Here is a 144,179-nt window from a genome sequence, read left to right as displayed (position 1 = left end):
TATTGATGAGACTCTCCTGAAATTTCCCCCATACACTTGCCAGTTTCTAATTCAGAATTCAAAATACTGTATGAAAAATCTGGTAATAGACTCCCACTGCATTGCCTAATGATTGTCCAAAACTAAGAGATAAAAATTGTCTTTTTTGATAAACACAGTGTTTTCCCATCCACGGGCCAACAGTGTGTGTCATATTGCTGTGTCTCTGGCTTAAAAGGGACAGCTGCTCCAGGGATCTGGAAACACTCTCTTCAGTTTTTAACAGAAGGAAAAACTGAAGCGGGAGCAGATGTTTGTGACTGTATCATGTGTGAGATAAGGCCTTTGGAGACTCAATTTTTTTTCCCGACAGCAAGTGTTTAAAGTCTCGTCTTCCTTAAAGGAATTTTGATTTCATGCCTGACCCAAGAAATATGCTTTGTGTAAATTCACATGACAGAGTTCCTTGCTGATGGTTTTAGTCGACACTGGGGTAAGTCATTAGGTTGTCCTGAACAGAGAGGTGATCCACAGCCAGCTCTTCTCTACCTCCTCAGCCACACTCTTAGTTTTAAGGTAACATCACTAAAGTCCATGTCCACACAATGGCCATGAGCCTTCTAGGTCCTGGGAGACAGGAGGATTACCTGCTAGAAACCAGATCAAAAAAAGGTTGCTCATCATTCCTAAAGTTTGCAAGTCCTGAATCAGTGTCTCAATTTATCCAGAGTGTTCAACAGGACATAATTAGCACCTTCTAAGCGAAATTTATATCTGTGCTGCAGAGATCTGTGAACTAAGAAGCTCATTTCTTTCTGAGGATTCCTTGCTCTTCAAAATGGACAAGGATCAACACTGACACAGCAGTTTCTCAAATTCTTACCTTAATCTGTCCGTTGACATCTGACTGCAGGTCAGTGAGACACTGAGCTTCAGAAGAGACAAAGACAAATACAAGGAGGAATGGTTTTCAACTAAAAGATGAGAGGTTTAGATTAGACATTATGAGGAGATTCTTCCCTGTGAGGGTGGTGAGGCCCTGGCACATGGTGCCCAGAGAAGCTGTGGCTGCCCCATCCCTGGAAGTGTTCAAGGCCAGGTTGGATGGGGCTTGGAGCAACCTGGGATAGTGGAAGGTGTCCCTGCCCATGGTAGGGGTGTTGGAACCGTATGATCTTTAAGACCCTTTCCAACTCAAATCATTCTGTCACCTTCTGAGTCTCTGATTTAGTGATCTTATTTAAGACACTCACGAGGGTATTTGCATTTGTGTGGACTGACACACTGTTTTTTTAGTGGCTGGGAGAGAAAAAAATATTAAGAGATATTTTCCATCATTTTTGCATGTTATCATCTCCCAGATCTGAGCTGTGAAGCACATCTATGAATGTTTTTGCTATGGAAGTAAGATCGGTGTTCCTAGTTAGGTTCAGATAGGAAATATGACACAAATTGTAACCACAATAAAAACACTGAGACATGTGAAAGCAAATCACAGACCTCAGGCAAAGCCAGAGGAAATATGCAGGAAGACTTCAGCCATAGAGACAGTGTTTTCCAACTTTGGCATCATTGCCCACAAAACAATGTCAGAGAGAGCTTTTATAAAAAAAGTATTTCTTTTCCCATCCAGCAACAGCTGCCATGACCAGAGTTCTGCTCTCTGTCTGCTGTGATACCAAAGCAGTTTTCACCTCACAGTGGGCCTTTCTGTCCAAAAGGTTCCCCCATACATACGAGAGGAGTGGGGACCATAGGGGATGCCCAGTCTTAGGTATCTCCCAGCAGATGGAGGGAAGGGTGGTTTTGACACAAGCATTTTCTTCTTCCCATTTCATGGCAAGAAACGAGTTACACTTATTCAGCAAACTATATATGTTTGGGAATAGTCTTTTTTAATTAAATAAATCGAATACATTGAAGGAATGGTCTTAGTGCAACAATGAGGTGGATCCAATGAAAGAACAAATCAGGGATTTAAAACAGTCTCTCATCATAGAATAGGTAGTCAGACCATGGAATTCCCTCTTCCAGACACTGATATCAGATATTACAAGTGCTAAATCTTCAGATAATTTCAAGTTTTGCCTCTACAACCTCGTAGACAAGAAGTTCACTGAGGTACAAAACATAATTTCAAGTTCATGAAACCCCTGAGCTCTAAGTTATTGTAGGCTGGGAAAGAATTCTGAAGAAATATTGTACATAGACAATAATTTCTGGCTCCTATTGAAGACAGGATACTGGTCTGATCCAGAACAGTGATTTTTTGTTCATAAGTATCAACACATTTCACGTGGTGTTGCAATGGGCAACATTTGGTCTTCTCAGTCCTAAACTCTCGAAGAAAGGTTATTTTTACAGAAAATTTAAAATAAGAAGGAAAAAAAACCCATAAGCTTTGTTCTTGATTGATTGAAGCTGACTTTTATTTTGATTCTCTGTTTCAACATTGAATTGATAAATATGCTATTTGCAGTAAAAGCTAAGATTTGCTTTTCTTAGTTTAGTCACGAAATCATTTGCACTTGAATTTAAGCAGGTTTGCACAATGACAATCTGTTGCGCTTCTTAATTTGGGAATTAGGGATCTTAGGGGAACCCTACTGTTTACCAGCCTCAGTAAAATATCAATGTCATTGTGCATTGACGTCTTCCTTCTAAACAGTTTTGCACTAGCAGGACTGAGGTGCCTGAAGTTAATGGGCAACCAGATTACTGACATCAAGGAATTTTTAGTTCTAACTCTGAGGTTGGAAAAGAATGATTGTGAATCACAGCTTGACAATGGGAAATAGATTGGGGGAGCTTGTTGCTACCTTACATTTCAGGAAGTCTTTTACATCAGTAAATGAAGACAGTAGTCTTCTCTGAGCATCTTCATGGCCCTAAGCATTGTAGATATCTAAATCTGCGCTAGATGCCTTCAATGTTCCTCAAATCCACGTCAGAAATATCAGCACTGCCAAGGTAGATACTCTTTTCTAAAGGAGGTCAGAAAATGTGCTCCACAAGAGCATATTTGTCCCCATTTAAAGAGAGTGAGACTGTCTCAGAAATAAACTCTTTCAGTTAGCAGTGAAGAACCCCATGCTGCATATCTTCAACTGCTCTCTGCATGAGCTTAATATTCAGATCTAAAAGTCAAAGACTGGTTGAGATCAGGGCCTACTCTGTCTAGTTTGATGTCAAGAATGAGTACAATGTACCTGAATGCCCCAGTTTTGATTCAGACATGATTTTGCACGTGCTCATCTGAAAAACGAAGCTTTGTTCATCTGTTATTTATACAAATTGAGATTATGGTAAAATAAGATCATCTCCATATGACAGAGAGAACCAATATCAGATGAGTGTCATAACTGTAACAATAAATTTTAGAGCACCAGATGTGTTTCAGAGAAGTCATATTTTATCAGTGGTCAGTCTCTGTGCAATGACATCACTTACTTTTAAAAGAAGAGAAAACACTTTGTAAAATAATTAAAAGGAGTAGAAACCCCTTCTATAATTATCTAGTAAGTCACATGTAGACGCAGGGGCTCCCAGCCACCCACTTACCAATTTTCCAAGGCACATGATTCTTGCTAAAGAGACCAAGTTACTACTTACTGTTTATTTTAGTAGGGGACAAAAATCTGTCTCTGATGGTTTTGGACACCTTGTTACATCCCATTCCAAAATCTGTCAAGCATGTGATGACAGCTGAGACACAGAGGAATACTTCTCCAGTTCAAGAACAAGAAGACCCACAAGGAAAATTTGCTGATTTGCCAAGTTCTTTACATTTCCAGATACAGCTGTAAAATACTGAGCATATCACTGTAAACTACCACAAATGCTCGGACTTTTGCCTCCATGGGTTATTGAACCAGGTTGTTCCTCTGTTGCTTGGACACTGCCAATAGAGTAATCCTGAAATCCCATATGGACAAATAGAGCTACATTTGGATTCACCTAAATGCAAAGTGTCTAGAGGTTTTGGTGGAACAACTTTTACAGGAGATTTCAAACCAAAACTCTAATGACTTGGGTTTGCTATCAGTATGCAGACACTTCTTGCCTCAGAGAAGTAAGAAACATAGTTTTGTGCGTATTTTTATTAAGATAAATGGTAGCAGTAAAGGTAACCAGTCGAAGAGAGTTATCCATTATATCCATGCCGGTGTTGCAATTCATATAACTGTTCAGTCAGTGGGAAAGTGTACACAGGGGGAAGGCGACTATATTTTGGTTAAGTCTTGTGGTAGAATAGTCACCAAAATGTTGTCCTCAGCTTAGTACCAATGAGACAATAAGAACATAGAATCATAGAATCAACTGGGTTGGAAAAGACCTCCGAGATCGTCAAGTCCAACCCTTGATCCAACACTGTCGTGCTTACCAGACCATGGCACCAAGTGCCACATCCAGTCTCATCCTAAAAACCTCCAGGGACAGTGAAACCACCACCTCCCTGGGCAGCCCATTCCAATGTCTGATTACTCTTTCTGTAAAAAACTTTTTCCTAATATTCAGCCTAAATCTACCCTGTCAGAGCTTAAGACCTACCCTCTTGTCCTACTGCTGGTTGCCTGGGAGAAGAGACCGATCCCCACCTGGCTACAACCTCCTCTCAGGGAGTTGTAGAGAGTGAGGTCTCCCCTGAGCCTCCTCTTCTCCAGGTTGAACAGCCCCAGCTCCCTCAGCCTCTCCTCATAGGACTTGTGCTCCAGTCCCTTCACCAGCCTTAGTGCTCTTCTCTGGACCTGCTCCAGCCCCTCAATGTCCTTCCTGAACTGAGGGGCCCAGAACTGGACACAGCACTCCAGGTGTGGCCTCACCAGTGCTGAGTACAGGGAAAGAATCACTTCCCTGGACCTGTTGGCCACACTGTTCCTGACAGAGACCAGGATGCCACTGGTCCTCTTGGCCACCTGGGCACACTGCTGGCTCATGTTCAGCTTCCTGTCAATCCAAACTCCCAGGTCCCTCTCTGTCTGGTTGCTCTCCAGTCACTCTGTCCCCAACCTGTATCGCTGCTTGGGGTTGTTGTGGCCAAAGTGGAGGACTCGGCACTTGGTCTTGTTGAACCTCATCCTATTGGAATCAGACCATCTCTCCAGCTTTTTCAGATCCCTCTGAAGAGCCCTCCTGCCTGCCAGCAAATCAATACATTGTGGTGTAGACAAGTACCAGCTGTTTATGTGGTCTTAAAGCACTTGGTAGACTCATATGACTTGTGCTAAAGCACCATGGCTTTGGTTTAAACCCATATGGACACAACTTCACTAAAAGTGTCGAACTCTGATGCAATTCAAGAACATGATCTGCAGCCAGTCCATTTCAAGCCCATCTCCACATCTTTCCTGCCAGAAATCTCTCTCCTGAAGGATACCTAGAACTATGCAGAAAAGGCAGTGATTTCACTTGATAAAAACACAGTTACAGTGAGCAAAACTTTGAACCTTGTCCCCAAGACTGTCTAGAATAGATGTTCTTGTGCTGTTTTCTTTTGGGAATAAAATCCTGTCTCTCCCCTGCAGGTTTTCTTTCTCTCTTTGTAGTAGCATAGTCACTGGGATCCAATTTAAAATGTTCAAACCCCAAATTCCTCAAAGGGCAGTGTGAAACCACACTCAGACATCACTGCAAAAACAAGCAAGAAAGCTTTGATTCAGTTCAGAAGTGAAGTGTTCCTTTACTCTCACTAAAAGTTAGTTGTACAGGAGAGGTTCTAATGTGGCTACAGTACAGGGTTATAGAGATTCTGAATCTTTTCCCAGCTTTGCTGTAATCTACACTTTTGAGTGTTGAATTACACTCACCTCACCCAAAATTACCCAGCTGTAGATTATGGTGGCTCCCTGGATGATGAACTGAGAGGATTAAAACACAGAGAGGATGTTTACTGTGTTTATGATAATGAATAGTGATAAACACAAGGTTACCAATAAATACATATTTATTGATAAATCAAGATTTTTAATAAACACATTCTCATTAAGATAGGATGTATTACCACTTGGGAGGTCACTTGTGTGTATTTACAGCAGAAGGAGTCTGGATGACCAGTTTAGGCTTTATTTATAGCTGTAGAGCAGACAGATATCAATGCAATTTTCTTTTCAAAAGTGTGCAGTGCCTACAACATCAGTTCCTCACCTCTTGGGAGCATTCACACGCACTTTGACAGAGATGGATCAGCCAAAAAACCCACGGTATTTCTTGCAGCCTGTCCAGTCCTCTAAAATATTAAAATCCCGCTAAAAAACACCTTGTTTTGTACTTGTTTCAGTTGCTAAAACACATCGTTTCCCAGGCCCTGCCTGAACTGTACCACAGGAGCACTAGGTGGCAATGCTGTTACAGCGAAAACTCCAGCAGCTCTGTAAAACACCAGAGATGCCGACGATGCTTCACACACTGTGCAGAAGCTCAGAGAGCTACCAGCACTGCGGGTGCAGGACATCGTTTTGATTGTCCCCCTGTGCTAGGCACAATGATGGTCAAGCACCCCGAATCATGTACTCAGCTTTGGATCCCACATGACAAGAAAGAGACTGAGGGGCTGGAGTGAGTCCAGAGAAGGTCAACAGAGCTGGGGAAGGGTCTGGAGCACAAGTCTGATGAGGAGTGGTTGAGGGAGCTGGAAGGGTTTAGTCTAGAGAAAAGGAGGCTCAGGGGAGCCTCACTCTCTACAACTCCCTGAAAGGAGATTGTAGCCATGTGGGGGCTGGACAAAGAAGAAGAGGCCCCAAGTTATGCCAGGGAAGGTGTAAGTTGAATATTAGAAAAACATTCTTCATAGAAAAGGTTGTCAAACATTGGGACATGCTGGCCAGGGAACATATGGAATCAACATCCCTGGAGGTATTTGAAAGATGTGTGGGTGTGGTTCTTAGGGCCACGGTTTAGGGGTGAACTTGGTAGTGCTGATTTAACAGTTGAACTCAACAGCCTTTGAGGTCTTTTCTGACTGAAATGATTCCATGATTCTATGATTTTGGTTGCCCAGCCTCGCTCTGAATGAGAATAAGGTATTTGAATTGTTTCCACTTTCAGCATAAAGCAAACAAAGACAACACCTGACATTTAGCACAAATTTGGGCTTCCCCATGTAATTTCCAGTGAGTCCAGGGAATATCCAGTGAGAAATACTGGATGAGGAACACACAGGAATGAGCTGACAGTCCTACCAGTTTGGGGTCCAACCATCCGGCAGGGGAAGGTGAAAACTCAAGCCTGATCCTAATAATGTAGGTGAGATTACAAGAAGTCTTCACTTCTACGTTCCCCTTTCATTATGTATTAGCAGTGAAATCAAAGACAATATTCTTGAGTATAAAATTTTGGGTGTGAGAGGTTTTTTTATGATTAGTGCTTTTGAAGAGAAAAAAAAAAAACATTACAAGTGTGCTACAGCAAGCAGTTCAGTACAGTGCAGCAAGAAATTTGTGCATAATTGACTCCAATACAATTTAATACAATTGATCTGTATTATCAGGTCATGATTCTGAGGGGCTTCTGCACACTTGTAGTATTTGTTTTAATCCACTTTAATTCATATAATTTACCATTATCATAAACTGTGTGAATTGCATCAATGGGTACCAACAGGACAAAGAACTGTTCTGGCCTGAGTTTATGCCATCACTACAAGAACCTTAGTTTTTAAGTTATTTTTAAGGAAATACTGCATCCTGTTGATAGGTCTTATGGCCAAAAGCAAAGCTATTCACACTCAGAAAACTTCCATGTCTCATGGAAGGGGTTTGTGCTGCACCATCTCTCAGGGCTCCTTCCAGGTGAGCATTTCTACTCACGTGTGAAGAGTTGGTGTTGAGTTAAGCCATGGTGTGAGAGCATCTTGGGCTGCTCCAGAGTTACAAAGATCATGGTTCCTTGTACAGCTTCTCAGTGATGCACAGTGATGGTGCCACAGTGCTCAGGAGGAGTCAAAGATGCACCAGTGATAGGAGCAAGGGTCTAAATTGTCCTCCTAATTTGGCCAGTCTGGATCCTTTGCTACTGATTTTGGGCAATATTATGTCAGAGTTACTTATTCCATCAGCTTCAGTGATCAGCTGAGTGGGAGCTGCTCTACTCCTCCTACATGGAGGTCACATACCAGGTCAGTTCTACGAGAGATTCTCACAGTGTGAGTTTCCTCAGAGTATTAATTACACTGCAAAACCACAGCACTATTGCAATGGAGTGAGATTCAACTGTGTCTGACTGGAGGAACAGGAGAAAGACACACTGCCTCACTCACAGTGTGTGCCAAGGAGACATTGAAATTGTTTCCAGGGATTCTTTTGAGTGCTGAGGAAAAAAATAATCTTCATTATTTTGGTCCTAAAATGTCTTTACAGTTTTATGTACTTTATATGACAGTTGAACTTGATGATCTCAGAGTTCTTTCCCAACCTTAGTGATTCTATGATTTTATTCTATACATAAACCTAAGTAAAAATAAATAAATAAAATCAGTGCATGCACATCCATGGACTCTTGAGAGTTTTGCATGAGTATATGCATCCAAATGTGTGAGGATTTTTCATGTGTTTATACTTGAAGAGCTAAATGCAGATTTTCTTGAAGTTTTTCAGTGGGAAATAGTGAGTAATGCTGCTGATCCAAAAGACAAGTATCTTTTCCTTTGGAATTCTCCCATTTATATATATATTCTAATGAAAATGCTATTAGAATCTTTTCCACAAGGATGCAAATTTAGCTACTATGGGTGGAATTGGTTATCTTTTTGGAACAGCTCATAGGTCGTGATTTGTCAAATGATATAAACTTGTCAAGATGTGAGCTGCCCCAAAAGGGTTCCTGCTTTTCTCCTGTCTTATCTGGACACCTTTTCCTTCCTCTCCCTAATCCTTGCACTCTTCTGCAATGTGTCAGAGCAGGGACAAGACCTCTTTGAATACAATTTTCTTGTTTGTTGTGGGAAATCCATGGTCTGGTTAGTGACAAAGAAATATAGTGCAAACAAATAAATAAATCAATAGCATCCAAAAAGCAGTTACTTGTCCTGATGAGTTTTGATGAGTTTTGTGGATTTTCCCCGCCCTTAATATGTCATTATAGAGTGGGGAGTGAGACAAGATAAGGTGTTATTATTATTATCATTATTATTGTTTTATTATTATTATTATACCAATTTCTTTTCCAGACTCAGAGCCATCCATTTAGATTGAAATAATGAAGGGATAAAATCAGGGATTTTTGCTGGGTTTTAGCTATGTGATCATACACAGAAGTTGTGCTGATATCTGAGGAAAAATCAGAAGCAGCTAAAAGGTGGAAAGTTTAAAGAAGTGAAAAGATGTGCATTTCTGGCTTTATTCATGTCTCATTAGCTTCTGGCACAGTAAATTGCCTAGACCAGCAGAAAATACTTGTTCTTTCTCTTTTTTAATGTAAATTTTTGGGAAAAAATTGTAGTGTCAGTGAAAAAAAAATGGTGCCCAAAGAACAGACCGGACGTAACATTTTCAAAAACATCAGCTATGACAATTAACATGTGTCCACCATCCCCCTTTCCTAACAGGTTTATCTCCTCACAGTTTCCTTTAAGACAACATATTAGCAAGTTTGCAAAAACATATTCTTGCCATTAGATTCTCCATGTTTTTGTTCTCAGTCAATAAATTAGAAATAAGGAAGTCCCTCTGACCAGGATATAGATGTGAGAACATCTAAAAAGGAATTAATTCAACACATACTGAAATCAGCAGGTTTAGATGTTCCCTTTTTCTTGTAATATGCCCTAGTGTGAATTTCCAAAGGTTTTTGGATGCTGAAATATGTGGCTAAAAATTCAAATCTTTTTGAAACCACCCTACATCTCCAGGCACCAAAATGGAAAGTGACAGCCAAATAAATACTCCAGCAACTTTCAGACCCTGCTTTTCCTTGTTAATTCCAAAATGAATGACTCCAAACTCCCAGATAAAAAAAGTGGGGAACAGCAATGCTCTTTCTCCTTACTTAGGGAAGACAATATGATTCAAGAGAGACATTTTAAAGCTCATGGGGCTTTCTTTACACATCCCATTTGTGATTCCTGCGTGATTTACCTCCTACATTCTTAACTGAATTCCCGAGGAAGAACCCCAGTGGAGAAATTTAAGATTCAAGATAGGCACATGAGCCAAGTCTGAAATCCTAGAACTGGGTAAGTCAAGCAGATCATTAGAGCATTTGGAACAATTCTGGAAAATGCTATACTCTCTGTAAAACCTCTATCTGGAACGTGAAAAATGATTTTGTCTTTGACTTTTCAAAGAATGACTTCTCCCCCCACTCCTGCCTTTGAGCTTCCTTCCTACTAATAATTTTCTCACCAATATTTTTCATGAAATAGGTAAATGTTTACTAAAAACATGACTAAAAAAATGTTTTCCTTTATTAAAACTAAAAACTACCATTATGAATATCTCCATGATTTTTTTCAACACATATAATTAAAAATACATAATGGAATTAAAAAGCCCCCCACAAACAAAACAAACAAAAAAAATTTTTTTTTCTCTTTTTAAAACATTTTCTTTTTTTTTTCTTATTGAAATATCAGTTCATGAAACCTTTTAAACACAGTTGTGTCTGAACTGGAATGGTGACAAGGGGACTTTCAGGCTGTACCCAGAACTGTCTGATTTGAAGGACATGCAAGGAACTAAACTTTGGTGCTCTCATGTACAATATGATGTCTGAATTAAACATGTGTAGGAAAGAGAAAATGAAGAATGGTCTAAATATGATTATTTGTAACAAAAAATAACCCACCACCTAGCTCTTATTATAACAGAAAAAATGAGATGAAGAAGAGGAAAACCAGCAATACCTGTTAAGGTGCTTGCAATTATCCCATGGAGTTGTCAGTGCCCTGACTTTCAAATAAACAGATGGAATTCATTGAATTATAGAATCACAGAATGGTTTGTGTTAGAAGGGACCTAAAAGATCATCCAGTTTCAAATCTCTGCCATGGGCAGGGACACCTTCCACTATCCCAGGTTTCTCCAAGCCCTGTCCAACATGGCCTTGAACACCTCCAGGGATGGGGCAGCCACAGCTTCTCTGGGCAACCTGTGGCAGTGTTTTACCACCCTCTCAGGGAAGAATTTCTTCCTAATATTTAATCTAAACCTACTCTGTTTCAGTTTGAAGCCATTCCCCCTTGTCCTGTCACTCCAGGCCCTTGTAAATAATCTGTTCCCATATTTCGTGTTGATTCCCTTCAGGTACTAGAAGGCTGTAAATAGTCCACACCAGAGCCTTCTATTTTCCAGGTTGAACAATCCTAGTTCTCTCAGCCTTTCCTCATAGCAGAGGGCCTCCATCCCTAATCAACTTGGTGGCCTCCTCTGGACTTACTCCATCAAGTCCATGTCCCTTCTATTCTGGGGATCCCAGAGGTGGGTTAAATTGCTAAATGTATATGACTGACTATGTGCTTTATGGCTTCAATATGTAGTTCCACCTATCGTAATTCTAATCTCAGACAGGTAAAGGCACACACTGCAGTTAAAGACACAATTCTTGAGGCTTCTTCCATCAAAATCAGTCTTTTCAGGCTACTCTTGACCTCCACAAAGCCCACTTCTTTTTGCTATAACTGTTAAGGCAAAATTAGCTGTGAGAAAGATGTTAATTCTGACACAATAACTTGGAAAGTTTCATGCCACAGTGCAGCATTAAACAGTAATTAGATGAAGAAAAATTAAGTGACTCCTTTTGTTTTAATGGTGATGTGCAGTCTTTCAAAGAAGCAGCTACACAGTCCATGACTTTTCTCAGATTCATTAAAGAAAAAACCTTAGACTTCCTGCCCCTCTCAAACCCATAAATTCTGTTGCATTGCATGTCAAGTTGATTTAAAGTGTTGCTCAATCAAAAGAGAGTATTGACTCTAAATTTCAGTGTTTGCAATGTTTTGAAGCAAACTGCAATCTGCTTTCATGCACAAAATGAGACTTTCCACTCTTCAATTCAGATTTTCAGGTTTTTATTACTGATATTATGGAACAATCACCCTTTTGTTTAGTTTCTATATCGGCCTGGTTGAGATTTTTCTCTTATTTTGCAAAAGGAGTCGCTGATTGCTCCAAACAGAACTGATTCAATGTCCTCTGGGGTTTCTGTCCCACCCATGCAGTAGTTTTGGTCATCCTGTGTAACTCAGTAATGAGGCTCCCCCAGACCTGAGCAAGGCATAGAGGGCTAAACCCTCCATTCTTTGGGCACTCAAGATTCCCATTGAAGCACTGAATGTTGGATTCAGCCCTCCACAGCAAACATATGTCAATACACAGATGGTCACACCAGCAGCATTTTCCCACAGACATTCACTCGGTATTTTTTTAAGCAAAAAATATCTCCCATTTGTCCTCAGACCTGTTGTTCACCAGAATATTCCAGGCAATTTAACCTGCAGGCAGATTTTTTTTTTGCCCTGAGAAAGACAGAAGGATACAACAGTAAAAAGACCCTAAAAAATAAGCTGGAAAGAACATTGGTGAGCCAGATGGACAGACGGACTGATAGCTTGATATGCAGAAATAGTTTACTTGGAGCAAGTTCAGAAGGATGTTCAGAGAACATAGATCATAGCTTGTAAAGGGGAAGAGTTCAAAGTCGGAACCTGGTATTCCAAGACAGGCTTGTGTAGGCTGGGAAGCAAATGTATGTGTGACACACAAAGATTTATTTCTCAAAAGAAAGGTTCCCTTTTCCCCCTTGAAAAGTAAGGATTTTATCTGAGAGGTAAATATAGATGAGACTGAGACACACTGAATAGCAGCAACCTCAATAGAAGGATGAAGCAGCCTCAGAAGAGATCTGCCTCCACAGACCACGGTGGAAAATCCAGAGGACTAACTGAGATGAAGGATTATCTTTTCCAAGATCCCAGTAAAAGGCTACCACATCAAGTGATCAAGGGCAGCTTGGGATCCTGCAATTCATTTCAGGCTGTAGAACCTTGTCTTGAAAGAAAAGGACTTGTGCTGCTGAAGTCTCATGGCAGTGTGAAGGGAAACACAGGGGCAGAGATGAGAGACAATTTAAATTAAGCTGGCTCTCCTGGCAGTCGTACCAAGTGGGTCATTTGGCCTGAAGAAACAAAAGAGCCAGTGCTGGTTCTGTTATTCAGAAACTAGAGTGTTTCATTAACACCTGGCTGTGGACGAGCTGTTGTCCTCATAAATATGCTGTGATAATATGCAGAGAACTCAAATAGACCCGTGACATGACTCATTCATTCAACTTTTATTGAGTTCCGCTGCACAGGCCAGTCCAATGGGCCTGCTTCACATACCATCCTGTACATATATGTCTATATATAGAGATAGATATGAGATATGGATATTCTTCAGTAACAGTGAGACCATCTTCTCCCCAAAGATTTCAACAATTAAATAATTGCATTCCTTCTCTGTCACACTTACGAGTTTCAGAGGAGCTGCTGGATCTCTTTGTCTGGCTCAGTCTTATGGGTATAAATCAGACCAGTCAGAAGATACTGTATTAGTGCAATAAATACGAGGGGTCTTTCAGCTGAAGCTCTTGGTAGCTCATTCCGCTGACTGATCTATCCTGCAACTGATTATAACCCATCAAAGATGAAAGGCTTAAAATAATTCTTTCTCCTCAGTACTCTTTCAAACACCTGTTATTAAGTTCTGGGTAGTTTGAAAAATGAGATTTCCACTTTCAATACCCTCCTGAACTCTCTTGCTCCTTACTTTAGATTTCCGCCAGCCTTTTGTGACCATCAGACTTCTCAGTTCTTGCCTCCACTTCCTCTCCATTTTCTCCTGCCTTTCCACAGGTCTGATTTTTCCAGGACCCCACAAGTTTTCACCCTGCTTTGCTCTCCCTTTTACATCTCTTATTTTATCTCCATCTTCTCCTCAAACATGCTAATTTTGTATCTAATATGGGCTCGTCACACTTTGCTGCTGCTTCCAACTCGGCTCCTGCGGGCAATGGGAATGATATCCATGGTGTCACTGAGCATCTCCCTGCTTTAGTACAGCTACCTCCAATTTACACCAGCTGAGGATCCAGCCCTCTGCTGCCAAAAGTACTAATGATTTTACAGAAATATGGGTCTCTCTCTCCCTCTCTTTCTTTTTTTTTTCTCTCAGCATGAAAGATCTAATTACAAATTGCTGAAGGCTTGCTACAAATAAAATTAAAAAAAAAGAAGGAAAAAAGATACCCTTTTGACTTGCATTGTCTGTTACTAATTTACAGAAAAGAATTGGATCTATGTTTTCACCCAAATAAATATTTCTTCTCATGAATACTGAGAACAACTATTCAGTAAAATATCTCCATGGAGAGGTTTTAACTTATTTTCACAGCTGTGGGTTTGCTCGGGCTGATGTTACTGGATATCAGTGCTCTGAATGATAGCGACATAACCATGGTATAATGTGAACAGAACCATCCAGCCTGGCTTTCTGCTCTCTGGAAATCCCAATTATCTTACCTCCCAATAGCTTCAATCCAGCGGGTGGGATGTGTGCCATATTTTTATTTGTTATGATTATATTAAGGGTGACAACACAGCAGACACTAAAGGCAACATTCCTACTGGAAGACTGAACAGTGTGAGGGCCTTTTCTCTGCCCTTGGGGCCAGCTACAGCAGGGACTATTTGGATTTCTTCTTGGACCCCTGTCAGGATGTGCCCCAAGAAAGCCAGTGGGTCATGAGAGAGAGGTCTCTGCTTTGTGATGCTTGTTGGACCCAAAAAATCTTGCAAACAATTGAGACAAAGGTGTGGAGGGTGTTCAGCAAGAACGAGACCCTTATGGGACTCAGGTGGTGTAGAAAGTAAAGGAGCCCTAAAACTGAGCTCTGGGCAGAGGCCTCCAAACCAGCTGTTGCTCCATCACAGAATGGCTGAGATTGAAGAGACCTCTGGAAGTCATCTGGTCCATTCTTCCTGCTCGAGAAGGGCCACCTAGAGCAGGTCACCCAGGACCATGTTCAGATGGGTTTTGAATATCTCCAGGGATGTCCAGCTTCTCTGGACAACCTGTGCCAGAGATTGACTCTCCTATCAGGAAAAAAAGTGTTTCCCTGTGTTTTAATTTGTGATCGCTGCCTTTTGTCCTGTCACTGGGTACTACTGTGCTAATGTGGATATGACCAGGAAAGAAACCTTGTTCCTTTCACCTAAAAAAAATATTCGGTTCATAGTAACTTTATCCATAGCTGAACTTTAATTAAATCAGTCCTCTGATGGTTACAGACTCATCAACCTTCCCTAGAACATCTTCCTACCCTAGTTATCATCCTCCATTAGTTAGAGTGCACTTCCTGTAAATAATTGTTGCAGGGGCAAGAGTAGAAATCTTTCTCATGTCACTACAAATACTTCCACCCTTTTCCTGTAGGCATCGAATGCCCATTTTCTGTCATCTGAAAGGACTATTTACCCTGAATTTGTATGGTCACCACTGTGAGATCCCAACAAAAAAAAGGTGTAGAACTGCACATATACATGGCATAAAGGTGAGGGCTAAGTGGATTCAGAGAGGAAGACGGGGAGGCAGAATGTGTCTCAGCTACCTGAGTGTATGGACCATGAGACATACAGACCTGAATCCTTCTGGACATGTGAGTCAAGGCAAGGAGGGATCACAGAATAACAGATTGGTTTGAATTGGAAAGGACCTTAAAGATCATATTGTTCCAAGCCCCTGCCATAGGCAGGGACACCTTCCACTATCCCAGGTTGCTCCAGGCCCTGTCTAAACTAGACTTGACCAGTTCCAGGGGTGGGGCAGCCACAACTTCTCCAGACAAATATTCTAAGGCATTTCTGACAGATGCAGTCCTTCTTGGCTGGGCAGCTGCATTGCACACTGTGTGTCTCAGTCTAAAACTGAACCTTCCCCAAATGTCCCAGCAATCGATATCAGCCACCAAAATTGTGGAGAAAAAATTTACGTCTTCTGAAAAGAACATTTTTAAGATTTACACCTCCTTCCACATCACTCCAGACACCAGCGCAGTGCTCTAAAAGTGGAGTGAAACACTACCAGTCACAAATGTTAACAAATTTGTTTATACATTTGGGTTTTATGGTAGGTTTCAGTTGACTGAATACGGTCATATAGTGACATTTGAGGTATCCTGAGATATATCCACAGTGTGGGCTGGCCTGGCACAGGGTTGACAGGAGATCTGTGTGCTTATCGAGCTGCAGAGTTCTCCCAAATGACACTGAAGTAAGGAAACTGTCTCCAGTGCCCCTACAAAGAACCGGGACACAGACAATCATGTCGTTGCATTTGCCTTAGAAAACTCTCTGATCTCTGTGGAACAAGCACCTGGAGACTGTTCACCTCCTGCTATGAAGAGTTTGTCTATGGCTAATCAAACAACCCAGATTATCTATAGAGAAGCCAACAGATTTCCTTAATCCTTAGCAGTGAATCTACTCTTTCCAAGCCCTGAACATCTTTTAGTTCAGCTGATCGTTGCTCATCCTCTTACGGTTTACAGTGCAGGTCATGAACTTGGAGTATAATATTCCAGCACTTACGTTTTTAAAGTGCAATCCATGTAGCATTTTAGGCAGAGAAAATACTCAATTAGAAAGCAGCACGACAGTCCCAGTACAATGTTATGTGACAGGGCAAGCAGGAGAAGTAATTGTATTTGTTTAATTTAAGAAATCAAGTGGACAAGGGTATCCAGACCTTTCTCTTACCCTTATTACTTGTTTCAATTTTGTTGCTGGTATTTTTCCTCCTGTTTAATAGGCAAGGCAGCTGACAACTGAATTAGTACTCTTCCCTTAGTGTGCCACTGGCTCATGACAATAGCCTTAGGGGTAAGATATAGATAACTGAGAAGTTTTCTCACTGTTGTGATACATTTTTTCATATGGTTAATAAGGCAATTGAAATGACATCCTGTCACAGTGGTAGAATCCTGTGATTTTGTGATGTCCCTTGCGCTGCCACTAGGAGATGCACTGTATTAATATCCCCCTTGCTTTTTCTTGGAGAGCACGTTGAGAGGATATGACAGTCTGGAAAAATAAAGCGTCCTTTAGTATTGCTGAGGATTAGCTGCTGTTTATTATCACTAATGGGAAAAGGCTTAGGGTTGAATTATTGTTGCTCTGCTGTGGATTTTTTTTCAAAAGCCTCACAAAGAGCGCCCTTATATTCTAATCAGGGAGTTCAGCTAAAGAAACACAAATAAGAGAATCATCAGCAATTAAACAAAGATTAAAAATAATGACTAAATCTGCATAAAAAGATACTTAGTAAACTTCTTATGAGCAATTACATAGTTTTCCTTAAAAAAAGCCTCTCAAAGCATGTTGGATGCAACTCATTTCCAAAATAACCATGTTAAGGTCGTGATGCCAAGTCCTGCTATTGCTGCTGTAAATCAAGGTATTGGCACAGAAGGTCAGATCTCTGTTTTCACCAGCATGACCTGTCCTGCAGGGTGTGAAAGACAAAGTGAGGAGCCAGTGCTGAACAACCAGTGAGAGCAGGGCTTTTGTCAGCAAAGATCTCCATCAGCACCACACTCTGTTCTAACATGGTAATTGATTATTTCCAAAAGGCCTCTGCACCATCAGCTCTGATTTCTACAAAACCAGTGCCTCAGTTCAAGTGTCTGTTGGAGCTACAGTGGCCACAGGGAAGGAGATGATTGGAGTGGCAGGGACTGCCCTGTTCTCAATGAACTGGCAATTGCCCCATGGCCAGGCAGAAGTGGAGGGTGGATTTATGCACAGCCACATATTGTTCAAGTGGCCCATGTCTCTGGATATGCTGGCTGTACTCGAAGGGCTCCAGCTTGTGTGCTGCAGGTTATTAATCTGATCAGTGTCTAAGCACAGGGCTTTTCAGCTGGAGCTTTGCTTGCTGCACACAGACCATTGGAAATCATGTATAGTTCACAGCTCTTGAACTGGGTATTGGAAAACTTCAAGGACATAGATTAAAAAGTAGAATTTTCTCTTTATCATCAAAATCGAGGGACAGCATAGGTATATTTTCATATTTTTATATTTCTTTTTTGCTTTACTGGTGTTGAAATTTATCAGAGATCTGGAGTTTCAACATTTCTCCCCAGCTTTGAGGATCACCAGGTGCTCAGACCTGTCACATTCCACACTTTAGGAATGCTCTGTGTTTGTTCAGCCCTACATCATTATACCTCAGTTCTCAACCACTTCTTCCACTGTATGACCTGCCTGGCTTGTTCCAGGCAGTTGGTATGTTTTTTTTAGCCAAAAACCAGTAGAATCTGGTGTATGAGATGGAGACAATGGTGTTAAGCAACCAGAGTACAACTTAATAAAAAACCTTCATGTTTACCAAATGACACATCATGGCCCCAAAAGTAACCTAAAAGTATTTGCCATCTATGGGTACTCAATGACCCTAAGAGCCTTTTCCAACCTAAATAATTCTATTCTATGATCTCATGACCAGATCTTGTTCTGCAGGCTGAAGATTATGAGTTAGTTACCAAATATAGTGATGGTCATGTAGGTGTGCTGGACACAACTCAAGGGTGTTTAATGACACTTGAAATGCCAACTGCTGACCTGCTACCCCAGAAGGAGAAAGGCCACCTTGTATCACAATTGGCCAGCCTTCTATATGGCCTGGATGTCCTAGAAGGTCTCAAGTAGCACTGAACTCCACTGTATTAGAGTGGGCCCACTCAGTCTATTTTTGTACTTCTTTTTCACTTACTTTTGTATTATAAACCCCTGGGCTTCATGCAAGTTTGTATATGAGTTTAGAGGCAGGAACTGACCCCCTCTGCATTTTCCTGGAAGGAACAAAACTACACACAATTTCAACAACACTTTTCTAATAGTTTCATTGAAATAGAGTGTTAGAAAAGAGGAAACATTAAATGACTTGGCACAGACCTTTCTTTTTCAAGTTAAATGTTTGAACTTTCCATTTCAGAGGATGTTTTTTTTTTGAAATCAACTTATATTTTTAAAAGGAATAATAAAGAGGCAATAAATTAGCCCAAAATACTTTGCTATTTCAGCTTTTACTGACAGGAGCCATGATCCTACAAGAAGGTATATACAATTTAAGACTAAGAAGTCTAGTCTTTGTCACTGCTCAGGTTCTGAAAATAATACATCTACACTTTTTTGCAGGATGGAGGCCCAGTTGAGCTATATCTGATATTCTGTATTTGGAAGAAATGAGTGTATAAATAAAACATCTGAATAGGCCTGAATATTTAATGGTATGTGGGAAACACGGCAGGAGGGATGCAGGGTACTGCAGACCAAACAGTAAACTTCCAGTAACTTAGAGGAAATTTAGAGTTAAATAGTGACATAAGAGGATCCAGATAGTGATCAGCAATTTTTGCTCTTTAAGTAGAACCAAATTCTATGAGACCAGATGGATGGGAATTCAAAAATATAATACTTTGTTCATGCAACTGGTGCTGTGGACATCAGCATCAGAGACCAATAACAAAGTGTGTTTGTTGGAAGGAAAGTCCTCTGAAGCTGCACTTTGTTGTCTGCTATAAAAAAATAACACATGTAATAAGATTTCCACTTCCATATTTTCAGTGAAGAAATTGTTCCCAACCAATCCCCACCTGGTCACAACCTCCTGTCAGTCAGGTAGTTGCAGAGAGCAAGAAGGTTCACCCTGCACCTCCTTTTCTCCAGACTGAGCCACTCCAGCTCTCTCAGATGCTCCTCATCAGATTTGTGCTCCAGACCCTTCCCCAGTTCCATTGCCCTCCTGTGGACTCACTCCAGCATCTCAATCTCTTTCTTGTCACGAGGGGCCCAAAACTGAACCCAGGATTTGAGGTGAGGCCTCAACAGTGCCCAGCACAGGGGGACAGTCACTGCCCTGGTCCTGCTACCACACTATTGCTGACACAGGCCAGGTGCCATTGGCCTCCTTGGCCACCTGGGCACACTCTGACTCATGTTCAGCCACTACCAACCAGCACCCCCAGGGCCTTTTCTGCTGAACAACCTTCCAACCAGTCTGCCCCCAGCCTGTAGCACTGCTTGTTGTGACCCAAGCGCAGGACCCAGCACTTCACCTTGTTGAACTTCATAAAATTTTCAGTCGATACATTGAAGCCACAGACAACGCTGATGTTCTGTAGCTGGTTGGAAAACTGTACTCCCTGGGATCCTGGAGTGCTAGGTACTGTGTCAATCCAGACCCAAAACTGTAAGAAGATTACAGTCCAAGTAGGGTGCACATTTATGTGAGCATTACTTAACCTGGCTGGGTGTCAATTTGCACAGTTTTGACAAGAGCTCCTTCTGAGAGTTTGCAGACACTGACCTGTTCTGCATTGCACTATATTTTTTTTTCCACATCATGATTTCAATGAAACAGCTCAGAGAAAAAAAAAAAAAAGTGTTACTGAATAAGAGCAAATAGATCAGACCTGAACCCTTTGAAGGTTTCTAGAGCTTGTGCTATTGACAGTTTCTTTCCTGAATTTGCTTTGTTTTTGTGCCTGGTGAGGATCTGACTGCTGTTTTAGAAACTACTAGCATATTCTACAGAGCACTAAATTTTACAGTACCCCTACAGTAAGCTTAATACCTTTTATCTTGAATACTGTAGTGCATGTACCTTTATTTATAATGTATTGTACAGCCTGTGAAGCTCACTAGTGCTGTATTTTTACCATTAACACTCCAGGAAATTAAAGCACTGTAGCTTACATTAGGACAGGGGCAATTCAAGGTAGCCTTACTTGTCAGGGCAACTTTCATTTACGATGGAACCTGAAGTGGTCTGTAAGATTATAGTGAATAAACTGTTACTAGGACAAAACACTAGAAAAACCCAAATTAGGAAATACAGGCTCATAGAAGGTCATAATTTTACTTTTCAGTTAATTTTTGAGATGCATAGTAGAGATGGAAGAGCATTAAGAGGCAGCAACCAGTGACTGAAAGAAGAGACTTATCTCCTACCTGATGGTAATAAAAAGGAAAGAAAAATATAGGAAAAAGTGAAAAAAAAACTGAAAAAGAAAAGCTTTAAGGATGGAAACCATGAAGGAATTCATAGCATCCAACTTAGAAACATAGCTGTTACTTAATTTAGTTGTGTGCCACTCTCTGAAGACACCTAGTCTTTCTCTAGAGTTCAAGTGGAGGTTGAGGTTCCTGCTGTAGGCAGTTGGGCTCCATTTCTAATCCAGGTGGTGTAAAAGCCTCTAAAAATGAGCAAATGCTCTTGACTCATAGTGGGGATGAAGTGAGAAGACCAAGCTGAGTGATACAAAGTCCCTGGGGGACAGGAGAAAACATCTGCTGAGGCCATAACAGAATTGTGATGGAGGAAAGAAATAAATACTGAATGTATGTGCTGCAAGGAGGGTGGAGGCAGCTCCATCATGTACTGTGACATCTGTTGTACATCATCCAAGGCTGTTAGCCCTGAGAATAAGGGACATGCTATACTGGTTTTGGCTGGGATAATTTTCTCCACAGTAGCTGGTATGGGGCTGTGTTTGGGATTTGTGGTGCAAACAGTGTCAATAACACAAGGATGTGTTTTTTATTGCTGAGCAGGTCTTACACAAGGTCAAATTCTTTCTGCTCCTCACTTCCCCTCAGCAGCCAGAAGGCTGAGGGTGCACAAGGAGTTGGGAGGGGACACAACCAGGACAGCTGATCCCAGTTGACCAAAAGGATATTCTAGACCAGATGGTGCCGTGGTTGGCAATAAAAGCTGCTAGGGAAAGGTGGAAGGTTGGGCGACATTCAATCTTATGATGTTTGTCTTCTCACATGGACATTACACGTGATGGAGTCTTACTTCCCTGGATGTGGCTGAACACCTGCCTGTCCATGGGCAGTAGGGAATGAATTCCTTGTTTTGCTTTGCTTGTCTGCACAGCTTTTGCTTTACCAAGAAAACTCTCTTTATTTCATCCAGCAAGTTTCATTTTCACCCCTCTTATTCTCTCCCTCATCCAACCAGGGGGAAGTGATTGAGCAGCCGTGAGGGCTCACCTTCCTACTGGGGTTAAACAACTACAGGTGGTAAGATCTTGGGTTACCCAGGTAGGCAGTGCAATGCAATGCAACCAGAGATTTCCAGCTGGGGCTGAATACTCTGGAGTTCACCAACCCTGCCTGAGGATTTGTACCTCCACAGAACTAAGACAATTTTATCACCTGAAGGAAGGTCCCATATCCAAGTACTACCAATTTTTTTGCATTTATTTTTACATCAGAACCAGCACCTTTGGGAGGAACACTTTTTGTTATTCTACAAAACAGATTACAAGGAATACAGAGGTCCTGATCCCACTGACAAAGCGCGTGCTGCTGATCAATGACAAACTTGTATTGACTGAAACACCATCAAGCCCAAAAGATGAAAGCAAACCAGGAATGCAGTGATCTTTTTTTGTTTGCTGGCAATGAACTACGCTGCACAGACAAATGGGGTTGATTCTGCTTTCCCATCCCAATGTGTAAATGAGGAGTAATGCCACTGAGTTCAGTGGAGTTTTTGTGAGTAAGTGGAAAATCAGATTCAGGAGCACTATTGAACCCAAACCCACATCTTGTAGAAGGCTGCATTTCCAGTTCTTTCTCACAGGAGCTCTTTGTTTGTATTTTTCCCCTCAGTGTCTCTCTTTATTTTCCTTTCCTTTGAAGTCTTAAATCCTAGAGGTGACCAATCTTTCATCCATAATCTGCAGCATTCAAATTAAAGGGAATGGTCTATAGATTCTAGGATTTTCTTCACACCATGGCTAAATCCTAGTAGAGTCCCCTATGAGCTAAGAAAGCCAGGAGAAGAGTGTGAAGTTAAATTGATCTAATCAATGTGCCACATACAATCATGTTGTGTTCATTACCAGCCACAAACAAGCTAAAGCCTTAGATATATTTCTCCTCCTTAGTACACTGTTGTTTCATCAAGTGATGGGTCAGCCAAACATGTTCAGCAAGCTCAGTAATTCCTGTTCCTATTAATCATTTTGTAGCCTTGAAATTTCCAACCCCATAATCTTCCTGAAAACAGAATACTTCTAAAATCCTTTTTGTGTTATGTTAGGAATAAATGTGATCATTTTTCATAGCAAACCTCTCTATTGCTTTAAAGAAAATAGATAGACTGTAAATAAGTGCATTTTCCTGCAATAACATTAAACAAAAAGGTTAAGCTCCCACTGACAGGAAAGATGTATTTGCAAGTGATTAGTTATATTTCTACCATAGTGCTTGTCTGTGTTCTTCTTTTGATGTTTAAACAAAGCTCTTGAACACACTGGGTTGTAGTCTCTGATGTTGATTTATAGGTAGGACTGAATTCCAAACACTGAACTAGTAGGCAGGCATTAATAAAAAGGAGAGACTTTCTTCCTGCTGGTTAATATGTGACTAAGCTCTCCTGTTTTAGGCCTCAATCTGTCAAGAACAGGTGTATAATAGGGGAGTCCTTGAGGCGCAAAGACTGGAGCTATACACAAAGGGTTTTGTTCAGCTGCACTCAGGACAAATGTTGAAACACCAATTTACAAAATTGTTTTGACACAGAATTATTTTATGACTATTATGACACAGACATAAAATTATTTAGGTTATCCAGGCCCAAGAGGATTGGTAGGAACTCCAGATGGGCCTAACTAAATGTAGGTAATTGGGCAACACAGTGGCAGATGAAATTCAACACAGACAAGCCGAAGACAAAATGTGTTGGGAGAAGAGTTTAGGTGCTAAAAATCCCAGAGACTTCAGGGAGGTCAGATCCTTCAAGAGCTGACAGGAACTGAACAAATTCTACCCTCTCAGTCAAAATATCTAGCTCAGAGTAGATGACAAATATGTAGAGAATAGGGATCAAATTAAATCTGTCTTTTATATCCCATTTCCAGTTGCAAACAACCTCTTACATTTCAGAAGGGGGCAAATCATCAACAGCCAAGTTATTACCTTGAAGAAAATTTTCTCACAACCAATATCGGTCTAAAGTTCAGAAACATGAAATGGGATTGTAAACGTTGCCTAAATATAGGAGTGTGTCTTCCTGAACATGCTAAAGACATACCACTGTTGATTCCTTCCAGGTACTTGAACTGAGGCCTTTGGATTCCTCCTCCTGCTGCTACAGGCACAGACTAAATAATTATTCCAAATCAAAACATGTAGATAAACAGAAGTCAAATTACACTTAAAAGAATCCAGAAGCCAAGTACATACACACTGGTTAGGTGCCACTAAACATCCTCTCAGTGCCAGGAAATTCCATCTTATTTTAATAAGTTGTATTTGTGTAAACTTCAGCTTCCAGACATTGGATCTTGTTATGCCCTTGTTAGCAGGGATGACAAGCTCCCTGCTATCAAACATTTCTAAGCACCTTACGCAGTGATCAACTCACCTCTCCACTTTCCCTTTGATAATCTGAGTTGAGCTCCTTAAGCCTGATATCGCAGAGCTTGTTTTCCAACCCATGGATCAGTTTTGTGGCACTCCTTTGAACTCTAGTGTATTCCTATCCTCCTGAAAATTAGCTATGCCCTCTGAAGGAAAGAGGTTTATGGTCACAGCATTCCACTACCCAGCTTCAAATTACCTGAACGCCTTTTATGGATGCAAAATTATATCAGGTCTCTTTGTGGTGTTTGCACTGTGGTATAATAATGTAAATTATTTGCATGTCCATGAGATACTTAAAATTTAATAATTTAATACTTTACTCCAACCTTTAAAGGTTGGACTCGATGACGTCAGAGGTATTTTCCAACCTAAATGATTCTGTGATTCTGTGATACTTGACTATGTACCTGTTTGGTGTCTCTGCTAGGGTACGTAACTGCTCTCTAAAGGACAACAACCTCTTAGGATAGCAGAAAAAAAAACCTTTTGAATGATAGCATCATGATTGGATGTCATTCCATTAAACATATAGGATGTGCAACAGAAATTCTTACTTTCTGATGCCCTTACTCCTTCAGGATTCCAATTCCTTACAGTGCAGCCCAGAAAAGTTATTTATTAACTTTACTATCCACTGGAGCCGATTTGTTAAATTTACAGGTAAGAGCTGTTAGAAACCCCATTTGTTTAGAATATTAAAACAACATCATGTTCTTAAACCCATTGTGACTGCATTTGTAAAGAACCCTTGAGGTTTTTGACTCTTTTCCTGAACCTTATTGCTGCTTTTTAAACAAGACCGCTCAGTGACTCAGCAGTAGGTGAGACAAATCAATTTGTCACCTGCAGTTTGGAAACAGCAAAGAATCCATTGTATCCCCCTTCTGCTGCCAAACTGATTAAATACAATTCTACAGATTTCAGTTGAGCTAAGGAAGGTTATGTAAGATGAGAATCTGTAGTTTTACTTCTATTTTTTGTAGTGGTGTAAGATTGTACTACTGATGTCAGAGTAACTAAGACCAATGAGTCCATAGGCTGAAGTTGTGTTGGTACTCTACAGCTGACAGCAAGCACTTACAGAGCATAAAAAGGTGTAGGGTTTGATTTCTTTCCTTTCTGAGAAAATGCTTCAAGAAGACTAAAAAAAACCTGGGAAACATTGTCTTCAGTTCATTTCTTATGCCTGTTTGCTACCTTAGTGAAGGGGGAACAATTAGATGAGTTCTGAAGGGTTGATTGGGATTTTACCTGAACAAATGGCTTTAAGGTTGACTGTCTGGGACAGCTAGGAGTGTTCTGCCTGGAGAAGAGAGGGGTCTCCAAGGAGACCGTCTAGCAGCCTTCTAGTACCTAAAGGGTCCCTACAAGAAAGATGGGAAGGGACTTTCAACAAGACCATGTGGGACAAGGGGGAATGTCTTTAAACTGAAAGATAGTTGATTTAGATTAGACATTAGGAAGAAATTCTTCCCTGTGAGGGTGGTAAGACACTGCCACAGACTGCCCAGAGAAACTGTGGCTGCCCCATCCCTGGAAGTGTTCAAGGCAAGGTTGGATGGGGCTTGGAACAACCTGGGATAGTGGAAGGTGCCCCTGCCCATGGCAGGGTTTTGGAACTGGATGATCTTTAAGCTCCCTTCCAACTCAAACTATTCCATGGCTTTATGAATGTTAATCAAAAATTACATTTGTGAGCTACAATCGGGGCCTTAAATTGGAATAAAAATTTCTGGAAGAATTAAGGATGTTAAAAGGAAATTAGAAAGAAGTCAACATAATCTGGGCCAGCCTAACAAAAAAATAGAGTGCTTTTTTAAAGGGTCTTTCAGCACTAGAAATTGTTAAATCACAAATGAAATTGTGAAATTGATTTTAATAACAGCATGAGTCTTTCCCCATTTTTGTACATAATTGCTAGAAAACTCAACATACAAAACACACAGCTGAATGCACTCCTCGAGGTCCCCATGTCTCGTGACAGCAATCCCCCCACTCTGTTATTAAAGTAGATGGGAAGGGGACCTGGGAGAGAAGAAACAGAACTGTGCTGGGGAAAAAATAATAATAAGAAGAAATCAGGATGCCTTACTGAACAGCCAGAGTTGTTTTATGTGGAGTTTTCCCCTCCAGCAACCAAATGGAACCCAAACAAGCCTATTTCTCTGAAAACTTGTTCCACCCACCATTCCCCAACTAAAATACATTGTAATAATATCATAAAACAGTCGAGGATGAAGAGTTTATTCTGATGGACTGCTCAACATCCTCAAAGGGTGGAAATTAATATACCTGGGAATCTCACAGTTGAAGCATTTTAATGCAAACTTGCGGTTTGCAGGGAATTGAAATACTTCACCTAAATAATTTATATATGTATCTGTGTATATAAAAAAAATGGAAAAATGAAATTTCATAATAGCAATAAGTCTGGGGATGTTGTTATCAGGAGATAATCACATCCCGTGGGGGTTCTGGCACTCAGCTGCTCCTCCTTTTTCCCTTCTCTTCCCCAGTCCTTGTCTCGCCCCTGAGGTATGATTTTTCTCATGATAATTCTTATCGTGCCTTCGTGGTTTGTAATAATAATTAAAATAAAACACTTTATTCACAACTTCCCTGGGTTCTCGGCATATATGATCCAACTCCCCACTCCCCACCCACCCACCGTCAGTTTTCTCTGCCTCCACTATTTGATTAAGTGCCTTGGAAAGTAAGAAAGGAAGAAAAAAAATCCAATGAGTGGGGTTGTGTTTTCCGACAGAAAATGCAAAAGGCTGTTGTGGCTGTATTGATCGGGCTGGGAGAGCAGCACTGCAAACAAGCAGAGCCCTCCTGAGAAATATACACTGAAGATCCATACGTTCATTGACATTTTATAGGATGTCTAGACTTGCTAATCCACTGTGAAAAATGCAAGCTTTGTAGTATAAGAGGACGGAGAGGGGGCCGTGTTTCTTGTTCGCAGGAGCAGCCCCCTCATGTGCCAAATTGCCAACAATTTAATAAGGAGGGGACTCAGGTCCAAATTAAGACTTGGTTTCAATGACTTGGACACCCTCTGTATTTCCCAGAATGCAAAGTTGCAATTAGCCTCCAGCCAGAAAAAGGTTTTGAAAGGTTGGTTGAGACACTGGCTGGATTTTGTCTGTGTATGGGGACGAGAGGAAAGCTGTAGCTCAAATTTTATACAGTGTGAAAGTCTCTGTACTAAATGTTCCTTTCCAAAGTCAGACACTTTCCTGCTCCAGCTATTCCCCTTTCATAGCAACTTTTTTTCCCCCTGTAGACTGGTAGAGGATAAAGTAGTAAATATGACAAGTTCTCAGTGCCCAGCCTTCCCTTTCTATTGGCCTCCACGGAGACTTCTGTAGTCAAAGATGAAAATGGAGAGAGGGTTGGCAGAAACCACATCTAGAGATGACGGCGGAAAACTTGGCTCCCCAGAGGTGGGGAAGGAGGAAGGCAGCTCTAGGTCACCTTTGTGGCTTCTCATATTTACATCATTGCAGTGATGCCTTAGAGAGATTCGAGTCTGGGTCAGTTACTCCAGCATCTCAGGGACCAAAACTGAAATTCTGCTGTCTTGGAAAGAACTCCCCTGCTTTCCTCTTCACAACAGTCCAGTAAAATTTCAGACAATTTAAAATAAATGTGTGGTTTTGTCAAATTAGAGGGGTTGTTTCTGTGTAAGGTGAAGGCAAGGGTAGGATACTGCTGTAGTAAAACTAGAGGTCTGTGACATGTATAAAGAAATTAGGTTAGAACTAATGGTTTGTCCTGAATACAAATGGAAGTGCTTTCACTAATATGTTGTATTTTGTGTATACAGTCAGTGTTATGGCAGCAGCTCCAGCCAGAGCAATGAAGGTGAAGTTAAACATTTGGGATTTTTCACTAGCAAGAAGTAGTGTGGCAACACTTAATGAAACTAAGTCAGGTACCCAGAAGTACAACTACATAGAATCACAGAGTCATAGAATAGTTTGAGTTGAAAGGGACATTTTAAAGACCATGTGGTTCAACCCCCTGCCATGGGCAGGGACAAATTCCACTACCCCAGGTTGTTCCAAGCCTGTCTAACCTGGCCTTGGACACTTCCAAGGATGGGGCAGCCACAGCTTCTCTGGGCAACCTGTGCCAGTGTCTCACTACACTCCTTGGGGAAAAATTCTTGGACAAAAATTACCACACCTTAATTCTAAAATCCCTGTGCTAACTCTGACTCTCTTCTTCTGGAAAGATGTTCTTAAAACCTCTGTGAACAGCTTGTACTGAGGAAATAAAACTATGCCAGATTCATGTAATGAATTTTAGTCGATGCTTTGGTTGTTCTCTGTGCATTTAGGATCTGTTGCAGACAATATTTTCTGCCACACAGAAACAAATGGTCTCTAAATAGAGTTAAATTTCACAACAACAGCAATGTCTTTGGTAAGATAGGAAGATTCAAATTCCAGCAGCTGAGAAAGGATTTCCCTCAACTGCACGGAGCCAGTAATCTAGTATAGTGTATACACATATATATATCTCCAGTAAACCAGTAGTATTATCTAATACCACTAGTGTTTTATATATATATTATATATATAAATATATATTTTATATATATAACCATCAGGAATGAAAGAACTCTTTGTTTTCCCTCTCTTGGACATTCAAGCCAAAACCTCTTTGGAGATGGTCCTACTAGATTAGGTCAAGGTTGCAATCATTGGTGGGAAAAGACAAGATAAAGTATTATATTCAAACTCTATTGAAGTAAGAGAGTATGTAACCTCAGACTTTGTAGAAACCTGTACAGAAACCCTATTACATATCCAAATAAAATATTCAGACTTACTGCCAACACTTGGGTAGGTTGTGCAATCCTGTTTGGTGTAAGGGTTGGACTCCATCTTCTGAGAAGCTACAGAAATCCCATCACCACTTACCAAGAAGTAAGGTTTTAATACTTTCTGGGTAATGTGTTCTATTCCAGAGGGTGAATGGGACTCCTGAAGGGCCCATCCCCTCTCTCCCATTAGACCATACAATATTCTTCCACAACAGAAAGAAATACACCTCTGGGCAAAATTTTGCAAAATTCCTCTATTATTTTCTTCTGAATTTTTCAAATCATTGAACAGAATTGGAGAGCATTACCTCTAATCAGAATATATTTTATTAAACAGTGAATCTTTGTAACAGGGGAGAAGTTTTTGCCTGAAATCATATGTCTATCTATGAGATTAAGTGTTTATGGCTGATGCAGTAATTCTTCACTGGCACTATTTAATATTGTCATTTTCTACCTGGTATTAACTTTATAAAACCTTTGGGGGAAAAAAAAAATCTTACCCAATTTGCTGGTGATCTATTATAATCAATATTGAATGGATTTTCAGCTCTTGAATTACATAATAGATGCTGAATCAGATCTGATGTTAATATTCAGGGGATGAAATAGAAACAAATAAAAATCCCTCTCCCATTCTCTGATTATGAATAGAAACTGATAGTAAGCCAAATACTCATGTCTAAATTCCTAAGACCTCTTGTGAACCTAAGATTTTCCAAAATTACTGATGAACTCAAAATATTGGTCTCAAAAGGCCCAACACAAAAATTTGAAGCTTTAATACCTTCTTGAAAATCAGTCTCATTTATGTTGTTTCAAGCAGGGAATTAAAAATAAATATTAAAAAAGTCAGCAGGAAGTCCAACTAATAACAAATGAGTGTGAAGAGAGAGATGTGAATACTTTAAAAAATCAAGATAAAATACTCTAGATAATTCTTTAGTTATGGAACCCCCCATTAGCTGTTTCTCAGTTCCATCTGCCTCAAGGAGCAAGTGAAACTAAGAAACCAGTGTTTTTTATAATATTTTCTGGAAGCCAAGTAAAGTATTCCAGGAAGTTCAGCTCTGTGAGAAATTTGCAACTGCTTTCCTTTTTGATGTCCCTCCAGTGACAGGAAAGTCATTTGCCCCAGAGTGTGTATATAAATAAGAAAGAATAACTGCAAAAAAAAAAAAGAGATTTTTTTTTTCCCTTTCAGTGCTCCTATGGAAAAGGGCATTAGTCAAAAGAAGGAAAGTATGCGGGATCGTGACTCGTATTCATTACAGCGTCCTCAAAGGGAGCTGGAGTTCAAAACCACATATTTTTAAATTAATAGGTAAGGGATCAATATTTTTTTTCTCTTTCCAGGATTAGTGTCCTGGCTTCTGACTGAGAAAAAAAAAATAAATCTTGCGTTTCTCAGTAAAAAAATCAAGAGTCTGTGACTTGCATATATAGTTAGCCTTGGAAACTGAGTTAAAGTCCTTGTAATAAAGCTCTGAGTTACATTGACCTCCACTGAGCTCTTAGTTGAAAAAAATGATCAAATTATGGCAATTCTGTTGTAGATGTACAAAGAAAATAGTGAACTTGACAAAGGATTTTTTTTTTCATCGAAATGCTGCGGTTAATTTGACTCTTTGTTTTACTTCAAGGCTCAGGCTCTAGATCATCAATACCATATACATGTTAATTCTCTACAGGGCTAGAAAGTGAAGAAATCAAAATAATACAGTCATAGAACTATTTAGATTACAAGGATTCTCAGGATATTATCTGGACCAGACCCTTCTTCACATTTCTGTGAAGGAAAATTTCTGAAGTTATATCAGATTGTTAAGTACCATGTTGCCTCACATCCTGGTACAGCTTAAAGAAATAAGCATTTTGCAGACTGGACTGATTTAGAATTTGCCAATTCTATTACCACCAAACTACTGAAATGAAAATACAGTTTACAACAAGCTAGTGTTTTTTCATTATCCTTCTCCCTTCCCTCCTCAAGAGTATTGGTCACAGGTCAAGATCCTGATGTGTAATGTACTGTATAAAAAGCAAAAGTTCACTCCATTTACACCACAGAATTTCAAATGACATTTTAGACTTCCCAGGTTCCCCACTTCCATCCAAGCTAAAAGAATTAATCTCAACAGCATATTGCAAGACACATCATGATGATGAGTTTTATACCCTTCTGCACCAGTGGATGGAGGAGAGGTGGGGTACTGCAGGGCATTTAAAATCTTGTTAAAGGGGACAATGTTTAAGGAACTTAAATGAGACTCTACAGCTTTGACTTTGCATTAGAACTGTGAACTTATATTCCTATTGTCTTGATTCTACTGGCTCAGCAGCATCCTTCTGAGCTGCTTGTGAGAGAGATTAATATGAATATATAATAGAAAGAAGTGTGTTAGCAATGATGTTTTCCCTCTCAATAGAAAAATTGGAGAGAGGAAAAATTACTCTTCTTTTCCCCCTAGCAATTATTTCTTAATGGTAATAAAGCCAAAAGAGAATTAATAAGGACTGTAATGCTTAATGGCTTTTAGATCTTTAGAAATTCTCATAGATTTTAACACATTTTAACATCATCCTAAGTGCTTTTGAAGCAAAGTCTCTACCATAAATTTTTATAGGAACAACACGGCTAAACCAAGAATTTAACACTGCAATTTTCATCTTCATCAAATACTTTAACCATAAACGGTGCCCTCGCATTTTTCTGTCAAGTGGAAGAAGAACTCGACATTATTTCTCATTTCCTACAAGAGAGTCAAACGCTATTTCCCCAGAATCCTGCTGAACACAAGCCTCAGGTGTCTCAATGCTCTCGTGTGTGTCAGAAAAAGCCTGTGGAAGTCACTCTGAGAAGAGCACAGCAACTGAGGCTCACCTAACACAGCACAGATTAGGCAGCAGACACGGAATAACAGAGGAAGTTTGCTGTCAGATGTAGGCCACTTCTCTTGTAACTGAAGTATCTTCTGTGGACTGTAACTCAGGAAGGTTGTGCTTCTGGGTGAAAAAATAATATATATTACATGGCTGTTGGTTAAATTATTAATTCGTAAACCTTAGAGAGAAGCTAACTTATATAAAAAGTCCAAGCAGATAAAGATATACTGGATCATTATGACAATGAAAATAGTGTAAGGATACAAGAATGAGAAATACATTACAAGGTGTAACATATGCTTTATTTTTTGCTTGATTGCTTAAACGAGGTAGCAGTGGGAGACCACTATCCTGTGACACTGTTCTGCTCCATTGATTTTATAAACCAAAATAGAATTACCCTTAACTAATACGAAGACAAAATTGCTCTATGGCAACTGTATAGATATTGCTCAGTGGAGGATATGAATTTTTGCTCTTAGTGTGCTATAACCAGGAAAACACTCCAACAAAATACTGGTTGAATTTATGAATGCTATTCCAGTTTTTTCTTATTCTAACATCCCCTACACCCATAACCAGTGTGAATGCCAGAAAACTTTCTTTTTTTTTTTTTTCTTTTCTATTTCTTTACATCAATGTTGCAGTCTAAGCCCCCATTCTGGATAAGGACATATTTATGAAAACCTGTTTGCACCCATGTAGGTACACAGACTCATACATGTCTACCTGTCTTCAAAAATCACCCTGAAGCTTGCCCAGGAGAGTGATGTTTGGGATCTGATTTGGACTTGGGGGTTTGAGCAGAGGTTGGGAGGAGTGGAGGCAAAGCCCCCTCTGGCAGGCAGCCTTGAGGATAGTTCAAAGCACCTGGAATTTAAGGCAGAGTCTCTTCTAGTACAGTGGAACTGCCAGACCCTGCTCTCTGGCCATGTCTATTAACATAGTTTATTTTTTAAAATGGACTGATCTCATCCTTCTGCCCGTCTGCAATAGTGCTGAGACCAACCACAGCAGTCGGTACTTACAGGGAGTGAGTGCAAACTGGTCCATGCCAAAAGATGTCAGGGATTACTCTAATAATTGATTTCTATAAATAGATAATTTTTGGTATCTGAGTCCATTGTCCTGACACGAATTTACTGGCAGAGGAATAACCTGCAGGTATGAGCCCCAAGGCTGATACAATGTGACGAGGATGGTGTGAACAGTTCCTTCCAGCGCTACCCAGAACACAAACTTTGGGAAACTCAGTGTGGGAAAGGGTTTTCCCAGGCTTCTTTGGAAAAATCCCCTCTTAAAATATATGGAAAGTAGAAGGAGAAGATGACGAAATAAAACTGGCTAAAACATTTTTCAAAATAGAACCACTGAGGTTAAAGGGACATCAGGTTAAAGAGAAGCAGATGAGTCTGCAAGGTAGAAAAATGCTGTGATTGAGAGGTTATAGGTGTATGTCTTTAAAATATAGTATTTTATACTATTATTAAGAAATCACAGATTCATTATCTTATCTTGAGACAAACAGGATCTCACACAGGCCTGTGTTCCTTATCTTCTTTCTTCTGGAAGCTTTGTATGCTTAATAATGTGTTTGTTTGTTTTGTTTTTTTTCCAAGAGATATGAGTTATTTCATGGTTGAATGAAAAGAGAAGGCCATGAGAATTTCTTTTGCACTAAATCATCTTTGATTTTCAACTTAAGAAGCTTTTTGGAAATGATATTTGACCTTAGGCTTTGATCCTGTAAAAAAACTACATGTAGAAGCTTAAATATTTTCTCATATACGTCCTGTGAATTCAATAGGATTTTTCACATGATGAGAAATACAGAAGATTGTGAAAGATTTACTTTTGCCTTCAGTGGAAATAGACCGTGGAAAAATGTGTCTAAAATTCATGCAGCAAATTAAACTAGTATTTGTGATGCAGGAAACTTTATTTGAGGTACCTCATTTTTTATGCAACTTGATATTTTATTTCTGTTTTTAATACCTCTAGCACAGTAAGAGATCATATAAGCACAGAATATCCTGAGTTGGAAGGGACTCAACAGGATCATTGATGTCCAACTCCTGACCCTGCACAGGACATCTCAAGAATCACACTATGTTCTTGAGAACATTGTCCAAACACTTCTTGAACTCAGACAAGCTTGGTGCTATGACCACTTCCCTGGGGAGCCTGTTCCAGTGCCGAACCATCCTCTGAGTGAAAACCTTTTCTCTGATATCCAAACTAAACTCCACAGACTCAACTTTGTGCCATTTCCTCAATGCTCACAGGTGTGTTAAAGCTTAGAAGACATTCCTCTTGTTTGCTCCTTGTGTGATTTGGAGAAGACAGAATACATTCCTGGTGGTCCCTCTAAACCAGTTGTTGTGTTGGACCTCATATGTAGAGTTTGGTCATTACATGTATCATGAACATGACATGATCTAATTGTGTGAAGTGCAGTTTGTCCTGAGATGTCAAGTTTCACATGATCCTAGAATGGTTTGGGTTGGAAGGGACCTTAAAGATCATCCAATCCCAACCCCCTGCCATGGGGGGAGACACCTTCCACTAGGCCACACTGCTCAAAGCCCAGTCCAAACTGGCCTGGAACACTTCCAGGGCTGGGGCAGCCACAGCTTCTCTGGGCAACATACTCAGGTTACAAGAATTTATAAACAAATTTCACAAAGACATTCTGCTCCTTCTCATGACTCTCGTAGGTCAGTACAGGGCTGGACTGATTCTCTGTTACATCTCCCTCACATACAGAGCCCTGGTGGTAACTCTGTGATGGAACACACACTTGAGAGATACCTGGTTACATAAACTTCAAATAAATCATCACAGGAATTAACAGAAGCAGCTGAAGAAAATCAGAACAGTTTCTCTTCATTGATTATTCTTAAAAAAAAAAAAAAAAGAAAGAAGAAATATAGCATTATAGACTTAAGTTATACCAGAATGGAATACCAAAATCTGTGTTTTCTTTTAAAGTGTTCTGACAAGGAAAAGCAGAAGAAGGATGTGCTTGTATGCACGTCAACGTGAAAGTATGAACATAGACAGAGAGGAGGGGTTGTGGTTGCTTTTCAAGAAATGAGCGTGCCTGAATATGCAAATGGACCCTTGCTGCTTTGGAGTTTACACCTGATTCAAATGTATACAAACACATAACAGACAGGCCATTACATATTTTTGCATACATATGTATTTATGCAGGTGCACACAGACACACAAGGATGTGTTTGACAGATCTAAGGAAAAATAAGGCATTGCATCCTTGACTCTTCCAATGTTGCTCCCTCTGTTGATACCAGATTTCCTTTTGCTGTTTTGGATCTTTTGTGAGTAATAAACGTGCCACCACACTGATAAAACTGGAAAAGCAACAAATTTTGCATGTCCTTTTTACACCTCATGCACTGTTAGGGTTCCTTGTTTACAGGAGTTATAAACAAATTGACTGCATTTTTCTGCATTCTTTGGAGATCAGATGAATTAACAAGGCCGAGTTTAATCCAAAAGTCATCCAATGGTCATATCCAAGATAGATTTATTTCTGCACTCTTCATGTAATATTGAAAAAATAAAGCCCGGAGAACGATGTTAGGTTCTTTCCTGATTCTTGTGGCTGGGTCATAAATCCAGAATCCTCAATGTTCTAACTCACAGGGAAAAAACCAAACCAAACCAAACCAAAACATTTTAATTGTCACAATATTGTTGATGATGTTTCCCATTTAAAGATAGCTACTAATTCCCAAAAAGACTTTTCTGTCTCTCCCATGGCTGTCTGGGGCAAACTTTACATGCATCTGAGAAAGCCAGATCTGGAGATGTTCTACTCTGGTTCAGCAAAACTGTTCACCATAAAATTGCAGACAAACTTGTAGAACCTCAAAGATTGCCTTTTTTCACCAGTATTACTCAAAGTAATGCACGAGATAGTGACTTGATCATGTGATTCAACCAGACAGTACCAGGCATAAAAGTGCCATCTCTTACTCCAAGTGAAGCATCAAGTTTTGAGACCTAAGGTGACATCTTTGCTGAGTTGACTGAATTTCTGTTTCTTCTGTAAACCTAAAGGAGTTGATCTTGTTGTCTTGGCCATGCTGAGACTCCAGATAGGGAGTAGAAAAATTGTCTCTGATGTGGAACTTCTGAACACACGGATGTAGCTCAAGTTAGTGATCAAGGGCAAAGCAATTGGGTGTATATAAATAAAGGAATAACAGACATGGAGAACAGGTAGATTTATTGAGATTGAAATGATTTTTAGCCAGACTGAATTGTATAAACAATCCATGACCAGCAAAAGAGCCTAAAGGAGGAGGTGGAAGTACTTTGTGCCTTGTGTCACATCATGGGAATAATAATATCTCACTGCACAATGCTAAGAAAATGAAGTCCCTTTCTGGGGCTACACAATGCAGTTTAGTTTTATTTTCCTCAGAGGTATTAAAATGTATTACAAATATGATGAGAACCACTTATACATCGATGTACTAGAACGTTTACCATTATGAAAATCTTTCCCACTGGTCGTTTACTTTTACTTGACTTTCCAGGAGGCTCTGCTTCCAAAATCTGGGAGTGTACAAACACACACACACACACACACATATAGTTGTGATATATATACATACATATAAGAGAAAGATTAAACTTTTGCACTTTCCATTTACAGGTCCGATAGAGAGACATCAAAGGAATGTTCTGACATTTCTGTTCACAATCCCAAGCTATGCTCATAAAACAGTGTTAGCTGTGGTATTCTGGCTTAATTCCAAGTTATGTTCAGCTTACCTAAAAAGGTACTTTCAGGTGAAAAGGTTATTCTTCACTCTCTCTTCAGAGACCCAAGGCACATGCTGATGACAGAATGGCTACAGTGCTCTACCTCAGAAGTGGCTGCATTTCAGAGGTGAGGGAATAATCCCATTCGTTCAACTTCTGCCAGTAGATGCACCCTTGTGGGGGAATCAAACTTTAAAATGCAGGCTGGAAAATGCTCTGGGACTTTCCAGAGTAGAAAGACAGATTTTAAAATAAAAAGTGAGGAAGGCGAGGAAATAGGGAAAATGAGGAATTGATAAAGAGTGAATAAAGACAGAAAAGAACAGAGGAAAAAAAGAAGTAGGAATTCAGAATACAGGAATGATTTGAGATTTTTCTAGCTGAGCTCTCAGGAAAAGCTGAAATGTAGAGTAGCTTCTACTGAAGTCCACAAAATTGTACCTAGTTACTGGTGGCTTGATGATGCTGGCAAAACCAAAGCAATTTAGCCATAATGGAATGAGCCTTCTCCTTGTCAGATGTGATTATTCCTTCTGGTACTTGCCTGAATATTACAGCCCATGGCAGAGGCAGCAGAGCCTGGGTAAAGGAAAAGCTTGGCTCTTGCTCTTGCTGCTTTACAGACAGGGTAATGGAGGCAAAGTGAGTACAGATTCAACCGTAGCTTTTGGCCAAACTAAGAGCCAAGCAGACTTCTTGTTTCCTTGCCCTCAGCGGAAATGATTGATAGCTGAACAAAAGCTGCTGCATCAAGTTCCAGATGCACTGAGGAAGTTCTTTCAGCACAGGGTCACTCATAAGCCGAAATGTTTTTGACAGAACCGATAAAATTGATTTAACTTAAGAAAGCCATATTTTTGGTTTTTTTTTTTTTAACCAGACACCCATCAAACATTAAATATACAATACAGAGGTACAGTGATCTTAAGCCAAAGCAGACTGTATTCTCTTAAGAGACCTAACTCGTCTTTCAAATGTACAAAGTGCATCATCTATCTGTTTAGGAGGCTGCCATGATTTATTAGAGTCAGATCAGCTACATGATGGTGTGAGTCAGGCAGAATTGTTCCTGCCTGTGCATTGAACTGCCAGTATCCACCAGACTTCTGCAATATAAATTCATGTCTAAATAGTGTCTGGAAATGCTCCAGAAGTCCATATACCCAGAACTCACTCACGAAGAGGGAGCATCATCAAGAGACGGATATGTGTGGGACTGAGGAGGCATCACCATGCTGCAAAGGGGATGAAATATTTTTAATTGTGTATTTTAATTGATCTTTTTCCTTATTGAAGCTGTGATTTCTGAAGGGTATGGGCAATCTCCCTGGCTCAACGCGCTTGTACAGTCCCTGACATCAGGGGACGCACAGTGCCACAGAACCCTCATCAAAATAGAATTATGTCCACCCACTGCTCATTCAAGAAAAACACATGTGAGGTGATTTCTCCCAAGCAATACGTAGCAAGAATTAATTTTAGAACAGCAGAGATTTAGTGGAGAGTTTATCACCTTCCATTGTTCTCAACCCACAGCCTGCCCGCTGTCCTGTCCCGTTTTCCCTCCCTTCCCCTTCACCACCCCTGAGCGAGAGGTGCCCATGTCCTCACTCCAGGTTGGGAGGCGGCCGCGCAGGGAGCCACTCCATGCCCCATCTCCTCATTGTCATTCTGCCCGTGTCCCCCCGTTCCCTCTCCTCTCCAAAGGTCAGCCCGAGGTCTGCGCTGGAGCGTTAATGGGCGAGCGGCGCTCGCCAGCAACTCCTGCCACTGCATAGGCACTTAGTCCCTGCACATCAAGGCACACACGCGCTCTCCGTGCTCCCTCGCCCTCCCTCCCTCTCTCTCTGCCTTGCAAATGACTCTGAGGAGCAGAGGCTGGTGGATGATTTAGATCAGGGGGGTAGAAAGAGGGGGGGGAAAAAAAGCACTCAATTTTTTTTTTCCCTATTTTTTTTTTTGAACTGGGCTCCCAGAGAGCACTCAGGGCTGCCACGCAGTGCACGACGCCTACCTGCTCAACTGCAGGGAAACAAGCTTCTGAAGGCTTTAATGGGATTTTGCCCGAGGCTGTTTTATTAAGATGTCGGCTTTTTCTGCTGCCTCTGCAGCTGACACCATTCACTGTCAGCTGCCCCCCTTCCCCAGTCCCCCTCCTCCTGTCCCCCCCAACAATGCACCAAATTACTCGCTTCATTTAGTGCTCATGGCTCAGCACAGGCAAATAAGAGGAAAGACTTCGACTTGACCAGATGAGTCTCAGCAAGGGGAGGTGAAAAGACACTGCTGCTTAACTGGGGAGGGTGTGTGGGGTTTCAAGCAGAAAAGGGAAAAGATCAATACCGCTGGGGCTCACTCCCACTCTATTAGAAAGAATCATATTTCATATTAACATAGCCAATTTAGAACCCACATTTACATTCCTAATTTGCATCCTGGCTTTAAAAGCTCATTTGTAATGCATTGTATAATTATTGATGCATTATATGTGAATATACCACATAGTGACAGGTTGGGGAAGGGGAAGAAATGCCGTCTGGTTTCAATAAACAAACTAGTTGCAAGTTTTAATGAATGTTAGTCAGTAATAAATTTTTTTTTTTTTTTTAATTTTCAATCTCAGATTTAAAAAAAAGAGCAGAGTTGAATGAGCTAATTAGAGGTTGTGTATTTCAGGAGCAAGAGTAAATGAGATACGGCACAGCAGTGGAAAATGTACTGTGTAATGCCGCTTTCTCCCTTGTGAACGAGTTGTAGTGGCAGAGGGAAGGATGGTTCCTTATCTAGAACAGGGTAAACGGAGGAAACCTGTCTGGAAGGCCAGGCATGGTTTGCAAGGGTCGTGAAACATCATGTCTGATGTTCCTTATTAACTTCTCCAGGTTTCCATGTAAACTTAAGGTGAGCTGAGAGAAGAAGAGGAGCAGACAGGAAAAGTAAAGATTGGTGAGTCTCGGTGTACACGTCCTCACTTATCTCTTGGTACGTTATTTTTTGGTTCAAGTAGGCTCAAATTATCATGGGATAAAGTTACCTTAGCTGTACAAGGAACACTGAAAGGTTTCCTAAAGCTGAGGATAATATCATACATCTACATTAAGGACTCAGGATGTGGGCTTGCTGCCTCAGCTGAGGGCATGGATGAGAGGAAAGTCTGGGCAATTCAAGCTCTTTGACTTTCAGAAACAAAGTGACAAGACACAGAAACCCTCAAGAGATCCCTGTGTTTACCCATGTCTTGAGTCCCATTTTTTGCCTCTAATCTTGACAATAAATAAAACACCTTGATGAATTTCCTGGATCTCATAGGAATTTTAACCATTTGAGAGAAAAACTTCTCACCAGAACATGTTGAATGGGCCTTTACAGGAAGTTTGCCTGATGGCAATATTTGGAATGCCCTGGGTTACTATCCAATGCTTTTGAACTGGAAATTGGGAATAGAATGATTTATTCCTGCAGAACCCAACACCCTTTTTTATGAGTTTTGAATTTTTCAGTTCATGACATCCTTTATTTCTCCATTTCATTTCTTTGATCTGTCAGAGCAAATGCTTTCTGATTTGAGCTGTTTTGGGTTTTCTCTTCAACCTTACTGCAAAATGTTTTGCTGTTGAGAACAGGACATCAGTGACAGGTGTAGACTAACATATTATGGATAATGTTACTGTCTGCATAGACAGCATTTGAAATGCACTTCCTTCATATGACCCTTAAAATATCAGATTCAAGCAGTCCAGGTGGAAATCTAAAATAAAGGTCTTTAAGCAGAAAAATTAGCTAAATATTAAAATATCTTTTTAGAAGCTAGAGAAGAAATAAAAAAGAATGGTCCTTCTATTTTGCTATTGCAACTCCTAAATCTACTCTCCATTCAAAACTATTTCTGGTTTTTATCAATTCAATTTATCTCTATGCAGCTTGAGAAGACAACCAGGGACTGTCAACATGTATCTAGTGCATCTCCCTCTTGTAGCATCAACAGAAACGGTGAGTAGGTCAGAAAACCTGTCTCCCTTTCATGAAATAACATGAATTTTAGTCACACTGAATGTGAAATTGCTCAGACACTCACTGTGATACAGGGATATTGGTAGGATCTCTCTCAGATGCTAAAAGCTAACGGAAAGGAGACAGTGCTGGTCATGTTCATGGTCAGCCTTTTGAGGGTACTATTCCCTCTGACCCTGCAACCCCAACTACTTTCCTATCTGTTGTTGTGCGTAAGGAAAATTATCCACAGATCCAGATCTTGGTCATCTTCTAAACACTTCTCAAAGAAAAAGGAGATGTAGTCCATGAACTGTATTTTAGAAATTTCCTAGAAAGCAAAGGGGATGGATTCTCCAGCTTCCTAGTGATTCCCTGAAGAATATTGTCATGCTATGCTGCACCTCTTTATTTCTCCATCACAGATGTATCTAAAAAAGGTGGGTATAGGTAGCTAGACTGCACTGAAGATGACAAATTACATAGAAAAGCATTCTGAGAACATGACAAATTACACTCTGAAGAGGGGTTGAGTATAGGCATTGATGTCTTGAGGGCTTTCTAGACTCTCTCCTATAAAAGAGAGAAATTGGCTTTTTAGGTTTGCTATTTATCTTATCCTATAGTAGACATCCAAAATACAACAAATGAATCCTGTCTTGAAAGTACTTGTTCTTTTTCTCTTTATAAAGGAAAAACTTTATAAAAATATGGTTTGCTTAGAAGTTGAAAATTATCATGTATGTGTCTAATATAAGTTTACTTGATCCCTGCCCATGTCAGGGGGTTGGAACTAGATGATCTCTAAGGTCCCTTCCAAACTAACCATTTCATGATTCCATGAATTCTACCTTCAGGGTTTAGGAGATGTCAGGTTGATGGGAAGAGGTACCAGCTCAGTGGTGATAACTGGAAATGTTTTGTTGCTCTCTGCTTCCTCATATAACCCTTTCCCTGGGATTAAGTTTAAACTGAAAGCAACCAGGTTTTTCCAAATGTTTTTGGAATGCTTACCCACGTCCCCACCTGAATCAGTGACATCACTTTCTCTTGCCTCCATCCTATAATAAATGGTACTTTCTTACATGCATTCAAGTTCAAATTTTCCCACACAATCCTTTAAATGCAATTAACTTTAAAAATAACCTTATGTCACTGGACTCAGAGTGGACTCTGGTTAATGACAACAATGGAAATAGGATCAGGGCTCAAAACAAAGGGGGAAAAAAGGCTCTTCTGTGGAGAATGCATGATGCATCTTTTGTTTTATCTTCCTCCACAGTTTCACTCTGCTGCCACTCAGTAAATACTGTATATTTGCATGTACCTGTGTTATACAGAACAGTTAAGAATTCATTGAAGGTTGTTGAGCAATCCCATGTGACTGTACAGTCGTGCAATTTTGTCTTCTTTTCGGAAGACATCAGTGAAAACGATTTTTTATCAAGTATATTGAGTGTTAAAAGAACAACAAAAAAGTTAATTTCCCATTTTCTTGCTATGTAGCAGATCATCCCTGTAACACTGTTGTCTGGATGAAGGAATGGAAGGAGTTCAGCAACCTCAGTTTTAAGCACGTAGTTTACATTAATCACTGAAGACTCCTGTGTAATTAATGGAGAGAGATCAGAACTTCAGGCAACTCCAGCTTTCAGGTTTCTCAGAAGACATGAGTTCTGTTCTGGAAATATTAATCTTTCTACTCTGATGAGATGCAGTGTAGATGAATAACAGGGACCAGAAGTCTGATCTTTAGATGATTAATGTTCCAAAATTAAAGATGTCAATGAGGATTCAGGCTTGGCATAAGTTTGTTATTCCAATTACCTGACTGTCAGGCATACACCTGGCCTTTCCCAAGGCAGAAGTGTTGGCTATATAGAGAATTTGGACAGTTTAGGAAGATGGGTTATGACTGTAATACCCAGTAGGAGCATTGGTTTGACTGCTCTGGGAATAGGAAAAACAACAATAATGTTCATATAAGGCTGAGACTCTCTGGGTGAGTTTCCTTGAGGTTTTTTTGTACCTTATTAAGAACAAGATTGCAACATACATTCTGCAAAATGTCTTCTCTGCACTAGAGCAATGTGGATATGACAAAATCATTTTGCTATAAACTTTGTACCTTGCTGAGAAATCATACACTCCAGAGGAATATGTGTATATATGTTTCTTCTCCATCTAAAAAATGTAGGTAAAAGTAAATGCAGATAAGGTAGAAGCAAATGCAGATACATGCATATATAGACACAAATATGTGTTATTATCCCCATATACACATGTAGTTGTTTAGTGTCTTTTACAGTTAGGGAACAGGTTTGCCTTCAGGTATTTCAATTTAATGATATGAGGCAACTCAGCTATGCTACAACTGTTAAGCTGAATTTTGTTTTGCATTTTGATTATAAATTAGAGGAATGGTACATTAACTCTGTTTTGAGGATAAGATTAAAAAAAGGCTCTGTTTATTAAGCTGCTGCTGTGGTGATATTTGCAGCATACATTACATTTATAATTGACTTATTAAAACTTATACACTGCAAATTATGGTGATAGCACCCACAGGCTAAAAAATCATCAAAATATATAATGGCAATTTAAGAAGGTTTGTATCCACAAATGGGAATTTTTATCTGGTGTTCTCTTGTTGTAATGTTTTACTCATAGTTTTTGCAATATTCAGATATGTAGTTGGATTGCTGTGAAGAGATGTTGAAAGGAAGCACGACAGAAAGAGACTCAGAAGAAGTATTGGGTAATAACACCAAAAATGAGCTTATGTATAACAACATAAGACAGTATTTCAGGTAGCTTCTACTTCAAACTTAAAGGAAAGGTTTTGGAGTCAACTAGGTCATCTTTTACTCTAGGCTATGGATAATGTAGACTAATCCCTCACACCTTGTCTTCATAAAAATATATCACTGTCTCCATATCTACGTTATTGGAACAGTGGAGATTAGCACAGTAAAGATTGGAACAAACTTAGAAACAAGGGCCATAAAAAGAGTTGACCTCTTAATGAGATTTAATGAGCTCCTAATGGTTGCCATAAAATTTTTTATCCTCCTACTATGTGAGCTCCCACAAAAGAGCAAAGAAGAAGTGTGGTGATAAGCCCCAATTTATCCAAGCTTCGACTTGAATTCCCTTGAAAATCACAGAATCACAGAATCACAGAATCAACTAGGTTGGAAAAGACCTCTGAGATCATCAAGTCCAACCTTTGACCTAACACCATCTTGTCTACTAGACCATGGCACTAAGTGCCACATCTAGTCTCTTCCTAAATACCTCCAGGGGCAGTGAATATTTAGGGGCAAAGCAATGACATGGACTTTTTCAGGCTTAGTGATGCTGCACAAAGGTGGTTGGTAGATCAGAGATGGGGCTGAGAAGGTACCAGGCAAACAGGACAAGAGGAAACAGTGTAAAGCTGTGAGTGACAGTCTCTGTCAGGTTATGGTGTAACCCAACTGCATAACCCATGGCTGTAGGACTTCAGCCATTTTGGCATTTCTATTCTGCAATGACTCTTTTCCTTCAGCTTGTTCACATGAGCAAGTAGCTAAAGATTTGTTGGTCTGGAGATACTGGCTCTTATCTTCTGTTAATCAACACAGGAGGTTTAAATTTAGACCTTGTTTGCAGAAACCATTTACAGGTACGAAAAAACGAGACACAAAATGGCTAATGCTGAGAAAGATCTTAAACAATTGTAGGAATTTATTTTTGTAATTGTAGGTGATTCGTTTTCCTGATAATAGGAATAAAATGCCCTAAGATACACAAAGCACCCACACGCAGTCAGAAGAAACAATACAAGGATCTAGGTGAGACCCAAATTCCTCTGGAGAGGTAGCCAAGATCAGGAAAGACACCTTAACATACTCTTAAGGGAAATTAATCTTCTCTGTGTTGATCTGGTCTTGACTGTTGACTGTGTTGATCTGGTCTCCATTGGCTCTAAAGGGAACTTACCTCATTTGAATACAGAGACCTGTATTGTTCCTCTAGACATTGAAATTGAGCTTCCTCAATGTGGAGCTGATGCCACATTATGAGGGTAAGCAACTGTTGGTAAAACATGGATGAGATGCACTGTATGCTACAGACATGCCTAGAATCATAAAACTAAGAACCAAGTCAGGAATTTAACTGATTCCTGCTTTTGTGACACTGCCACAAATCTGTTTACCTCTCTCATAGCTGTTCAAGCACTGGGATTTAAAATACGTAGTGTGGTGGGTTACAAATGCGTCTGACACGGGTGCATTTACACTGGGGTTCTTGAAGCCAAGATACCTTGTAATGAAATTGCTCATTCCTGGGTCTCACTTCCCCTCTACATTTTTAAAACTTCTCTTTTTGCTTCCCCAACTCAGACAAAAATACTGGGAAAGTTTCAGTAAGTTCATTCCACTGTAGGGTTTTGTGCAAGGTCTATCACAAAAATGTATCATGCTCTGAAATTTGACAGAGATGTGACAAGGCTTAGGTATTCTGGGCTGCTCCAAGCCAAGAACATATTCTGAAATTATGTGACATTCACTTCACTGAGGTGTTCACTGAATGTCACTGACTGTGGCAAGTCAAGTTACAAAATGCTAAGATAGATATGGATCAAATCCATGAGTAAATACCCTTTAGTTCTGCTGAAGAATGGTTAACACTGCACTCTATATCTGCAATGCTGTGTTAGCACAGTTTAAGTGAAGACTGACTGAGGCTTTGCACCCACGAAATAACATTTATGGAGATACTAATGGTCATTGCAGCAACATATATGAATCACAGACCTTTGAGAGCCTGAGCCTGCAGCTGAATGTGTTTTCTAGGGTGGAACACTTTTTCTCGGTGGTCACTAGGAGGTTTTTCTTGGTCTGCATTGCAGCAAGAGAACATGTTCAATCAGGCACCACCTGGAGATGATCATGGTTAGACAACCCAACCAAAAGCAGGTGAAGCTAAAAAGCACAGGTAAAATTCTGGCTGCAAGATGTCTATACTAAGATAATTTCACTTGTGTCAGAGTTAGTAAATGTGTAGGCAATGAAATTAGATCATGGACAGATCAAATCCAGACCATCTCAGGAGTGCACACAGAAGCAATACCAGGCATTATTGGAATTTTTGCCTAGGAAGGTTCATTACCAGTCTTGGCAAAATCCTGCCCTGCAGACTGTGGTTGTGTTTTTCACCTGCGGGGGTTCTCATGGTTTTGAGTTCAAGTTATTTACATCAGGGTAATGTACACCATGAGCTTTCAAATTTCCAGAACAATGAGTTGCTCAGAGGCTTTCCATTCATTTTTTCTTACCTGTTGGACCTACTCTTTGACCCTTAGCAGACTGAGAGGAAGAAGCCTCCATCATGAAGCTCTGTCCTGGTGTAAAAGGTTATAAAACCATTAGCAGACCATATTAACAGAGACTCTACTCAGAGATGTGTTAAGAAAAATGGTGATTCTGTAGTTAGTACTGTTTGTAAATGTGGTTACATGCACAATTGATTACATTTGTGTATCTCCCACTGACATATATATTTGTTATCTGATAAAAAATGTTGGTGTATTAGGGTTCATTTAACTTTAAATGGTAGCTCTTTTGCTACTGGATTTGCATTAGACCACACGAATGCAGCTGAGTTAGTCAGAAGTAATTTGTGTATCATAATCATAGAGGGATGAGAGAGGAAAAGCATGAAAACTTTCATAATTTTCAATACTGCCTGATTTCTATCTCTTCTGCTGTCATTTATATCTGAGATAAACTTTTCAATGCATATGAAATGTTAATCTTGACTAATTTAAGTGGATGGCTGTGAATGATTTTCTCTTTTAATTTGTTTATTAAAAAATATCACAGCAAAAAAATACATTTAAAAAAGAGCCATAAATAAAGGAAACATAAAAATATTTGCAATTTCATTAGTTCCTGGTGGGATCTTTGTTATGGACAGGCCTGGACAGGGTAAATGAAAAGAAAAAAAAAATATTTAAAAAATTGAAGTCCAAAAGACATCAAATGTTTTTTAATTGATGTTGGAATCATTCCAAGTTTGACTTTCAAAAAAGGCTTTGATATACAGTAGTTCATGTTGGGCTCATGTTGTGCCTGCCAAAAATCCAAAGTAGATCAGAGCCTTTTTTGAAATAAACACAAGCCTAATCTGATGTAGGTATTTCAAAACTCCCACTGCTTTAGTTGTAACATCATCTGTTACTGAATGATTTATAAATCATCCCTCTACAAGCCCATTTCTATGAGGCTAAGGGTGATATATTTTAAGTTGGGACACAAGGACATGTTTAAATTCCATATTGCAATTGATAGAGATCCTCCACTGTTTTTAAAAGGATTTGCAAATTGGACTATTTCTGTTTTCCTGTATATTAGACAAAACCAGTAGCTGGAGTACAAGGGTATAATGGAGTGTTACTTCTTTGCTTTTCCACTGGGTAGAAAACAGACAAAAGGGCAGAACTGCCAATAAACATTTTATTCTCCTTGATTTTTGATCATACAGGAATTTAGTTGCTTTCTAAAAGAAGAAAAAAACCCACCTACTTTTCCTTTTTTCAGAAAATACAGGTTCATGACTAGGATTTGTTTAAAACAAAATAGTTTATTCGAAGGGATCATTTTATGTTGGTGGGGCAGGATCTGTCTCAGCTCAGTTTACCTATCTAAAAGCAACACGTTTCTCATTTACATCAGAGAAGATTCCTTCTGGAGTTGATCCTTAGATACTGTTCATCTCACAGACCTGCCCGCCCTGACACTGGAAGGAGTGTTTATCCTCAGGAAATACCTCTGTGGGACAGCTTGTGCCACCTCAGAGGAAAATGTCCACCTTTTAAGTTTCAAGTCTGATGCAGAGGAGGGAACAGGGAATACCCTGAAACGGGGCCAAGGCCGGTGAGTGCTGCCCAGTGCAGCACTTGGTCAGGGATCCTGCAAGAAACGTGGAGAGGAACTGCTTCCAACAGCAGGTTTAGATTGGATATTAGAAAGGAATTCTTCCCTGTGAGGGGGTCAAGGCCCTGGCACAGGATGCCCAGAGAAGCTGTGGCTGCCCCATCCATGGAAGTGTCCAAGGTCGATTTGGACAGGGCTCTGAGAAACCTGGCCTAGTGGAAGGTGTCCCCGCCCATGGATGATCTTTAGTGACCCTTCCAACTCAAACTATTCCATGATTAGAGCTGGAATAACTGTTATGAAAATCCAGAAAGGTTCAGTACAATTTCCTTTTTTTCCCCTCACCTTACCTACAGTTGTAGAAACCAATCCCACTGATTTTCAAATTTCAGGATTAAATTAAAGTACTGATTCCTGTCTTTGTTATAACAGGAGTGTACATTTAGTTGTTATGGACATATTCCCTGAAAAAAATGTTATGGTGTAAGTGTTTTTGCAGTAGAATAAAGGTGGACTGACAACAAGGCATTTTACAAGCACAGAGATTAGAGATTTACATTCTGAGATTAGAGGAAAAGCAGAGCAGAAAAAAAAGGTTACCAAATTCTAATTGTTTCATGAAAATATTTTAGATTGCAGTTTACATATTTCAATTGTACGAACTGAATCTTTTCTCTCATTCGACACAGTTTTCTATTCTTTGCACAAAAGCAAATTGTCTGAATTCATATATTAAACCTAACTGAACACGGTCACTTTTATAATCTGTCACATCAGAAGAACCAATTCATTCCAATGTTTGAAGGTGAGGACATCATACGCAAGTCTCCAAAACCAGTACATAGATCAAACTTACAGTGCTGCAAAATTCTTCTCTAATATGTGCTGAGCTTGATGAATCCACATTAACACTGGCTTTTGTCATGGAAATCCTGAGTGATGACCTAATCTGATCCTATGAAATGATGTCATTCTAGATTAGTGATTAGAGAGTGGAAGAGTGAGTTCTAAAACCTCTTCATAGCATGTTGTTATAATTAGAACCTCACTTCACTCCTTGCTTTTCAATGTTTACCAGTTTATTTTCTTTCTTTGTCTCTGTTTTCAGTAAAATATTTCTTTTTACAAGCATGTGTCAGGAGGTTAGACTGAGACATCAGGTGTCTTCTTACTGGAAAGAGTTAATCATCTATCCCCAAAGAGCAAGGTGAATCCAATAATCAAATACTGAGCTCCCTTGCATTAGTTTGGGCACAGTGGCAGGGATGCTAATTTTATTTTAATATGTTAATCTAATAAACTGATGCAGTTTATTTCATATCTTCAGGGAGAGGTGCTGATATTATCTCAACTTTAGATGCATCCTCACTTGCCTGTACAGATCAACCTTCCACTTCATCAGGGTGATGTTACTGGATATGGCAATTTATAATTGGAAATGGCAGCCTGGAGATTTTCTAAAAGCTTTAGCTTTTTTCTGAATACTGTGGAATTTCATTAATTATTATTATTTTGACTATGAAAAGAGGATTTGCCCAAGGGCAGTTTTGAGGCTCCTTAAAGATTATTTTCCTCCATGGAAGGTTGCCAAGATTTCAAATTTCTCTGTCAAGACACTCAGCTTTTTTGGTGGGAGGTGGCTGGAGTGAGCGTAAGCATTTATGGCTTTGGGAAGGAGACCTCAAGCATTTCTGATTCTCTTTGAGGTTGTTTTGCCTCCCTGGAGTGGGGACACCTCTCACAATATCACAAATTGTAGCCCACCAAACACTCCTCACCAAGGCTGCTGCTTGCTGCCTTTTGCCTTCGTACAGTATGGGGAGGGAACAGGCAGCTCCATTCCTTAGGAGAAGTATATCCAGCTCACAGCAGGGTGAGTCTAAGCAAGGTGGGATTATTTATAACCTGTCATAGGCTAGAGAATATCTTTCCTTCTCCAGAAAGCCCCTTCTGCAAACCAGCCTAAGAAACAACTGGAAAAAGGAAGATTTCTTGCTCACACTGAAATGTGAAGCTGGGAATCACAGTGTTCTAGCATCTGAGAATGGCTGAGGTTGGAAGGAAACTCCGGTAGCTCAGCTTGTCCAAACCTAGAGCCAGTTGCAGAGGACCATGTCCAGTTGGCTTTTGAACATCTACAATGGTGAAAGCTCCAGAGTGTAAATCACCTTTTAAAAATGGACATTCAAGTAAAGAAAGTACTGAAAAATAGCTCTATTTTGTCTAGGTTTGGAAGAAAAGGGGTGAAGGAAGAGCAGGGCTAACCTTCTACAATGAGAGCAAATGAAATGAAAAGCTGAATTGCAATATTTTATCAAAACCTGAAAATTATCTTAAAACTTTTGAAAGACAGAACTCTCCTCTCCCTTAGCTTTTTTTTTTTCTCCCACCAAAGAGTTCCTTGTGGAGCAACTCCCCTCTTTCATCCTCTTCTCATTTCATATATGCAGAGCAAACAGGATCATGGCCCCTTTATATTCTGAGCCCTTCAAAAAATTCCCAGCTGATGAACAAAACAGAAAGAATTTGGGAGCCACCAAAGGGTTGTGAGTGACTCATCTGTCTTGAGCAGACAAGTCCTTGTGATGAATCACTTTTCTTTTGATGCAAGCTTAAAAGTAATTAAATAAAAGGTGAGAATACAGTATTTTAAAGCTCCCTCCACTGCAGTAGTGAGATAAAACCAACATCAGCTTTAATTCTGAAGCCTTGAGGTGTAAAGATAGAGGTAAAATATCATGTCTGGCCATGATGGGAGGTTTTCACCTTTGTATCGGTGCCTGCAGGAGATTAAACATCCACGGGTATTGCTCCAGAAGGAATGTTGTAGTCAATGCTTCACGCTGACCAGCTGCAAATCAAACCAGTCAGAGGCTGAACTCGATGATCTTGGAGGTCCTTTCCAACATTAATGACTGCATGATTCCATGGAATGAGGCACAGCCCCCACCCCAGCTATTCAGCACCATAACAAAGGGGTGATAAGGACAGAAAACTATAAGAGCCTTATGAAGGGAAAAGACTGAAAAAGAGGGATTACTAAAATAATTAGAACATTATTCATTTGCCCATTTATCTTTCCTCCTTAACTCACTTGCCATTTTGTTTTAAGACCGTGGGAGAAAATTAGTTTTCTTTCATTTCAGGGAAGAAAGGGTTGAAGTAGGGAGATGATGACCAAGGAAAATATGTAAAGTTTTCAAAAATATTCAAGAGGAATATCAGAAACGGGGTATTTTAGTCAAAATTCCAAATCTAAAAGTTATAATCCAGGTTTTGCAGGCCAGAATATAGACTTCGGGCAACCTATTTTTGTCCATCCGCAGCTATTTTCTGTGGATCCATGAGGAGATCCAAGGTTGCAGCACCTGTAAAGTAGAGGGTCAGCTGGTGGCTGCCTGTCCATCAGCTAGCATGGATCACATGTCCTTACAATAAATCCATGTCTGGAGTACTTAGGAGGGGCATCAAGGGCCTTTTCTAATGTGGCCTTTTAAAGGAATACAAATTTTTCAGCATCTGTACTTAATCAATTCTTTAGCTATAACCAGTGAAATAATCTGTACCCTGAAGGGAGAATCTGCTCCCATCTCATTCTTTATTTTTCCCTGCTTCTTCTTTGCTCTTTCTCCTATAATTTTCCTCTTTTCTCTCTGTTTTCTCTAGTCTTCCACCTGTCTTTCTTTCCCTGCAGCAACTCCTAACTCACAGACTCACCCTAGTCTCTCTACTGAACTGATCATCAGCTGAAGAGATTTAGGGCATATGCAGAGACTCGAACACGTCTTCTGAATATCTTTTTCTTTGGGGTTTGCTTGACTTCACAGTGAAAAAAAATTGGGAAATCTGTCACAGAAGAAAGTATTCACAGCTGCCAATATTTTTATTGTAGAAAAAAATGAGGTAAAAATGCAAGGACCTGCATTCCATACTATGGTTTTAATTGTGCTACATAAAGACGACGTCCCCTGGGATTAGGACCAACAGATAATACATCAAGACTGTCTCTCCAGCAGTAATTAATGTCTGGGCAATTATCTGGTCCCAAATACAGATGTCACCATCTGACTTTATTCAGCACACTCAGCTTCCTTACCCTCCAAAAGAAGGTGGCCATGTGCACACATGGGAAGCTCCTGGACTTAGGTGCATCTAAGGTACAGTACATCACAGAATCACAGAATGGTTTGGGTTTGAAGGGACCTTAAAGCTCATCTCGATCCAATCCCCTACCATGGGCAGGGACACCTTACATTAGAACTGGTTGCTGGGAGCCCCATCCAACCTGGCCTTGATTCACTAACATTTCCCTGGAGGTACAAGGGTGTATATAATGCCAGGCATTTGTGCCCAGCTTTTAACCCAGTTGTATCTTAGATGAGGAAGAACTGTGGTGGATTTGGCATTTGGACTCTATATTTCACCATCTTTCTGTTTTCTCCACTTTTCAGGCATCTTACAGACCAGATGAGCCAAAGGAGCACAAATGAGGAAAAGCTCCTGTGGTGGTGGTTCTCTGGAAAAATTATTGAAGTGGCAGTTGAGTTATGACTAATTTATTTAGTATTTAGAATTTAGTGAATTCTTTTGTCACATCACCCATCATAAATAAAAAGAAAAAAATAGAAACCTGTTTGATGCCTCAGGCATGTTTTAGTTCGTTGTTCAGGTCAGTTCATTTCAATGCTTAATTTTTAGTGGTTCATTTAACAGAACTGTTTAGACTTGAAAATATTTTCACATAAAACTTAGGATTTTGGGGTCAGTTGCTGTTACCTCAAAACATTTAAAGTCTCAGATGGCACATTCAACATCAGTTGGAAAAGGTGGTCTTGTTGCTTGGGCACTTGAATGGGACTCAGCAGACTCAGTTGAATTTCAATCTCTGCTACTGACTCTTTATGTGACCTTGGGTAAAACATTTATGTTGCATCTCCAAAGATTTTTGAGTACAAATATTTCTATTCACAGAGTCACTTGCATAGTTTTCATGTTTGCCACTCAGTATCCTTCCTGTGGAAGAAGGAATTTGCTACATGGAGAAAATTGAAGCCCACAGTTTCTGAGATATCCAAAATCATGCACTGTTAGTGGGTATAGGAGCTTCTACTTAAAAATTATTGTCTGATGCACAACATGTTTTTAAACCAAAGGCACTGTTATGGTGTAAGATCTACTACTCACCTCTAAACCATAAATAAGAAAGAAGTCTTTCAGTGTTGATGTGCAATTTCCAATTTTTCCCTAGCTTTTCCCACCATTTTTTTGTTCCTTGCAGAAACAAAACTGCAAGAAAGCAAGCAAACCTGAACTACACATTTTCAAGGTCTCCAATAAGCCTTCTTCTCTATTTTCTTCTTCATTCCTGCTGGGTCTATAATCGTAAAATCACAGAATGGCTTGGGTTGGAAGGGACCTTAAAGACCATCTTGTCCTAACCCCTTGCCATAGGCAGGGACACTATCCACTAGACCAGGTTACTCCAAACTTCACCCAACCTGGCTTTGAACACTTCCAGGGATGGGGCAGCCACAGCTACTCTGGACAACCTGTTCCAGGGCCTCACCACCCTTACAGGGAGGGATTTCTTAAAATATCCAATCTAAACCTACTCCCTGTCAGTTTGAAACCATTCCCTGTTGTTCTATCACCCCAGGCCCTTGTAAAAAGTTTCTCTCCATCTTTCTTGTCGGTTCCCTTCAAGTACTGGAAGACCACAATTAGGCCTTCTCCAGGATGAAAAATCCCAATTCTCCCAGCTTTTCTTCTTAGTAGAGGTGCTCCATCCCTCTGTTTATCTTGGTACCCTCCTATGGGCTTGCTCCAACAGGTCCATGTCCTTCCTGTGCTGGGGCCCCCAGAGCTGGAAGCAGCAGTGCAGGCGGGGTATATACTGTGTATATGCTGTATACTAAGTTTATACTATGTCTTTCCTTCTCCTCAAATAGCTGTTCAATAGAGAAAATTCCCTTTAGGAATTTCATAACTAAGACCTCTGTTTACAGGTGGGACACAATCTAAGTTTTGGTTGATTAAATGTTTCTTTCATTTAATAAACTATTAATCATTTCACTGAACTCTGGGGATTTTCATCTTCACAACTTTTCTACATTCTCAAAAAAAAACCCCATGCATGTAGAACACTATTAACGCTGCTCACAGTGTCTCTGCAGATAAGTGAAGCAAGAAATATGCTAAAACCAGGGTTATAGTGGTTAAAAAGGGTAATTTATAAATAGATGATTATATTCCTTTTGTCAATTATTCTCTGCTCTTCAGACCAAGAGGAGTGGCCTGTCTTTGAACAGAAATAGATATATATGACTAATTGTAAAATCAGACCTAAACCCATATCTGGAGGGAAAAAATCCTTCCCTCTTTTACACTTAGAGTAACACCTGTGGTCTACATTCACCTTCAAAGCAGCTGGCCTGGCTCCTGACATCATCACACTTAAAAATTAGAAATCATAGTTTTTAATATATTTTCCTCAAAATTTCAGTGCCCCTTACACTCAGATTTTCATGCTTGTTCTGCCTAGCCCAGTAAATGTCAATCATTAAAGAAATAAAAAAAAACCACCTGAGGTTCTTCATACAAAGTGTACCTTTCTAGGAACAGTTACCCTAATAAAAACAATTCCAAATATTATGAGATCATGTCATTTCTTTGAAATTCTGGAATAATTCATAAAACTATGATGACATTCTCTTACTGGAGTAGATAGATAATAATAATTAGAGGAGAAGATGGTTTTCTTTCCTTTCAGAAGAGAGGAGTTTTACCTGTTTGCCCTCACTTTTCCTATTTGTGAAAACGATACATCACTATTTTGTGTAGGAATTGCAAGGCCAAGGCAAACCTTGACTTAGCAGTCAGAATTTCAGGCTTCAATCCTGAGAGCTGAGTTTGGCTTGTTTATAATTCCATCACCTACATGAAAACAGCACTTATCAACCCTCCCGTATTTTTTTCCCTGTACTTTGCCTACTTTAGCCATGTAGGATGTGCATTTTTGAGGGCACGGCTTTGCTTTCATGCTGTGTTTGTGTAAGACCTAATAAAAGGAGACTTTGTTACACACCTACTGCTATTCCCAGTGTTTGCAAAGTGCTTTAAAACCTTCTGAGGAGCAGTGATCGATGTGCTACAAAGCATTAGCACTGTACAGAGATCCATACTCTGCTATATACAAATGGACTGATTTCCCTGCCTTCAAAGGGAGTCAGGAATATGGAGTCAGGAATATAAAATCAGGAATAAAATGCTACACACAAAGCTATTCATTGATGCAGTGAGACAGCTCCAGCCACCTCCTAAATTTTAAAATCTAAATGTAAGCATAAATGTAAAAAAAAAAAAAAAAATCAAACCGAAACTTGATTTGAGGGTGGTTTTTTAGAAGCTCTCAACACTTAGGAGAGGGATTTTCTTCCCCAAACAGCCTTCTCTAGTAATGTCAGCGTAAGCAGCTTTCAGACACAATCTCAGCGTGCTCTTTGCCAGAACATTCCTCTCTGCTTATCTTCCTTCCAAAACTGAGTCCAGGCGCTCTCCCATTCTAAGGACTCTGCTCTGATTGCACAGGAGCCGGGAGCCGGCAAATCACCTGACAAGGAGGACGGCGGCGTTTTAGCATCAGAGCTTCCCACAGGAGGCATTACACCTTCAAGGGGTAGAGCCAGGAGGGGAAGGGGGGTAGCAGGGGAAAGAGGACGGATGGGAGTGGCAAGGCACCCGGAATGTCACTTACAGTCGGTTGGTCACAGTTGTCAGGGTTCACTTCCATTAAGCTTTGTGTCAGTTCAGAAACTTTACACATGAGGCTGTGTGAAGCGTTCTGCCACTGCTGACTGCCCGGGGCTAGCCCACAGTACCTATCTTGTCACTGGTTTTCCAGAAAACCTCTCTGAGAATTAGTTGCATATGTTGGCCAGGCGAGTTTTTGTCTCTTATTTGTTAGCTTGGGACTGCATTTTTTAAAATTTTATAATTATTAGATTTGTATGTTTTTTGTTTTTTGTTTTTTTTTTTCTGAAAGGGGTGGGTCTTGGTTTGGGGGTTTAAGGAAGAGCTGATTGATACTAAATACTGAAAAAGTTAACTGAACATTTGATATGAGGAAAAAGAGGGGTTATGGTAAGAGGTGAGTTCTCTTATCACAAAGAAAAGTCTCCACTATGCACTTTTAGCTAAGGCTGTAAAAAAAAGTATCAAAAGTGACTGTAACAATGTGATGGGATCTGTTCTGAGACTGTATTTCATCTACCCTGAAAATGTAGAGATTATTATTAAGAACAACTCCAATAAATTTAGCTTGCATTCAAAAGGGAAGAGTATATTTCTATATAAATATTCTGTAATAAGTTTGGAGAAGTCTCACAATCTCTAGTCCTTGTTCTTGTGACAGATTTCAATTTACCAAATTCTGCTGGAAATGCAACACAAAAGCGAGGAAACAATCTAGGAAGTTCCTAGAGTGTGTGGAAGATAATTCCCTGACAGAGCTGGTGAGGGAGCCAACTAGGGAAGGTGCCTGCTGGACCTGCTGTTTGTGAACAGAGAAGGACTGGGGGGTGATGTGATTTCAATCATGAAATGAGAGAGTTTTCAGTTCTTGGAGATGTGAGGAGTCATCAGAACTACTGCCTTGGACTTCCAGAAGGCACATTTTGACCAATTTAAATGATTGAGAGAGTCCCTTGGGAAGCAGTCCTGAGGGGCAAAGGAGTCCAGGAAGGTTGGACATTCTTCAAGAAGGACATCCTGAAGTTGAAGGAGTAGGCTGTCCCCATGTGCCTAAACACAAACCAGCAGGGAAGAAGACTGACCTGGCTGAACAGAGAGCTCTGACTGGAACTCAGGGAGAAAAAGCTAAGGGATGGAAACCAATTTATTTTTTTAAAATCTATATATTGTTGCAGTATTTGATCAATCAGAAACAATTACACAACGGCTATATGTGCATCAAAGCTTGGAGTTTTTTCTCTAGGAAACTTTAAGCTTGTGTCTACCTTGGTTATCTCCCATTTCTCTCTTTATGTTCAGTTAGAAAGGAGTGTAATTTTATTATAAGTTACTTGTTCCCACATGTGACTGAGGAATAATTGCAATAACCTGTTCTACATGCTGTCCAAATACCAAGAAACTATCCCTACTGTGAAAAATATGCTCAGACTCTGCAGAAACAGAGCCTGGGGATGCCAAACTGAACTGTATGGGATGTCCAAGCACCAGGATCTGTACTCACACTGCACACAACCATTTCCCTCCTGCTTTTGCTTTTCTTGTGTCTCAGCTAATACAAAGGCTGGGAAAGAGATAGGAGGAAAGCAGAAGTATATGTCTCCATTTAGAGGGTAAACCTGGGACCTAGAAGGGCTGTATTTAAGGTCAAGAGCTGTTCCAGACAACTTCACATGTGCATAATGAAGAAGGTATTTATCGCTCAGTGAATAACAGGGACTTAGGTAGGGGCCCAAACTCTTTGCAGAAAAGGAGTCTGACACTGGCTCTCTCCATGCCTTTAAATAAGTACATCTCTGATCTACACTTCATTTTCCTTGGCTGATGGTAACCAGTTAACATTTATGGATCAAGTTGAAAACAGTTTTTCCTCTGATTATAAACCTTAGGGTGCAAACTTTGTCTCCGTCTCTGATCTCTACCTCACATCTCACCAGTCAGGCTTCTTACGTTTAACAAGTGAATAATGAGGCTGGAAAAAGCAAAGTTAAACCTTTTTTTCTTTGTAATATCACAATTTCATAAGCCAATTCCCTGTTCCAAGGAAACACTTCTGTTATGCTTCTCAGAAAAGCAAACATTTTTTTTAATTTATTTTAAGTTGCTCTTTTAGGTTTCATATCCCAGGCCTTTTTATTTTCCCTTCCTCAGGCTTTGTTTTTGAGTTATACAAAAAGGAAAAAGGGCACAAAAGGAAAAAAAGGGCAAAGAAGAAAAGAGAGAAAATGAAAGCTGAAAATTTGTCAGCCAAATGTTTTCAAAACATTACATTTATACACTGAACATAACTTTCCTTCTCCTTCAAGTCCTAGCCCAGATTCTTTAAACTTCCAGGGGGTGTAATGGCTCAAAAGCCAGAGCTGTCATTGGGTTTGTTTAACACTGAGAATAGACATCCATGGAAGAATGTGCCTGGTGGGAACATGGTCCTTCTACTGATGTTGCTGCATTCTGAAGTGGGCAGCGAGGAGGAGACCCAGTAAGGCTCTGATACAGGGCTCTGTCCCTGCCCCATCTCCTCCTGCTCCCTTTCCCACTCACTAAAACACTGAAGTAACCACAATAAATTTTAGAGCAGTACCTTTATACCTGGACTGTGACTCAGGCTCATGGTGTGGCCTTCCTTGTGCAAGCAGCAGCTCTTCCTCTAGCTCTGCACAATAAATAATGGAGTGGATGCCTTGGAGGGGTATTCCTGTGACCTCATGGTCTTGAAGGTTGTGGTTACACCAGCAAATAAAATGGGCTGGGGACTCTCCCTTGGGTTCTGCTGGGGAACTTTGGTTCACATCCCCGCACACAGCCAAACTCTCAGCCTCCAAAATAGGTCAGCTGCCTCCAGCCTGCCTTTTGGGAATGGTCCCTACTCTCTGCTAACCCTGGTCTGTGCCCTGGCTGTGCTTATACATCACAGTGTGGATGATCAGACACAAAGCCTGTGCCCTCACCTTGTTTATACAATAAATCATTGCTCAAGAGTCTACTGAAGATTGTCCCAGCAGGGAAGAGGGAAAACAGACATCTCCAGCTTGGGGTTCATTCCTCCTGTTTTTAGATTTAGAATGGGATTATCTGAGGCAAAATATCCTGATCCCTGTCTGTCAGCAGTTTATTGCTAGGCTTTGTGTGTAGAACACACATCTGCTTCCCCTCTGCCATCAGTGGAGAAAAATAGGGGGAAAAGTTTAAATGAATCAGACTTAAGACCAAAAAAATGGGTTATATGGTTACATGGACTGAGTTACCTTCTGAAAGTTTCCCTTCCTATTAAAGAGGGAAATCCTAAGTGCTCTTATTTCAAATAAGTAAAGTTAGGAAGATGGATCCAATCTGCCGAGAACTGCTTTAACGTCATTGTTAAAAAATATGGATCCTTAAATCATGAGCCAGGACTTCTACAAAAATAAATGCCATAAGGTGACATCCACCCTGTGACATCTCTGGGCTCTCTACAATCAACAGTGAGAAAGAGGTACTTCTAGCATATCTTTATCACCTGCAGAAGATATCTGGCACATGGCAGATGAGCTATCCTGTTGAAATGTTTGGGTTTTTTCTTTTTTCTTTTTTTTTTTTTTTTTTAATTAATGGTCAAGAAAGCCCTGGGTGAGTGAGTCCTGTCTACTCAAATACAAGGCTTTACTTTTTAGATGGCAAATGTTGTGTGAAATGAACCATGTCCAGAAAGACTGATTTGTTCCAAGAAGTTGACTATAGTATCCCAAATAATTTTTAATCAGGTAGCCAAAGTTGTGGCTGCTCCATCCCTGGAAGTGTTCAAGACCAGGTTGGACAGAGCTTGGAGTGGTCTAGTGGAAGGTGTCCTTGCCCATGGCAGGGATTGGAACAAGATGATCTTTAGGGTCCCTTCCAACCCAAACCATTCCTTTACTCCATAATTTGTATACAAATATATGTATTTTTATACAGAATATATGTACATTCAGAACAAAAAAGAAGTCTCTGACTTATTTGATTGAAAAGATCAAACATTTTCAAATATCTCACCCTGTTTTGAACTGCAAATCCTGGGGAATGGCTGAACTTTACAGAAGACCATGAATCAGTATGTGAGGAAGTCTGTTATTCTCAACTTTCCTCTGGGATTGTGCCATTGCATGTCTGAATGAAAGATCACTTCTTTTGAGGAAAGTGTCAAGCTGCACTGCAATTTTCTGACATAAAAAAATTCCAGGGAAAACTAACCCAAAATAGTGGGTAAACCCAGGTGGGCTTGTGTTTCCTTGTGTCTCAGCTACATACTTTGATAGAAGAATGGAGATGTGCAGGCAAAGTTTAGTTGTCAGATCAATGGAGATGCATTCCAAAAAAAAAGTCCAGGCATGGAGTTTATCAGTATTATAATGTCTGAGAGAGATGTCAGAGGTACTGGTGCATCTCTGAACCATGGTATGTTAGTGTGAGATTATAAACATTGATGAGACAACCCAAGGAGAACCCCTTTTTATTTCTCTGTATTCCACTGAGGAGCTAAAGATGTTCCTTGTTCTGTGCTCTTAATCCAAATCAAACATGTGTGTCCAGTCATTGTCAGTCATCACTAAAACACATCCACTTCTAGAAACTAAAAACTTGCATAGGTACATTCCTCTTCATTATGGTGGTGTGGAAACAAAAACCTTTCAAAGGTGGCTCTAGACCCAGCCCATAAGTATTTGGGTTCATGTGAGCAGAAGGCAGTTTCTAGTAGGGCCTCTGAGTTATAAGTCAGCTGGGACAGAAGATTTTCTGGAAATATCCATAATGGTTTTACTAAGATGAATCTCTCAGCTTCTGAAAAAAAAAAAAAAAATTGCAGTATCATCACTTATTTGCTGCTAGGAAAGTGTGCTACTTTTTCAAGCATGTTCAAATCCTAAGACAAACAAAAACCCAACCAAACAAAACTCTAATGCTGTCTTATTCTAGGTTACAGGAAAGACTGATACTGCTTGTTATTATCTTTCTTTGAAAACCAAGGCTCAGTCCTTTGGAGAGGAAAACAGTAGAAGTGCCCTCAAAGAATGCAGTTTTGAGCTACTTATTTGTCAGTAATTAGGTAAAAGGTAAACTGGATTAACTCTTCTTAGGAAGAATGGGGCATTTTAATTTTTTCTTTACCCAATGTGTTTGATGGGTTTTTATTTTTTTGGGGGGGGGGAGGTTTACAGTGTAATATAATAATGAGTAACCATTTTATTTGGGGGGTTTATGGTTTATATTTTTAAATGTGAGAAAGGCATCAGAATGTTGTGGCAAGGTCATTTTAGCCTTTTGTGTTAAATCAGAAGAGACTGATACAAATTTTAAAACTAATGGGCAGGTTTTGAAAAGCCCAAGAGGGATTCAGTTTGCTCACTTCCACAGCTTTAGTGGGAATGGTAAACCTAATTGTGGTTTGTGTCTTAAAATTCTCTCCACACTACAACTAAAGAAATATTCACTGAAAGTAAGATTAAGGGCTGGTGAATATCTGTGTTAGTTTTCCATGTGCTGCATCTATCACTTATGGGTTTGATATGACGTAAGTATTGTCCTTTGACAAAAAGATTATTTCTGTGTTCTTAGTGGAAAATCTATGCTTAAATTCTATGGAAGAGGTTTGATTATAAGCATAATCACAGATTTATACTTGGACTAAGCCTGTTGCAATTAAACAGATTGTATTTCTGCCCCATTTGGGACCTGTGAGTGTTAGCATAAGTATTCAAGTGATTTTATAGGGGAAAAAACAATGAATGAAGACCTATGATTTCTGGATTCTGTTCCTGACTTTGCCACATGACACAGAGGAAATTTTGGCTGAAAATTAAATCCACTTTAAAATGAAGGCAATGCTACCTATCTCATTTGTAGAACACCTTGCAGTCTCTTGAGAATCAGCAGCAAGCAAAAATATTGTTACACTGCAAGGTAATGTGCTGAACTAACATCGAGTACAAAAACAGAGGCTCACTCATTAAAACTCCAAATGCTTTTTAACTATTGGGGATATAATTGCAATAACAAATAACTCCCCGCTGTGTTCCCATTATCCAGTCCTTTCTTCAACGCTTGAAGTGTGTAAGGTGGGAATTGCAAGCCATTGATGTCCTGAAGGGAGAGATCAGAAAGGTTTTAAGTTGTTGGAGGTGTCATAGAGACTCTGGCAAAATAAGGGCTGAGGTGAAGAAACTCTGTGGATGCAGTCAGGTTTCAGATTGCAGAGGTATTTTACTCTTCTTTCAGAAAAGCAGCTGGATACTGTATATTACACAAGCTCATGTACAAAGGGAAAGGTATGGAAATTAACTTTCTCTCTGGCTATGATAAACTACCAAGGGAAATTCATAGCAAATCTGTCTGCTATAGTTAGGGCTGAGACAGAGCCATTACAGAAAAATAAATAGTGGCAATGGTCAAAAGAATGTCAAGATGCTTTCAAGTTGGCTAAACAGACACTTATATCCTCCAGGGGTTTAGTGCACTTTGTCCCGTCCCTGCCAATCTGTTAAACTACTGATGCTTCACTGTATGAGGTCAGGAGTGGTGATTTCTCACATAATACCAAGTAGCCCAGAAAAGCCTGTAGCATTTGCATCGAAAATGCTTCCTAAGGAGGAAAGGGACTATGAACAGAGGAGGTGAAAGGAGGTAGTGGGGAGGAACTCACAGAGACTGCATGCAGAGTAGTAAAAACTCAGCAGAAAACATGGTCCACTTGATAGGATTGTTTTTGAGGCTCAGTATGGGGATTCCAGCAAAATTTACTTCAATCACCAACATTTAAAATTGGCTTTTTGGAGGGACAAAAATGCATAACATTAAATGAAACAGGAAGTACTGGAGAATCACCATGTATTTTGGTCTAAAATGTCCTGGTGTAAACCCAGAGTCATACCCAGATTTAATATATACTGTATTTTACCATGCTGAACAATCAACAGTGGATTCAACCATCCCGAATTAAAAGTGCAGGTCTTTAAAACTTGAAAGAAATGAAGTCCCACACCAGCAAACAAGGCTTCAGTGAAAAACAGTAAAGCCTGAGTACAAAATCTGCATCTGTAGACGCAAACTGAAGCTGGCCCATCCCTCCTAGTGAATTGCCAGGACACTTTTTATCCAGGACACTTACCATGTCCTGAAACTATTCCTAGACCCTGTGTAAGACTATGTCAAAGTGGATTCCCAAAAAGTATCTTAGGTATAGATGTTAGCATTGAAATAGCAGGGACGTATTTTGGAGAGTAACAAGGTTTGATAATATGACCACAACCAGAACACACCAGTTGGCTTCTTGAAGGGAGTAGTCCTTGACATTTTTTTGTTTGTTAGCATAGATACATCCTTGTAGTAAAGCTTTCTCAGAGTTGCTGTTGAGCTCCTGCCAAAGCAGAGTGGACAAAACATATGTCATGAAGAAAAGCTATAGGAAACCAATGATGCTGCTGCATTTAGCTTTTGGGAAGCTCGCAGAGATGAAGAATTAAGAAAAGTTTGACCTAAATAATCAACATTACAAGAAATGACATGACTAGTGAGTGGAGAAAAAAAAGCTAATGATAAGTCACTGCTGAGAACGATATCCAGACCCTAAATTATTACACTTTTGTATTAAGTGTAGCTTACTCTGGCTCCATGTGGGATAACCCTGGAAAGGAAATGTCTATGAATAGTAGGTTAAACTATTCATAGTAGGTACATACAGTAAGGGGGGATTAACTTGAGTGTGTATTTGTTGTCAAATACATTTTAAAGGGAACGTTAATTTTTAAAGTACCTTTTTAGGATAACTATCAATACAGTAATATTTTTCCTTTACAGGAAATTCGTTTTCATCCTATCATCTATATGATTTTGCTTCCTTATGGCAAACAAAGCCTCCTTTCATCAGCCATCACCTTGAGATACCAGAAGAAAACAGAATCCACACACAGTGTAATCCAAAACACACTAGAATTTAAGAGGAATCTTTTCTAGTGAGTTCCTTGATTTTTACATCAGAATAATGGCATACAAATCCTAAGCCAATATCTCTTCCTTCTTTTAAACTGGAATTACAAGATAATAGGATAATTTAACATGGAAAGGACTCAGGAGGTTTCTAGTTCAACCAGTTGCTCAAAATAGGACCATTTTGGAGGTCAGACCAGGTTACAGTGTGCAGCTCTCTTTGAAAAGCCTCCAAGGATGAGGACTCACAACATCTCAGAATGAGTTTCTCCAACACTCGACTGTCACCAGGAAATTTTCTTTCATTATTCTGGTTGGAATCTCTCTTGTTTCTGGTCATTGTCTCTAATCCTCTCACCATGCACCATATGTGAAGAGCCTGGCTCTTAATAGAACCTTCTTACAGGTTATAGGTTGACCTTGGATCTCCTCAAACAACCACTTCTCTGGGTTGAACAAGGTTGAACAATCCCACTGTCTTCCAGCACCAAGCAAGTACTCCAGCCCCTGAACACCTTGGTGACCTTCCACTGAGCATACTTCAGTTCATCAGTCTTGTATGTATTAGGGGCCCCAAACTGGCTGCAGCAGTCTTACTGTAAACTGAGTACTGCATAAAGGGGGATAATCCCTTCCCTAGGGCTGCTGGCTCCACTCCTGTTCGTACAGCCGGGGATTTTGTTGTCCCTTGTTGCTACCAGAGCTCACTGCTGACCGGGGACCAAGGTTGTTGGCCACAGAGCTGCTCCTGAAGCAGTCACTCCTAGTCTGTACCACAGGAAATGTCTTTTCCTTCCTATGTGCAGGGCATTTGTCCATGCTGGCTTCCATGAGGCTCCTGTTGGCTCATTAATCCCCGCTGTCTGAATCCTTTCGGCCCTGACTCAGCCTTGGACAGTATCAATGGGTCCCATCAGACAACTGGTATCATCTGACAACTTGCTGAAGGCACACTCCATCTCCTCCTTCAGGGCATCAACACAGAAATTACACAGGAGAAGTCCCAGGAGGAATGGTGAGTTACTCACTGGCCTCTAGGATGAGGATGACCCATTAACCACAACTCTCTGAGTTCAACCCTACAAACACCTTTTTTGCCCTTCCCGTTGTTTATATTTAGCTCCTTCATCTCAGTCTTTCCAGAGCAGGAAATAGGTGTCCTTTTTTTGTAATTTGATAGCACTCAATTAAAAGGAAAATCTTGATCCTTAATTAAAACTCTGTGTCTTATCACAATAGCAATAAACGCCAGAAGTGACAATCTCAACTATCCAAAGGATTTTTTTTTTGTCATATTGGTGGTCTGCATTGAGCCAAAACATTTAGAATAAGAAATATACCTGGGGCAATTACTGACTATGATTTCTAAAGTCCTTGATACAGCCCAAAAATCACTATCTAGGCTGTAAGTAGAGTATTTGACTCTAGATAATATCAAGTTGGTGGTAAGAAACGATTCTGGCTGCCCAGGTTTGATGATAGACAGTTCAGCACATTGCTTAAATAGCTAGGAGCAATGCCAATTAAAGTGAAATTCTGCTCTAACACTGCCTTACAAGCCTTTTAAACAGACTGGCAAATCAAGAAACAGACTTCACTGAAATATTACCATGTGCACATGTGCAGGTTTCAGAGGAACTTTGGAGGAAATTCTTTAAACCTTCATTAAAAAATACACCTAGTATCACAAAGCATAAAAAATATTTTCTAGGCAGCTGGTTAAAAAAAAAGGGCAGCCAGGGGAAGTCTTATATGTTCATATTAAAGTCCAGAGCAGAAGGTTCAGGTTGCTGGTTCCATTACAGAAATATCCCCGTCTCTATCAAAAAAGTCTGTTTCTAAAGGGAGCTCTTTATTCGCTGTGTTGAGATGGAAACACGAATTTGATATCTATGAGAGGCCAACAGGGTTAGCAAGAAAACAGAGAGAAAAAAGGACAGAAGTAACCTTTACAAAGCACTTCTCCATCTGATACTGTTGAGTAGACTTGGCTGAATAATCCTCCTCAGATATTATTCATCAATGTGAATGCTGGCATTTTTCTCCCCCATTTCTGCAACATAATGATTTTTAAATAATTCCTATTTGCAAGTAGTCTGCTAGCAAAATTGCAAATGTTGGCCATCAACATTCAAATGTTTGCATATTGATTCGTCTTTTCATTTTCTTTTTTTTTTCCCCCCACTCCATGTTTCCTACCAGATGCAACTATAAAAGAAATTCGAAGGGATGAAGCCAAAATGATATTCAAGTGCGTTTTTTCTTGGAAACATTGGGAGGAGGCTGCAGCTTCTGTGGTGGGAGCGAGTGGTCTAAGGCTTAAGCAGCACATTAAATGGCTCACAGTAGCAGAAACCAAAGCTCTGGACATTACAGACACAGACTCTGATGTCTCCCAGGAAGGTTGGGATCATTAGTCCTGGTTCATTGACTTAGAGTTGGAGGTTCCCGATGAAAAGGACATAACACCAGGCTCAGGCTGAGACTAATGGGAAACAATGCGCATCTGCAGACTCTGATGTCGCTAATCCAGCTCCTGCTGAGGATGAACAATTGGAGCAAGGGAATATTCCTCAAGCACTGACAAACTGCAATTGAGGATTAGAAAAGCCCCCTGAATGTCTGAATTTGTAATATGTCTCCAAGTTGGCATTATAAACAGTTGTCCCATAAAGCAAAGAACCTTTTCTCACTAAGGAGTATTTTACCAAAAATCATAGCAGTGGTAGGATTCCGGTGGTGGTGGATTCTTTTTTCCTTTATTTTTTATCTTGACGAATTTTGTAGGAAATTAATGTGGATACTTGCTTCAGCAGCATATAAATTATGCAGAAAGAGCCCTGGTACCTCAATAAAGTAACTTTTAAGTCCAATATTTATAATTTAGTGATACTTTATGTCATCTCACACACCCATATGCCCTGTGTCCTCTTGAAGGCTCGATGTAATCAAACATACAGGAAAATCTGGACACTGACCAGCTTCAGCGTTCAATTATCTTTCTTGTTGCATAAATTAATGTGAGCCAGACAGTGCCAGAACCAAAATCTGATTTTCTACAGCCTTTCATTATTAGAAAATCTCTGGTGTGTTTTTGGCTTTCCAATTACATGTCTCCCAGCCAATTGTAGGCACTCTTCAGGAATTAGCTTGGGCAGTGACCATTTCCAGTAAGCATGTAGGATGCACCCACCTGTTTTGGAGAGTAAGAGAGTTCAACAGTGTGGATGTAGCCAGAAAATTACAGTTGATCTCTGGGAAGGAGCCACAGGACCACTCAGCCTGCCAGGGTAAACATGGACTGATTGTCCTGGGTAACATCTCCTGCAGTTCCAAATAGTCCTGCTTTTTATTACAGTAGAGGAGCTCTCTGGAATCAAACTGATTTGCTTTTAACAACTCAAATAGAAGGTAAAACCAAGGCATGTCACCAAGTGTGTCATTTGCCTTCCTCCAAAACCCAACAGAGAATTGAGCCCAAACAAGTTGGACCTGACATTGTAGCGATGTCGCAGTTGTGAGGATCTTTTCATTTGCAGACCTACATTTTTTAGGCTGGGGGATGAGCTTTTGGGTAGTAAGGTTCAAGTCTATTTCTTTTAGTTGCTTTTCACAAATGATATGAGGATTCTTGAAGCTCTAGGCTGCATCTAATTATAGAATCACAGAATGGCTTGTTTGGAAGGACCTTAAGAATCATCTAGTTCCAACATCCTGCCATGGGCAGGGATACCCTCTATCAGAAAAAAATTTACTCTTTAATTAATCTTTCTTATACTTAATAATTGCTATGCCCTCTCAAAATCTCCTTTCAAATCTTATGTTGGGGACCTATCCTGGGGTAAGTTATATTTTTAAGATAAGCTGGGGGGGGGGGGAAGTTTGGTTTTACCTGTTCCTTAATCCCAAATTCACAGTTTTCAGCGAAAAAATATACTCCATGTAAATTCATCAAAAAAGGCTCCTTTGCAGTTCCATTTTACTGCAAAAGTCAGCAAACAGATTCAATCTGTTGACTCAACTCAGTTGAATTACAAGCCTGTAACAAAATTTACAATCCAGTTTGTTTTTTCCTTCTTAGTCTCAGATTTGGAATTTTACATTGTTCTATAGAAAAATTATTTTCCTTTTTTTTTCTTTTTTTAATAGGTAGAGGGATTTTTCTTTGAATGCTGAATGCTGTAGCACTGTGGTAACCAATTCTGTTTGCTCATTTTCATAGACTAGAGATATTCTTTGCAATCTTTATTAAAGAAGAACGAACACTTAAAGACAAAGTGGAAAGAGAAAGACTGAACAACTGTTAGATACATATTTGATATAAGCTCAAGGTTACAGATCCTACTTTTTGTCCTCTTAAAGAGAATTAATTCTGCCAAATACACATCCTGAACTCCTCTTTAGAATCAGGCTGTGATTCATCTTCTTCTGAAGCAGACATCTGATATAAATCAGTAACTAGTTCAACTAAAGACGTTTGTTGCAGACACCTAATTTCTCATAAAAAGATAAAATTAAGGGAGTTGAATTCCACCCTTTTCAACTAAATTTCTATGTGTTGACCCAGATTCCTAATTGTACAAACCACTGTGTAACTCCTTTTAGGAGCTACACCCATTTGTACATATTGAATATCTTGCCTTTTTCTTTTTTTTCCCCTCTTCTTACACCAGTGACATCAAAAGGTAAAAAGTGTAGATCAAAGCTCCTGCAGCAGATCAAAGATAAAAGCAAAAAGAAATTCAAGAGCCACTGTCAGTTTTCTAAAATCATGGGTGGAAAAGGATCATCCCTTTATTTCCCTTTAATTTTGGGGAAAGCCAATAGCCATCTACAAACAATCAAGGTTTGAATCCTCACTCTGAACCAGTTACAACAAACTGGTGGAGTCTTGGTATTCTTATCCTTGAGGAATTTTTTTCTGATTTTTTTCTAAATCCAACCTGTGTCTTTGATTTGGAATCCATATTCCCTTGAACCTACATATACTCTTAACATTTTTTACCTGTGGCAAAGGGTTGCCCAGCCCAACTCTGCATTGAGTAAATAAACACCTTTTTTATTTGTTGTGTCCATGTTGCCTGACAATTCCATTTGATGCCCCCTTGTGTTGGGAGAGCCAAGGAACAATCATTTCCTCATTTTCTCCTTGCCACTCAAGATTTTTAGAAATGTCACATTTTTCTTCAAGTTTTTTCTGCTTTTTCTTCTTTTTTTTTTTTCCTTTTTATTTTTTACCCCCAGGCAAAAAACCTTGTCTACATAATAGTTTGACATTCTTGTTGCCACACTGTCTTCTCGTTCGTGGCTTCTCCCAGAAAGAAAGCAGCAGCAAATCCTTTATGTGGGGTGAAATAGGAAAGCAGCACAATGAAAAGAAGAGTCAATAAAAATATTCTGTTGTGATATAAATGTCTAAGCATTTCCAGATTCAAAAGTATTAAAGTAAAATGATGACAAAGTAAGAAATGGAGTATTTTGTCACCTTTCTTCCTCTGAAAATATGTTATATTTGAAAGAAATATTTCTTAAGTTACTTTGCTTCTCTATTTTCTACTCTTTCAATTTTTTTGTTAGCTGTGACTCAAGGCAAAGATGATGAAAGAATATGTAAAAATTAGTAAAGGCAAGTATTGTGATACTTGAGATTCTAACTAGGGAAAAAAAAGTGTCATAAATTTAATCAGACACACTATAATTACAAGAGGCCTATCTTAGTTTCTGATACTTAAGAATTTCTTGCCCCAAGAACTCCTGTTGACTCCTATGCCCCACCCACCCCAAAGCAGGATTTTAAATTAATTCAGACTAATTGTGTCAAATTAAGGTGAGGAGTTTGCAGACAGATTGCTGAAACCAGGAAAAAATTGTTAGGGAGTATTTATATAATATTAGTTAAATATAGTTTCCTTCCACTCTGGGCATCTTTTAATACATATCTTGACTTTTAGACAGTTATTTAAGGAAAACCTCCTCTTTTCAAAAGAACCAGCTCCCACATTAGTAAGACTTTTCTTCTGAAGCTGCTGGTAACAAAAGCAACTTTAAAACCTCAGGTGTCATTTTTTCAATAGCAACTCTGCACAATTGTTTCATTACACGAGAAATGACACTTAGAGCAAACTTCATGATGTTTTGTGGGGAAATCCTAATTAATGCACTGAAAAATAAAATTGCTGGGGAAAGCAGATTTAATGATTTCTGAATTTTAATAAAATTTTTAAAGAATACTTGAAAATATGAAAATTATTTTTATAAGTATTTTTATATTATCAGAACCTGGCAAACATAGTGTTGGTGTCGGGCTGACAGTTGGACTTGCTGATCTTAAAGGTTTTTTTCCTACCTTAAACATTCTATGAATTTTTATTTTAAAATAACTTTTCATTTGAAAGTACTAATTCAGAAATATTCAATGGTAAATTGTCTTTTAATTTAAAATTAAATGAAATATTTCAAATTACCCAAATTTAGTTTTAATTAGAAGTTTTAGTAGATGACCACTTATGAGATTTAGGGGTTTTACACAGCTTCAATACAAGCCAAAAAAACCCCTGAAACACAAAAGTATTTCTTGCTAGTCCCTAAGATGCACTTTTAGAAGGGCATGAAGGGACAATATATGGGGAAAAAAAACAACTTCCTTTTCTGTTTGACCCCTAAATCCAGAGATCTGTTCAGTAACAGTAACTTCATGACAGGATGATATTGGAACATTTGATATTTAAAGCACACCAACCACACAACTTCTGTCAAAGTTAATTATTAATATGACAGCTTGAAAATTTATCCACAACTTTTGAAATTTCTCCATTATTAGAACAACGCTCCTGTTGCAGTGCAAACATAATGCTGAGTTTGAGGCAATACCCCCACAAAATACCTGTGATCTTCTTATTGATGCTTCACTGACTTTCAGGACCCAATTCTGCATTTCTCTTCTCTTATTCACCTTTTACAAGAGCAAAAGCTCAGCACTCTCAGTGAAGAAATACTTGTTTAGAGTGGTCCAAGATGTAAGAGAAAAAATAAATTAATTCCCTGCACTGTATTAAACCTACAATGTGAAATAACATTAATTCTATGCATAAAAATAACACACTGATTGATGACAATGATGTGAACTGAGAACCCTGCTAGTTAGAGAAATCATGGGTTCAATTCCAAACTTTTACAGCTTCAGTGCCACTACACCAGATTATTTACACTCAGGTCATAAAATATAGGCACTTTTGTGCTTGCTTTATTCTTATATGCAGGTAGGAAACAAGATGAAAGTTATAAGATGGTAAAATCAGTAATTGACTCTGTTGCCTGATTATTTTTTGTTTTAACAAGGATTGTTTGCTGCCTGTAGTTCACAGGAATTGGTCGGAGAGGGAGAAGGTGGGTGCAGGATTCCTCATGGGAGTGATTCACTTGTTATTAAGTGGTTCTGTCAGGTATATGGTGTATAAAATAAATGAGCTAGTGCAAGCAGATCCTGGAATGTTCTTATGCAAATATATGCAAATAATTATACTAACAAAGCAGTACTGAAGAGGGCAAAAGCCCACTCACTGGAGTTTGGCTTTTCTTGATTATGAGCCATGAACTCCCAAATTAAAGGACACGAGGCTGCCTTGATCTGCTACCTAATGTGTGATTTATAGATTGCAAAATAATATAGCATGATGCAAATTAGAAATCTCTTTTCCACTAAAAAAGTTAATTTTTTTTTACATGCTCTTGTGTTTTCAAATTGACCAAATGTATTTAGTACAGATGTCATGAATTTAGAAAGCCAAATTTGGCTTGTTTGGCAATATTTCTTTGAGTTCTCCAATGCTCCTGTTGTAAGCCATGAGTCACCAGGCTTGTTTTGTTTTGTTGAATTCTGTTTTTCTTAATTTCTGACTGAAATTAATAAAAATGTAAAAGTAGAGAATAATGGATATCAAAGTACTTCAAAAATATACCTATCAATTACCCATCCAAATATTTTTGGAAAAAGTCTAAAGAAATAGTCATTGCAAAATGAATCTGGCAGCTACTCATAATCCAATTCACTTTTCCTAGGATAATATTTTCAATAAGATTTTTTTCATTCTATTTATCTTTAAAAAAACCCCTAAATTTTCTAAACATTTGATTTTGGTTTGCATTTTTTGTGTTCAAAATTTCCAGTTTTCAGACGTCAAAACCTGACTATTTTCTGGCTTAGAATTTCTCTGTGGAAATTTTTATCAAGTGGGAATCTTCAGATGTAGCTGCAGTTCTGTCAAACTGTTATTTAACACTTGAGAGAGGAGGAAACAATCAAACCTCTTTATTTTAGCCCCAAGTGTCACTTTCAAGTCTTCTTGGATCATCTCAAATTCAAAAATTATTATCTGATGTTAGGAGCTTGAGGCAAATGACTTCTCTTGGAAATCAGGGTCATCCCAACCATCACATTTTCCTTCATGTGTATCAGGATTTACACATTAGTCAGTATTTGGCCACAGGCAGGTGAAATAAGACCAAAAGCCAACACTGGGAGAGTCACCCCAAACTTTCCTGCAACTTGAGCTCAGCCACTCTGTGTTGCTCCCACTGCATCTCCATGACATGTGTCCTCCTGGTTTCCTAATCCAGAGACAAAACAATGTCTAAAGATCTCTGCTGAGAAGCAATGAATATAAAAGCCCTTGGTACCAGTTAAAGCATTTACTCCTTGCTGCTTCCTTGAGGGAGAATGTTCCCTGTGGTTGTTGTACTCCTGGGTGCCTTAGGCTCCAGGATGAGTAAACCAGGGAACAGATGAGAAAAGAAATCTCTCCCTTCATCCTGCCTAGGGTTTATTTGTGACCCTTGTCCTGCCTCAACTTCTTGGGTTTGTGGTTTTGTCTTTTTTTTTGTGTGCATAAAGCCCCTGAAAAAAATAGTTTTCACTTGGGTTTTCCACTTTCATGTCACCACGCTTCACTTGTTCTTATTTACTCATTTTTAGGTTTGTCAGATAGGCCCCCATCAGTCTCTGAACACATTTACATAATTTAAATACAAAATGCAAACATGCTGACTAATGTCTGCCTTAAATAGACTCTCTTAGGATAAGCTAGACATGTTCCTTATCTCCAACCCCTCAGGCAAAACCTGAGAGCAGAGATGAGCTTCATGCAGCGCCCTGCAAGTTGATGGATTAAAAGCTGGTTTGGGCCAAGTGAGAGAAACAAATTCCAAAGTTCAGGGCCCTCCATTGATGGTACCTAGGCTGAAACACAAGTCTGAGGAAAATAAGGCATTTTGGGAAAAGTCCCAGAGTTTAACCATGTTCATGACATTTGAAGTACTCTGTTGTGTTGGAGCAGGTCCCCATGTTCTGAAGGATCATGTGATATGTGCCAAATTCCTCACAGTTAAAGCTGCTTCCAGGTGAAATTTAGTGAGCCTGGGAGACCCCTGTGACTCAGAAGGCAGGAAAATGCTCTTCCTTTAACCAAAATGAATGATCCCTTCACAGTTTCTCCTTTCTATGCTGGTTTATTGTCTTTCTCTTACTTCACTCTTCCATGGTTGGGTTTTCAGACACCTTGTCCTTCAGCCTTATACAACAAGGGATTCATTTCATTTAACTTCTGCCTTTTAGGAGGTTATAGTTTTCTCTGAAGTAGTTGCCCATGAAGCAAAGATCTCCAGAAGAGTGGCCACAGAACTTCCCTGAAACAACTTTTCAAGGTGAGATGAATCTCTCTCCATTGATCAGAGGGCAAGACTTGATGGAAGGTTGAGATCAGAGGCAAACTCTTAAATGGCTGCAGCTGGATAAGATGAATCCCACAGCATTTTTGGATAGATAAGGAAGGGTCTTACTCTGGGAGGTCATGAAGAGCCTTTCACAAGAGTGATCTGCTGGTACCTGATCACAGAATAATAGAATATCCTGAGTTGGAAGGGGACACAAAAGGATCATTGGGTCTAAATCATAATAACAGCATCCTGTAATAATAATCCTGATAATTTTGAAGAAAGGGCTTAGGTATTCTGTAAACATATTTTAAAGCAGTTTCTCTCTCCAATATATTTAAAAGGTTTAGCAAAAAGGAGAAACAGGACATTAATTATACCCAAGGAATTATGATATAGACCTTGAAAACTAGTCAGCCTAAATCCTGGCAGAAATGGACATTCCCATGTCAAAGAGAACATCTAGAAACCTTTCTCTTCACCTTGGTTTCCTTTTCCATATACGAAAAATCTCAGGCACCTTCTTGGAGAAAGTAAACACGTAAAACATGTAGTTATATCTTGTGATATGAACTACGAATCTTTTTAAGGAAATTTTTAGGCAGTACCTAAATGAAAGCAAGACCCTATGATTTAGCCAGTAGTAAGATTATAGTTAGTAGACTATAGTAATAGTAAGTTCTAGAGGCCATTGATGATTATAAAGTGTCTGATTTTGTGATTTGTCTGTACTTTATTTTATTTTATTTTCCATTAGATCCTGGTTTTAAACATTACCTCGCATCTGCAGTGCTACAATTTTTCTCTCCTTCGTTTTCTTGAGCTGCTCATCTTTCAAATTTCTGCTAATGAAGAAACTAAGCAATCAATTAACTGTTTCTATCTTTGTAACTATAATTTTCTTAATTTTGGTGTAAGTAAAATTGTTTCTTGATAGAGTATTGAGACCACACCAGTGCTGCTGGAAATTTTGCAGGAATACTTATTGCTGGTTTTGGTTTCCCCTGAATGGTGTGTTTGGAAATCAGTATCACCATATGAGCACAGAAAAAAAATAAAACTACTCCTCAACATCCTCATTGTTTGGTCTTTGACAGATATGAACCAAATTCCCCTGGAGTGAGCCTGCAGGGTTCCACACAAACAGAGTTTCCCACAGACTCTGAAAATTAGGAAACAACTTCATGGAGGCTGGCAACTTTCGACCTGTCTGGTTAAAGAAATCAGAACAACTTCCTTCCTGATGATTTTATAATTCCACTGAGGCATTTTTGTTGTCATAATAAAATAAAGAAATTCTTCTCTGTTGCTCATTTGCTCATTTGATTAAATAATAAAGCCTGTTCTGTTGCAAAGAACAGTTTTGTCCTATTTCCCTCAAGCCAGTTCAGGTTCTACCCTTCTCTTTAATAACACAGGGAGAAGGCAAAAGCAACGGGTTCAGCTTGGTGGTTTCTTCTCGGAATAAGTGCATAAAGTGCATAAAAAAATTCTAAACAATTTAAAGTCTGTGAAAACACTTTAAATGTCCTAAGTCACTCTGAGTATAAAAGGTATAAAAACTCTGGAAAAGAGGTGTTCTGGGGTCCTGTGTTGTCGATGGTTTCAAGTTCATTTAACTGAAAAGAGAAAAACAAAAAGTAAAGTATCAACTGGAATTTAGTCAAGCAATTAAAGGTAGAGATCTGAAATAACCTCACTTGCTCAACATTGGGACAAATCACCAAAAATCACTTTCTTGGAGATCTCATCTTAAAACCATCATCTTTTCCTGGAAAAGTGTTGTGATTGCACAAAAGCTACCAGATTTAAGATGAGAATTGCTAAACACAATCCTAATTCAGAAAGTGTGAGGGAAACATTTCCCAAAGGTAATTCATCCTGCCCACTTTTCCTTCTAAGGACTGATACTTTTGAAAGTAACTACCTTCTTCCACTGGCTGTACATGAAACCCAGAAAGGTAAATTTGATTGGGTAGCTCAGTGCACCTGTCTAATGCAAATATTTTTCTATTTTATTTTGCTTGAAATAATATTAATGACAAAAAAAACAAACAAACAAAAAACACTGAAACTCATGAAGTGATTCACTGAAAGTCACAGGACAAGGAGATGGCAACAACAGAACCCAGATCGATGTGATTTTGCAAACAGCTGAACCATCTTATCAGGGAGCTGATACGACATTGCAGCTCTACCTACTTGTTGAGGCCCCCATTTAAAAAAAAAAAAATAAATAAAAAGGCATACACTCACCAAAAAAACCCTACACAAACAAGCAAATAAACAAAATATCTATTGTTCTGTTTGATTAGGCAGGTGTGTGATATCATCAGATACTCAACTTGAGAATTCAACCTGAAGACATAAATCTTTAGGATGCCAAGTTTAATTTGTTCACTAACTGTATAAGTGTTTATTACAGCAACACAGTGTAGAAGAAGCTCCTGAGAGCTGGAACCACAGTGAGAAAGGTTTGTATCTAAGAAGAAGGACAAGGACATTTTTGATTCTGCAACCAAACTGCAACCAACTTTTATAACTGTCCCTGCTAAAAGAAAAGTTAATAGAGTGAGCAGAAAGAAAAACCTGTGTTCACATACAAATTTCATTTACAGGGGTGTTTATTTACTTCTTTTAATCAGAAGGATGATAATTAAGTCTAAGAAGGAACACAGTTATACCCTAGTACAGAGATACTGCACTAGTGTATTCCCCTTTTGGGAGCAAACCATATTGGATAAATAGTTCTATTACTGTGCTCTGGCTGGGGAGGCTGCCCTGATGCAATTACACTGGTATAATTGGTAGTGCTTTGGTGTAGAGGCAAGGCTTCATTGTGGATAATTTGTTGACAAAATGATTAATCATTTATCATTTGACAGTTAATCTGGAAGTCTATTAATTCACTTCTTCCTCCTCCCCAGCCTCCATCCCCAGCACTCACACACACATACCCCAGTCTGGACCAATAATCCAGACTGGTGGGCCACTGGCAGACTCACCGTGGGGAATTGAGATCTATGTTGCTTTTAAACTCTCTTGTCTGGTACTGGAGAGACCAAATCTGCCTTTATTTTTTATTTTTTCTTTTGCCCTGATTTTCCATTTTAATATACAGCTTTCAAGTCTGGTATATTCGGCACAAAAACTGGCCTCCTGACCTTGTCTTTCAAGCTGATGGATGAGGCAATATCTGACCAATTACATTTTAGTTGCAAGCCCTGTGAAAATGGAATATTTCTCAGGATGTGGATAGAAGTCAGTAATATTTCCCTTTATGTTTAAATGGCTTTTTAGCCACTTAGAGATTAAGTGGTGAATATAAAGGGAGAGACCAAAAAAAAAAAACTTTAAAAGGTGTTAAATTTATCATGTGCCATAAAAGAAAAGATATCTAATAAGCCACCAGTACTTCTTGGGTGGTTTTTCAGTTTCATTTTACACTTTTGAGATTAAAAGATACATGCAAAAATATGTACAAAGTACCTTTTAGAAACTTTGGAAGAGGTCAAGGAGAAAATAGCTGGATTTCAAAAGCTGAACTTTTCAAGGATTTTCTCTGATTTCTCTAAAACAAGATAGCCTCCTCCTCCTCTTAATAGTTCTTCAATGCCTTTTTGGTAGCCAAAATCTTTGTTCTTTTTTTTTTTTTTTTTTTAAGCAGCTTTGTAAAAGAAGAACTAAAAATTAATTATGGCTATGGAACTTTTGCACAGAAGAGTTTAAAAAGCACAGACGTAAAGAAGGAAAAAGATGAGGACCCATTTATCTCATATTGACAGGACTAGCTTCAAAAGATGACCTTGAATCATAATCATCCTAATGAGCTGAAAATATTTCACTTTAACAAGTGAAACTATAATCAAATCAGTTTCTGAAAGCTCTACTAATGAGCATTTCCTTTGATGAAAACATGGTTCACTGTCTTAGTCTGCAGGAGGTGCACTACAGTAAGAGGCCAGCTCATGACAACTCATTAGCTGACCTGGGGAGAGACTAATTTGAATGCTTTTGATAAAAATTTCAAGGCTTTTTACTTAAATTACAATTTATGCACTTTTATAAATAGTCTAATTTTTATAAGTTGGGGGAAACGGGTTAGGAAGACTTCAAAGTCATGGAACAAAGTTTGTTTACAACATTTATTCTGTAGGATCTATAGAATTTTCAGGGGAGAATCTTTTCAGCTAGTACTTTTTTTTCTCCTTCATAAAAAACAAATGTTCTGAATTCAACCGATTCTTATGTTTGTTTATGCACAGAAGAGGTCTGCCCTCCCCAGCTCCCTCCTTTCTTGACTGATGAAAACACTTTAAACTTTATAGCATTTAGCACTGGCAATATTTAAAGTCACTATTATTTACTGTGAGCTACTATATCAATTATCTCCAGAAAAACAGGCTTGTCTCATTAGGAATCTCAGTAATTCATTCAATTTCTTTAAACTAGTGGCAGAACTTAAATGAGAAACGATTACACAAATCTGGTTTACTACCGTTCAGCCCCCCTCCAGGGCTTATTCATTAGGATTATTCATCATTTTAACTCCTGCTCTGCTCCACACAGAGAAACAGTTTTCTGTTTTTCCTCCCTGCATGGCAGAGTTGCTGTCAAAGCTGCACTTCACACTGAAGTGTTCCCCAGCTGTTTTAAGTTTCACTTCCAGTCAGATCTTGGTTTTCAGAGAGTTTTCTTTTCCCTCTCTAGCGCTGCCTTTGCTCCAGACTTTCAAGGCTGTTCGACTTGTGTGTGTGTGTGTTATGTGTCATTGTGCTCCCCTCAGCCTCTGCGTGCTGCAGAAACTAAACCGAGATGTACAGCCCGTGCAGCTTGTCAGTGTTTAACAGGCTATCCTTACTCTGACTGAAGTAGAGAACATGATACTTCCAGTTTGTGTTCCACTCAGCAGGTGACTTTTCTGTAGTACACACAGTAAGGGCTTTATACATGGAGTATAAGGGAAGTTACACTTTATACTGTGCCTGCTTCATCCCTGGGAGTGTTCAAGGACAGGATGGACAGGGCTTGGAGTAACTTGGTCTGGTGGAAGGTGTCCCTGCCCATGGTAGGGGGTTGGAACTAGATCTTTAAGGTCCCTTCCAACCCAAGCCATTCTGTGGTTCTATGGTTCTATGAGTACAGAGGTCTGGCATAAATCCGTGTTGGCTGCCTGGGATATACATTGCAGAGCTCAAGGTGTCTCAGGTCAGCTCATTAGGTGTGGAACCAGCTGCAAAGCTCAAGGAAAATGCACTTTATTATTAGCATGTTGCTGCTGGAAATTGTGGTCTGGATTCAAAACTTGCTGAGGGGATCTCCTTGATGTCCCCCATTTGTAGAGTCACTAAGGTTGGAAAAGACCTCTAAAATCATTAAAACGATCCTTTAATGAATACCAACCACCATGACCACTGAACCATGTCCCTCAGTGCCATGTCTACTTGTCTTTTGAACACTTTCATGAATGGTGACTCCGTGACTTCCCCGGACAGTCTGATCCAATGCTTGACCCTTCCTTCAGGGAAGAAATTTTTCCCAATATTCAGTCTAAATTTCCCTTGGTGTAACTTGCAGGCATTTCCTGTCATCCTGTAGCTACTTAGCTGGGAGAAGAGGCCAATCCCCGCTTAGCTACATCCTCCTTTCACGTAGTTGTAGAGAGCAAGAAGGTTCCCTGAGCCTCCTTTTTTCCAGGCTGAGCCCCCCCAGTCCCCTCATTACATTGCTATTTGGACAAGGCTTTTTGGTGGTTGTAGTAATTTGGTGGCTCATAGTTTTGGCATTTGCAAGTGTTATCAGCAAAGCCAGTCTTTCAAAACTATTCGAATATGTAATAGAAATGGTGAAATAAAATCTGCGAAAGAAAATAGAACCAGTACTTGAAGTAAATTATTCTTTTTATTTGCAATCTTGTTACAAACTCAGAACACACACTGGTCTGAGCTCGGAAGGTCGCAGAAATTAATAGTGTTGTGCTCCTGTTCCCCAACTCAAACAAACAAACAAAACAAAAAGAAAATAAAATCAACCCCAAAAAACTACCAGCCTTGATTTTGAATAATTTCCATTTTGGAGGAGGTCTCACAGAATTTTAATGAATTTGGAAAAGGCAAAGCAAGGAAAGATATTCTCAAATCTTGAAGTGCATCATGGAGGAGGAAACACACTGATTCATCTCTGCACAACTAGAAAATGACAGGGGGGAAACTTAAAAATGTAAAAACAAACAATAATTCATTGGACTTTGCTTTCTCAAAATATGTATATTTATGGCTTTATTCTTTCACAAGTCAAAGGTGGGAGTGCAGCTCTTCATGGGTTTTACTCAAGTTTCCTTTCAAGCTTTATTACAAGGCCAGGTTGTACAAGGCTCTGAGCGACCTGGTCTAGAGGAAGATGTCCTTGCCCATGGCAGGGGGTTGTAATGAGGTGATCTTTAAAATCCCATCCAACTCAAACCATTCTGTGATTCTGTGAAACTTTTGTGCAAATCAACAGGGCTGAACCACTGAGAATCAGAGGAGTTTATCACCTAAAAATTAAGCCAGCACTTGGAAGCTTTAATCATTTTTTTTTAATCTCTTGGGCTCTGCAAATCTTTGTGACAATATTTCCATCAAGGGGAAAAGAATAAAAAGTGAGAACTTTTCTTGCTCCCCTGTAGAACTATCTACTTTTTTAAGTCCTTGCAAATGTAAAATAAAAGCAGTGGTGGTTTGACAGAAGTGGGAAGCAAGGGAAGGAAAAAAACTCACTGAGAAGCCTCCAGTAGCTGCAGTGGTGAAGGTGATGTGATAGGGATTCAAACTGCAGCAAGCGGGTGGATGGAAAGGGTTCCTCTCTGGAGGAAGGGGAAAATGGACTTACTAAAGACTCTGACTGATGATCCCTGTCAAAGTTAGTTGCTGTGACTGAGGAATTTGCCAGCTTAGCTGTCAGCTGTAGTCGTGGGCTGCAGTGTGCTGTTCTCTTACCAGAGGCAGCAGAATGGCTTTATGCTCCTGGAATATTAATTTAAAGTCCTTTTGTTACAGTTTAGGTCTTGCTAAATCTGACAGGGACTGTTAAAGTGAGCCTTAAATTTACATGTGTCAATTCTTATTGCTTTAGCATCTTCTTACAATCATCTTGGAGCTTTTGTACCTCTTGTGCCATAGTGGTGTGATGATTATATGTTCCCAGAAAAGGCATATTTTGGGGTAGGGTACTTCTAATTGTAAGCAGGAATCACACACCTCATTGACTGACAAGATCTCCTGTTACCTTCCTTTTCCTCTTTCATCAAATAGTAATAAAAGTACACAACCTTGTTTCCTGGGAATTGCACTTTGAGCTTTGGCAAACTCTTTGCAGCCCTCCACTGAATGTCCCTCTAGAGTGACACTGATCTATCTGGTGGGAGAAGCTCTGAAGTTTATTAGAAAACCATTGTCTCCTTTAAATATTATTTCTTATTTCAGGAGTTAATTCTTGTAGTATCAAAAAGGGTATTTTCCTTTGAGACTCATGAGAGCATGAAATAAAAAAAAAAATCACAACATAAATAATAAAAAGAAATTTGGTTGAAACATATTTCTAATATTTTCTTTTTTCCCTTTACAGAAGTCTTAGTGGGAGAAAAATCAAAGGATAGCAAATTGTGCAAGAAAATACAGTTAATTATGAAAGCTTTGTGGCTGGCCCAGCATCCAGCTGTTCCAATTAAGAGAAGAAACTCTTCATAAAACCGAGGAAGCAAACTCACCACAGAAAAGTAGAATAGTAGAAATATTAAAAATTCCAATTGGTGGATATATTAATAACTAGAAAAGTTTTAAGATTCATTTACAAATGTTTTTCATTGTACCTTTTACCTTATTCATTTTTTACCTCTTGGTTGTGGCAGAACCTAAAATGAACCATCAGGGAGTATCAAGAAAGAAAAACCTGCATGTGCTGAAAACTTCAGAAACATTAAAAAAGGGTGCTCAGATGGACACAGAGTGAGCATGTGTGTAGTCTTTCATAAATTCTGATGTTCTCACAAATGTTAGTACAACAGAATATTCTTCCAAACATTTATAAAAGACATCGTGCTTCACCATGTACTTTAAATAAAATAATAATATTCGAAGGGAGAATCAGAAGGAATTATGCATGACTTGCAGAGCTAATCATACAGCTTGAATAACAAACATCAAATAGTTGCAGCAAACAGCTCATGAGCAACCAAATGTCTGAAAATTATTCATCAAAATAATTCTGCTAGCACTTAATAATCATACTGGAAAAAAAAAATAACACAAAGAGCAAATAAAAATGGTGTCAGTCTGTAAACATTTAAAAAATATATTTACGCTACTGAAATATAACCAGACCGAGACTCTGCTTCAGGGGCAGAGGATGGGGTGTGATACCACTTCATTCCTAGGACTAACATCACCCTATTAAAGACAAGGGACCATTTTTAGAATAAAGTTCAGTGAAAGAGTCTGAATTTATGATTCTTAGACAATTTGTCTACAAAGACCCAGACAGACAGGAAGTTGTTCCCACCCTCCACCTGCTCCATCTAAATATCATAGAGACATTTAGATGAAAAACCAAAGACAATGAACAGACTTAAAGGGGACTCACAGAAAAGAGGGAGAGCACTTTTCACATGGACAAATAGTAATAGGACAACAGGGAATGTTTTTAAATCAGAACAGGAGAGATTTAGATAAGATATTAGAAGGAAATTCTTTACTGTAAGAGCGATGAGGCACTGGAACAGACAGCCTAGAGAAGTTATGGATGCTCCATCCCTGGAAGTGTCCAAGGCCAGGTTGGATGGGGTTTGGAGCAACCTGGTAGGAAGCAGTCCCTGACTGTGGCAGGGAGGTTGAAGTGAGATTGTTTTTAAGTTCCCTTCCAATCCAAACCATTCTGTGATCCTATGATATTATAATTCTCTCCTTTCTGAAAAGGATGATCCCAGTACTGACACTCTCTTCCCTTTTCTTCCGGCTTCATGGTCCTGCATGTCCTCTACCTTCTACCAGTCTCAACCCTCACCAGATGAATTTACTCCTTAAACCACCAAAACCTGGTAATCCAAGAAGAAGCATGGATAGCTCTTGCTCTTTAGAGTGTGGGACCATGAACATCAGTGCCAATATCCCTGAGGAGGAGCCAGGCTGTAGTGTAGAGGTGGGAATCAGTGACCATAGGGAGGGGTAAAAGGGAATTCATTATAGCTTCATGGCTGGCAGTGTTATCCTATCATGAGGTTTGGTCTACGGATGCCTACAGATAAGGATGACCATTTCTTCTAGAGGGAGATATTTAAGAAAAAAATGTTTGAAAAATGAGAACTATGTGAATTATTTCCATCTTTACTCATGGTGCTCAACAGTTAGGATCATGTTACTAAGAGATGCTGAAAGAAATATCACTTAAGAAGTAGTGCATAAAATGTGAATTATGTAGGAGAAGGTTTTCTGAGTAATTGGAATTTTTCATTTGCTAATATCAATATTAAAGAGAAATATGTACATGTATGTATGTATACATAGCAATGCTAAAATGCAAACATCAAAATGTATCTGCTTATCTTTTAGGATGTAAAAGAAGATATTAGAAGGGGTATATATATTATATAGTTCAGAATTGACTAAACTGAGGTGATCATTTTAGTGTATAATTTCCACATAATCATAATGGAGTAGAAATTATTTTGAAAGACTATTTTCTAATGATAGATGTTGAAAAGTTAATTTGATATAGTCTCATATTGTGTTCTCATTTAAGAAAATAATTTTTTATAGAGGGAAAAGTGATTCAGCTGAAAATGTTGTTGTGTTGTTGATATTTATATTTATTCTGGCCTTACTCAAACTTCTCATGTCTCACTTTTACAGAGTTTTTTCCTGATGAGTGTTGTCTTTCCTGCTTATTTGCATCTTGGCACTGGTGCATCTCTTCATGGCTGGTGTTTTAGGTGCCAATGAGCTTGACTGCTGATCTGAGAAGGAGTTTATAGGGTCAGGAATGGAGAGCAGAGGCCACTTCCATGTGCCACAAGCTGAGAGGAGCAGGAACCTGGTGGGACCTTGTCCTCCAGGTATCTCCTTTAATGTTCACATCCCTGTTCGCTACTCAGCTCTGTGGCTTCTCCCCAGCCAGATGATCTCCTGCTTTCCTCTCCCTGTACTTTACCTGGTTCAGGTGCCTCAAACCCTGGGAGAGAAGGAATTTCAGAGGTTTGCCTGAGGGTGTGAGGCAGGAAGCCACGTCAGACAGAGCCTACTGTCTGACCCAGCTCTAATGTTGTGGATTGCTGCCTCCAGGATGCCTGTAGCGTGTCTACAGCTGCCCACATGGTTCTGCTGGCTCTCTGAGCCTGAAATACAGTTTAGACCTAGTTAGTGGGAGCAGCACAAGAAGGGACTCTGATTCAGAAAGCCACTCTAGGGAGAGAACACATCTCTTTGAAGCCCTCTCTGAAGAGGCTTTGCTTGGTTCCCTGTTTGTCCCTCTGTCCTCATGACATTGACAGTTCACAGAGCTGTTTCCCAAAATATGTTTCATACTTCAAAAGCAGAAAAAAAATGGAGGAAAAATATTCCTTAGTTTTTAGCTACTTTCCCTGATAATTCTGTTCTCCTCAAAGAAAGAGCTTGTTTTCTGAGCAAAAATTCAATGAAGGTTTTGAAAATGTCATCTAAGATTATTCAGGAAATAGTGTGTTGGTTTTTTCTCAATGCTATGGATTGCTGTTCCTTTAGAGGGAGCATGTATAGTTGAATTGTGAGGCAGGTTGGACTCCACCTAGTATATAGGTATGTGTGTGTGTATATACATGTCTTCTACTCTCCTCTGGTAAGACCCCACCTGCAGTGCTGCCTCCAGCTCTGGGTTCCCCAGCACAGAAAGGACATGGAGCTGCTGGAATGAGTCCAGAGGAGACCAACAAGATGATCAGAGAGATGGAGCACCTCTGCTATGAGAAAAAGCTGAGAGAATTGGGATTGTTCAGCCTGGAGAAGAGAAGGTTTGGGGTGACCTAATTGACCTTCCGGTACCTGAAGGAAACCTACAGGAAAAATGGAGAGAGACTATTTACAAGGGCCTGGAGTGACAGAATAAGGGGGAATGGCTTCCAACTGAATAGGTTTGGACTAGATATTGGGAAAAAATTCTTTACTATGAGGGTGTTGAGGCCCTGGTACAAATTGCTCAGAGAAGTTCTGGTTGCCCTACCCCTGGAAGTGTTCAAGGCCAGGTAGGATGGAGCTCTGAGCAACTTCGTCTAGTGGAATGTGTCCCTGCCCATGGCAGGGGGTTGGAATTAGATGATGCTTCAGGTCTCTTGCAACCCAAACCATTCTATGATTCCATTATTTTGATTCTATGTTGGTACACCAGCTACCTAACCACCTAGAAGATGAAGAAACTGAGAAAATAGATGATGCTTATATGGAGCCAAAAATCCATTTTAGCTTGTATACTGCTTAGTATTTAAGGCTTTATTGATGGCCCACAGCCAGACAGCACTAAAACTGACAGAACTGGCTAGAATTTACCTCCGTGGATCTTCCTTTCTATTGCAACACCTCATGTACTTAGGACATTTCTGCTTTTTTAAATATTTTTCTGTTGGTTTCCATAGCACATGTATTACTGGATGTAGTAAAAGATTTGTGCTTATTTTTTTTTCCTTTAAAGTGGTGGTTAAATACTGACACACTTCTACATTTTTCAATCATTTTTATTTGCATCACATTATTCACATTTTCAGATACCTCTTTGCACTTATCCTTGGAAATGGTTGTGACCCTAGAGGAGGAATACTAAATCTTTGCAAAGCACAGAAACCCACACATCCAAACGTTGGACTTGTGTTCACTTTGTGTATAATAAATACAATTTTACCCCGTCACTTACAAGCTGCTCTGTCATTGATTTTGGCTGGAGGTTAATTCTCTTTCATAGGTAGGGAAAAGGACTATGTGAATAATCCTCACCTCCTCACAGTGCAACATGAGTTGTCCTCAGTATAAATCATGACAGTAACACTTTTTAGCTCATTTGAGTGACTTTGCTGTGACACAGATTAGGATATAGTGACATATTGCCTTCTGGCAGCAGGACTAGGGGACATTAATCTCCAGCTGATGGCAATAAACAACCAAAGACACGAATGTCTGGGACAGGTAGAGCTTAGGTTGCAACACCAACAAGTGGAGTCATGGAGTAGGAGTAGGAGGTAGTGAGAGATTTTCCAGTCATCAGGACTGCACAGTTTTATTGTGCTTTTTAAATAAAATAGAAAATAAAATTATGCATACTTTAAATGAGATGAGCAGCTTTTTGCTCTCAACTTTTTCTGGTCTGAGTGTGAGCAAGATGACCAAGGGGATTCCTCTGTCTTCCTCTAAGGTTGCTTAGTCTTCGTTTTTACACTTCTTTTTTTTCTGAGCTCAACCTCTCTTTTTATTTAACTTTTTTTCCTATATTACAATTTCATCACACCAAGTTGACTACTTTTAATTTTTCTTGTCATGGAAGAATACAAATTAAATGGGTTTCTGGTTAATGTTTGTGATGTTTAGTCTCTCCTTTGCCCTGGTAACACACATCTTGTTTTACCTTGTCATTATTATTTTCTCATGGTGTCCCCAGAACAATAAACAACAATCTGTCTTTATTGTGTTTGAAAAAGTAAAAAAAAAAAAAATAAAGGAGAGAAAGTGAGGTAGCTTCCGTGTTTAAGACAAGTTAGATCTAAATATAAATGTGATTTTTACTGATGTCCTAAGAGAAATCAGGCTAAATTCTAATTTTACTGTTATACTAGCATCAGATACATCAGTTATGGCTTTGTTTGATGGACTGGATAACTTGGGAACAAGCACTGAAACTTGATTGTTGGTATATGGTCTGTTAGCACAGATCTGGAACACTTTTATCCTGTCATGGAAGACAGTCAGGAGTCCTGGGATCAATAATGGATGGAAACTGTTCCCAGAAGCAGTTTACAATCAACCACTTTGTTTCATTTTAGTAACAGGGATGTGGCCAAACCATATTGGCCACTCCTAGGGCCAGAGAATGTTACTTTTATTAGAATATATGTAAATTTATTAATATAGATGTAATATATTGACCAAAAATTAGGAGCAACAATTACTGAGAGTACATTGAACGCCCAGGCAAAGGAAACAAACTTTTTCATATACAAGTCAGAGTGCATAACCAAAATGGTTTGGGATGTTAGTCTTCCTTTCTTCTCTTTTCTCTCCTTTCTCTCATTCCCTTTTTCATAAATAATTAGTTAACCTATGGCAAGGGGAATAACCTAAAGTTCATTTTCTAGGCTTAAATAAAACATTAGCTGGTTTGGCATTTTCAGATTTCAAAAGCTTCTTTCAAGAGGTAAAGAGACTTCTTAGATATTAAAGACTAAAGCCAGTGATAATTGCCACTGGGTTAATTGGGAATGAGAGAGAGCAAGCTTGGAACCCAATCAAATTAGTTATAGATTAATGAAGCCAAGGAAAATAACAAGTTAACGTTGTAATTGATAAAACTATATCAAAGGCTGTATGTTTTGCTTGGGTTTTTCACCAGTTATGTGTACCCAGAATTCTCTGCTCCTCCACCAAACTATTAATAGTTGAAATCTTCATGCTCTGCAAATCCAGAATAATTTCACCTCTCTCTTCTACAAGGGCAGGATTTCATCATACAGACAGCCATTGCTGCTGCATGGGGAGAAAGAGAACAGCACATCACACCCTTAATCCTCTCAGAGAAATCAGTATCTCTGCTGTGCTGGAGGCAGTTCAATACATCTCTTTTAGCTCTTAGAAAATATAATATAATTCTCTCAGATAACAGTTAATTTCTAGGATTTCTCAGGAGGAAAGGGTAGATACATAGAGATTACCTCTCACCCAGGATAAGCAAGTAAGAAGGAAAATAACTCTACCTAGTAATATTATAACATGCACTGATATATGTAAGTTAATCACAGACATTTTCTACCTCAAAGTTACGTTTCTCATCAGAGAAGAGGGATCAGTAGTATCAGAAAATAATTTGTCTCATGGTGATTTAGGTAAAATAAACTATGTGTCTCACACCTTTACTTGGCCTAGGAGTGATAATAAATGTATGTTAGATACTTAATTCCTAAGTGGGAAGGAATCCACACTATCACGCATACATAGGAATTAGAACTTAAGCACTGGAAAGTTAATAGTTGTTAGGGTTAGATGGCAAGTAACTCAGCTGGACAGGGTTGTTTCTACACAGGACTCCTTTAAGAGTCTAACAAATTTATTTATTTCTTTTTTTATAATCAGAATTTAGAGTCATTATGTCAGTTATAAACATATAATTTTTAGACATTTAATTGGGTCAGACAGATGTTACCATATTCCAGCTGCTTAGAATTATCATGTATCTTCATACATGATAATTCTCATTAGATGAAATTTCAGAATCAAGGACATTTATTAGAGGTTTCCATCCATCTCTCTTGTGTTGACCCAGGTGAAATGAGTCTTTCACTTTAATGGTGTATTTCCTGTCCATGTATTCCACAGAAATCAGTGAATGTTCAAGATGTGACCTGTCGTTTTCACTGTACTGCACTGACTCCATATAGCACAGTAAAAGCACTAATTTTTCTGGAAACCCCAAAAAAAAATGTGAGAGTCTGGATTCAGACACAGTGACCGGGAACACGCTTTTCCCAGCAGCACAAACAAAATTAAAATAAATCCCTCCCAAATAGGGTGGAAGCCCAGATGTCAGGAACTGCTTGGTGACTGTAGAAACTCTAGATAAAAGAAGGACATAAAACTGGGAACATGGATGAGGTATGGCATCTGGATGAAGGGCAGAGATCCTGAGGAAGCATTAAATAGAGATTACATTTCTCCTAAAGCCCTCCCTGTACTTCTTGCTCCTATAGCCATGCAGGGACTGCTAAGGTGAGGTACTTCTACATCTCCAAAGCTCACTGAAAGGTTGGATATTGATGTTTCACTGGTGTGGAGACCATGGAACATCATGTCTTCAGCAGTCCTTCTTCACCAAGTTCAAATATCCTGTTCTTTATATATTGTACTCAAAGTATTGATGGAACTTTTTGTGAGGTACTGCAGGTCTTTATTTCTTGAATTATATACTTATACTAACTGGAAAAAAAATAAATCACCAAAATTGTCTGTACTTCTCCAGTGTCTGTTTTCAGTAAGATAAGGTTATAGTACCTGGGTTCGCCCTGAGTAATAGTTTATTTATCTGTAAGTAGGTTATTTGCAGAGCATTCACTAATCACCACCATAAGTTCGAGTGGCAGAATCTGACCCTGAAACACCACAATGCAGTTGAACAGTTGACAACGTTTAAAGACCATTGAAATCCTATTAATGGGGCTTCTGTTTAATTTGTGCTTTCAAAGAAGACTGTAGTCTTGGAAAAATTATTAACCATCAAAGACCTTATTGAGTCACCACAATGAATATTAGTCTGGGGTAATATGTAAATCTGGGGGTCATTTGCATGACAATGAAGTCTGCCCCAGCCCATACTTCCAGCTGACAGCCTAGTCCCAACACGTAAACTGTAAACAATAAAAGCGGACAGAATGCCCCAGCGGGGGTCCCGCAACACGCGACATCCAGGGGAACAAAACATCTCCTGCAGACACAAAGCTGGATCCGTTAGTTTAATAGCACTGAAACCAGTTCAGGAACTTTCTGGTCAAAGATCTGACACAATTTCCAAGCAAGTCCTCGACATCGCTGTCATGATCTACTGTAACTTTTGGTAAGACCCAAAGAAGTTTAATGAAGCAAAATTGCTGAAAATACTGAATCACTAGGAGCTCCTTTTTAAAGGCTGGCCTTCTTTTTACTGGAAGCTAATGTTGCATGCTTCAAAAAGTACTCTCTTCAAAACAGTTTTCGTAGAGGGATTAGGAACAGGACAGTAGAAACACATAAGCCTTTAATCAATAGGTCACCCGTTAAAATTTGGCTTACAATGGCAGTGTTTGCAAGCGACTGACATCTGTGAGCAGCATGTGTAAACTGTCAAGACTTCATTGGTGTCAAAGAAACTAAGATAATTTACCCCAGTTTAATATAAGACCCCTGAAGTCTTCCCCTTAGTCACTGGAGGGGAAAATTTCTCTATATGATTCGCAATTCATGAGTGGATTCATCCAAAAACTGTGACTGTATTTTGGCTCCACTGAATACTGATCTCACATGTCCTTCAAATCTAAAGAATGAAAGGGTTGATATACTCTCTTGTCCATTCTCTCATCTTCCAAATCCTTTCTCTAGCCTCACTTCTTCAAAGAGGCTTTAAACTCCTACAATGCAATGTAAATGAGAAGAGGAACTTCACTGAAGTTTCCAGCACCACAGAATATGAGCAGTGTGGCTGGAGAAATAACTCCACTGCCCTAGATGTACCCATCATGAAAAGTGATGCATTCTGAACTAGTGCTGAGGTTAAAAATAATTGGAGTCATGCAACCACTCTGATGGGTTCCCTGTGTCACTACAGGTTGTGTGAGCAGAAGAGTCAGGGTTGAAGGCACCTGGAGAAGGCCTAAGTCCAGTATAACATGGACACCTGCCTTGCTGGTACTGAGTGTGTAACACACTCTGCAACTGTGTCCTACAGGATGAAATTCCCTATATATCTTCTAGGGAAGGTTGTGCACCTAAACAGAACTACTGTCCCTTGGTGACCAGCTGGTTGTGCAGGGGTATCTCTGAGATCCTGCTGGTCTCCTGAGCTTTGCAACTGGACAGAGCTGGAGTCAAACGTTCTTTTACTGTCCAAAGTGTTAACATTTTTCAGTGTTTGCAAAGACAGTGGTCTCTTTGCTTTTAATCTGTAGAGATGCTTTCACCCACCTTTACATCATATAGTGCTGGGTGTGATGTTCCTTTCAAAGTAGGAAAACTGGAGGGTTTTCCCCTCTTGGCTCAACATCAGCCATGTTTAGATCATCAACAGATCTCTATGTTTCTGTCTTTACATCAAACATCACTGCAAAAGTAACCATCTGAAATGAAAAATGAGCTCAACCAGCAGCAGCTTGAACCCACCAGATGCTGTGGCTTCTCTTCTGAGTGGCGAGCAAATGGACCCATATCCTTGAGAAGGAAGATGGTCTTCTTTCCCACGTGTGTCTGTTCTCCTACCATTGGATTATAATATGAAAGATGGACACTGTTGCTCTTCTCAATAGAAAGTGTCTGTATCTCTACTTAATGAAGTGTGTGTCTGAACTGGTAAACCGGTAATCTGAAAACATCTGCCAGTTCAACTGCCTCAGGGAGTGTTGCTGATATCAAAGCAATCAGACACGAATATCTCTGAGCATGCACAAAAGTGAAATTCAAGGAGATTCACAACGGTTTAAATAAGATGAGAAATTCTGTAATAGCATAATCTCTTCCAAAACTTGGTAGCTATTCACCTGAATAGACAAATACAGGGTTTGGTTCTCTCACACATCCATACTCTAGATGTGAAGAAGTCTAGCAAGCTTTAGAAGGATTTATCTAGCTCAACATTGAGAAAAATGGAGATGACCTTCACAGCCACACCTTACCTCGGTGGTATTTCAGTCTGCATATGGAGTTTCATCAGTTTCTGGAAAAAATTTGCTATTTTTTTAATTGTGTGAAAATGTTGCTGTATTTTTTTAAACAAAATACATTTTAAAGCAGTTTTTTCAGAGAACATCTAAGCTTTTCATGCTGATCTTACTTTTTTGGCATTTATATTGCATTTTTTCTATGTATGTTTGCACCACATAATCTCTAATAAATGACAAAGTGCAGGTGAAGGATCCAGCCTTTTTTTTTTTTTTTCCATGTAACCAAACATTTGATTACTTTACCCTGAAAATTTTGACAAAATTATAATGTTCTTGAAGAAAGTTTCCTTTTGTCCAGTCAGCATTCTCCCATGTTCTTTTGGAACACTTTATTACCAGTTCTAACTAAATTCACATGAGAAAGGTAAAGGCAGCAATATGGCAAACAACGCCTATGATATTTCAGAGAACAACTGCTTGACATTTATATTAGATTTCTGGCCGACTATTACAATATCTTTGATGAGTGAGATCTTGATTTAACTCCTCCTGGAGGTACGAATGCACCTCCCAGAGCCTGTGAAGATGCGGTGCCAAGGAGGAAGAGCAGATGGTGTTTGCCTTGTCCCTGCCCCCGGAGTATCACCCAAAGGGATGACAGCTTTACGCCGCACCTTGGCTCCACAGAAACCTGATGAGGGAAGATCCCATGTGGTTGAACCAAATGAACCCATCTCCTGCTGCTCCTTTCATAAAGGTGTGGAAAACAAGTCTGGGAGAGGTCTCAAGAGGCTGTGCCATCCCTCCCCTGCTCCCAGCCGGCGTCAGCAGGTTCACGGTTGACGCAACATAGTTTTGGGGGCTCTGTCAGCTGGGTGTGGTTTCATGTGCAGGGAGCAAGGGATTAAGGATTGAGAGTCTTTGTAAGAAGGTGGGATGTTAACAGCTTTCTTTCCCAAATTAGAGAATTAGAGAATTCTGGTAGACAATATTAGAGTTTGGGAGCTACTCAACCTTAAAAAAGGCAAGAAAAGAAGAAAAAGCAGTAGTACCATGACTTTAGGAGAGAAACTCCTCATGGCTTTGATCCAGGGAAGAGGTAGGACCTATTGCTTCATGAAGATGCTTCACATCCTGGCTTTTAGAAGTACACCCATGTGCACAACTTTGAGGTAGTTTCTACCTGTGTGTCCTCTTTGGTGGAATAAGCCTTTATTCTCATTTTTATAGGGAGGTGCTGAAACACTCAAGCCCCCAAATCAACACTGCAGCTGCAAGTAGGGCTGCTTGTCTATGCTTTGTCAGGCACTGACAGTCTTCCAGATACAAGAATATCTTCTAGAGATGCATGACTGTAGCAGTAGCTTCTCTGGTGAAGTCACCTTTTTGAGGGAAAGAATTTAAAGCCTTTAAAGATGGTCATATCCTGGACCTTCGTTTATGCCAAAAGATGACAGAGTAAAGTTAAGTTTATGTCAGTCCACTACAAGCAGATCCTTCCTTTACCAGTGAAAGTACAAACTGTTGGCAAGCAGTGATAGAGTGCTTAAAATATTAGGAATATTAGGAAGAAACTCTTCCCTATAAGGATGGTGAGGCACTTGCACGGGTTACCCAGAGAAGCTGTGGCTGCCCCATTCCTGGAAGTGTCCAAGGCCAGATTGGACAGGGCCTGGAGCAACTTTGGATAGTGAAAAGTGTCCCTGCCCACGGCAAGGGGTTGGAATGAAATGGTCTTTAAGGTCCCTTCCAACCCAAAACGTTTTATGACTCTATGAAAATTAGAGTATTTCCCTCTCAGTGCATCTGGAAATGTCAGGAAAAATATGGTGAAGGATTGTTTTCTTGATGTTTACTCCATACTACTGAGCAAATTAATGCTACCATGCAAGAGAAAATGATAACCCACAAAAAATACAATCAACTCAATAAATCTGACATTTTGTCTCATTAAAGAAAAATAATTTTTGTATCTAACATTTAATAATCCTATAAAAACACCTTTCTCCTTATTTTCTCTGCCTATTTAACAAATAATCAACTTAAGTTTCAAGATGGTGAGGTTTTAGATTGTGAACATCAGTCACTACCTAAGGCAGAGCCTATATCTACATAGGTAGGCAGATAAGTGGATCCACAGTCCTGGTTGAGGCTGACACTGTCACCTTTGTCAGGTTCTGGGATGACGAGTGTCTGATGGTGCTTGCAGTATCTATTTCCCTGTGTTCCTTAAAAAAAAATACAGTCACTATCATGTCTAATATGTATGCACATGTATAAGTGTATCAGTTTTCTGGAAGTGGGAATAAGCTTAAAATTGTTATAATAATCAGTATGGGCTATATTGTGCCTTAAGGCACAGCCCCAAGCAAGGGTTGGTGCATAAAATAAAAAGAACGGGTTGGATTTTATTTCCTTCCCTTCATTTCCTCCCCTTCCCCTCCTTCCCCTAAGGAAAAACCGGGGGAGGGTGGGGGGTAGGAAAGGCTAATTGCAAAATTCTCCTCCAACCCTTCCTGAGTGTCATCAGATCTCTGAACAGAAGCAATGAGACATTTTGGCAGCACCGAACTCTCTCTCCTTACGCACTCATCCTTTCCATTCCTCAGAGGCTCCCAACTTCCTTGTCTCTTTCCACCTCCCTCAGGTCACTTCCTTCTGCTGCTGCTCCAGATTGTTGGAGACATTTGGGTTCTCTTTCTGGGCAAGTCCAACCTGATAAGTCCTCGGCATGTTTGCCTGTATATGTCACATCTTCATTACCTCAACCCTGCTGCAGCTCTCTTTGGGCCTCTCCTCCTCCAGGAGAGGTATTTATATCCCTGTTTGTGGTATGAAGCAAGGGACAGGTGGCAGGGCGAGCTCTACTGGCTCAGCCAGCTTGTGCACTCACACCTGTGAATTGAGGAAGGGGATTTAAGCCCCCATCTGTTGCCCACCTGTTTCTGCAAATGAAAAGCTTACAGTTATTTTTGGCTGCCACAAAGGGAATTCACTTCACTACTCCTCCTTTGCTGGGGTATTTGGTATTTTTAGGCACTGGGCTGAGGGATCTACATTACCAGCCTGCTGACTCTGAGCTCCCCGAATAATCAGTGGAGAAAGAGAGACGAGCACACTGGAGGAGAGTGTGTATCTTGGGGATGGTGACTTTACCCTCTGGAGCTGCCTGTGTCTCCCTGTAGGGACATGCTGGAAGAACAGATTCTTTTTGCCTCCAGTTACATGTTGTGGATGTGGGTACTCGTTTCAGACAGCAAACTGACAGGCATGTTACATTGATTTGTTTACTCTTTTTTATGATAAAAATGATCATGTCCCATGAATCATTCAAAATTACATGAATAGCTTTGCTGTTCTCACTGTCTGACCTTTTTCATTTGATCATTGTTGATTCTTCCATTTACAAGAAGGAATCAAAAAGTTGTGCTAAGGTCAAATACAGTTTATTTTAAAATTAAAGATCTCATAGTAAAGGAAGAAAAAAGGTCAACTATTTGTTCATCTTTGAGTGCACTCAGTGGGTCACGATATTCCTACATCAAACCAAGACTTTTTTTTTTTTTTTATTTAACAAAAAAAGAACAGGGGGAGGGTGTGAAAAAAGATTAAGTCTAGAGACTTAGTTATTGCTGGTTCTCCAGTCACATCAGTCAGCAGCATAGGATTTAAGGTGTCAGGATGACAAAGAACAGTTCAGTTTGTTCTAACATTGCACCTATACTCATGTACATATTAGAAAGCTATAAAATCTCAAAAAGACACCATTTGAAATGCTATGTGTTAAAAGGGAGCAATTAGTGGGCAAGATGAAATGAAGGTACAGTTGTAATTATTTCATATCTTGCAACAAAAAGGAAGGACTGAGATGTAATTTCACTGTTAAGGAAACGCGAGGCTTCTGAAAAAAAAAAAAAGGAAATTTTTAGAACTAATTGCTTGGCTCTAATTAGAGAATCTAACCTTTGGAGGAATAGTGGCTGTTGAAACTCCAATTTTATTTGCATATATTAATATGTACATGACAATTACACCCCCAGAGAAAGTACAGCCTGTGCCCCAAAAGCCTAGTTTTAAATTTAGAAGCAAGAAGGAGATTCTAAACAACTTAAGAACATTTCAGTGCTTCTGTAGACTTAGGATCCATTTTATGAAAACTTTGGAGTGCTGAAATGACAAGTCAAGTTGTCATTTTAGATGATGTGGAGATGCACTTGCTTATGTCTAAATGTTTGTACACAACTATCCACACCATCTGTATCTATACACGTGCAAGTGTGAAAAAAAATTAGAATCATAAAATCATTAAGTTCGAAAAAGACCTCTAAGATCTTCAGTTAAATACATATTTCTAAATATGCTGATATACATGAAAGTTCTCAATATTTAGTGTGTTTTTGCAATAGGTGTTGGTAAGGGGATTTTCCCATCATGCGCAGTAGTAATACAGGGATGTAGAAACCCCAGTATTATTGCTACCAAAGAATTGATTAATGTGGTTAAATATTGGAGAATTTGGGGCACTTGGTGTTGAGACTCCCAGACATTAAAATCTCACTACGACTTTGTTGAAATATCTGCTAAAGGTCTGGAATGGTAACTTTATTACCATTGAAATCTTGATTGCTTTGGTAGCGAGGATAAAGACGGAATTGGTTGTAGAGGGAAGATCAGATGAGTTGTAGATAATCATACAGGATTCAAACACCACACTGAAGGCAAAGGTTTTCTGCTATTACTTATCCAGATTTGCCCTTTTAAAGGTTACATGAAAGACAGGAAACAGTGTGAATGACTTACCAAGAAGGTAAAAAAAGTCAGGGTTATCATTGTCTTGCTTAATAATGTAAGCAATTTAGGAAAGGAGATAGCTATGAAACCTCTACTGGGTAGTGATTGGCAACTACTTTTGGATAGAACTCTAAAATATATTGCATTAAACAATTTTGAGATGACGAATGAATGGGTAATGGACACTGGTTTTCACAATACATCTTCAGATTCTCTAGTAAATTTATATTTTTGTGTCCTTACAACTTTTCAAGCTCTTTGACATATTCTTCTCTCTTTTTGGGATAAGTATTCTGGCTGCTGTGGCACAGAGCTGAAGCAGAGTTATTGGTTTCAGTCATCAGAGGTGGTGTTGCAGTTCACTGAACACCAAGTCATGCACACATGGCAGGTTAGAAATACTCTCACCTGTGTCTGTATGTAAGTTTAAAAAACCCAAATATATTTTTAAAAAATTCAGAAAAAATCAGATAAAGATTTTTGAAGAAGGAAATCTCAGAAAAGAACAATGGTGGTATTAAACACTTCATGTTCACGAATACTAACAAATTTTTAATTTCAAGTTCTGTGTAACTAACAATCTTCATTATTCTAAAATATCACCATTAAATTAAATCATGCTGTTGCATCAAAATAAATAGCTACAAAACAAAAGCAAACTCAAATCTTCACTATTTTCCCTGTAATTTTTATGATCTCAAGCATTATTTGAAAAATAATACATTTCATTGCTATTTGTTACAAAACAAAAATCTACTCAAAAATATGAAGGGTTTTTGATACAAAATTCAGCAGTTTCTGGTGTAAATGATTTGAAAAGGTAGTGAAAAAAAAAAATCCCCCCAAAAATATAGTTTGTATAAATTGTGCTAAATGTGTAAATTAAGCTTCCAGAACAAAAAATTGGTCGTGTCAACATCATAAAATTTCAGCTGAAAGAATCTAACTAAACCTCTTGGAGCATTTAATACCATTTTATCTTTAAAAAAAAAAAACCTTGTAACCTTTAGTTTTCACAACTGTTAGATTTCTTATCTTCAAAGATTCTAAACTCATGATCTGTGATATGTGAGAAATTACACTCTTGATCATTAAGAAAACTCTACTTTTCTAAATCAGGGTCCTTTATTCAATGCATAAAAGTGAAACTAAAATTTGGGCAACACTATTTGAGAATCCTGCTGGGTGTTTTTAATAAATAAGGGCAAAATTCATTCACAGGAGTCAGACAGAAAAGCAGTCTGCAGCTTGAATCTGCACAATCTTCAGAAGTACAATCAGGACACATTTACTTCATCCATCCTAGTTCATTAAATATTTCCTAGGCCATTGGCTGTTCCAGTGTTCAGATGCCAGGATGGTCCATGGTACACTTGGCAGGCACTCTCCCCTTTCCTGAAATGCTTAGAAATTTGTAAGGTCCAGGAGTTAGTCCCAGCTTGGATGTTGTGACCTTCCTTTGGGATGTAGAATTCATTAAGGGTTTGAGTATGGATAGGTGGTAACTGTTCATCTCCGGGCCACGGAACAGACTTGTGCTCTTCAACCAGAGTCTAAGACTGTCTTCCCACTGGGAATTTCATCCTGAATGAATGCAAAGGGCTTTAAATTCCTTTCCTGATAATGTGGATTAATGGCAGGCATTTCTTTCGTAATGTAGATGACAACCTTATAACTGAAACAATTTATCTGGGTGTCACTTTAAAGCAGAAAGGAAAAGTTTTTTATATGAGTAGGATGTATTTTTCCAATGGCTAAATTCTAACAAGAAGAGTCAGACCAAAGTGTAGATTTCTAGGAATGAAGGATAATATCCACAGTTTATGTTCACTGTTGGACTTGGAGATCTTAGAGGTCTTCTCCAACCTTAACAATTCTGTAATTCAAAAAAATATCTCATTTTGGGAAAGCAAAGATAGTTTAGCACATATAAAGATATATTTAGGACCACCTCCATTTTCAGTTACAGTGATGCCACTGAAATATCTCAAGTTTCCATAGAGGCCAAACTGTGACCATTGCTAATTTTATTTGCAGTGCACAACACTGAGGATCCCAGGGAGCCATTGGCAATACTTGTTCTTTTGCCAGAATCTAGAGGCTTTCTACTGAATAACTTCTTTTCCTAAGGGGGAAATATAAATAAAACAACAAGTGAAATTTATGACAGTGCTGTTTCTGAGACCCAAGTAATATGTCTTCACATGAAAGCAAATGCTTATTCATTTAGGAGTGTAAATGATGGCATGATGTCAGAGCCAGTGTGTGGCACGGGGATCATTCACATCTCGTTACAACCAGTGATTACAGAGGAGTCATTTTGTAGTTCAACAGCATTATTGAGGCTTATTCTCTGTAACAAATGATATCTTTTATTTTATTTTGTGATTATCCAGCAGATCACTGAACCATAAAGCGCTGCTGCTCCCAGCTAACAGAGAGAAATACCAGGGCCATATGTCTCTCCTGGAACTGTTACTGTGCTGTATATAATTATCATTTTTCTATCTGCCACTCACAGTGTGTGGGTCAGACTCCAGTTACTTCTGATATTTTTGAGACTGATGGAAACGATGGGAGGTGGAATTTTGGTAGTAACAGGTGTAATGACTAATCATTATTCTTTTCCCCAAGTAATTGTGAAAGATTGCTTTAAAATTCAATTAAAAGTTTCAACCTGACATCTGCATGATTAGAGCCATTTAGCATAACATCTGACTTGCATAAATATGAATAATAATATCATCTTCATAATAGCGATTTCTATTTTTCTCTTCACGTACTAAAACCCATGAACTCAATGATCTTTATACTCACGACCATCTCAGGCAAGGTGCCATGGATTTGGAACCACAAAACCATTTTCATGCACATAGTGGACTTGATTAAACTCTTCATTCAGCTTACAAAATTTATTCTATCTGATCTTCAGTGAGTTCTCTAATCATATACACTGTACACTGTTCTGTACACACCATCCTAAGTTTGCTTAAAGGAATTATTCATTCATGGGTGCTTCTACATTAACACATAAAAAATAATCAATACAGTCAAGATAAGAGCACATACACCAGTCATCCTTTTTCTTCCAGCATTTACAGAGACAGAAGAGAGAAATTTGGAGTCATTTTATTAACTTTTAGCATTTTCAGCCATATCCGTTGCAGAAATATTTGAATCACACTGATTATTTCCTGTTGAACCAGAAAAACTTTAAGAAAGTCAGAAATACATTTTCCAAGAGCAATCAACAACATCAAATGAGATTTCTAAATAAAGGAATAAGAAGTCATCTGAAATCAGAAGCCAGATTCAACTAAAGCGGTCTAGAAGCGATGTGGGGGTCAGCCTCTTCTTCCAAGTAACTGGTGCTAGGACAAGGGGAAATGGCCTCAAGTTGTGCCCATGGAAGTTCAGGTTGGGTATTAGGAAAAATTTCTTAATTGAATGAGTGGTTAAGTATTGGAACAGGCTGCCAGGGAAGTGGTGGAGTCACCACCCTGGGAAGTGGCACTTCATGATATAGTTTAATGAGTATGGTGATGTTCGGTCCAAGGTTGGACTTGACTATCTTGGAAACCTTTTCCAACCTTATTGATTCTACGATTCTCAGCCTCACATAAAGACTGGTTAAAAGTCTCCAGAGTAGACTATTCTGAACTGTAACAAATGCACAGTTTTTTAGGAGTTAATATAAACAGCCTGTTGAAGGATAGGACAGGAAAGGATATCTTTAGGCATCGGTTTTGAGGACCATATGCTTGAAAGGTTATAAAAGATATTCTCACAGCTCCGAGCTACAGGAACTTGGTGAAAGAAAGAAGACACATGTGAAATATTTGTGATATTTTAACTTGTAATGAAGAGACACAGGACCCCTTATTATATCACCTGGGATAATTGATGAGGAATGTGTTTTTCACACTCAGAGTTGCCAGAGAACTGGGAGCAAGCTAGACCCAGCAGCACCTGTAGTCAAGAAGTATGTTTTAGCCTGGGAGAAAAAGAAAAAGAAAAATCAAACCTGCTTGGTTTTGCTACTCTTGAGTGTGTCCTGGGAGCAATTTGCTTCAATTTGTCCAAAGGAGTAAAATCACAAGGCAAGAAGCCAGCTGGAGGGACAGCTTGAATGAAAACTGAGACATGACACACTGGAGATGAGGTGGGGAAAGAAGGTGCCATTACAATCTGAAACATTTGAAGAGAACTGCTTAAAAAGATAAAATTCAATGTCTGAAAATCGAGGTACTGGAGAATTCTCTACTTCTAATTCTTGCAGCTCAGGTCATTTCCCAGCCTGTGTTTGGTTTCCAATCATAATAAACAATGTCCATTAGGTCAATTAGGTTTTTTTTCTCTCTGATTTATTTGCAGACAGAAATCATCCCTGCATTAAATTCATTGCAAACAAGTAAAGCTTTTCTGGGGAACTCTCCCCATTACCTCATATTATCTACCTAATTTAAGTGACCCCTTAAGCTGTCCCCCTGTAGTTTCTAGAGCTACATCCACTCTAATAAAATAAGAGGACCAGGGCATGACCAAGAAAAAGGATTGTTAACCTCATCCCTGACGTGATTTTGATTTGGGCCAACTCTCATGGTGGGCTGTACAAGGTTTTGTGTAATCCAGGGAGAATTGATTTACCAGTATAGATTTAATCAGTACATTCAGTGGAAATGGAAAAAAAAATTTCTCTGAAGGATTATTCCTGTAAACATATATTAAATGTCTTGACTGTGCTGTGAAAGATCCTCCCTCTTCTCACTGGCCAATGACAACAATGGCATAAGGATAAGATGTGTACATTTTTAAGTTAGATACCTAAAGTCAGTGTGTGGATGGAAGACCTAAAAAGACAGGAAGAACCAAAGATCTTTAGAGGACAAATAATCCTGCTTAATCATAGAATCATAGAATAACCTATCTTACAAAATACCTCGATTTCCTTGCATTTTATCCTACATTTTTAATTTGGTTCTGAAAATGGAAAAGATAAAAGACCTGGGCTGATTTATATCCCATGATGCTGCAGGGTTTGCACATCTGAAAAAATTCTTGAGACTAAATCCTTCAGGGTCAAATCTGCAGCCTTTTCTTTACCCTGCAAGCTGATACTCAAATGAATGGTGACTTTCAGCTCTGCTATAGCAGCCAATACATAGGGTTTTTTCCATTTAGCTGTGGAAATGTGTTTAAATTAATCTCTGGTGTGCTTCCATTCAATCCTGTGGAGCTATATCAGGCATAAAATTGGCTCAAGGGACCATATTCTCAACTTCTGTGGAATAACTTCTCTGTCTTTGTGTATCTACACAAATTTACACAATGTTTTCTTTTTCACTGTAGAGCTGATTGTTGCCAGAATAGTTTAAGTCAATAGCACAACTCTTCAGTAGTCTTACAAAATTAGATGTTTCTACTCCTATTTAACATCTACTTCAAAACTGGAATAACCAATGCCAAATTTAACATCCTAACAGATGAGGTAGGGGAAAAATTATGTAGTCTAACACAAAAATAGAGACTCAAAAATGAGAATTGACTAAGAATCCACATTTCTAATGCTGAAAATGACATAGTAAGGTTTGAAATTTAAAGCGTTGAAAAGAAATTGCAAAAAAAAAAACAAACAGATTTTTTCATCTGCAGTTCTGTCACCTGCCTTTATGATCTGATTTAAAGGAGTCTGCTAATGGATAGTGAATTGGTTCCCTGAAAGAGCTGATGCAGTAGTTAGGGGTTGTCAAAGCGAATAACAATTGTCCTCCCTTAGTAATATCAAATGTAAACACTGAAAATATGTACTGATGGATAGGGCTGTAACCTGTTGTGCATTAAATGCTCTTTGTGAGACTTCTAGAAATACTCCAAGGTGATCTATCTCCACTCCTGCTGAAGTTAAGGCTGCCATCAATAATTGCACTGGGACCAGAATTAAGGATTTGGGAGGACAGTAAGGCCAAAAATGAAAAGGCCATTAGTGGTTTTTAATCCTGAGAAGAGAGTCAGCAATGTGGGTTTGAGTCAAGTAATTCCTTCCCTCAACTTTATTTGCATGGAGAAAAAATTTCTTCCTTTTTTTACCTCAGTTTGGAATGTTTACTTGCAAAGTAGTTTTCTTCCAAACCAAATTCTTCTTTCAGGAAAAATTTCTGCATGGAAAGGGTTGTTAAGCACTGGAACGAGCTGCCCAAAGAGGTGGTGGAATGACCATCCTGGAGGTGTTCAGAAACAACTGCATGTGGCACTCACTGCTCTGGTCTCATTGACAAGGTGATGATCAAAGGTTGGACTCGATGTCCTTACAGGTCTTTTCCAATCCAAGTGATTTTGTGATTCTGTGATTTTGTGATGCAACTATTTTTGTAGGTAACTGAGTATCCATGAAGGAGATATTTTGTCTTGTTCTATGATTTCTACACCTACTTGATCACCATGGTATGATCCTGCTATTCAGGAAGTAAATTTCACAGAAACACTGGTGATTCCAGCTCAAGTGTTCCCCAACATGATGAAGGCTGCCAGTCTTGGGCCCCAAAATACTTTATCTCATCAAGTTGGCAGCTCTACAGCCTGACTGACAACCTGCCCAGCAGAATGTCCCATAATCACTTAGAAGGTGACCTGAACCACATCTGGCCCTTGGACTACTGCTGTCTTTGTTCTAATTTGTAATCCCTGGCACAGAACTAGCAATTAAAACCAATCCAGGGTACATCAAGGCTGTGCTGCTACTGCTCACCAGACAAGCACAAACACAAACCAAGATATCCAGGAGTAATAAAGGTTATTCTTTTAATTTTGTAATCTTGTATGGCCAAGTAGTACTTGGATGTTCTCTTTCAGAGCATGCAGATCCTCCACTGGATATAAGGAAGCAATACTATTAGCTATTTATTTTTGTGAAATCATTTATATGTATACATTGCAGCAACACATGTACCAAATTACACCATTTACTAAAAAATATAAAAGCACATGCCAGATGATCCCACTATTATCAGTGCATTTAGCACTAATACTTCAAGTGCTGTCATTAAAACCGAAGCTACAGCAATATTTTAGCCATCTCTGTACCTAGAAGATTTCTCTATTACTTTGTCCATGAACGTTTTCCTTGGATGATTGGTTGACAATATCTAAAGGATAATTTTAGGTCCTGAAGAATTAAACACAGGTCTATTTTTATGGGGTGGGACAGATTGGAAACCGTTTTTCCCCCTTGTTCCAATGAAATTGGAAATGAAAAGAATGTGTGTCATATGAGGGACAAGTGTCATGAAGCCCATCTGAATTATACTTCATACCCCACTTTATAGCTTAATGCTCAACTATATCCATTTTTTCTGGCAGTATTTTGCCCATCAAAAACAAGTTATTGACACTTATATCTCGGATATAAATCAGATCCGGCAGTAAAAGTAAAGAAGGTGGTTTCAGAGAGAATCAGTGATAGGGTAGAATAATGTATTTGTTTTTTTCCTCTAGGATATTACTTTAATATCACCCAGAAACAATGGCATAAAATCATTCCAATTAAATGGTCTTAAAATTAAGATATAAAGCAAATTCTGGTGATCTCACTCTGTCTTATGTGTCAGAGTAGACACCACAAACCAGCAGAAATAGTTTAAATTTAGCTGTCTTAGCATATGTGTGCAAGGACTGAGATTGTGGAAATTGGATTTGCTTCACTGGAGTCAATTAAGAAAGACTCTCAACAAGGTAGGGTTGAAGTGCATTGACAGGGCACTGGGAATACTTCTGGTATTGATTGGCACTGGCTTGGATACAAATAAAGCAAAGCATTCTGGTTTCTGACATTCATTTTCTATAACAGAGAAATTACACTAATGGATAAAATGATAATGAAAAAGCGAATGCAGAGGATACGAGTTCTCCATGGAGATATATTCCCTTCAGATGTTAAGCTGTAGCTATGCCCTCATTATAAAAGATTTTGCTGCCTAATATACAGCTCCTAGGTTGTTTTGGGGTTTTTTTACCTCTTATTACACTGACCTGTGCTTATCGCTGTCTCCTTAACCTCCCAGAAATTCTGTGTTTAGGAGGGCAGAGCTCAGTGAAGTCAGTGGTTCCTGTCACTGTATGGAAGAGCAGCATCTCAAAGCTCTGCCTTCTTCTGGTACTCAATGTCTTTGATGCTACTGAGCAGGGGAAATGCTCATTCATGTCTGCTTTCCAGTTGGAGAGGATGAAACAGTTCTGCTCCATATTAGATCATCCTTTTTTTCTCTCAAGAGTGCATGGAGGTAGGATGGACTAACAGCTTCTGCTTCCCCATCCTCAAGAGAATTAGATTTGGAAATCATAAAAATGCCTTCTTTTTTCCTGATCTCTTTGACATGTGTGAGAAATTATTTGATGATCCCATCTATTATAATTGATGTGGCTCTGATATTTCAGTTTTGACCAACATAATGCACAATTTGTTCTATTTGGATTTTCCTTAGTGGTGCATCCAATGAACCCACGTGTTCCTCTACCTGACTTTGAGTGCAGCCAAATGAAACTGTAGGAAATCTGTGCTGAAAAGATGATTGTAACAATAAAGAAATCAGAATAATTTTCCCAAAAATACTTTGTCTCCTAATCTCATTAACTGTGGTGGTCTTATGCCTTGTAGCATGTCCTTTGCTTTATGTCTTTCCCAGACTTCTATTTCTCAGTAAAATCCCTACTGACATAATTATAAATGTGTTTTTTTCATTTCTGTCATGGTATATTTATGTAAGTGTTCAATGTATTAAAAAAGCATTTTGTGTGATACCCTCTGATCCCAAGTTCCAGAGACAAATAACGTATTTTTCCCTGTAACAGGTTTATCTTTTCTATATTTGGAGATGTCATAACTTTTTACTCTGTCTTATATATCCATTGTTTGTTGCTTTAAAAATCCTTCCAGCATGCCAATCATTCTTGTCACCCATCACTTAAAGCACTTCTAGCACTGAGAACCCCACTCTTTTCCCACTTACATCAGCTTTAGGACAGAAACACTACTTGCTTCAGTGCTCAAACTCTGAACAGTCACCCCTGTAAGGCTCAGAATGATTTTGTGACTGTACATCTTCATGAATGATGATAATATATGATGACCCTAATAGAACATAATTTTCCAGAAGGACTGGAGGGAAGGAGCAGGTGCAGTACTAAATCCATTACAAGATTAAGTTTCTGTCTTTATATGACATGCTTGAATTAATTAGTAGCAAATCAGAATTGATGAATTTGCTAGTTCTATGTTTGCCAACACAGGATTTGCCATAATACTTGGCAGACACTGCCCCACTTTTTGTAGTTTTCCTCAAAACTTGTGTAAAGGGTGAGGTGCTTTAGGTGTTCTTCAAATATTGACAATTTTGAACTGAGGAAAGGCTGAGGGAGCTGGGCCTGTTCAGCCTTGAGAAGAGAGGACTGAGAGGAAACCTCATCCATGTCTGTCAGGGTCTGCAGGGACGGGGCAGAGGATGGACCAGGCTCTGCTCGTGGGTGCCCAGCAATGGGACAAGAGGTAACAGGTAGAAACTGATGCCCACTTGAACATGAGGAAGAACTTTTTTCCTGTGCAGTGACAATCCTGTGCCATGTGTTCTGGGATTACCCTGCTTAAGTATGGAGCATGGACAGATGACCCGCTGTGGTCCCTTCCAACCTGACCCGTTCTGCGAATCTGTGATCTGAGGGATGTGTGCAGACTATCTGGTCCAACCATCCAGCTGAGCTATGCCAAGCTATGTTCAGCAAACAGATGACCCTTTCCATCAGGACATGCCTCACTATGTGCACTGTCAGGTGCATCTGACCCATAGATTTGGCTTCCTGTCTTGAGCTTGGACCTGCTTTGTTGTCATGACCTTCACTGGTTATTTGGGGCTGTTGACTGAACCTGGATGTCACCACACACCTTTCTGTCCACCTTATTCAAGTGCTGTGTGACTGTCACTCCTATTGATGAAGCCCCTGTCTCTGCTGGCCCTGCTGTCACCCTGGCTTCTCTTCCCTTAGGAAGCAATGCAACCCTTGATGTTCTCTGATATTCAAGCATCAAGGGATTTCCCTGCCCCGTGACAGGCACACAAATTGATTGTAAGTGTTCCTGGGCTTGAGAGGCCAAGAGTATAAATTGGAAATCCTTTTCTGAGGCCCAGTAGACTAAACTCTAACTGATATTTCGGAAGAGTTAGAGCGTCTGGTCTGGACCAAAGCGATTTCCCCAGTTTCACACAACAAAGTCTTTGGCAACTCAGAGATCACCCTCCTCATTTCCCAAATGCAGGGTTAGTGTCTGAATTCCTGGGATGGCCTTTCCACCTCATTGTAGTGTCTTCAAAGAGTGATTATTAGTTTCTTTTTCTGTTATTTTTTATGTACCCATGACATAGAGAAGGCGGTTAAATGTCTGCAATATTTAAGCATAAAGGTGATAGAATTAGGGAGAAGGTTAAATTGTACAAGTAATTTCTTAAATATTAGTTTGGATGGTTTTAAGGTTATTAGTACCAATGGCTCATTATCTTTGAGAGAGCAATTTTCTTTCATCAGGTTGAGGTGGGTCAACTATATTTGCTCAAGGACTAACGACTTGTAAAAAGCCAAGCTCAGCCTGTTTGTTGAGGTAATTAATGGTAGTTTGGATATTCTGTGAGTACGAAGACTGGAAATAATTATTTGAATTTGATGTTAGAGTAGGGAAAATATACAGGTCAGAGAATTATGTCCTTTGCCAGGGGCTGGAAAGTAGCTTTGAGTTGTCCTGAAGAACGACATACACATTACAGATGCTTAAAGTTGGAAGGTGTATCTACTCATGTTATCTATTTATCAACTTGATTTATTTATATTAAGCTTTTGAAATGATGGAAACATGTGTAAATATCAGGGATCTTACAGATAACACCACTGAATTGGTTCTGAGATGGGTAGATTTGCCTTCTCACTTTGGTCTAGAGGTGCTGTGTATGAAGTGCAGAGGCTCCAGTGACTGTTGGGTTCAAGAAATTGCACTGGAATCAAGGACTCTCATGGTTTTGGCTTTGGTTTTTGGATAAGTCAGAAGGGGTGTCTAGAAGAAGGACACATCTATTGTCCCATTGTGCCTGACATGGGCTACTCCATGTGCTTTTCACACTTGTCTGTTAATACAACAGGAGAAAGAGAATGACTATTCACATCAAACAGCAGCTTTGGCCCAAGAACAATCGGGTGTAAGATGCCCATGAGTATATTTATGATGGAAATTTGAAGTAGGCCAATAAAACATCAGAGGAGGAAGGTTTTGGAACAGTCCCACAGTACCAGGAGCAGAAAAACACCCCCAAACCCTAATTAGTTTTCAAATGGAACTTGGTACATAACATGCTTTTGAAACAACTGAGGAAGGAGCTTGGAAATTCAGGATACGTCTTCCAGTCCAATATTCTTAGGTTCATACCTATCTGGCTTTCGAAAGAAAGGTAACACCTCTTCATGTTCCATGGGAGACAGTGTAACTTCCATTAGGAGCAGGATCAGGCCAGTTGTGTGAATGTTATTCTCAATAATTTTTTCCTCTCCTATTTCCCCAATGGATATGTCTGTATTTTCAGATCCCAGAGAAAAAAAAAATAAAAAAGAAGAAAAAAACCCCCCATCTCTACCCAATGGGGACCTCCCTCATTCTCTCTTCTGATGTTTGGTTGCTAATTTGCACTTTTCATACACCCAGAAGCAAATGCCTGTCTGACACAAAATAAAACAAGCTGCTTCAAGTGCTGTTTGGTTCTTTAGGAAGAAAATATTTTTTGAAAATAAAATGTACTCACCAAACAACTCACCAATGCTGACTGACATTCTCCATGGTGTGTCTGACAGAGGTAAAATGTAGCACAATGCAGAACAAAGAGGTATTTTATATGCCTAGCAGAAATTCTTAAGTCTTTTTATTTTTTTCCTGGAAAATTATCATAGTTCTATTTTTTGTAACAAAAAAGCCCATGTAAATAATGGAAAATGATTAATTATGAAGGAGGAGAAAGAGGGGCTAAAATAAAACACCTTTTTCCCTTGTATTTCTTGAAATAAACAAAAATAGTTTTCCTTTGGAATTAATTTTCTTTCTTACCTTTCATCCTTTCTTCCCTGTTACAGAATTATTCCTCATTTGACAGATAGCAGCCATGAGATAATTTGGGGTTTTGTTTTGGGGGTTCCTTTAATAGCAGTTTGGAATCTTTGTTTTCAGAGAAGAGGCCCACTAGGCACAATTTGGGACTTGTTATTAAAGACAAACTAACATCCCCCAAAGATTTTCAAACACTTCATGCCAGAATGTGATATTTTAAAGCATTTCCCATTCCACATAATTGGATGCACGTGGCTTAGCAAGAGAAAGACAGTTTCAGCAAATACAAGAATTAATGCAATTTATTCGAGATGGTCTCACAGGAGAGATAGAGATTTTATGCATAATTCTGAGGAAGATAAAAATGTTGAAATCAGTTAGGACTTCTGCATATTGCTTCAAGACCACTGACCTAAGCTAAGGTGGTTATTATAGACAAGGATAGAATTTAGAGAAAGTTGTCAAATTAGTATTCATCCTGGATCCCAAAATGAACACAATTATCATCACTGGGAATATGAGTTCCATCTTTATACTTTCTTGGGATGCTTAGTCAAATAATTAGTAAAACTATTTCTAATGTTTGCATAATAATGAAAAAATATCCATATTCCAGGGGAAAGAAAAAAAAAAAAAGCCCAGAACTGAAATGTCAAAATTCAGTTCTTTAAAAATGATTCTAAATCAAATACATTTATGGCATGTTATTGTGGCATTTGTTAAACTGATTTCATATTTAAAATCTGCCTTTCACAAATCTAGGACCCCGAGGTCACACAATTATTTAACACAATCATTGAAGTCTCTGAAACAAGAAAAGGTAGTTTCTTAGATGTGTCATATTTATCCTCTGAATTTCTACATCCCAATCCTTATGTCAAATGAGCATCTTTTGCATATCTTCTGTTTTCTCTCTTGAAAAATTCTCTAAGACACAGGATTAATATTACCTCCTTTTCAAAACAGAGGGGAAATGGAAGTGTTTATTGTATAGATATGGAATCCTGTTGTTAACTTTTCACTATTTATTTCAAGATAACTAGCACTTCTTCCTTTTTTTTTTAATAATCAGTTATAGAAATCTAAATCCATATTAGCATTTTGACATTTTGAGCAAATAGCAAGTGTTTTAGACACACAAACATTTTTCTCTATATACCATGAGGTATGGTTAGTACATATTCCAGGACTGCTATGCTAACAGAAAAGAAAAAAGTGTTAATTGCTAATGAGGTCTGAGGTAAAACTACACCTTCAGTCAAGCTGTGTACTTTGAGGCATAGATATTGACAGACCGTGGTGATTTTAAACCTGACATTTTAATTCACTTTCAACTGCAAATTAAATGAAGGAAGATTTCATGATTTATTTCATATCTACCATCCTTGTCCTTGAGTCCTTTTGCATATAAAGTTGTGATAACAAGGGATATTTCACAAGTTCAAAGATACTAGTTTGAATGCTTTGTCCTGGGAGCACTTTCCACTCCTTGTGTCATCTTGCTCAGCTGGATTTCAATCCTTGTTTCACCATTTAGTGGTCAAGTGTTGGAAAAGGCTGCCCAGGGCTGTGGTGGAGTCACCATTGCTGGACATGTTCAAAAGACATGTGGATGTGGCACACGGGGACATGGTTTAGTGGTGAACATGGTGGTGCTGGGTTAACAGCTGGACTTGATGATCTTAGAGGTCTTTTCCAACCTTAACTATTCTGTGATTCTATGATTCTATGATTATCAGTCTAGAGCTCTTGAAACGAACTTGGTGTAGTTTTGTGACCTTGTAATAGGGAGGAGAGAAGTCATTCACCAAGGAAATTCATATAAGGAGAGGACCTTGATTAGTGAAATACAAAAAACATTGCTTTTATGTAGATGTCCAAAAGATGTGTAGAATTCTGAACCAGAACCACTAGAAAAACATTTCTAATGTCTCCGTAACTCTTATAAATAGAAATATTCTTGGTGCTCTGTATTTAGGGGAAGGAGGTTTGGAGCTGTAGTATTGTATTGTAGTATTGTATCCACATAAATGTAAGTAAAAAGTTTTTTCAGTCAAAGAGATTTTAAGAAAATATAATTTTTCCAGTAGTCAGCACTAATAAATTCCTCCATTAACACAACAGCAAGGAAAATTGTATTTATACATGTTTTTCATGTATATCCCCCCACACTATAAACTATAAAAAAGTAGACACAGTGAAAATTCCTATTCTCTTCAGACACATGCTCACCACCAGTTCTTCAGTTCTGCCCCTATTCTTATTCCTCTTCCCTGAAAAACCCTCACTACCCTCCAGTGAGTAATGAGTCTGAATAGAAGAAATGTCTCCAGAACTCACACTGAAATGTTCTCTGTAATTAGGGCATTCATTTGGGTGCCACTCCTTCAGCCAGCAGCCAGTTTTCATGATGTTTATAGTGAACTTACATTTTCAAGAAGGATGTGTTTCTGTCATTTTGATCAAAAGGGTCTGACAAATTCACAAACGTTTGGGCAGAGAGAGGGGTGCAAGTGGGAGATGTTTGGATGGGCAATAAATGGAGAGTGTGATTCTGTAAAACTCACAGAATCACAGAATGGTTTGGGTTGGAAGGGACCTTAAAGACTATCTAGTTCCCACCCCCCTGCCATGGGGAGGAACATCTTACACTATCCCAGGTTGCTCCAAGCCCCATCCAACCTGGCCTTCAACACTTCCAGGAGTGGGGCAGCCACAGCTTCTCTGTGCCGGGGCCTCACCACCCTCCCAGTACAGAATTTCTTCTCAATATCTGACCCTGCCCTTTGTTTGAGACCATTTTCCCTCGTCCAATCATTCCAGGCCCATGTAAAAAGTCCCTCTTCAGCCCTTTTGGAACCCCTTTAGGTACTGTAAGGAGCTCTAAGGCATTCTCAGACCCTTCTGTTCTCCAGGCTGAACAACCTCAACTTCCAGCCTGTCTCCAGAGCAAAGGCGTTCCAGCCCTCACCTCTTTATAAAACACATAAAACCCCAAGAGATCATGAGATTCATAATATTAACCAAAAAAACCCAAAAAAATTAAAAGGGGAAAGTTGGGTAAAACTTAACAAAGTTTTATTCAGATAATACAGAGATGTTTTAATGTTTTAACCCACAAAGCCCATTTAAATGCAAACTATTGTCTTAAATTCCAGTGGGCAAATTTCACCCGATGAAAATATTTCATCACTAACAATGTCTAGATTTATAATAAAATCCAAAAAGAATACAACACACAATATTTGGTATTTTCATATTTTTTTTTTGGTTTTCAAGTATATTTAGGTTTTCAAGTATTCACTCAGAAGCCATATTTTTTGTATATACTTGTTGCATACATATACAGAAACATATACTTTCTTAATGTTTGTTTTTCTCCAACAAAAAAATCACACACATGTTTATTGTGTAGAAACCTGCATGGACATGAATCTTCAGTCATTTCATAGCATTCCTGACACTTGACTCTTTCCTTGGATTATGAGATTCTTCAGAAGACAGAAATAAATAACTGGTCTCTTTTAAGAACAAAGGCTGAAGTGAATATATTTAAAAGCTGCACTGTGTTTTGATGTTATTATAGCAATCAAAGTCATAAAATCACAGTAACTGAGTAATAAAGAATGACTTCAAAGCCTAAACTGTCTAACGACGATATGACAACTGCAGTAGTTCATCTGTATTTATGCGATTTATATTATATACACATATATATTTATATTATAAACAGAGTGTATAATTTATGGCTATGTGGTTAAAAATCAGAAAAAAAAACATTAGGATATAAACATTAACCTACTTTTGTTGTTATGCTACAGGAAAGATATGTGTGTGTGTGTATACAGAAATTGATATGCAATTACAGACCTTTAGGTTTTTTTGAAAACTAAAATTAGTTTTGAAAACTCATCTTGGCTTGTAACTTCTCTTATTCTTCTGCATTTTTATAGTGATGCGTCATTTCTTAGATTTGCAATCTGCTACTGCAGGCCCTGGAAGTCCAGTCACTCAAACATTGACAGGATCTTTGAGGTTGGTGCTGGTCTGGGAAACCAGGAGTTCTGGGATCTTTAGCAGCTGGTTACCAGTTTTCCTTTCTCTGTAACTGAGGGATAAATTTCCTTAGACTACTAGTTCTTCAGGATAAGAGTGTCTCTTCAAGTATATTTTTTTATCTGCAGCCATAAAACCTGATATTGGTGGTAGCTCCATCCAATCCTAATACTACTGCTACTGAAAGGTTTTCTTTAGATAACGAATGATTTCTTTTTTGTCTTTATTGTGAACATTTATGAGTTATCCATGAATTTATGACAATATAAAGAAAATTTTCAAAACCTGGAAAGCAATCAATTTAAAGTCACTGTCATTAAAAGTGTTGCCTGATTATCAATATCGTCTTATTTCTGAATTGTACCATTTCCTGCAGCCAGTTTCATTCCTGGGTACTAAGTCATGGAAAATTTGCAGGTTACAATCACCTCAAAGGCAGTAGTTGGATAATACATTGGCTTCAGCAGCAAAGCCAGATGGTGGATCTCCTGATCTCCCAGTGCACATCTGCATTGTACAGTAATCACTCACTCCACTCTTCTTATCCAGATGCTTGTGAGACTGCTCAGCAAACTTGCCAATATCCATCTGATAAAATTAAGATATCAAATTAAACTAATTTAAAGGTTAGGGCAGACCAAGTAGAGGAATTAATTACTCATCATAGATTAAAAGTCTTGTGTACCAAAGAGGCAAAATAATGTTTTTTCTGTACATCCGTGTCCTTCAGACTGAGATTTGGACAATAAGAAAACCTACCTTTCTATCAGAAATTCCACATGAAAAAGTTAAAATTAATAAGAATTGTGTGAGGGAATTCTCCCAGCAAACTGTACAAAAGTGGGAATGGCAGAGTTGTGCTTTTTTCCCTGAGATGACATGTGACAGTGCAAGACTTTGGCACAGGGAAATGCAGCCTCAAAATTGCCCCTGTCACTCCAGGTATATTGCTAATTTATTTTTCTATTAATTGGGAGCCAAACACTGACAGCTTTTCACTAATAGTTCAATCATTGTTTTATTAAATTAATAGTAATTATGTACTTTCCAGCTTCCTGATGACTGTTAGACCCAGATATCTATGACAGGTCATTAGTTGCTGAGAAGAATGGTCAGGCACTAATATTAAGCAATGAGATTGCTTATTCATACACTGCAGAGGTTAGAATTAATAATCATGATAAATTGAATCTCATGAATAATTCATAGAGAAAAAAAATCCAAAATAATTTGCTATGGTTACCAGAAGTGATGTATTTTTAAGAAACAAAGGCCAAATTACCCCTTGCTTCAACTGGCTGCAATAATCAGGAATAGAGCTATTTGCTATGGCAGGTAGAGATAGAGGCTTGGAAAAAGTGAAGGCTGAAAGAAATTAGGGATAAGAGTAAGCAGCATAATTGTTACATGCCTGCCATGTACTAGAGCAGAAAATAAATAAATAACATAGACAATGTGATTTTGGGAGGTATTAAATCAAAGAGCCAGAGGAGATAGAATGCTGCTATTAAGTACTCATGAGAACGCACCTGAGATACCTGCTTGAGGCCTGCACTCCTTGAAAACAAATAAAAATGCCAAACAAAATGAGAATAGAAGGGTTTATGAGGCACTGGAGGAAAAGCAGTTACTTGGAGATCATGTAATTATGAAACAATTTGGAAAATGGGAACATTTTTTAAGAGAAACATGCAATTTTCTTGAATAAAATTATTTTGGGTGGATGTGCTTGTGGTTTTGGAGAGTCTTTTGAGTTTATCAATACTGTCTACACTTGTGTGCATGTGGGTTGCACATTGCCTCAGATGCTTCCACAGGAAGATGAGCCCTTAGGGAAAAGGAGAAGAAATAGCAGCGTGGCACCATGTCTGTGCAAAGATGCTGAGCTTCTATTCCTAAATTTTATTGATGACTTCCTGAGCTTCTCTCTCTTCTATTTTTCATCTGTGTAGAATAAGTACAGTCACAGTTGTCTTTCTGCAGTGTCCTGGGAGCTGTGAACTAAATACATCAACTGGACCTGTGAACTTCATCAGTGGAGGCCAACCTGTTGCTCAGGTGTGATTTGTCTGCATCTCTGGCAGCTGACCATTTCTGGGCTCATAGGGGCACAAAAGCTGCCAACTCCCATGCTCTTCCTCCATGGAAGAAGCTGATCAAGCAACAACCACTGAAAACCCCTTTGGGTCCCTGGATGCTCAGCCCAGCCCTATTCTGCAAGGGAGTTGTGACATTTTAGGGAAATCATCATCATCTCCTGTTTGTGTGCTCCCTCTTCCCACTTTACTGAGATCTCCTGACTCTGAGCAGTGCAAAACTGATGGTAGAAGGTTCATAAGTGCAAAATACTGATGAATGGCTAGCTTAGGTGGAAACATGAGCAAAATAGGTATATACAGTATTTGAGGGCCACCAGAAGAAAGAATATTTAGGAGAGTGAGGAAAAACAGATGACTAGGAAATAAAAAAACTTAACATGGATGAGGCATTTCATCAAAAGTTCTTAGCCTAATAAAAAAATGATGCATTTAAAAACACTTAAACATTAAAAATATTTTGTCAGGGACTCTGGCATTAGGAACTAAAATCTCACTTTGACTTTAAGAAGAGCTCAGAAGTCAAACAGCTGTGCTCTTGTACTGGTGTTGAAATGAAGCAGCGTGCCAAGCAGGAGGCCTGAGCATTTCCCTTTCATGGGTAAGGAAACCAACATTATTCAGTACTTCGGGGCAGGCAAAACCAGTCTACATCTCTTTCCCAGTGAAACAAAATACAACACTTCCCCATTCAGCAACATTTTGGAACAACACCTGAGTGGGTCACAAAAGCATTTTCTAAACACTGCTGTCACCAAACCTTCACAATTCATTTGTGTATTAAGCTCCTAATTTTGAGTGCTAGCATGAGGTTTCCTAGAGTTCAAGTAGTGTAATTGTTACCTAAGGCTGGGAGATTCTGCTTTGCTTTCTAGGTTATACAGCTGGAGATAATTTATGAGATTGCTGAGGAGGTTGAAAGATTGTTTCACCTCACAGTTGTTCATGCTTGCACTGGTTTTACAACAGATGGGAGAGAATTTTGCAGTTGTGAATGTTTGATTCATGCCAGTCGACTGCCTCCTATCACTCAATAGAGACAAACGCCCGGAGGCTGGAGAGGAGTTTCAGTGATTTTTAGAGGGTTGGAAGTGGTTTGAAAGGTATATATATATACTTAAAGCACAAAAGTGATTATTTCGGTACTTTGTCTTCTTATGTACATGAGGTAGCACTAGTGAAGCTGCACAGGGTATCACAGATCTACACAGACCTACAGTAAGTGAACTAAACAAAAATAGTGTTTCTGGGAGGTAACTGTATAAAACAAACTGACATTGGTTCCTAGAATTGTCAGTGACTTCTTAGTTCATTTTTTTCTTGGTACATACAGTTTTAATTGTATTGAAATGCCAAGATGGCCCACGAATAAGACTGCACAGAAGTATGTATACTGTTATTAGGGAGCTTTTGGGGTTTAAGAACATCATAAAGCCCGGAATCCAGGCTTTAGTCTCCTCTGTGGTGAACAATTTCTGACACTGGTGAACTCATTTAGGATAAGACATGCTGTGATCTAGATTGTTGTGTCTTTTTCTCAGACATATCCTTACTGTTCTTAAGTACCTGACTAACCAAAGGTTTTTATGTCATAGCTATAAATAAGTGACTAACTCCACAGAAGTGGGAGATCTGCCCTCAACCCCTGTGGTAGTGATGAAAGACAGCGAGGTCTTTGCTTGCCTGTGTTGTATTGGTTTCCCTCTCTCCCTTCTCTCTCCCTTTCAATGTCTATGTGTCTCTGATGGGCAATGTAGTTTTTCCTAAGGCAAGAACACCAGATGGGTGTGGCAGGAGGAACTGTCTGGGTCTCACATAATTAGTGCATTCCAGAGAGGAGGAGCTGAGAATCTTTTGGTAGACATCATCCTGCATGATGGCATAAAATCTTGCTGAAGACTGGGCCAACTGGGCCAGCTGGTTTTCCCAGGTTGCAATCAGCTTCTGAGTGGATCCCCCCAGTAGGGACACCTCCAGGGTACATCCAGCCCAAAGACAGGGAACCCTTTGGGGAAGGCGAGTAAAAGCATTAAGATCTGGTCAGATATGGAGAAAAAAATTCTAAAGGAATTCCATAAGTGCTTTGTTGCTTTGCAGTTGTGAATTTTGCAGGGCCAAAGACTGTAAACCTGCAAGTTTCTGTCCAAATTTCTTATGTTATAACCCTGTAGTCAACCAAAAATAAACTGTCAACCAAATCTGAGACAAAGTGGACTGAGCTGCAACCAGACCTCTCTAAACATTTTGGAAAGGAGAGTCTCACTGAAGCTCGTGAATCTTCATGGTCACTTCACTGGGACCATGACTTGATGATACTGTAACCATTGTAATAGATGATAGAGTTGTTATTAACCATTGTAATAGATAATGGAGTTGTTGTTTAGATACTGCACTGGCAATATTTAGATACACTCTGAGCAATAAATCTAATCATAACCATCCACATCATCACTGTGTCCTAATTCTTGCACCTGGTCAAGAACCTTCTCTCAACTACTGTGCTACAGCCCCCCATTGCCACCAGCACATCGTTGTGCCATTCCTTTGTGTCACTTCTGGCACTTGTCTGAGCCCTCATTCCATGTGAACACAATGCTTATGGTTGGGCTTTGGAGTTTCAGGAAGGGTTCTTTAATTTTTGTTAGGCTTTATTGTCTAAGCTTTGGCTTCTAGAGGTGATTCCTGGGGGAATGGAGGGGGTGAGGAGATATAATGCGAGGGGAGCATTTAGCCAGGGGCAGGAGATAAAGGAAACAGTAGATGCAACGGGCACAACTGGTATAACTGACTTACCCGATTTAGGATCTTTGCCAGCAAAATTCCCTTCCTTTTTGTGTCAAGATATCAACACCTTCAGAAGTGGTGATTTGGATTTCAGATGGGCAATATCTTTTCCTCACTGACTTCAAGGCAACTTAACAGTTTAGGAATCACAGAATCGCAGAATGGTTTGGTTTGGAAGGGACCTTAAAAATCATCTCAATCGAACCCCCTGCCATGAGTAGGGGCACCTTCCACTAGACCTTGAACACTTCCAGGGATGGGGCAACCACAGCTTCTCTGGGCAGCCTGTGTCAGGGCCTCACCACCCTCACGGGGAAGAATTTCTTCCTAACATCTAATCTAAATCTACACTGCTTCAGCTTAAAATCACTTCCCCTTGTTCTATCAAGAATGGATGGATAAATTCTGGGAAACTAAAAGTGAGATGTACCCTAAACTTTAGTTTAGATGTACCCAGGCTTTAGTTGAAAGCCTGAAGTTGGTCCTGGGCCCTTGGACCGATGGAAAGTCACAAGGAGAGTGGAAGCTCCTGAGAAAGAAACATTTTGTCTGCTTCCAGGGGGTTTTATGAACGCAGTTGCATTATGAGTAGACAGTAAAACCTATTTTTGGAGTGAGATTTGTATCTGTTTCCTAAGTGATTATACACTAAACTGCTGATAAGATGAAAATTTGACTTCATCCTTCAGGAAGAAAAAAAATAAAAGTTTAATTGCCTCTAAGGAGCCTTTCAGGTAACCCAGACAGTGGAACACACTTGGAAGGCACTGGGTTTGATATAATTAGGATTTCTAATCGCTTGGTGGCATCAGACCCCAGGGAATGTTGTGCCAACAGACATATTTAAGGGACTTCTGGAATCCCTAGAGCAAGGACAAAACTGAACAGGGCTCATGTAAATCCCAGTAACATCAGAACTGAATTTAAGAGATTACAGAGGCATTTGGGTGCTCAAATCCATTTTTAGAATGAACCTTTAGCCTTTCTGTGCCAGAGTTCATCATCTAAAAATAGAGTTATAACAGTGTCCTCCCACTTGAAGAAGAGCTGAACAGCACAATGACAGTAAAATCCAGATCCTTCTGTAATAAGGAGTGGGAGAGGAAGAAAAGCCTCTATCGCTATTTATCTGTCTAATAACTGTATTTCCATAAGTGGTCAGAATTTGCAGTTTCTTTATGATACCTGAAAATTCCCTGTCTGCTGGGATCTTGCAAAAACTGTCTCCTTAATGTCTCTATATCCTATTTCCTCATTTGTAAAATGGAGATTGTAAAACTTATTTTCTCTGGCTGAACCGATCTGACAGAAAACAATTCACGGCAGGGACCATCTTTTACCACAGAAGACTATCATACAGGAAAGGTAATAAAAAAGTATCCATCCAAATTGTTTTTAATAGAAAATTGTGTTTTCAGCAGAGGATATGGGCATGCAAATCAATTACAAGATATTGTAAAAGAGATAACATAAAACTTGCCCAACATCCCCTTGAGGCTCACCTCTATGGTTACTTGATGTAAGGTGGTTAACTTATGTATTGTCATTTCTGCTACTCAGTTTCTCTGTTGCATTTAATGAGGATGTAAAAAACCCTCCCTTTGGTACCATGGCAAGGCTCCATTCATGCCTGCGAAACACCTTGAGCTCCTCTAACGCTGCCTGAAAAACTTGATTATTGTGACACACAAACAATAAAAAGTTGGGGAGCAGGAACCTCCGTCTCTCCCTTTTAAGCACATTTGACTTGGAAGCTCTATAACTTTCAAACAAGATTAGCATTATCAATAAATCAGCGGGTTCACAGATGAGAAACACGACAGAATGCCGTGTTGCCGAGGCATATAGAATGACAATAGGTGCCTCAGCAGCAGCTATAACAGTGCTGCAACAGATTGTGCCCTAAAGCAGAAAATATCCTGCACACAAGAGGTTATTCAGGTATAGGGAAAAAAAAAATAAATTAAAAGTTTAGTTCTCATTGTGAACGTTTTCAGGGTAAAGAGATGAAGAGAGCAGGAGCAGGAAGGGTGGGACTGGGGGAAGGGGAAAAGAACTGGGGAGAAATTGCCAGAAAGCTCTCAAGTTTTAAGGCAGCTCAACCAGCTGTCGGGTAGCAAAGCAGAACAAAGTAGAGCACATTTTGGGAGAAAAGCATCTCTATATGGAACGATGAGGGCATCCACGGGTTCAGTGCTCTCACACACCACAGAGTCCTGACAACACGTATCTCGTCCTGCGAGTCCCACACTCAATTTTCTGACAGCTCACTCTCCTTTTCTCACACATCCTCCCTGTGTCCCAGGGCATACCTGGTTCTGTGGCTTGCTCCATCCAAAATCAAAAATGTCTCCGTGCCAGGCATGATCTGAAAGGCTGGTTTGCCACCAGTTTTGCTCACCCTTTACTGCATGGAGTGATATAGGAGGGAAAGCAGAGAGAAAACGAGAAGAAAATTAAAACCACAGAAACGCTCATCTAATTGTTCATATATCACACTACCAGCTCTCAAACAGCCCCTTGAAAGGTTTCAGAAGTTGGACAGACTCTTGAGAAACATTTAAACAAGAGGCATTGACATTTGTCAACCAAAGGTGATGGCATTTAAGATCAAAGTAGGAGCTGGTACCAGTGAATGGCCAGTGCTCGAATTGATGGACAGGGCTGGAATTGGCATCCAGGGCTGCAGGAGACTCTAAAGGGTGAAGGTGGGCAATGAACTGTGAATGGTGGGATGTCATGGAATCCTTTAGGTTGGAAAAGAGTTCTAAGATAATTGAGTCCAACCATTAGCCCAGCACTACCAAGTCCACTGCTAAACCATGTCCCTAAGTGCCATGTCAGAATGCCTTTTAAATCCCTCCAGGGTTGGTGACTGAACTACTTCCCACCTTTCCCTTCTACTTTAGCTTCCCAATCCTCTTTGATTTAAAGGTAATTGTGATGCAGTGGGATAATAATTGATACCTGTGTGTTCAAAGAAGCTCTTCCTTCCCATTTCCAGAAGTCTGCACTAGGTTCAGAGATGGACTATTAATAACGTCTACACTAAGGACAATTTTCTTTCTATGTTTTAATGAAACCCAGAAAACATACTTTGCCAGCCTTGTTAAACAGAATTAATAGCAATTGCAGAAGGGTAAATCTCCTTAAAATACATTGTTACTATGTTCTAGCACACTGATCTTTTTTCCAGGAGAGGAAATAGAGCTGTCTCTAGGTAGCTCCATGACATAGGACGTCCAAGACTTTGTTTAGGTACCTTCTAAGGGCCAGATACCAAACAAGGAAGAAAGGGCTTCTTTGTGTTGCCTAAAAGTTGTAGTGCCTCCCTGCTTGAGTTACTGGACCATACGAGCTCAGCTTCAATGAATCAGGGCCCCATTCCTGGGCTTTTCCTTGTTTTGGAGGAAGTTGCCTCACATGGATTGTTCCTAGGATTGTTCATTTGCTTCCTCCTTCTGTGTCTTCAGTGGTTATAAAGTTCAAGTTGACCATCAGCTTTACAGACTATCATTAGGTTTAGATTGCAGATTTTCTTCAGAGTATTTAGCATCAAAATGGGGCAGTAAGAGATTGCTACTTCAATTAGGGAATTGGATGGTTCAAGCAGGGAATGAGGGAAGATGATTCAACCTACCTCATCTTCTAAAATGATTCCAGTGTAATACAGTGGCACAGGCAGCCTGTGTTTGCAGTTGTCTGTCATGAGCCAAGTCCCAGCCTGCTGCTCCAGCCAGGCGGCATCACTGCTCAGGGATAAGTTTCTGTTGTGAAAGGGGATGACACAGATCCAGGTATCACTGGCACAGCAATAATCGCCTCCACCATGCTGCTGTATTAAGTCTTCGAGTGGCATCACAGACAAAAAGAGCAAAGCTAACACAGATAAGTCCTCTGGGACACTGGACCCTCAGGGCAGATGAGAAATTGCCCTCATCTCTCTCTGGCATCCCACATTGCCTGCTCTCCACAGCTCTGCGTTGTTCCAAGCCATTTTCTCCTCTCATGTCGTGGCAGGAAGAGCAGCTGGAGATGATGGAGGGAGCTGAATGTACGAGGAGAGAGAAGCAACCCTGATATGAGGTTTGTAGCTTGGTTCTGTTTGCAGCTTTTTTCGACCAGTGTCTGGAACAGAAAGAGGATCCCAAAATGCTCTTGGCCATGTCAGCCTTTGGAATCAGAATTCCTTCATTGCTCATGTGGTCAATCAATCTAATATTTTTCAAAGCCAGAGCACATAATGAGCAGCTTCCCTCTAGACTACTATTGCAACTATATTCATTTGGAACCAGGTTTTGGATTAAACACTTTAAATTTGAAAAAACCCACTTTTTTTTCATCCCTCCAGCTCACCTGAGTAGGGACCATAGCTAGGAACCTTTTGCCTTAATCTGTTCCCTTGACTCAGCTTCTGTAGGTTAAAGACCTTTACAGAGTCCAGTGAAGACAAGAGATCTGCTGCAGACATTCATGGCTTTTAGATTAGACCGAAGATCCTGAATCACTCTTCAAAAAATAAATTGCAATATGTTGCATATCCACCTTTTAAATGAGGACAGTCTCCAGCTTGATTACATAGGAAAAGCTATGGGGAGGCAGAAGTTGTAAGTCAATATTTGCAGGCAGGGATGCAGTAGGTACTTTTTTTATACTGTGAAATGGGTACAAGAGAAATACCTTGTTTTGCTTCATCAACACAGTGACTTTATGCACATTTGAGTACTATTTCTTTTCATTATGGAAGTATTTTCTGGAGGAAAAGGGCTTTATCCATTATAACACTTTCCTACTAACAAGGATCAAAAGTTCCTACTTAAAGTTACTATTATACATGTAGAGGAATAACACATAAATTTTGATCCAAGACATTCCAAACAGTTTAAATCAAAATGACCGTGAGATAATAAATTATTAGGTCAATATTAACAGTTAAGGCTGTAGCATTTCATTGAGTACTCTACAGAGGTCATGGCTGGAGGCTAAAAGGGTGAAAATACTTTTGGTATTAGAATGAAAGCTGGGTATAGATTTGACTGAGTTATCAGCTTTAAAATTAGAAGAGATGGTCAGATTGAGAACTTGCCTTGTTTTCCTCTAGTTATTTGCATAAAAATCCTACTTTCTCCAGCCTGCTCATTTCAAAACCTTTTCATAGATTTGAAATAGGATCTCGTAAACCCCTGATTATATGCAAGTGTATCACAAGATTTTAATTTATCTTGATTTTTTTATTTATTCAATTCTTCTCACTGTAAATAATTAATATGCTGGATCAGTCCCTATTGCATTTAATGTTTTAAAAATAGATCATTTTTTATATAGCAGCTTCTTTCTGGGAAGAACAATTTTTTTGTTTGTTTACTTGTTTGTGGAGGAAACTGATTCCTAAGCAATCACTTGATTTCCCCAGCTGGAAATCAAGGGAAATATCAGTATTATAAATTAATGATATTATATGGAAATTGGGTTACCTTTGCTCAGAAGACCAATCCATGTCAAAAGCCAAGGATAGGCACATAGAAAATAATATAGAATGGAGGCTCTGCATATTTTTCCTACTCTTGGAGCAGAACCTGGCCCTTGGATTTACCCTATAAATTGGTTTAAAAGCAAAACACAAACCACTGAAAAGATGAATAGATTAGGACATGCAAGAAGAGCACTGGGTAGACTTTTAGAGGAAAATGGAGATTATAACATTTAAAACCAGATCTTCTTTTTTCAGGCCAAATTATGGTCCTTTTAGAAAGATTTATTATTTTTTTCTGGTATTAATAGTCCTGCAGGAACTTACGGGGTTTATTGCTTTGAAGGATTTTTTTTCTTTCTTTCTTTTTTTTTCCCACAGAAAACTTATAACTTAATCAAATCAAAACACTTTTTCATTGGGTCCTTTAGAACGGTTTCTTCAATGTACTTTCCATGCCAAATTCTGCCTCTGGCCACTTCTCTTTAGAACTGTTTAATTAAGCATTTCAGGGGTGGAGGTTTTGGGTGGTTTTTTAATTACATGAAAAAGTTTTTCTCTTGAATTTATTTTTCCCTGGTTCTACTATACACCAAGTCAGTAGCATAATTTTAGTCAAGCTCTCCAGAAATCAGGCACAAAGAAAAGCCAAGTTCAGTTTACACCAACAGAGATTTATTTATCTCTCCAAGAGGGAAAATGTGTTTAGTTATGAGGTTCAGCAAAATAAATTACTGAGTAGTGATCCAGGTTATCCATTTGTGTCATCTGGCAGCTCTCTATTAGCAGGATGAAGTTGTGCCAATTTACAGTAATTAGTGAATGAGGCAGAACAACATTACATTAAGAACTGTTACACGGTTCTTCCAAGTTGCAGTAAAAACATGTCCCACAAAATAGATATTTCCCATTTGATATTTTCACCAGCTACCAGTGCTCTGAATTTCAAACTAGACCTGCAAGGAGTAACTTGGGTTGTTGTTTGTTATGTGTTCATTTTCACTTCCCTAAGTTTAGACTTAAATATTAATGAAGGGAAGATTAAAAAAAAAAAAACAAACAAAAGCAAATCCCATAAAACCCCTCCAGCCATGCTGGGGGAATCCATCATTTTCTAGCTAGTGGCAATACAAATAATGTAATGTCTTTTTCCTCCTCATTTTTAAGGGTAGTTAGAGATACCTGAACTACCTGGAAAATAAGTAAATAAAAACAATGGAATATTCAGCTGCTTGTGTATTCCTGGCACAGGGATGGAGCACATTTCTTCCTGATTAGAACAACAAGGGTTGTCTGTCAGCTCTGCCAAGCTCCAGCTCCAATGCTCAGCACTGAAAACATTCCCTTTTGATGCTTCTTTGGCCATAACTCAATCTTTCTAGTAGCAACAATAGTTGGACAAAGGAGTGTTTTTCAGTTTGCTGCTGAAATAACAAGCCTGAGGAAAAGTATTAGGCTGTGCTGAATTAAAAATGAAATTTTTTTTGTCAGATTTACAGTGAGGATCTAACCCAAGTCTATTTTGTTTAGCCGGCTTTGTTTTAACTTTCTTTTAGATTTAGTTTTGTTTTGTAGGCCCATGTTTTCAATGAAATATTGTCTCAATTTTTATTTTGAAAATGCTGTAACACCTTTTGACTTTTACAAAATGAAGCATATCATTCAAAAGTCCAGTGAATGATCTACTTAACATTTATTTAATCTGGGGGGTTGCTGGTGGCCTTTATTTACCTGTGCATTTAATTTTGTCAAAAAATGCATACAGAACTGAAACTAAATTTAAAAACCTGATTTAGACTTCATGAGCAAAGTCATAGTTTTCATTGATTATGCTTGTTTACAATCTCATCAGATGAATGTGAGACTCAGGGCTGTTATTTGGCAGGTTTTAAAAGCAGTCACCAGAAAGTGTCAGAGAGCCTGATTTTATCTGTAATAAATTAATATCTGTAGCCTGCTGGGGTCTAGTGGATGATGTCCTTATCCATGGCAGGAGACTGGAACAAGATGGTCCCTTCCCTAAAGTATTGGAACTTTCCTTCCAACCCAAACCATTCTATGATTCTATGACTGTATGAGCTAATAACAGAGGTTACTGAATAAATCCCAGCACATGGTTTACAGGAAACAGAGAGAAGCACTTCTAAGACTTATCTCACTCTAAATATCTCTCTTTGAATACTGGTTTGGGTGTCTTAAAATTTGATATATTTTCACTACCTGTGGCCAGCAGAAATTAAAGAATTTAAGAACATATACTAGATTGAGGGGGGAACAAAAGGAAGGACTAATCATAGAATCATTAGGGTTGGAAAAGACTTCCAAGATCATCAAGTCCAACATTTGACCAAACACCACCTTGTCAACTAAGCCATATCCCAAAGTGCCATGTCTGCTCATTTTTTCAACACTTCCAGGGACGGTGACTCCTCCATTTCCCTGGGCAGCCTGATCCAGTGTTTATCCACTCTCTCACTGAAGAATTTTTTCCTAATATCCAACCTGAACCTCCCCTGGTGTAAACTGAGGCTGTTTCTCCTTATCCTGTCAACGAATATCTGAAGCCCAGTGATGGCCTGACTTACCTCTGCTGGAAAGGAAGTAAAGGCAAAACCATCGCAAAAAGTTCTGGATTAGCTCATGGATCTCTTTTAATCAGTCATTTGGGGTTGTTCTGGTGTTAATTCATCTGGCCTCTTGGGTTAGATCAAGCTGCAACCACACTCAGCCCTTTCAGACTGAGCCAAATGCTGCAGCTGACACTTGATTTATTCTCACAGTCAATGCATTTCTTATCTGAGGGTATCTGTTATGTACTCAGATACACCAGAAGGAAGTGCCCTCATGGAAGTCTCCTCCTGTTTTAAAATAATGTGTTCACAAGTACTGGGATGAAATACTCTGGAAATATTTGTCCCTCTCCACTGACTCTGGAGAGAGCTTGTACAGATTGTAGACACACAGTACTGAGTAAAATCACCTCCATCACTCTGCCATCCTCACACTATCTGGAGTTTGAGGTGCCCTGACACAAGAGAAACGAAATAAAGAATTTAATATGCAAAGGAAATAATCTAAGGACACAAGCACATAAGAAATTCATGAATTTGCTTCAGAGACCATTTTAGAAATGCTGAAAGTTCTTACTGGTTTTAAAGAGCAAAGAGGCTCATGTTCTGATTTTCTTGAAAATTTCTGTTGTATTTCCTATTTCACATCATTTAAAAATAAACACAACTTATAAATATACATACAGACACTTCTGTGGTTTAGAGTAAACACAATCCCTGATAAAATCTGGGAATAAGAAAGGTTTTACTGAATTACAGAAAATGTTTTTAACAGTGCCAAGTTTTGAAGAAAAGTTTCATTTTTAAGAAAAGTCAACTCCTGATGTTGAAAAACATGCAGCAGCCAGGTCTATTCATAAATAAAGTTAATGAATAATTGATTTCCAAGTTTAGTGTTCAAATGTAAAAAAAAGAAAAGGTTGTTTAGGGAAAAACCTCAGTTGACAAATTTAAAGTTTCCTGATGGAACTTTCAGCTTTTAGTTGCTATTCTGTAATAAATTTACATTAAATGAGAAAAAAATTAAAATGCATTTTTTAATGTTTTTGGAATTTCTGAAATATTTTTTGATGTTGAAATTGTACACATGTACAAAGATGCATTTTTCACTACGTAAAATATTTTCAGGAAGGGACTCACTTGGTCTTACCCACACCTATGAACTTCAAAATAACTATGAAGGACACCATGACCCTAATAACATATACTTGGTTGTTTAGTTATGTTGGCACCACTTTTCACATCAGAGCCATCCTGGGCCTTCCTAAGGCAATAATTTAAGGTGAGACTCATCAGCAGAGGACAAGATGAGCATACCCATAACGTGGATCAAATGTGGAATTCAGACAGGTGAGGTACAGCTGATTTCAGAAAATCCCTTGGTACTTAATGAGATAATTTATTTCTTCCTAAGGTCGGTCTCCAAGACAGAGATATCTTCTGGAAGTCTGGAATTCTTCTGGAATCTTTGTTTCCAATAATCTGAAAGAGAAAGATCACAAAACTACTCTTAGGTGGCTTGGTTGAAGTGACATGAATCCTACTTTTAGCATGGCCCATATACAGAAAATAGAAAGCTGTCTTAAATAACTGAAATTAACTCTTAATTTTCAGGTTTTTATGTATAGAAACATAGAATCATGGAATCATTTAGGTTGGAAAAGACTCTCAAGATCATCAAGCTCAACCACTATTCCAGCACTGCCAAGTCCATCGCTAAACCACGGCCTCAAGTGCCTATCAACACATCTTTTAAATCCCTCCAGGAATGGTGACTTTAGCCTTGCCCTGGGTAGCCTGTGCCAGTGCTGGGCACACCTTTTGGTGAAGAAATTTTCCTTAATATCCAATCTAAGCCTCCCCTGGTACAGCTGGAGTCTGTTTCCTCTTGTCCTAAACAATGCTTTCACCCTTCTTTTATTATTTTATTTTTTGGTCTTCCCACCTTAATGATTTTAACTAGTTTATTTATACAACTTAAATATTAGTTCTTCATTAAGCAATTGAGATCTATTTCAGGTTCATTTAAAAGTTTTCAGACAGTAAGAAAGAGGGAGGGAACAGAGAAGATTAGTACGATAGAGAAAACCTATGTAAGGCAGAAGAGAAAATAATTGGTTGCTATACTTTGTGTAATCAATACAATGATAAAATGGATAAAGCCTGAGTGTAAGAGGGCACAGGCAAGATTAAACACTTAATTGTGGTGATTCTGACTTCCATTACCACGGTTAAATTCAGGGTGAGAAATTTTCAACCTGAATACACTGGTAGAGGAAATCTTCACCTTTTTGGGAAATAAAGGCCAAAGATCAGGGATTAACATCAAGATTATCCTGTTCCTCTTCCACAACTGTGTATTGTCAGCTCCCTGGATCACATTGCACTGGAAATTTTAATCAGTTAAGTGAAGAACACTTATTTTCAAAACAGTACATAAGAATATACCCAGAATTGTACCTATCGGGCAGTTTTTCCTGTAACTAGTTAGAACCTTTTGCTTTAGTGACTCCATTTGTAAAACCACAGATTATTATTGCCACTGAAGGGAGGATTTGGAGACAGTGTTTGATATTAAAAGGCTTTTTGCCATCTTAACACCTTGTTCACTGCCTTAGACAGGGAAAGGAAAGAATCACTAGTGCATTAAAATCCAAGGAACACCAGATGATGTCCTTTCTCAAATCTATCAGTCCTATCAGGGTAAACCTATTTACATGAGAGTTTATTCTTGTATATCCTTTTTGATTTTGTCAGCCTTCTCAACAAATGCCAACTTGTAGTTCCTGGGCCTCAGCTACTCTCTGTGTATTTTCAATATACTGGTGACAATTGCTTTAAATATTCTGCTCCCATAGACAACACTATGACTTTTACATTAATATAGATAAACATATTAGGTATGCATATATATACATATATATATATTTACACTTAGTACCTTGGTTACTTGGTTCCTATGAGAAAATATAAATTGACAGTAACTTTCCTCCATTGTTTTGACTCTAGGAATGATACTCAGTGATGGATAGAAAGAGACTGTGGTTTAGTGGTATTTTTGCTTATTTCCTCCAGTTGTTAAGATGACTGACCATCTGCAATTCATGTTCTTCCAATGAAGAGCTGTGTCTCCATGGACAGCATGTGCTCATACAGGTGGAATTCAGCTGTGCCATTCCAGATGACACTTTACCTCTTGAAAGGCGTGACTCTTTGTCGGGGAAGGATTGAAGAATTAGTCATCAAACCACAGTGTGATATTTTAGTTCCATCTTGGACACAAAATGAAGGCTTTTCCAGGTCACTGCTGGAACTATGAAGATCATAAGATGGCAGATGTGTTTGGTTTCTGAGTCTGGGAGTGCCATTTGAAGATCACACATACTGCTCCTTGGGTTAAGAGTTCTGCATATACAAAGGGTTCTGCATACACAAAGTCCCTGACACAGCCACAGAATCACAGAATCAGAATCACATAACATCCTGAATTGGAAGGGACTACAAGGATCATGTAGTCCAACTCCTTTCCCTGCACAAGAAAACCCCAAGAATCCCACCATGTGTCTGAGGGCCTTGTCCAAATGCCTCCTGAACTCTGACAGGCTTGATGCTGTGACTTCTCTGGGGAGCCTCTTCCAGTACCCAACCCTCTCCTGATTGAAGAATCTTTTCCTAATATCCAACCTAAACCTCTCCATGCTGTGATGAGAAGGGACCTCCCCCGGCTCTCCAGGACTGTCCACCTGCCAAGTGTCCACGCAACCACTGTATCTACTACACAACCTCGTGCTCAACGTAAGAGCTTGTACTCTACTGACTTCAAGCAGAGAAAACACTTTGGGCAGATGGGATTTAGGTTCAGTGTTGAGTATGAGCACCATCCAATGGCCATGTTTTCCCCAAGGCATGAAAGAGGAAGAAAGAGACAGTACAGCAATGGGTAAAACAGGGGAAGAACTGCCAGTAAAATCTCCTGCTTTCAGGTCATTATGAATTACTGCCTTCTAGCCTGTAGCTAAAGGGATACAGGGAAAGGATCATAACTCTCTCTGTCACAGGCCCTTCCTTGGGCTGATCCCAGAGAAGGATAATGACATGCCACCCCTTACTCAGGACTCAGCCTTAGGGCACAATGCAGCCCACAGACACCAGCAGTGGCAATGGCCCATTAGGTCCATTTAGCCAATTCCCCAGACATTGCAGGGGTCTTCCCTTCCTGCTACGTCCAGCCTTGCTAGCCTTGGGCACGAAGCTGTCACAGAGCTCACGGGTTTGCCACTTCACAGGCTCACATGTTGCTGGGACTTCTGACACTGGGCTTCAGCAGTTTTTCAGATGTATAATAGATGATGTTTATGTGACTGCAAGGTCCCCACGACCCTCGATGTGTCAGCGTGGGCACCAGCACAGGCTTTAATGTTGGGTTCAGCTGATACCACAGCACATGTAGCAGGTGAGAATCTGAACAGGGACTGTGAACAGCAGAGTTATCTGGTACAACCCATGCATGGGAGTGGTACAAAAGTAGTTTCATTGGGTAAAATTGACCATAGTCTGTGGTAGATGTGTGGCTGTGCTGCACAACAAGAGCTGAAGGAGGTATTTAGCCTTTGCAATGCTCCTCTGAGGGCATCTTCCCCACGTAATGACATAAAGAGCAGAGAAGTTAAGGTTTATGTTGACTCAGGCCTTCACATTCCACCTACCACTTTGTCACAGGAGGCTCTTTGCCCTCAGAACAGTGTGGTAGCAGATTTGGATCAGGAAGAGCTGCCATGAATTTTTGCTTATTTTTCTGGAGCTACAACAGTGCCTGTTTATAGTCCTTGCACATCCCCATAAAGCTTCCCTTGTTTATTATTTTTCTCCTCTGTCCAGAAATTAAGGGAAGTAGGGAGACAAGTTTCTATATATCTCCCATTCCTCTTGTTCCCCTGCCTCTTGTTTCTTTGCTGGAGGTGTAGCATAAGCAAACAAATCACTTTACTTCTCTTACCTGACTGGATTCAAAGTGCAAGTAGCCCCTTCAGGAGACTCTGAACATGCATGATAGTTGAATTCACATTCTATTGCTTGTAAAACAAAAAGTTAAAAGAAATAAAGGCTAAGAATAAGAGAGTGTGCATGCCTCTGTGTGTGTATGTGTGTCTTAAAGAAAAATAAACTAAATTAAATAGGAAAAATATAAAACTAAGAAAAAAAAGAGAGAAATCTGCAGAGGAAACAGCAAATAATTGTGTGCTTTCTTAGGGATTTAATGAATAGAAACAAAATACCTCCAAGGGCTGCAAAAAGTGGCTATTTTCCTCACATTTTTTAAATCATTCTCCGCTTTAGGATTTAAGACTCTAGATTTCTGCCATAAGAAATTTAAGATGTCATACTCTTTCACCCTTTTCAGAATTCAGGCAGTCAATGGTACAGTATTAAGACCTATATCTGAATTCAAAGGGATTAAAGCATTCTTTCAGTGGAGGATAGAGTTGAACCTGGACAGTCAGCATAGTGAGAAGTGAACTGTTAGATGAGTAAATCTAGGTGGGGAGGACCCCATTCCTGAGTCCTGCCTCTCTCACTTTTTGGGGAGAGTGAGTCTCTCCCGACATGAATCTAAGAATGAGCTGCTTCCTACCTCACTTCCATGACATTAAAATGGAAATACTATCTTCCCTTACCTTGGAGGATGAGGAAAAGGATAAATTAGGTAATTTCAAAAGGTTGTGCCTGTATAATTGTGAGCACCAGGGCTAAATAAGCATCTTTAAAGTTACCATCAGGAAGCTTAAAACAAAAATTGTCAAGTCTTTGCAAAATTTCCTTGAATGCTCTTTCCCCTCACTGCTCTAAATTTGCCAGCTCCCTATTTTGGGATACTTCTGCTTGCTGATCTGTGCCTGTCCTCACACCCTGTGCTGTGGTTTGTACAGGCTCCAAACCCAAAGTGGGCAGCAGTGGTTAAAGACAACCTGTCTTGGAAACCACAAGGTCTCTTCACTGGAAGTAACATCTTCCTTTCCCAGTATCTCACTTCTCCATGAGGCAGGAGCTACAGAGTTGGCATTGGACCTGCCTGGTTTCACAGGCTTCTCACAAGACTTAGTGTCCTTCATGTCTTGCTTTTCCTTACCTTAGAAATTTTCCTTTGATTTTCCATGCTCTTTCTAGGCTCTGTAGGACAGTTAATTAGGTCCAATTGGATGGCCTCATTTGTGGGTCACCAATGAGCTGTGCCTGACTCAGTGTTATGGAGAAGGAGAAAGCATTTAGTGTGAATAAGTAGCTGGGACAGAGACTGCCAGCTGGTGGCCATACCTCGAAGGAGGCCCAGAGGAGATATATTTAATACAATTGCTGTATGCCCCAATTTGCCTGAGATGATTATGAAATATAACATTATCTCAGATCCCAATAAAAACATTTTTAGAATTATATTATAGTCATATAATCATTTAGGTTGGAAATCACCTTGAAGATCATCAAGTCCAACCGTCGATCTAACACCACTAAACCATGTTCCCAAGTGCCACATCTACACATGTTTTAAATCCCTTCATGGGTGATGACTCCCACCACTGCCCTGGGCATCCTGTTCCAATGCTTGACAACCCTTTCAGTGAAGGAACTTTTCCTTATATCCACTCTAAACCTCCCCTGGTGCAACTTGAGTCTCTTAATACTGGATTTTGTTCTGGGACACAGGACTTCCATTATTTCACTTCCTTGAATTCTGTCCCTGCCAACGTACTGTTCCCCATACCTGGTTGATGTGCAGGGTACAGGAGCCTATGCTTTAAGTTGTGTAACCCCGTGGTGAGCACTGACAGTGGTGTTACTCTCCACTGTATGGTCTGGAGATGGACACCCATCTTCAGCCCCAGCACTTTGCACTTTCTGTGACCAGACACATCAACAACTTTCTTCTTCATATTATGTGACCTGATGAAACATCCACCATATAATAAATTCTGAGATGTCTCCTTGTCATGCAAGAGGATTGGAACATATATCTGGGTCATTGAGTCAACTGGATTTTATCATCCCATCTTTATTCCATTGCATCATCATTTGCAATCAGCTGTCACTACTTAGTTTTATCAACAATTCTCTAAATAAGTCTTTTCCACTCTGTTTTGTTATTATTTATGACTCTAAATATTATCAGGAGCTGGGTACACCCATTCTGGGCTACATCAATACCGAGTTTTGTAATATAACTCTAGTTACTTAATGGGAGACAAAAGAAGAACTGAGTCTCCTGAATATCTCCTGACGTATCTTCAAGATCTGGTGACTACTTCTGTATTAAAAAGTAACAGTCAGAGATATTCCCCATTGCTGGAACTCATCTTTCTCTACCACCATGTCATTTAAAAAGCCCCCACATGTTATTGAGTCTGCAACAACAGGGCTTGTCTTAAACAATCCCTGGCATGGTCTGGATATAGCACAGAGACCATTCCCAATAAAAACTTTAATTGCTATTAAATTATTATTTAATTAAATTAAATTACTATTTTAAATAAAACATATCCCAACAGATATTTTAATTTAGGGGATGAAAGTTTAGTGTGTAGGTGCAGATCGTTCCCTGTTACTTAACTTCATTGCCATGCAGCCACACTTAAGCTACTTGCACAGACATAGTCCGTGTCTCTCCCTTAGAACTAACCTTTCTCTTTTTTTTTATTTCTGTATGTTCTAAATGATCCTCTCCAAGGACAAGTGACATCTCCTCTCCATTTTTATAGTGGTAAAATCAAAATGCCTCATCAGCCATATATGATACTGGAAAGCTTTATCATGAGGTAGCAGTCCGAAGTTTTAGAAGAAGTTTTACCATATTCTCCTCCCAGCACCACATAAAACAGTGCTTGTGGTGGTTCTCTCTCCACACCACATTGCTTAATCACATTACTCACCGCTTTCATTTGCTCTAATTCTCCTTCAGTTGGAAGCTTTTTTTTTTTTTGCTCTGAGTAGAACATTTGCAATCTGCCTTTTTACTGTGCATGCAAAAAGTAGCATGTTTTTAACTTCTGAGAACTCATTCAAGGAGACAGCATCATTTTTGTACATGGTGTTCTCTGAGAGTGCCACGCATCCTGCATGCTTGGTTGGTAGCAGCTTAATGCTGTCACGGTCCTCCAGGGGCTTGTCCCATGTGGTTATAATTAACTTTTAATGTCTGCCTTCAGGGCAAAACACTTAAGGGGTTAACCAGTTTTCTCCAACAGAATGAATAGTTAAATGGTAACATACGTTTATCAATATATTCCACAAAGCGGAGGAAAATATCTACATATTTTTTCGTCTCCTATTTGTCTAATTCAGAGCCACTTGCCAACTTCAGAGTGGAAATTATCCCTTCAAGTCTTATAATATAAATGTGCTTGCTACATGCTTAACACAATCTTACTTAGTAGCTAAGTCAGTGTGAAGCTTTGTTGGACCAGATCTCTTTGGTATTAAACCATTGCAAGCACTTGCAGTCTTTTTTTCTCCCACAAGTACATGTTGCCATCATGCTGAGACTGAGGAGTGTGACTTACTACAAGGACATGTATGACTGTGCAACTAAACCAGAAAGACTTTACTCATAATGTTGCCAGAGAGACAGGGAAAGTTATTATATAAGAGTTTATTTTCTTTTTCAACTGGCTCTACCTTGTCAGAGTGGGATTCAGTTCCTACACACTGTAGTACAGTGTCACCTGAGACACTCTGGAGTATCCAAGGCACTCATTCATTGCTTAAAATGACACATATCTATATGTATCTATATTTGGGGTACTCAATCCCACCCTAGATTTCAATGTTCATGAATGACAAAAAGAGCAGGAATCAGCTGCTAAAATACAGATGTCTAGTGCCAGTTTGGGCACTATGGGCTGTGCTGCCAGTCCAGGAAGGCTCAGTGCTCTTGTAAATTCTTTGACACCAAAAAAAAACCTCTCCAATGATACCAGTTCATTGCTTTCAGGAAACTAAATTTTTTTTCTGTATGGAAACCATACAGTCTGGTAGATTTCTGTGGGTACCTGACTGAGCTGCAAATGAACTCTTGCATATGGAGGTTGCAGTCCAGCACAAAAAGTGTCTGGCTCTGAAGAAAGAAGCTTAGTGGGAGAATTGCCTGACTTCTTATTCAGTAGTCAGCACGTCTGCAGTGAGCTCTCAGCACTGCATGGTGTGGACATGCCTTCCAGGTCTGTTCTGAGGCTGGAGAAAGTTAATGGAAGAAAGACCAGTGCTCTCAAAACGTGCTGAGTGAGCCCACAAAGGGGACTGAGCTTATCAATAGGCAGAAAAGTTGACCAAAAAAGTACATATTTGCCCTGCTTTGCTTCTCTGTGCTTGGCTGTGATTTTTTTTTTCATTGATGTATCATCCAGAAATCTTGAGAGAGACTTAAGGGCACATAATACGGCATAAGATTGTTTCCTCTTAGAGGTAACGGAAGATTAAGTCTGAATCCTGAAAGTCTTTAAATTAATTCATTGTGTTCTTAAAGAAGTTGCAGTAGATTTGATTGCTTTAATGACAGACATTACAACTGGGGAAATGCTTGGATAAAGTATTTATATTCTGTGGGGATTTATCTCCAGGTTCTCTAAGGTATTCTAAAATCAGATATATAAATTTTGAGACATCGCATCCTCAACCACCCTTTCTCCTTGTGTGTCACTGTTTTGGACCATGATGTGTTTCAGGACTTGAATTCATCTTCTCTGGTGAGCACAACAAACTGCTGGCCCATCACCATGCTCTTCACCAGGAACTGCAGCAGTGAAAGGCCAACCTTCCAGCTGTGAAGTCTCACAGCCTCACTGCTCAACAGCTGCTGAAGCTGATGATTAGAATCAGCACAGAATTACAGAAAGGTTTGGGTTAGAAGGGACCTTAAAGACCATCAGATTCCAACCCCTGCAACTGGTAGGGACACCTTCTACTAGAGCAGATTGCTCAGAACCCCATCCAACCTGGACTTGAACACTTCCAGGGATGGGGCAACCACAACCTCACAGTAAAGAATTTCCTCTTAATATCCAATCTAAACCTACGCTCTTTCAATTTAAAGCCATTCCCCCATATCCTGTGGTCTCTATGTTCTGCTAAGCCCAAAGTGTGGGTACATTTGGCCTCTCTGCCATGGAAACAGAAGCCTGGAACAGAGAAATGAAGAGGATCTCCAGGTTAACAACAGCTCAAGCAACACAGCTAAAGTCCCCAAGAACTGAATAAGAGCTTTAGATAGAATTAAATTAATTACATGGCTTAGCCACTTTCCATCCATTTTTTCCTAAATAACAAACTTCAGGATGATGATCATCCATCTTTTAGAGATGGATGGAGCTGAGACACGAAGAAATAAACTGTCTGCCCTTACATCGCTTGGCAAATTAGTAACACAAGTAAAGCAAGAGCCAAGATCTCATGAGTGATAGTCTTTCAGCTGACCACACTTTCAAGTCTGTACAATGTTGTAAAGCAACATTTGCTGGCTCCAGGCTGTTAATTCTCTGCATTGTCAGCCCATTCTTTTGAGACACGACTGAGCAACATTAACTTTTATACACAGTCATTCCCCTATTGTTGACTTGATCTGATCTCAGTGGAGAGTTGCTGTCAGTATTCTTCACAGAAAATGGGCTGCGTTAAACACCTCCGACTGGTGTTCCAGCAAAAGCTTGCAGTCTTCTGTCAAACAAAACTGCCTTAGCAAAAGGGAAAAAGTGAAAAGACCCTGATATGTAGCTTTTTAGAGATTGCAGAAAGTACATAATACACTTGTCTGTGTATTGTCCACAATTCCAGAATGTCTTTGATTTTCGACTTACAGAATCTGATTTCTTATCCAATTCTTCTGCATGTCAGAGAGTGCTACTATGAAGTAAGACCTCATAAACCATATCACAATATTGTCTTCAGTGGTTTTAAGGCTCATATATTTATTTATGAGCAAGGAGTCAACCTTAAACAGCAGATTTCATTGACATTAGGAGATATCTGGGGTAGTTCTGTGGCAGTCACTGCAATGACACATGATATTCACAGTTACACAGTACAGCTCTTAGTAATCTCCAGTTAAATCATCTGCTTTTAAAGAGCACCTCAACATTATGAAACCAAAAGGGAGTAATAAACACCTTTACCACATTCCTTTCCCCTTGGTACTACAAGAAGCTAACCCCAGCTATGTCAGCCCAGATCGTATGTTCTCCTAAGTCAGTCTCCTTTTCCAAAAGCATTGGACTAGGTGAACACTCTAAGAATGAAGTCCAATCCCCATCCAGAAATATCGTAATTATCTTTCTTCTAACTCAGTTATGCTCTTTTATAAGTTTAGAGCTATTAAAAATTTTCCATACCATTCTGTAATTCTTCAAGCTCTTCCATAATAGACAAAAAGTTAACGTTTTATGAAAATCATCATATGACAATGTATTGGAAGTTTTCTATATTGCTGATACTAAATTACATAGAACTAGCACACTTTTATGAAAGTAGTCTTGCCTGCTATGTAGGTATAACTGAAATTGAATTGAATTTTTTTTCCTAAAGGATCTACTTGAAGCTGGAGAGAAGTAATGGGACCTGCTTTTCTTTATTTGATTTTGTCCAAATCACCACAAAACTCAAATCTTCAGTTTTGCATTCAGTCAATTAGTACTCTTCCAAACATTTCACAAGTGGAGTGTAAAGCAGAAACAGTCCAAAAGAGAATTTTTGTTAGAAATTCTGATTTGTGTTGGGTGTAGGGAAGAGCGTAGCTAAGTTTCAGAGCATGAATAGGACCAGACCTCACCATCAGCTCCAGAGCAAGAGAATGAACTTGGGACTGCTGTAAATGATTCATATGATCACAGATGGGCTAAAGCAGTCAAATATGACACACTGCATAGAGTCATGGAATCCTAGAATGGTTTGGGTTGAAGGAACCTTAAGGATCATCTTATTCCAATCCCCCAGCCAGGGGCAGTGGCTCTTTTTGCTATCCCAGGTTGTTCCAAACCCTGTCCAACTCGGCCTTGGAGACTTCCAAGGACTGGGCAGCCACAGCTTCTCTGGGCAACCTGTGCCAGGGCCTCACCACCCTCACAGGGAAGAATTTCTTCCTATCATGTAACCTAAATCTACTCTACATCATCAACACCTCTAGCCGAGCTGATCAGCTACACTGCCTTTTAGAGCAGTGGGGATAAAACTGTGATGCCTCAGCCTTTCCTACCCCTTAACTTATGCTTTTATTTGTTTCCAATTAGAGACAACTCTTAAACCCGTGCAACTGTTAGTTACAACTAAAACCCGATTCTTCTAAATTCCAGCATTCATCTTACCCAATATGAGCTCTATGGACATTGAGCATTTAGTCAGCCAACCACATACATGTTGAAGCATTTCCACAGGACTGTGAAAAGCCATTGCAAGACCAGTGTGATGAATGGGCCCCTTGCAATGTGAAGGTCTTTTCCAGTCTTTATGATTCTATTATTCTCTCACTTGCATGTAGAAAAACCACAGCCAGCTGATTGGATTAGACTCCTACCTTCAGGTGACTACATTTGGGTGACATGAATTTTTCCTCTCTGTGATATCCACAGAGAACCTCTGAAGATTTCACAGTCAGGTAAGGTTTGTTTACAAGTCAGATTACTGGGTTGGAATATCCAGTGATTTACAATAAATTTAAATAAAAACTAACAAAAGCTTTACTAGCCCCCTATTGCAACACAAAAAACTGAGAAAAAATTTTATCTTCTCTGAATAAAATATGCTTTTTACTGTCTCTCTTTACCTATATTATGACTTGCCTGAATATGGGTTGATCTGAGGTAAAGAAAACCTTTTTTTTGTACGTTTTCATGGACTTTGAGTGGGGTTATAAAATAAGTGTATTTGAAATATGTCTATAACTTTAGCCCTGTCTTCAGCTTCCCTAAGTTATCGTGCTTCTCCAGAAATCAACAGAATTCTGTGTTTCATCTGCTAAAAGATTATCTCTTTTTTTTTTCTTTAATTTTAGGGAATTTGGGGACTTTTCTCTTTTTAATTTTAATATCATTTTTTTGTTTTCAGTTCAATCTTTTCACCAGGGTGAACATCTGAGCTTAATAAAATATACAGATGACAAACAGGCACATCAGTGAATGCTGTCATGTTAAACTCTAATAGTTTCAAGAAATACTCTATTTTTAATTTCAGAATTGTTTATCTTCTCTTCCCCCCTTTGCAAACGTGGTCTTAACTAATAGTTATTGTGCACACTGTTCAGCTTTTTTCTATCTTTTCTTTGGGGAATACCCAGGGAAAAAAAAAAAAAACCCAGAGTTTAAAAGATGTTTCAACTTTTAGTAATTAAGCTCTGGTGAGCGTTGCAAGAATATTTAATGCTCTGCTGCTCTATCTGAAGAGGATCTGGAGACTTACAAGGAATTACAAGAACATGATTTACAAAACATAAAGCTCATGTTGTCAAAGCATCCTCTGAAATGCTTTCTGATGAGAATTTTTTTTTTCTAGTGTTTCATTAGAAACAGGCAGCGGGGAGAGTCTCACAGCATTGAGGCATTTTTGTTTAGTTCTATTTTGTTTTTCACTCCCATACTTAGGAGTAACTTGTTGGCTTTTTTCCACCTCGTGCTCACTCTGGCAGACGAGCATTAGAGAGAATTTGGAGATGGAAGGCCTTTCTGTCTGCAGCCAGCAGGGTCAATTCAGTGTGGCAGCTGCGAGCGGGTGACATAGACTTATATTGACACAACCCACTTTTTGCTGCAGAATCACAAAGCGAAAGCACCCGGGGCTCTTCTGCCTTTTTCAATAAGATACGAATTTTTGTCTTCCTTGTATTAAGCAGAGATCTGTCATCTTGACTTGTACACTAAATGGTCCATTCTGACTGCCTTGTTTGTGTCCAATCCCAGCCAGGATCTAGAAACATGTGTTAACATTCGGCATGTTTGGGGGCGAGCGGGAAGGGCCTGAGGCTAGACTCCCTGATGTCTGCTGGAGGGTAGTCAATAATCATTAGCCCTTCAAGTGGTAGATGCCCAACATAAACTGTATTAATTTATTTAAAAAATCTTTACTTTAAGCCACAGGGAAAGGCATTTTAGAGAGCATGGCTCCCCTGAACTAACAGAGCGGTAATAAAGACGTAGTGCCATGGATGTGAAATTCTGGCTTACTGAGGGGGGGGGCTGTGGTTTTGCAGCACTGTGTCATCAGCCAGAGCAATGGGAAACTATTTAAAGTCATTAGCCCGTGCCTGTCTGTCACTTAAGTTTATCCCTGTGGTGGTAAAGAAGTGTGATCTGCCCCACGTCTTTTCTGATTGCCAACATCCCAGCATCGGCCACAGAGCCAAACCTGCGGCCGTGGGGGCAGTTCTAATGTTCATTACAGTCAAGGCAAGGTACATAAAGCTGGGCTCCTTAATTTTGTTTTTGATGGAGCTCAAAGAAACCAAGTTTGTGCTAATTAAATATTCAGAGAAACTGTGAAGCTTCTCATCTAACTGTGACTGTTTATGTGTGGATAGGTGTCAGTGGCAGGCCAAACATTGCTGTCATTTATATTTCCACCCATCTTGGCATGCATGAGTGGAGTGGAATGGTGTCGATGGAGAGACTTTTTTAGCAGAGTTATTTCTATTTCTATATTTTCCTACTGCACATATGTATCAGATATATTAAAGTGCTAGAAAGAAAATTCCAATAAAAGGGAGTGAACCTGTAAGATAGCATTCAGTGCATCTAACATTTCAAGTCCAAAAGTGGGCAATTGGTCTTGCTCCTTGTAGATGATGTAAGAAACAGGTATGTCCAGAGGGACATCGTGAGATAAATGGAATGAGGTATCTACTGATGTCCTTTGGCTATGGAAAGATCTGTGATCTCTAGCTGAGGTCAGTTATCCCACTTTCATATAGCTGAAGTCCTGTGAGAAAAGTCCTAGTGGGAAATTTGAAGGACTCCTATACTGGGAGGAATTTTTCAGGTCCAAATTAATCTAATTTTATCATAAGCAAAATCAACTTATAACTGGTATGAATTGTTCCCAAGAAAAAGAGCTCTAGCAATAGGAGCTATGGATTCTTCTGTTTATATTTTAATATTGTTAGCATTTATTACTTTGACATTGTTAACATTTAACCATTTACCTAAAAGGAAGTAATGGTTATTCCTCTAAGATGCTGACATGGCCAACAGCCCAGTTGAAGTGCATCTACACCAATGCACACAGTATGGGCAATGAACAGGAGGAGATGCAAAGAATAAGAATGGCTTCTACAGGTGTGTCAGTCAGAAAAGGAAGGTAAAATAAAACAGTCCCTCCTCCCCAGTCAGCAAGGCTGGCAAACTGGTAACAACGGACAAGGAGAATGCTAGATATTCAACAACTCTTTTACCTCAGTTTTCACTACAGTCTCTCTTCCTACACCTCTCAAGTGGGTGGACTGCAAGAAGGGAACTAAAGGAGCAAAGACCCTCCCACTGTAAGAGATCAGGTTTGTTTGACTGTTGTAGTTGTCAAGCCACTCTCCATCATATTTGAAAAGTCATGGCACTCAGGTGAAGTGTCCAGTGACTAGAAAAAGGGAAATATTGCACCCATCTTTAAAAAAGATAAAAAGGAGGATCCTGGGAACTACCAACTGGTCTGCCTCACCTCTGTGCCTGGGAAGATCTGGAACAGGCCTTCCTGGAAGCTATGTTAAGGAATATGGAGCACAGGGAGGTTGTTTGAGATAGTCAGAAGGGCTTCACCAAGGGTAAGACCTGCCTGGCCAACCTGCTGGCCTTGTATGATGGAGTTATTCCATCAGGGGTCAAGGGAAGAGCTGTGAACACCATCTGTCTGAACTTCTCTAAGGCCTTTGACACAGTCTCCCACAACATCCTTTTCCCTAAATCGGTTTTGATGGGTTGACTGTTCAGTGGATAAGAAATTGGCTGGATCGTGGCATGCGGAGGGTAGAGGTCAATGCATCGACGTCCAGATGGAAATCAGTGACAAGTGGTGTTTTCTCAGGAGTCTGTACTGAGACCAGAACTGCCAGAGAGGTGGCGAGTGCCCCATCCCTGAAAGCTGATCTAATTGATGATATCCCTGCTCATTGCAGGATGTTAGACTAGATGACCTTCAAGGTTCCCTTCTAACCCAGCTATTCTGTGGTTCTATGATTATTATATTTCCTAGCAATATTTAGACCTTTAAACTTGGACTTGTCAAAACCAGTAATTTTTTCAAATTTTCTTAGAATGGTTTGAATGGCATCTGTAATACGAATTTATAATTTTTAAGGCTCTGTTGCAACAATTTATTTATTTCAACAAGACTGCCTGTAAATGTGTCTCATTGAAGCCACAGGGATTGTGCACATGCCCAGGTTATTTGCTGAACTGGGGTATTAATCTTTAATATTATTGCTTTGGCTGTCCAGCTGGATGAACTGTCTGCAATTAGTCGCTCCAAAATAACTGCATATGCACTGACAGATTCAATATCCTCTCTAATTAATTGGAAAGATAGGTCCTAGTTTGAGAGCTACCAAGGAGCCACTGGCAAAATGACCTAAGAAAGGAAGGCAAGGCTTATTTGACAGTAGGTTTCATGATATTCTCTCTTTAATGCCATAGTTCTTCTGAACAAATCTCCTGTTTAGCAAGACTTGGTGTGTAGTGTAGCAGTGTTTTCCTGGATGGGCATTGACACATGTAGACCTGTGCACATCCAGAACTGACATACCTTTTTTACCTTGTGGTTGCATTGGAAGGACCAACTTTTAATTTGTCCTAAATATTTCCCAGCTTTCCATCTGATGCTTGAATGTACAAGCTACACATTGTTAAATGACCCATATTAATTCTTAAAAAAATATTAAAGCCTTTGTAGTGACCTAATTAAAACCATCTTCCTTCATCTGTCCTGTATTAGAGTCTATTGTGACAGTGCCTTGAGCAAGTGATTTGGAAGAAACGCTTCTTTTCCTGTAGGATTTTCCACCTAAATAGCCAGTTTTTCAGACTGTGAGACAAGGCATGGGAAGAACAAGAGTATGCCTCCACTGGAATCTGAAAGGGAATTTAAGAGGTGAAAGACAAAACCACTTCTCACTGTATGTAGATAAATGCAGAAGGCACCAGCTATGGCTTACAGGATACAGAGCTATGCTCACACCTGGTGCTTTAAACCTCACTGACAAACATCTCTCTTCTCAGTCCTCAGAACTGCAAACAAAGACACATCATTGGATGTGGGACTCTGCCTTTCTAACTTTCAAATATTGAAATTTCAATGTCCGTTCCACATTCATCATTGAGACCTCCATAGTTAAACAGAGAAGTTACATATTGTTAGAAGGTGACACCCCATATCCTATAAAGGTCTTTCATACAAATAAGAGAGATTCAAAAAATATAATATTTTTTTTCTTATGGTCTTTTGATTGCTTAGCAATTTTTTTTTGTTTAGTTGTTGTTTGGGTTTTTGTTTTAAAGAAATAGGTTAATAAGAGTCTGCATTTTAAAAATATCAACAGTTTAATTACTTTAATTAAATAAACCTGTATTTTTATTATTTTGACCTAATGCTTCTCCCTCCTCGTCATAGAAAAAAAAATCCATTCTTTCACAGATTTATGACTGCAGCTGATCATGATTCTGCAGCTTTCTCTCTATCTCCTATTTTTTCATTGGTCCAGTATTGTACTAAATATTTACTGTTACATTTCAAATTTACTCGGTTGTCTGATCATACTTTGTTTTATCTGAATGCCTCCATCTCCCTCTTTCTTCACAAAGATCAATTCTTAAACTATGTCAGATGCAACATTGATTTTATCCAGGTTTTTTTTGTTGGGTTTGTTTTATACTGGGCTGCTGGAATTCTTTCAGGAAAATCCAATTATACTGAAGATTATTCCACCATGTGATTTTTTTCCCCCCTTCTTCCTGTCCTTGTCTGGAACCAACTGTGCATTTTAGCTACATCCAATTTCCATCTCACTTGGGAGGAAAGCAAACACCCTTACAGAGACACTTCTAGAGCAGAAATATCTTACTCATGTGCTTTAAGACAGGATGAATTGCCTCTGGAAGTTTCTTTTTCCATGGACTGTAGATGAAACTAGAGAATTCTAGAATTTTTCTGGGTTTTAGGTAAGGTGAATCTCATCTACATTTACTTCTTTTATCTGCCCTGCTGACAATGGTCCATAAGAATAGTTGGAAAAGAACGCCACAAATGTCCTTGAAAGCTGCACCTTTGGAGAATTTTTGAAATGGGCTTCAACTACAAGGGACTTTGGATTTGTTTTCATGCATGATTTAGATTTTTTTGTATGTCACTTTCTATTTATTCTCAACACTTGACCCCTTTTCACCTGCCTGATGCAAAGTAGGAGACTTTGTTTACTGATTAAGCATTTAAAAATTGTTATTCTGAATTATTATTCTACTTTGGCAAATAATTTGAATAAATGTAAGAAAAGTAATAGAATAAAATATTTTATTTTTTTTCTGTTTCTGTTGAGTAGTCTTTCCTTCAAGTGCTTAGGATTTTTATTTTGTGCCTTTCCAGGGTGAAAACAAAACTGGACAAATGCTAATTTCCTCGGCAGAGTGCAGCTCAGAGGTCTCAGTCAGAAAGAAGCAAGAGCTCTGCAAATCATCAGGTATTGCCAAGGTTTAAATAAACTGATTTGCTACATCCCTTCAGTTTCCTGCCCAGAGAATCCCTCCTTGCTTTACTATCCATCTCCTTCTCTGAACCCCTGGAGCAGGAAGATTCTGCCTTAAAGCTATTGGGATTAATTATAACCAACTAATACAAACTTTCTATTTACCCACAGTGCTTCACAAAGGTTTAGAGCACACCTGAAACAATCCCCAAATGTGAGCACATTTATTATTTAAGCAGCCTTCCTCAGATTATAATTTTAGTTCTTCTACTCACTGCAAAAATAAGGGGTTGGAGGGGTAAGCAGATGGGAGAAACACCCCAGAAGAAAAGTCCCACTGGCTCTAGGGCAGACAGAAAAAAAATTCAATAGTGCTTATTTTAAAATTTTTGGACAAAACAGTTTCCTATTTTTCTCAGTTTCATGGTGACTTTTTTTAAATAAAATATCCTAAACCCCTGAACTTGTTAATTCAGTGTGTTGAGATGAGTTTTATCAGAACAATGGTTTAAGAGAAAAAGGAAGCTTTTCTTTATGGAAGGCCTTGTTTTTTCCTATAGAAAACAAATGAAAAAAGACCCTTGTCCTACCTTGTACTTCTCCTTTCCTAATCATCTAATTTTCCATTTGACATTTTCTAGGTCTCTACCAGTTCCTATTTCTAAACCACACCTCGCAGGGTTGTTGTTATCTGCAACAACTGAAGGCATCCAACAGGACCTGGGCTGTCAAGAGATGTGGGGTGGGACTCACTTCACTAAGAGTCATCTAGTGCCTACCATCCC

At 39.3% G+C, this 144,179-nt stretch overlaps 1 long non-coding RNA gene across 1 annotated transcript; it reads right to left on the bottom strand.

The window, feature by feature from the left end:
- Positions 1 to 118,889: 118,889 nt before the first annotated feature.
- LOC113956669 lies at positions 118,890 to 121,317 on the bottom strand. Its single transcript, XR_003530921.1, has 4 exons — positions 121,215 to 121,317; positions 121,026 to 121,127; positions 120,310 to 120,797; positions 118,890 to 119,076 (listed from the first exon to the last, which is right to left on the bottom strand). It is a non-coding gene; the product is annotated as an uncharacterized LOC113956669 (long non-coding RNA).
- Between the last annotated feature and the right edge of the window lie 22,862 nt (positions 121,318 to 144,179).

This window comes from Corapipo altera, unplaced genomic scaffold, assembly GCF_003945725.1.
Source record: "Corapipo altera isolate COAL_440 unplaced genomic scaffold, ASM394572v1 116, whole genome shotgun sequence".
In the NCBI taxonomy this organism is placed as follows: Eukaryota; Metazoa; Chordata; class Aves; order Passeriformes; family Pipridae; genus Corapipo; species Corapipo altera.
The sequence above is the reverse complement of the archived record's forward strand: the minus strand, read 5'-3'. Positions and strand labels throughout refer to the sequence as shown.